At 41.1% G+C, this 142,769-nt stretch overlaps 10 protein-coding genes across 13 annotated transcripts; 4 read left to right on the top strand and 6 right to left on the bottom strand.

Moving 5' to 3' along the window:
- Positions 1-34,190: 34,190 nt before the first annotated feature.
- On the top strand, positions 34,191-35,824 carry nkx2.5 (NK2 homeobox 5). The gene is made up of 2 exons (XM_082545409.1): positions 34,191-34,635; positions 35,133-35,824. Exons 1-2 carry the CDS (start codon positions 34,287-34,289, stop codon positions 35,744-35,746), a joined length of 963 nt encoding a protein of 320 aa, XP_082401535.1. The 5' UTR covers positions 34,191-34,286; the 3' UTR covers positions 35,747-35,824.
- A 1,436-nt stretch (positions 35,825-37,260) lies between these two features.
- On the bottom strand, positions 37,261-41,257 carry bnip1a (BCL2 interacting protein 1a). Its single transcript, XM_082547574.1, has 6 exons — positions 41,145-41,257; positions 39,833-39,925; positions 39,643-39,734; positions 39,457-39,561; positions 38,886-39,004; positions 37,261-38,697 (listed from the first exon to the last, which is right to left on the bottom strand). Exons 1-6 carry the CDS (start codon positions 41,223-41,225, stop codon positions 38,501-38,503), a joined length of 687 nt encoding a protein of 228 aa, XP_082403700.1. The 5' UTR covers positions 41,226-41,257; the 3' UTR covers positions 37,261-38,500.
- A 264-nt stretch (positions 41,258-41,521) lies between these two features.
- Positions 41,522-43,430, bottom strand: atp6v0e1 (ATPase H+ transporting V0 subunit e1). Of its 2 annotated transcripts, none has more exons than XM_082558182.1 (4): positions 43,198-43,430; positions 42,646-42,693; positions 41,964-42,087; positions 41,522-41,869 (listed from the first exon to the last, which is right to left on the bottom strand). In XM_082558182.1, exons 1-3 carry the CDS (start codon positions 43,299-43,301, stop codon positions 41,994-41,996), a joined length of 246 nt encoding a protein of 81 aa, XP_082414308.1. In that variant the 5' UTR covers positions 43,302-43,430; the 3' UTR covers positions 41,522-41,869; positions 41,964-41,993. The 2 variants fall into 2 exon arrangements, with proteins under 2 accessions (XP_082414308.1, XP_082414307.1); XM_082558181.1 differs by having other exon boundaries at positions 41,522-41,872; positions 43,198-43,428.
- A 2,543-nt stretch (positions 43,431-45,973) lies between these two features.
- Positions 45,974-49,523, bottom strand: rpl26 (ribosomal protein L26). Its single transcript, XM_082558171.1, has 4 exons — positions 49,415-49,523; positions 48,576-48,747; positions 48,339-48,479; positions 45,974-46,139 (listed from the first exon to the last, which is right to left on the bottom strand). Exons 2-4 carry the CDS (start codon positions 48,741-48,743, stop codon positions 46,011-46,013), a joined length of 438 nt encoding a protein of 145 aa, XP_082414297.1. The 5' UTR covers positions 48,744-48,747; positions 49,415-49,523; the 3' UTR covers positions 45,974-46,010.
- Positions 49,524-49,647: 124 nt separating this feature from the next.
- Positions 49,648-91,831, top strand: ppp2r2ba (protein phosphatase 2, regulatory subunit B, beta a). 2 transcript variants are annotated; one of them, XM_082558160.1, is made up of 10 exons: positions 49,648-50,626; positions 79,298-79,395; positions 80,562-80,727; positions 82,606-82,718; positions 85,007-85,184; positions 85,492-85,656; positions 87,554-87,723; positions 88,318-88,409; positions 88,515-88,638; positions 90,918-91,831. In XM_082558160.1, the coding sequence occupies exons 1-10, from the start codon at positions 50,548-50,550 to the stop codon at positions 91,071-91,073; spliced, it is 1,341 nt and encodes a 446-aa protein (XP_082414286.1). In that variant the 5' UTR covers positions 49,648-50,547; the 3' UTR covers positions 91,074-91,831. The 2 variants fall into 2 exon arrangements, with proteins under 2 accessions (XP_082414286.1, XP_082414287.1); XM_082558161.1 differs by lacking the exon at positions 49,648-50,626 and adding an exon at positions 71,069-71,824.
- A 3,172-nt stretch (positions 91,832-95,003) lies between these two features.
- On the top strand, positions 95,004-96,795 carry gpr151 (G protein-coupled receptor 151; the record flags this gene model as incomplete). The annotated part of the gene is made up of 1 exon (XM_082509313.1): positions 95,004-96,795. The coding sequence occupies one exon, from the start codon at positions 95,004-95,006 to the stop codon at positions 96,327-96,329; it is 1,326 nt and encodes a 441-aa protein (XP_082365439.1). The 3' UTR covers positions 96,330-96,795.
- A 3,744-nt stretch (positions 96,796-100,539) lies between these two features.
- On the bottom strand, positions 100,540-117,697 carry adam19b (ADAM metallopeptidase domain 19b). Its single transcript, XM_082501875.1, has 23 exons — positions 117,430-117,697; positions 117,081-117,193; positions 115,505-115,575; positions 109,261-109,339; positions 108,994-109,070; positions 106,933-107,134; positions 106,788-106,853; positions 106,388-106,459; positions 106,125-106,291; positions 105,913-105,997; positions 105,652-105,791; positions 105,354-105,531; positions 105,177-105,266; positions 104,854-105,049; positions 103,715-103,823; positions 103,390-103,606; positions 103,080-103,157; positions 102,581-102,689; positions 102,347-102,476; positions 102,164-102,266; positions 101,735-102,061; positions 101,557-101,648; positions 100,540-101,456 (listed from the first exon to the last, which is right to left on the bottom strand). The coding sequence occupies exons 1-23, from the start codon at positions 117,563-117,565 to the stop codon at positions 101,450-101,452; spliced, it is 2,844 nt and encodes a 947-aa protein (XP_082358001.1). The 5' UTR covers positions 117,566-117,697; the 3' UTR covers positions 100,540-101,449.
- A 1,762-nt stretch (positions 117,698-119,459) lies between these two features.
- Positions 119,460-125,963, bottom strand: thg1l (tRNA-histidine guanylyltransferase 1-like). Its single transcript, XM_082501898.1, is given in 8 exon segments — positions 119,460-120,612; positions 122,555-122,662; positions 124,213-124,301; positions 124,385-124,554; positions 124,652-124,842; positions 124,845-124,914; positions 124,916-125,029; positions 125,855-125,963. Coding segments are annotated over 7 exon segments (894 nt in total). The 5' UTR covers positions 125,020-125,029; positions 125,855-125,963; the 3' UTR covers positions 119,460-120,450.
- lsm11 (LSM11, U7 small nuclear RNA associated) lies at positions 125,414-127,728 on the top strand. The gene is made up of 4 exons (XM_082501887.1): positions 125,414-126,136; positions 126,586-126,725; positions 126,800-126,883; positions 127,210-127,728. Exons 1-4 carry the CDS (start codon positions 125,683-125,685, stop codon positions 127,534-127,536), a joined length of 1,005 nt encoding a protein of 334 aa, XP_082358013.1. The 5' UTR covers positions 125,414-125,682; the 3' UTR covers positions 127,537-127,728.
- Positions 127,729-129,858: 2,130 nt separating this feature from the next.
- clint1a (clathrin interactor 1a) lies at positions 129,859-141,864 on the bottom strand. Of its 2 annotated transcripts, none has more exons than XM_082550240.1 (12): positions 141,654-141,864; positions 137,849-137,953; positions 137,035-137,131; positions 136,492-136,600; positions 135,965-136,129; positions 135,645-135,819; positions 135,247-135,463; positions 135,026-135,116; positions 134,402-134,461; positions 133,558-133,862; positions 132,363-132,573; positions 129,859-132,256 (listed from the first exon to the last, which is right to left on the bottom strand). In XM_082550240.1, exons 1-12 carry the CDS (start codon positions 141,692-141,694, stop codon positions 131,913-131,915), a joined length of 1,920 nt encoding a protein of 639 aa, XP_082406366.1. In that variant the 5' UTR covers positions 141,695-141,864; the 3' UTR covers positions 129,859-131,912. The 2 variants fall into 2 exon arrangements, with proteins under 2 accessions (XP_082406366.1, XP_082406365.1); XM_082550239.1 differs by having other exon boundaries at positions 133,558-133,865; positions 141,654-141,863.
- Positions 141,865-142,769: the final 905 nt, after the last annotated feature.

The following is a 142,769-nucleotide window of genomic DNA, read 5'->3' as shown; positions in this document are numbered from 1 at the left end:
AATCCCAGTTTGCAATTAATACAATACAAAATATTACACAGAGTGCACTATACTGGTCATAGGATGTTCAAGATGGGCTATACGCCTTCCAACAACTGCTCACACTGCACAGCAAATACACCGGACAATTACATCCACGCTCTTTGGTTCTGTCCACCAGTTCAGAAATTTTGGCGTGAGATATGTGAAGACTTATCAAAGTGTCTGAAATGTAACATTCCAGCCTCCCCTTTAGTGTGCTTGCTGGGCAACTTGGATGAGGTCACTGCAGAAATAAACACAGCCCACGTTGTTTTTACGGCCCTATGCATTGCCAAGAAAATGGTCCTCATTAACTGGAAAAATAAAAATAATCTTAATTCTAACCAATATAAAGACCATCTAATAGATCACATTAGTCTTGATACAACCTCTGCCATTTGATCAATCCCTTTGGGCCCCTTTGATCGGCTTCATCACCTAGTGGGGGTGGGGGGTCATGGTTTGATCCTGCCTTCGCTATTGTGGTTGATATGGGGGTAGGGACGGCCTTGGGGCATCTGGGGAGTCCCTAGGGACGTTTCCCTAGAGGGCCTAACCTGGCGGATGTGGCCATGACCTGGTTAGGAGCTCTGGGGGCTCTTAGATGGTGTTTTCCTTGTGGCTGCGTACAGCGGAGATGGGGGAGGGTCTGTGCTGGCGGACGTTGGTTACTGGCCTGGTAGCCTGGCTGCCCCTGGGAGGGTCCGGGACGGGTGTGGAGGCTAGGGGGTCTGGGGGTGCTCCGCCCACCGGTCTGGGGTGCTGGCCGGGCCTTGGGGCCTTGGGTCCTGGCTATTGTGTCGCCGGAGCAGTGGGCGGGTGGGTGCAGGGGGGCTCAGCCCCATGCAGTGCTGGGGACCTCTGGTGCATCGGCCCAACTAGGGGGCTCTCTAACTGGTGGGGAGGTTGTTATATCTTTGCAGGTGGTCTCCTCACTACAGGAGCTCACTCTGCAGGTGGGGGGAGAGATATAGGAGAGGTGGAGAATGAACTCAACCTGGGTGTCTATTGTCTTGTGTAGTTTGGGAGATGATTGGATGATGGGGTGGGTGCAGTTTTCTCTGTGGTGGAGTCGGGTGGGCTGCCCCGGACGCTGTGGGGCTGGGCGGTGCTGCTGCTGCGGGCCCCGGTCCGGATGGGCCTGGGCCCCCTTGCCCTGGTGGGTTCCAGAGTGTGGGGGTGCCTACTGGGGTCAGCGGGGGAGCTGGCCCCAGGGAGGGGCCGCTTGCCCCTCCCTTTCTTCCCTCCCCATTCTCAGCTGCCTCCCTATTCCCGCTCTACCACACCCACCCACACACGCAGGGCTTGGGGTGCAGGTATGTCACCAGGGTGCAGGGGAGGCACTCCCCCTCTGTCCCCTTCTGGCCGCCTGTGCCTCAATTTTATTCTGCAACCTAGACATCCACATTACTCACACTCTCACATAACACATACATATAGGGCCTTGGGGGTGGGCACGTTTTACAGCATCCAATCCAGAGGATGGTCGGTGTACTCCAACCCACCTCTGGCGCTGGTGCCCTACCCTCAATTTTAAATGCATTTAGACACTAAGGGTTTTTGGGAGGAGCCGTGCTGCTCTCTGAGAGGAAGCAGAAACCATGCTCTCCTGAGTTTTAAATGCACTTTAGAACAGCACACAGCAACACTACATATGAGCGGGCGTAGGGAGGTTTGAGGTCTTCACTCACCCCGGTTCTGTTAGCCGTCAGGGCTGGGGGGCTGGGAGGAGGTGCTGGGCGTCAGACTGGGGTCTGGGATGCGGGGCCTCCCTGCTACTGCAGATAAGGAAGTGGTCCACTTGCCTCCACCCCAGAGAGAAGGGTTACATCTCCTGGGTCTAGGTGCGGCTTGCCCCTCTGAGGGCGGGGGTACATGGACCTGGGATATAGAGTATGTTTGGGGAGTGTGACTGTCTGTGCAGTGTCTATTTGTGTCTGTCTACACGTTGGGTGAGTGCTGAGTATTTGGTTGTGCATATGGGGTGGGAATGCACGTTTGTGTCCGCGTGTGCCTGTTCGTCTGTGTCTATATGTCAGGTTGGGTCTTAGACTCAACCTCTCTGGGTACATCTCAGGCCCTCTAAAGTACGGAGGCCTATCTCCCCTCACCTCCCCTCAGGCCTCTGGCCTCTGGGTCTGAAGCTTGGTCCTATCTGGCACAGCTGGCTGCCGGCAGAGCCCGCGGGCACGCCACTGCAACCCCCTCTGGCCTCTGCTCCGTAGCTGCGGGGTGACCTCTCGTTTGGGGCTCTACTCAGCTCTTCCCAGGAGGGTGGCACGGTTCCCCCCCTTTGGTGGTCCTCCTCGGGTCCTTGTACTCTGGGGCCTCTGGATATCTGGGGCCTGGATCTCCTCCATACCTGCTTCATACCCTGGTGGACGGGGCTATGGCTCCCCACACTCCCTAGCAGATCGTTACATGGAGAAACCTTTGGAATACAAGCATGCTGATCCACACAGGTATGCACACAGGTGTACACACGGGTATTCACAGACGCGGACTACATCTTTCTTGGCTGCTGCCTCAAAGCACATTGTGCGCTGTCTATCTTGCGTGCTGCACAATATCGTTTATTATTTAGTATCTACTGTTATCTACTGCTAGCTAGTTTAATGTGATGGTGTTGTTTTTTTTATTATGTTGCTCTTTGTTGTTTGCTTTCTCTTCTGTTTTTTTTTTCTCCATACAGGTGATCCAGGTGTTTTGTTTGTTTGTTTGTTTGTTTGTTTGTTTTTCTTTCTTCCCCCCTTTCTCACCGTCTCTTCTCCCCTTTGGTTTTCTTTCTCTCCCTCTCTTTCTTTCATTCTTTCTCCCTGTCCTATCCCCCAGTCATGTCTGTCCCATTTGTAGCAACCGAAAATAAAATAAATTCATAATTATAATAAAGGTCAATCAAATGGACCAATATGGCAAGGCCATGATGATCCACTTGGTAAAATAAATCCGCTTGGCATCTTTCTTGGCCTTAAGACAACAATTCTGATGGTTAAAGATCCAAACGGGACACAAAACCCCCCCAAAAAAACCAACTTCCAAACCATTTTATAGAACCAATGCAGCTGTAATACAGAGTTTAGCACAGCAAATGGAGAATTCTGGTGCAATAAACAAAGCTTTTGCTGCTAACTTACTTACTGTGATTATATAGATTTTTATTAGTTTCAATACTTGTCAAAGTACTTAAATTAATTGTTATTTGTTTGGGTTGCTCACATTGTTTGGTTACTATCCAGAGAAGGACTAAGACAGTCATTCAAGCTGGGAATCTGACATTATCCCTGGCAGCTGGGATAATTTTGCTGTTTAGGGCTGTCACAATACCAGGTTTTTGCTGCACAATTGTCATAACCAAAAGAATGGTCTTTAATGATGTTATTGCGATATCTATAGAGAATTTGTGGTAAGTAAAGGTGTTATTAGTCAAATTTATTTTTATTAGAAAGTGAATTACAGATTAAAAAGGGGGGGGGGGGGGAGGAGGAGGAGGCAGTCTGTAACCATAGTTGTACAAGAGCTATAGAAAAGGTACAATTGCTATTAGGATGTTGTGTGTTTTGATAAGAAGAGATATGGCTATTATCAATTCTGGTATAGAGACACATCAAACATTCAAATTTGTCCACTATTATTGTGGTAAGGGGAACGTGAACCACATTACAAATGCAAAACATCGGGATTAATAGACACATGCATGTTAGAAAGAAGAAGGTTTCAAGGTCTGTCATGTCGGTGGGTGCAAGGTCTGAAATTATCTAGGAGTACACCAGTCACAGCATGTAATGTAGAAGGCCAGTGTATAAGCCAGTCAGAGAGCGCTTTAAAACAACTTTGCATTCAAGCATCAAGCAAGAGTACGAAAAACATTTCACCCACGTTGACTGAAACTGATCATCAACAATATAAAACAGGCAGTGTTTTAGAAAGACCAGATTCCTGACTGGCACTTATTTTCACCATCGTTGCATGCCTTCTCTCTCCCTTTCCTCCAGCATTCTTTTTCTTTAATCAGCTTCACCAGACGACTTGTCTAACATTACCTGTAGATAAGCAAGTTCACATGCATTTATGTCCATATTATGAGTGTGCACTTGCAATTTATGGCAATTGCAGTGATAGAGAAAGAGCCTGAAGTTTGTGGCTGAGAGAATATTGCCTTATTTTTTTATATAATGCAATATTTATTTGCTTTTAGAACAAAGGGAAACTGTCTTATACAGCCCACAACAAACATACAACTTATTGGGTTTCCTGAGAACATAACCCCAAACCCAAACCCTACAAGTCCCTTTCCTCCCCCTCCCCACCCCCGCCCTTCCTACCAACACATATCACCTTTGCAGTATAACCATAACATTCCAATGACACTACAGGTTAACATAATGAACAAGGAGAAATGTACAGTAGGTCAGTGATTTAAGACAAAAAGAGAATTACATGTATTAACTCCCTATTGCACATTCCTGAGTAACCTTTTGGTCTCTCTAATTCCCTTTAGCCAGTTTTGGACTGTTGAGGGGTTTGCATGATTAACCCTAGCTGAGGATAGTTCTAAGTACAAGATATCTAAGAAGGCATGTAACCAGTGTTTCACCGAGAGATCATGTGGTGGTACCCACCTCTGAACCACTCGCTTTTTGGCCGCAGTTATGCCTGCCAGCTTTCATTGTCATTGGAAGCCTAGAGTCATCAAGCAGAAGGTGTAGTAATGGGTCAACAGGAAGACTGATATTTCTCAGTGATGACAGTAACTTTATTACCTTGCCCCAGAATAAGAACATATCAGGACAGTCCCATAGAGAATGCATTAAGGTTCCAACAGTAGCAGTCGACCAGAATGTGCAGTAAGGGTGAGAGGTTATTTTCAACTGGAATCTCTTCTGAGGAGTTAAGTACGTTCGAGGACATATCTTATAATGGATAAATTGGTGGCCGGGATTCTTTGATGAACTGGTGACATTGGCCCAGATTGTGGTCCTGGCTATCTTCTCCTGTTGGTCAACCAGGTCTTTTTGCCATTCTTTAATAGAAAAATCTTGGGATTTTAACCGCTTTAATAGATTCACGTAGATAAATGAAACTATTCTCTTAGGTGAGTTTTGTACTAGCTCTACAACTGAGAGTTTTAAATTGTCTCCCCACTGAATATTATGCGATTTGAGGGCCGAGTGTAATCTAAAATAATGAAATAGCGACTGCTTTGGGACTCTATAACGAGTAACCAGCTCCTGGAAACTGAGCATGGAATTTGTACCATTTAAACCTTCTAACACCTGGATAGGGCTTTGAGCCCATGGGCCTTTAGCGAAGGTTTTGGACCCATTTACCAAGTGATAGTTTTGCCATAAAGGGGTGTGCTTGTGCCACTTTGTCACTCTACCTAAGAACTTTTCCGCAAGTCTTCAATAAATAAAGATTCTCATAATTTCAATAAATATGAAATTATGAGAATAATGTCTTATGTATAGATTGAGGGTGATCTGGGGACAGTCAGTCACTGTCAGGCCCCAGTTGCACAGAGCAGTCAGACCCTGACAACTCTGTGTCTCGAGAGAAAAATGTGTATTCTCAGACTTCTTGCTAGAGGTTTCTGAGAGTCACTGGGTAAAACTGCAAAGAGGTATATGGTGCTGCCCCCTTGCGATTTCTTTGGTCCCTAGCAAGTTGCCGGATTCCTTGCAAACACACAAGAGCTACTGGCCGAGCGGTGGTGAAACTATGAAAAGTGGAGCGCGAACCAGAAATAGACTACTCGCCTTCAAAGTAAAAGCTGTGCCTTTGAAATATGTTGAGAGCTGCGGTAAGGCGTGCCTTTTACTTTGAAGGCAAATGTTCTCCATTTTCTTTTTGTGACTCACTCTTTCAAGTTTCAACTACTACTCGATGAATAGTTGAGGAAGTTGGCATCTTCCCTGCAAAGTACCACTGGAATCTGTGATACCAAAGCAATCACAAGGAGGTTTTTGGTGCTGTGCCCTGTTTGCAACTGCCAGAAACCACTCACCAACCAGTTGGGAATTCCCCCGTTATTTCCTAGCAACCACAGGGGTTTCCAGGCGGCAGGCATCTGGTTGGAGGTGTTATGGCCCTGGCCATAATCTGTTTTGGTGGCTGTTTCTTTGTCTGTGTCTTTAAGTCTTTGCAGGTCCCTGAGTGGATGAGCTGACGGCTGCTGATTGGTCCCCTGGTCATGTGGTCTCATTCAAAATCCCTCACCAGCAGTTGTCCTGGGGCAGCCACTGACAGCAGCAGCAGACCTGACCCTGGCCTCCAAAACCTGTGACATTTGTGACTTTCTGAGTTCTGTATATAATGTGTACATTAGTTTTCATTGTAAATAGCACATTCTAAATAGCACTGGAACAGAAGGGGTGAGCTGCCTTATTGTTTTCCCTTGCACTGTTTTCTCCTGTTTATCTCAGTTAGGGAGTTAGGTGTAGCGCTTGTCTTTTGTTTGATTTTTGATTTCACATAGGGTTTTAGATAGCACCTCCTCCTGACTTAGCTTGTTTTGTTTGTTATTTTGGCCTTCGTTCACCCCGGAGCTTCATTTTGCAGTGTAGAAAAATAAACCACCGTTCACTAAGAAATTGGTTTTCCCTCTGTATGGTTTTGGGGACCAGGGTGGGGCAATCTTTTCAAACTTATGTTGCGTTCCTGTACCCCTAGACTGGGGCGTAACAGAGGCAAAGAAGGTGAGTAGGGCTCCAAAATGTTCTGCTGACCGTCACTTTTTTCTTTAGTTTATCCAGTGAAACTATTGCTTGACAGTGTTTTAATAAATGGCAGCAAACGGCTCTAGACCCTAGCATGGATTTTTGCAAATCCATTGCAGCTATAAGCCTCTTTAGCCTCCTAGTGGTTGATTACATAGTTATTTGTTTCAAAACAGCAAACTGATACACTTCGTGACATTAGCAGATCTAATTAGAGCTAAATAAAACAAGTGGTTTTAGTAGCAGGATATCTAATTAATAAACGTCAGCAAAGGACTGGGGTTAGTCTGATGTGCTGCAACTCTAATTTGCAGCTAACGAGACATAAAAAAAAATCTGCTGCTAACATCATAACACCAGATATTTCAGGGCACCTTCAGGGTCCATCCCTTGGCAGGTTTGAGTTGTTCTGCTGGCACTGACAAGGAAAACAGCATATTAGGTGGAATTGGTCACAATGTTTTGGCTCATCAGTGTCTCAAACAGTGAAAAGGCTTCTGTACTCAAGCTTGGGATAAACGTACACCATTCTGGAGTCCAAAACTATTTTTAAAAGCCTCAAGTGACAATGGTCAGTCAGAAAACCCGAGGTCATACTTAGGGATGGGTACTGGTATCCGGTGCCATGATGGCACCGGTTCTGACATAAACGGTAGTAACAAGACTGAAAAGCAGCGCACATTTCAGTGCTTTATTTCGGTGCTGTTTTTTCCTGAGCTGTGATACACTTTAGATTCTAGCCAATCATTTTACGTTTCCGAGAATAGTAGGCGAGTCCAGGTACGTACGTTCTTTTAGAGCAGAGCTACAGATTAAAAATGACCAAGGAGAAGCGGTCAAAAGTCTGGCTGTACTTCACAGCAAAATATGCAAACTCAGCAGCCTGCAACAAGTGCTTTAAGCTGATACTGTGATACTGTCAAAGGAGGTAACACCTCAAATCCGATGAAACACCTGGCGACGCATAGTGTTTTTTTTAAAAGCCGAGAAATGCGCTGTATTTGATAGCTTGCTGCGAGACCTCACACTGAGCACATCTACTTCGGGTGTGGTGCCTGTTATCGGACCCGGAGTTAGCAACATCCCCAAAAACACGAAGAGGAGAGTCCTGGCCCCTAGTGTAGCAGAAATGATGACTGATGATGATGGCAGCAGAAGCCGTTCTTCTCTGCGTGAGTAGCTTAATGTTGTTCGTGTGTAATTTACGTTGAGCAGGCTAACCACGTTATTACATTAATGCATGTAAGGTGAACTAGCAAACATCATCATAGCTACATGCGGCTTTCTTCTTGTTTGATGGCAGATACTCCCTTCACCCTGGCCAAAAAGGCTAAAATGACCAAAGAAAAAGTGGAAAACAGCTAAACATGAGAGGTTTTTTTCCGTTGTTTAAGCACTGCTTCCAGCCAAGAGTGATACCATAAATCCCCTATAGCTGCAGAAAAGGCTAACATTGTTATCTTTTTACAAAAAAACAGCTGAACATGAGAGGTTTTAGGACCAATTTTGTGTTCTCCATTCTTTAAGCACCGGTTTGAGCACCTTTTAAGCACCGGCACCGTTTCAAAAGTACCGGTTTGGCACCGGTACTATTGGATAAAACCTAAACGATACCCATCCCTAGTCATACTGAATAACCATGTCTACTGCCAGAACACTTTTGTTGGAATGACACAGACACTGTGCCACGTTTGCGCCTCTGCGCACACACATGTGAAGGTATGTGCATATTCACACACATTCCACCATGACAGTGAATTGATGCTTTAAAGATTCTCACACTGAGAGGGTGTTGTATGGCTGGTGGTGAAAATTATGCTACTCTTTGGCTTGTCACAAAACATTAGCTGGGAGACTGATGTTGATGTTTGAGTCGACTCCAGAACTGTCATTAGGCTAGTTTTATATGGTCCAGGCAGAAGTACCGGCAAGGGGTACTTTTGCTCGCTGACTTGCATGAATGAGCCAAAAAGCTGTCATTCTTCTGCTTTGATGAAACTCTAATAGATAAGGGGGGGGGGAACGAATACAGGTTAAGGATCAGAAAACGGAGCAGAAAACTAAATGGCACAAAAAGAAAAACAAAGTAAATGACATATTTCTGTAGCCATGAAAAATACAGAGGGAAAGAGAGAAAAAGATGCGTGAGCTGAGAAATTAGTGGAAGCATGAGGGATGAACTGAGGTAACGTCTAATGCCCTCCTGCTTATTGGCTTATGTAGATCAGAGTTCCCTCATTAAAATATCACCATGGGATGTACCGCGTGCACAGCTTAAAGGGAGCAAGACACTCTCTTTAAAGCTCCAAATTAGCTTAATAATGTGTGCGCAACCATGGAGGAGTGAGTGTTTTTGCAGCTGCAGGGAAACGTGTGTGAAAATCTGTACACAAGTGAGACAAGCTGAGAGAGGGTAGCTCCTGTTGTGACAGATAAGCTGCCACTGGCTATTCAGGGATTTGCCCACTGATATCAACTCTCATTATCAGACTCGCTGCTAATTACAGAGGGAGAAAAATACTGAAGGAATGTGGAATTTGGAAGGTGGGTGCAGCTGATATGCATACTTATGAAATTCATTTTTGAATATGTGTAACTTCTGTAATGAGTTTTAAGTTAGAACTTATGGCTGAAACAATATGAATAACAAATTAAGGATTCTAAAGATGCATGACAATTACTTTTCCATTTAGGTTTGGCTTTGATTTATGCTAGCATCAAAACAGGATCTGAGCCAAGATCTATTCAATACCAGCTTTTACACTATGTACCAAACTATCAAGTATGTGTTTGACCTGGCAGAGATGCGCACAAGGTGTTGGCCTTGACACAACATTAGACTCCAAGAGATAATTGTACTCTTTTAGAGAGCAATAAAGTCTAAATTACAAGGTTGGTTGTGGAGTAAGTTACAAGTTTGATGGCCATGACGCTGATGTTCATGTCTTGTGTAGTAGTTTTGTGTTTTGCATTTGATTTCAGTTTATTTTCCCTCCCTGTTTTGCTTTTCTTTCCCTCACTCTTTACTTTCACTGCTTGGTTAGCAAACCGCATGAGTGCATCACACATACACAGATAGCTCCTAGTTAGTGCTAATTATCAGACCAAAAGAGGCAACTACATTTAGCAAAACTGAAGGTCAGACATCTTGGATAGACTGTTAGTAAATACATTACAAATGTTCCAAACAAATGCCACAAATATGGCTGAGAGGGTAGAGTTCGGAAGCCTACCAGACAGTTCTTAGCAACTGCCCCCTTTTATGGCAATGACGTATGAAATGGCAAGGAAGCTTTGCTCCTTATAAGCAAAAACTTAAAAACAAAAACTTTCCAGTAAGTCAGAGACTTTTTGTTAAAGTGGTCTTGAGTAACAGTTCTCCAGCCTCTTTTGACAAACTTTCAAAAGTTTTTTTTTTTTTTGTACTCGTTTTCAATCAAGTTCTTGTACCTGACCATTTTTTAGAGGAATTTTTGTTTGTTTGTTTGTTTGTTTGTTTGTAAAGCCACTTGACACCAGTCAGTCAGTCATTCAAGCACTAAAAAAAGGCACCTAGCTCAAGTGATGATTCAGAGTTGCGTCCACATAATGGACAACAAAGACATGATACAGGACCTGAGAGATTCAACTGATCCGTCAGTTGATGCATTTACTGTAAACTGTTCAAGCCTCATCAGAAATGGTTTCAGTTGAAGGTTGGCTGTCAAGAAGCCATTAAGAGAATTAGGGACAAAAAATTCTGAGCTATGCCTAATAACACAAGAACTGCACTGATAATTAGTGGCAACATGTCTTCTGGAGTGATGAAATTTGACATTTTTAGTTCAAATCATCGTCAATATGTACTATAGGTGCAACAGCGAGTGTCTCCACCCATCTATAAAACACAGTAGATTCTCTGTAATGTTCGGAGCTGCATTTGAGCCAGTGGTATCAGGGATCTTGCCTAATTTGACTGAATTATGATCATCTTGACAGACAAGGAGCAAACGACAGCCATCATCCAAAGAAGAGCGCTGAATGTCCTTCAAAAAGCTGAGAATGAAGAAGTCCATACAAGGGCCAAGACATTTATCCTGCCTGTTTTTGTTTTGTTTTTTTTTGTTTTGTTTTTTTTCTTTGGAGTGAGCCTCAAGTGGTCATTTTATGAAGTGCAGTTTATGAAATTTCCCAGGTGTCTTTAAGTCGTCGCATAACTAGCCATTGTGGTGAATGTGAATACGCATATTTAACAAAACCGTCAACTATTTATTTAATGTACTGTTTTTATCTCTCACTAAAGCCATGTAGGTACGTCATTATTGTGTGTGTGCATGTGTCTGCGTGTTTTTGCTAGCCTGGATTTCAATGTGGTCACCACATCAGCCTGCAAATGATCCATAAACAACCTAAGTCAGACAGAAGCACAATTAAAACCTAATTTGGGTCTTAAACCATTGCACCTGTTTGTGACAGGCTCTCTGGTTATTGTGTGTATGTGTGGGTGAAGCTTTGCCTGCTGCCATCACTTGAGTTTTTCCTACATCTGGCCAAAGATAACATTGGCACAGCAACAAAATGGCCATAAATAGGGCAGGGCCATCCAACAGGAGAATGCCAAGCTGAAGCGGCAAAAATCAAGTCTACGCAGGAAAAGGTCACACCCTCACCTCTGCTGCACACTGCAAGCTGCCACAAAACAGTCTTCAATGACAGATTAGCATCTCACTTTAAAACCCATCAACACACCACTGCTTGCATAATGCATCTTAACTTCATGGTCATATTTTCCGATGTAAGCCTTCAAGGAAAATGTAAGCTTCTGTTTAAAGGTAGCTAAATGCATATCATGAAGAGCAGAGATCCATGTCCACAGACTTTGTCTCTCACTGAGCATTAATCAAACTCAAGCACTGAAATCCTTCCTGTAGGTTATAATGGAATTTGTACATGTCTGCTGGTCGGGCTGTAAATATTTAACTGTTTTGTGGGAAAAAACGGAGCACTGATAGATATTATTTGTCAAGTCCAGTTTTTCCACCATTAATCACAGGGATTGGAGTAATTGTGGAGGGTACAACATATGGAACATTCCACCGAGGGAGGAATGTTGGGGGGGTGGATAGATTCAGCATCTCCCCTGTGTTGGATGGAGCCTTCGAATTGTCCTCCATTAAGGCATGTACTCTGATGAGTGATTCAGTGTGTCTATATTCAGCAGGAACTCGAAACAGTGACATGAAAATGCAGTTGGCAGTGGCTTCACAAATCCCACATCAGGCCCTGGGAAACCATAATCACCACTTTCATTTTTCAGCCTTGTTTATTTCAGAGGCTGGGGTTACAATTAAGACCATTTGCCTTGCAATTACTGTGTTAAAAATAATAAAACAATTTCGGCCTACCTAAAATACCTGCATTTTGTGTAATGATTCAGGGCGTGCAAATTGAAATTGCAATGTTTGGACATTGTCGGAGAGCCTTGTGAAGTCGCCAGAGTGATAGAACTATGTTTATCTGGATGTTTGTCTGCTTTTGGATTGCTAGGACTTTGTCAGAATGCAGCCAAACCCTGGTCACAATTTTCTGCCTGACCTTTGCTGGATAATTTTAGGTGTGTGGATGTATAATGTCATGATTTACAGCGAGGATTAGTTTTTCAACAGCCACAGCGTAACTGAGGAACGTCTCCCGAAGGCCAGTAAGTAAATTCCGCTGTCAGTAACTCACCCCCGCCCACATGCTCCCCACCACACCACTTACCCTAATTTTCCCAATAAAGTCGCACAACTCAGCCAGCGTCTAGCCAGGGAAGTACACAGACGCTGTGGGGGACAGTGGATTGGTTCAAAACACGTCTCCAGCCTGCACACACCTTTCCATTGTACTGTCCTGATTCCTCATCCTGGCTTTGGTAATACCATCGTGTTAAACATTTAAAAACCCAGAGTTTCTTGCTAATTAAAGTTTATCACATGCTTGTGGCAGTCCTGTTCAGTACAAGATCACTGTGTGCAAATAAAAACAACTGTTGAGCTCACATCTGTTGAGACAATGTGAAGTCCTTTAAAAAGGTTTCTGATAATGAGGTCACTTCATAAGTAATTCCTTACTACATAAGTTTAAAAAAAAGAAGCTATTTTTACACGTTTTAAAAAAGCTTTTCTACTTTTGAATGAGAAGGCTTATTACAACTGTGGAAGACAAAAACAAAGTAAAAATTCTGAAATTAAAGTCAGAAATCTTTGATTTTAAAAAAAAGCCTGAATTCTGAAAAGTACAGCACAGCGTGAATGTGTCGGCCAGGGAACACTTGTGCACACTTGATGCGGTGTGACGTACAGTGGGCATATATACAACACATGGAGACCATTAGTGGCCACAAAAATGACGTAGTAGAGGCACCGTGCAGCGGTCTGCTCAACACAAATTCTGGGCCGTTTGCTCAACTAGCGGTGAACGCGGTGCATGCCACTTCCTGTGTGAAAGGGCCTTAATATAATCATCAGAGGCACAGAGCTCTGAAACCTTCTATTTGTGAGGGGCAGCCAATCAGAAGAAAGTTGACTTAAAGGGAGAGAAGCTTAAAAAACTCGATGAAGATAGTGTACACTGCTCAAAAAACAATTTAAAGAAACACTTTGGAAACACATCAGATCTTAATTTAATAGAAATCATGCTAGATCTCTATAATGAAATGAAAGGGGAACACATTGCTTAATGGAAATTGAACATTATCCACTTACAAATTATTGAAATCAAAGTGAAAAAAATGATGTAGCAGGCTAGTCCATTTTGATGAAATTTCACTGCAGCAATTCAAATTGGTCCTCAGCTGTTTTTATTGCCTACATGTCCTTGTATGCATGCCTGAAAATATCAGGGCATGCTTCTAATGAAATGAAGCGTGGTGTCCTTGAGGATCTCCTCCCAGATCTGGGTCAGGACATCACTGAGCTACGGAACAGTCTGAGCTAAAAACCCAACACCATCGGTGGACCAAAACATTGTGTCCCAGAGGTCTTCTATTGGATTTAGGGGGCCAGTCAGCCGTATCAATTCCTTCATCCTCCAGGAACTGTCAGATGCTCTCGCCAAACTGCCTGCAGAGTCTTACCACATGAGGCTGACCCAGGACCTACTGAATCAGTGTAAGGTCAGGCAATGGGTCCAAGAATTTCATTGCAGTGTCTAAGAGGTACTGGGATGAAATCGCAACAGCCCAGCATGTAAAGCTCTGTGTGTGCCTCCATGGATATGCCTCTTCAGATCATCACTGCCCCGCCACCTAACCTGTCATGCTGAACGATGTGTCTGCAGGTAACATTCACGGATTCTCCAGACCCTTTCACATCTGTCATATGTACAGATGTCAACCTGTTCTCACCTGTGAAAAGCACAGGTGGCCAGTTCACAGGGCCCACTAGAGGATGTTAAACTCTGTTTCTGACTGTTTGCTCCAAGATATTCACACCAGTGGCCTCCTGGAGGTCGTTTTGTAGCCCTGGTAGTGCTCATCCTGTCCCTCCTTGCACAAAGAAGCAGATACCTGTCTTTCTGCTGGGTTAAGGACCTTTTACAGCCTTGTCCAGCTCTCCTACAGTAACTGCCTGTCTCCTGGAATCTCCTTCATGCTCTTGAAACTGTGCTGGGAGACACAGCAAACTTTCTGTCAATGGCAGAAAATTGACGTGCCATCCTGGACTACCTGTGCAAGCTCTTTAGGGTCCAGGCATCACCTCATGCTACCAGTAGTGACAGTGACCCTAACCAAATGCAAAACTAGAGGAGGGAAAAATGTCAGAGGCCTCCACCTCCAACCCCTCAGCTACTTAACTGACCAGATCACTATCACAGAAGTTTAACTGACTTATGCTCTGACTAACAAGTTTTTCTATTTTTTTTTTTAGCAGTATACTGAGGCGCTGCAGCCTGGGTCTGTTTAAGATAAATAAAAGTTATCTTGAATATCAAATCATGCAAAGCTAAACCAGCAGGGTCCAAGAATAAAATGACAGAGATGCAAATTAGCATAACTCTCTCCTTTATGATTTTGTGATGAAAATGTTAGCAACATTTTTCTTATGTACACATCCAGCATGCGTCATCTGGAGTCATGTTTGTATCCACCCGAATCTAAGTCTAACATTCAGTCTCTGCCAACTTCTGACAAACAGTTCTCACTGTCATCATAACAGCGGTAAGATTGAGGCAAAGCAGTAACAATTTGGATCATAAAACCAAAATAATGCACTGAGGGACACAAAACAGCTCTGAATTACTGAGAACAGCTGAGTTGCAGAAGTTTTCTGTGCATTTGTCAGCACAAAAATCTGATTATGAATTATTAAAACTAACTGCAAAAATACCAACAAGTGGAGCTTTAAGGATGTGTTTTCCTGAAAATAAACATAAATAATCTATCCTAACAGATAAAAGCGTTAAGTTCTTAGGTATTGTTCCATTCTCAGAAACCCACACCTATGTTACACCTATGCTTCGCAGCTTTTTCCCCCTGTAGTCTTAAAGTTTATTTTACAATGTGTGCAGTGACATATCATATGAACTTTTCCCCACAAATCCCCTTCCTTGCAGCCCTCTGTTGTCTTTTAAAAGTTTAAATCCACCCACTCTTGTAAGCTTTGGAAGACGTTTAGCACTGATGAGCACCGTGATGTGTGTGCGAGGGCAGCACGGATACGGCTGTCCGTGTTTCATGTTTTTGATCCAGTTGTTGTGGAATCTTATTCAGACTGTGACACATGTGCTGTTAAGATGAGAAATAGAGAGCCCATAAAACTTGTGCGTCACATCCCACGCAATACATGCTGTATAGGCACGAGGTCTGGTTGTGCCGTGCAGGGGAGAGCTTGCAGTGCACGGAAAGCTCATGTCTCACAACAAGCTCTGTGCTGCAGGCCCCACAAACACTAATTAGACCTGATATACAGCCTGATGTGAGCTGATTGAAAGCAGGCTCATCTAACTCAGGACAGAGTCCTGCTGCACTGCTGTGGAATGCCGGAGGGTGTCATTTTGTTTCCAGGCACTAGTCTAAGGTCAGTTTCACAGTCTCGAGACAAATGTCTATGGTAGTGATTTAGAGAGGGTAAACTGATGCAGATCCTATGGACATTATGCATTCAAACTGATGTTGTAAAAAGGATGTGGCTGTTTGTGGGGCTGCACAGGCCTCAGCCAGCTGTCCATGTGGCGACAGCTTCAGCTTCACGCAGAAATGAGTGGCATGCACCAGGCAGCACAGGCCACGGCACTGTGCCAACCGTGCCAGGCACTCCCTCAAGACGTTTTCCAGTATGCGCCTTGTGTTGGAAGTGCTAGACTATAGTATCTGTATCTTTCTTTTCTATGTGACTTAGTCTTGCAGTTTTTGTCTAACTTGAATGAGAAATGCTTGGAGGAAAACGGTCCGATGCCTAATTTTTTTTTTCCAGGATTCTGTCTTCTCTATTCTCTCTGTCTCTCACAAAATGGATCACTTGGGAGGTAGAGAGATGGCAGGACAATTATCCAAAAAAGTTGTTTTCACTGGAACTGCAATCAAGCACCTGGAAAACCTAGCCATCTACAATCAAGCGCTTAGCCAAAGCTTTACTATTTCCTATTGAAGCCGTTTATAGATTCATTATTATAAAGCTGTTTATTTGATTAGTGTAGATTCCATCAGTGGCCTTATATGAGGTTGATGCATGGATCTGCATTTACAGTGGATATGCAGTGAGAATGCTCTCAATGACCTCCAGCAGTTTCACTTTAATTATATAAAGAGTAAAGAAAGAAAGTGCTGGGACATTTTTGGCAGCTCATGCCAACAGCATTTAGAAAAGGGCCACACTTGTGATTTTACAGCTGGTTTGCAATTGCAGAGTAATTAGAGATTAAGAAAACATGACTTATGTCAATGGAATAATGGCAAGCCATTGACAAAAGTGCCTTTAGCAGCCCAACAACTGGTGAAAGACCAATTGTTAGCCTTAACTGCATGCCAGCTTGAAAAAAAAACACCGCGGGTTCATTTTTCCAACATTAGTTCTTGTAATGAACCAACATTTTTTCTTGTGGACCTGCCATTTGTATCATGCTTAAACAAATTTTGTTCCAATAACTTTTTCAATCACCCAGAGGTGATTTGATTTTCCTTCAACTCACACATTATTAGTCAAAATATTACATTTCCATCTGCGAGGACTGCATGTACAATCACAGTGTCCAGTTGAGTTGGTGACTTGATTGATGGCGGCCTTGACTTAACAGTCCAGAGTTTTTGCTTTTTTTTTGGCCCTATTACATTCTAAACACAGGACTATTTAATCTGTGTGGCTATGAAAGTGGGGAATCTCAAACAGAAAGGTCTTCAAGCAATAGTGCACGTGCTTTCAAATGAGCAGTGATATTTTTTTTACCTGGCAGAGCATGCTTTCTTTTATTTTTTTAAGGGCTTTTAAGAACTTCCACCATTCTTTGACTGATGTTGTAGTCTTTGACATTGCATTTATCCCCTTTTTGTATAGCAACATGTAATATCACAGTGTGACAGTGGTTGTAACTTCCCTGTAGTAACACATACTTCTTCTGATGTGTCGTTTAACAGCAAATGTATTGCCATATCCCAGTAAGTATGAATTATCAGGTGTTATTTAGTTAAAAAGTAGTTGAATAAATCATAAATCATTAAGTCATTTTCATTATTTAACAAATTGTTATACTGACTAGCCCTCATTCTTGTTCATGTAGCATGTAGAAATAAGTTGGAACAAGCTAACTTAATTTAAAATATAGGGAAATTAATGTCCAGGCTCTTTTCAGAGATAACTGCATCTGCCAGCGAAAGTTTACCAAAAAGCACATTATCAAAATAAAAGTCAGACAGAAAGCAAATAACCACATGTTAAAAATTTTATCTATTCTTATATGGACTTGTATGGTCCACGCAGGGACTACTTGTCCAGTTTGTGAATTCTACTGACATATTCTAACAACTATAAGTACAAATTAGTAATATAGACATCTACACTGGCAAAAAGTCATTACAGTAACAGCCTAGCTCGTGTTAATTTAGCTAACTGTAGCATAATGCCTCTGACAAAACTAGCATTACTGAGGAAACTGATCCCACTGGGGATAGGTGGCTGATTGAAATCACATCTAGACTGATGATTTTGTAGCGTTTGAGCCAAAGCAAGTCAGGTTTGCTCATGTCCCTTATGTCTATTTGGAACTACGAAGAAGTCATTCATCAGTTTGTGCAGCTAGCTTTAAAGTATGAGCTCACTGAAAATGGCAAAACAAATGGAAATCTGCTGAGGAGATCCTGCCCTCAAATTTGGCAACTCCAGCTGTCCCAGTGTGTGGTGAGTTCACTAATCCACTTGTGCACCTTGAGATAGTGTCTCTCCTGCTTTGTACACTGTGCTCCCCAAGACTTTTGAAAATGTGGCTACACTGACATTTTCCTGATATTTGTTCTTAATATTCTTGAATTTGTTATGTTGTCTATAAAGGTGCACCAGTGCATTACTTTATTAATTGCAGAATTCGTTTTAAAATGAAATCTTACACTTTTCATACTGTGCATCCTCTGATTTGCGTGTTCAAATACAAACACAGTTGTGCACATACTGTATGTAACAACTTCTCAATCATAGTTTATCCCTTTCTGAATCGGTTATCTAAAGGCCCCCACTGTCTCAAATGTTTGCCTGTCCAGTCCTTTTGTCGCATCCCTGCACCACAATAAAATGATAAAGGGCAGAACTGTGCAAAAGCCTTGAGCCACCCCTCATCTCTTTATATTATGCTTCCAAGGAGTTTTACTGTCTTGTAGTTATTGGTGATCTGAGCAGTAGTTCTCCAGGCTTTCTGAAGCTCTTTCGAAGTTTTTCTTTGCACACCTGCTGCTTTTTCAGTCATTTTCAGTCTACTCCTTGTACCTGACTATTTTCAGACAAATGTTTTTTTGGTTTCTGTGCGTCTGTTAAACCACTTAACACTGACAAATAAATCACTCATGTACAAAAAAAAAATCCACTCAACTCAAGGTCATGTGTCAGGTCTTTGCTTGAATTTTTTCCTATTTCTTAAGGAAATGACATGATACTGTTCATGTGCCACTCAACTGGTGTTGTCTTTACACATTGCAGACAACTTAGCAAAGATCTAATTGTGTCTTTAAGTACTTTGAGTACTGTCTCCAAAACACACAATTTTGTTCCCATTTCTTTACCAGATAATGAAAAGATGACACAGTTTGACTGAGTATTTTTGCACCAATAAGTTGATTCCAGTGAGCTATTTGGAAACATGGCTGAGAATGGTATGCAGTCTGTCCTTGAAAATTTGAAGAAACTGGACAACTGAAGGACAAAAAAGAATTGGCAGGCTTAAAAACTATCTACAGCACATGAACAGTATCATGTCATTTCCTTAAGAAATAGGAAAAAATTCCAGCAAAGACCTGACACATGACCTGAGAGATGCATCTGGCCATTCAGCTGATCCATCTACTGTTCACTGAAGCCTAGTCAGAAATGGTCTCAGTAGAAGAGTGGCTTTCAAGAAGTTATTCTTAAGAAAGGGAAACAGTAAGAAAATGCTGATGTATGCCAAATTACACAAGAGCTGGACTGAAAATCACCGGCAACAGATCTGATGGAGTGATGAATCCAAATATGAAACTTTTAGCCCAACTCATCATCATCATAATCGTCACGTTCTGAGGAGGTCAGGAGAGAGGTACAACAAGAAGTATCTAAAACCATCTGTAAACATGATGGAGACTCTTTCCTGGTTTGGTGCTGCATTTTATCATGTGGTGATCTTGTCAGAATTGATGGAATTATGTATGCAGAAAAGTCCGATTTTGATCCATTGTGCAATACCATCTGGAAAGAATCGGATTAGCAATATTTTCATTTATTTTTCAGCATTACAATGATCCCAAACACATTTCAGCAAAAATTATACATGTATAGCGGAGCACTGTGTTCATCCAGCATCCAGAGCTTTGGAATATCTCTGGAGAACTATTCCTGAAATTTTCTTATAGAAATTACAAGAAAGCCTGTCTAAGAATACATATCACTCCATCTATTTCCCATCTTTTCTAGCAAAATTTCAAGAAATATGGGTGACACACTACTTTTGCACAGACTTGCACGGTACTATAACACAGGGAGGGCATCTTGGAGTGGTAGTTAGAATAACCTGACAGGTAATGTCCTGAGTTCAAATCTTTGGCCACCTGAGGCCTTTCTGTGTGGATGTGTACCCATGTTTAGGGTTCTTTCCAGGTACTCCAGTTTCTTCCCACAGACATGCATGTAAGGCTAAATTGGCTGGAGGTGTGAATGTTAGCCTTATGATAGATTGGCAACCTCTGCAGGGTGCACCCTGCCTTTTGCCATATGAGTGCTGAGATAGGCTCTACGATTATGAATTGAATGGGCAGAAGAAGATCAATGGATAGATAACTGACAATTAATACTGTATAATTGTTTAAATTTTAACTAACTGTGTGTTATCCATTTGTTTTGAGCCATTAACAGGCTGTGTTAAATCCACAGCTGAACTATGACCATAATGATGTAATAAAATCTGAATCTTCTGATTTTTTTCCTTGTTTAATATATAGATTTATTTTTGAAAATGATCTAGAAATAAGGATCGTGAGCTTTATTTAACCAAAGTAAATTTAAGGTTAGCGTGATTCTGTTTGCATTTGCTATGCTCCAGGTTTTATCTTGCTGCATTGTTAGCATTTAGGATAATCATTAAAAAAGGTCTTTTTTTCATGTATTTAGGCACAAAAATGATGTGTGTTCATGACTGTCTCACACATGGCTGACATGTTACTTTTTGACCTTTTATAAGAACATCCGTATTTCAATTGGTGTATTGGATTGTGTAATAATAGCCTAAATGACGATTTGAAATTATCTAATGATGTCAGGGCTCTGTGTGCAGGCGGATGGAGAGGAGGATCCAAATGCGAGACTCTGAGACTGAATTGAAACTGAGAACCTTAGCTTTATTGCTGGTGATAAACAAAAACATGAACTGAACAATGACACTGAGAACTGAACACACAGGCATAATTCTGAGGGTACGACGCGACACTGAGCACAGGAAAACACAGGGCTAATATACACAGGGTGGTAATCAGGGAATGGGCAATAGGAGGGAGACACAGCTGGGAGAAATTGGACTAACATAGACATAGACTTTCACAATAAAACAGGAAATAAGACACAAGGGCGCAGACTAAGAAACACAGACTTAACACGGGCAGAACTAAAAATAAACCAGAATAAGCTGGAACATAGAACATCATCATAATCATCATCATCATCACAAGCACTAAAAGAATAAGGAAACAATCAAACACACCAAAGTAACTTGAAATGCAGATTCAACATAAAACCCAACAAAGCACCAGAGAAACATAAAGAACAATCCATCATTCAAAAATAAACCAAAACATATCTCAAAATACTGGGTCAAACTGACCCAGAACCGTGACAAATGAACTTTTCTTTTCTCTAAGAATACAGGAAAAAACAAAAAGTGTATAAACGCAGCTGGGTATGACACAGTCCTACTTCATATATAGCACACACAGGCACCCATCATAATTGTCCCCGCCACAAATTATATTTTCATCTCATTATCCATGCACTTCAAAATTAAACTTCTTTCAAATACCAGACATTGTAGGGAATAACATAGCTATGAGCCAACGCAGAGACACAAGTCTGGTGTCTGAAAATGCTGACTCGGCCATACTTCACTATGCTGTGTTTGAAAAAGAGCAGGGTCTGTTACAGATGACAGAGGATAAATGCAGGAGAGATGCTTTATGGGGGATATGGTTTGTCCTGTGATTTAGCTACCAGTTGGAAGGTCTCACAGCGGCACTGATTCACTTATACAAGTCATGTCAGTAGCATCAGCTGAAGCCAACAGTAATGATGAGTACAACCCCTGCAGTACAACCACATGACAGTTGCTGCCTTACTAGCAGCCTCCTCAGACCTCATACTGTCTGCACAGAGATACACTTTACTATTGATGTTTTATGCTTTAATTATCAAGATTTGTGGGCAATGGACCCCTCGTGCTTAAATGGAAAGACACGGACGTGCTATAACTTTGAATCCAGGTTAATAAACTTGAAAGCCAAGGCCGTCGCGTCGCGTCGCTTTCCGTTCGTTTCTCCTTCTTTTTCATCTTGTCTATCTACTCATCTTCATCCATCGCTTTTCTGTCTCCCACTTTAAAGCCTCCTATACTCTCCTGTTGACAGCTTTGCTCGGCTGAAGAAAAAAAAGCAGTAGAATTACTGAGTAAAAGGGAAAAAGAGAGCAAATAACAGCTCTTAGAATGTTTGGATTGTGAAACCAGAACATTAGTACAAACCATAATGGCTGGCCCAAAGAGCCCGGTGCCTCTCCAGAACTTCACTCTCACAGGCAATGATGTAACGCCAGCCATTTCATATGAAGCATTCGCTTGTTGCACTCAAAGTCTATTTATACTTTCTCCGTCTACTCAAAATAAAGCAGCCTATGTTAGACTGATGCTCTTTAAATAGCCTGTTAGTTTAAGCTAAGGGAATTAGAATACAACTCCATGGTGGCGATCGCTCGCTATAATTATTATACTCTAACTTTAATTTGCTTAAAGCCTGAAAAGTAGAAAAAGATGTGAGCAATTCGTCATACAATGATGAAAAGAGGAACACTTTAATGCTTGTTTGCGATGGTGTCCTGCACTCAGATATCCACAAATGACTGAATTATTGGACATAAAACACAAGTGAGTCACTCAACTGGCAGGTACAACCTGTTCAGAATAGATACTTTTTACTACTACAAAGCAGTGTGTGTGAGTGCGTGTGTCTGTGTGTGTGTGGCACGTGTGTTTGTGGTGCCAACCAGGCCTCAGTGTATACTATGCAGCAGAATAAACAAGTCTGTCTGTGTTCACAGCCTGTAATTAAAGCCGTATAAAAGTGCACACGCATGCAGTAACACAGCACACGTCATGGCCCTGAGAGGCTCTGTTTCCCTCAGCCCTCAGCATGGGTTTGACAACAGCTGACCTAAACCACCTATGGCTAACGTCTCTGCAAAGACATATAGGAAAACTAGAAACATAACATGAGGAAAGCTGCGTAGGCCAGACGTGCAGCATACAGTAAAATGCTGTTTAACAACATACTTCCATTGCACACAGCAGCCCTGTGCAGCCTTGCTTCATCAAAACTGGGTTCTCAGTGCAGCACTCTGTATCAACCACTGCAGACAGCTTTGACTGTGTTGGCTTTTTTGAAGGGTAATCAGACCTCCCAGTGGTTTCACCACCACCTCGGCCATAAAAATAACCTAGACATGAGAAAAGACTGCATCGTGCTGAATCCTGCCAAAATTTGGCCTAAACGTAAGCATACCACAGGCCATAATCTGCCATGAGCTGAGCTAATAGACTGGAGCCCTAGCAGCTCAAACATGACAGTTGTGCAGATGTTAGTGGATTTAATTGCTGGGTCAGTTTATTAAGCCAGCGCTGGACTATTTCATGTGATAACACTGCTCAGCGAGATTGCTAGAAATCTAGATTGACTGTATACATTTTAACATTGGTATATGTCAAAGGGCTGCTGACATTTTAAAGCCATCTATGCACCTATGTTTGAGAATATGTGTGTTTCTGTGCCGTTTGCTCACGTGCACGTGAGCTCCAGAGACACTACATTAAGGTTTCTGACCAGATTTTGCCCCCTGGTGGTAAAATTTAGGCAGCACTGGTTTTGCCTCCCACCCATCTGAGTGAAAAGGACATTTGTGTACTGTGTATGAGTGATGAGTTTAAATGATTAAAGAAATGTAAGGCTCCAAAAGAAAACAATTGCAGGCGAGTAGCTTAGATGAAAAGTGATTGCCTTGCTGTTAACTCAATTGTGTTTATCTTTGTGTGTCCTTGTATTACTAATGTTGCGGGGATATAAACTTATTTCCACAACAGGGTCCTTACTCCTCTTACGGGGACAAAAAGCAATTCCCATTTGAGGTGGATAATTCTAATAAAAAAAAGACTAAATCTGAGGTCTGGATGAGGGTAAGCCAATATAATGTCATTTGATGACTTGTTTCCATACATATATGTGCATCAGTTACCAAACAGATCCCCATCATTGGTGCCAACGATGGACCATAAGTCCCACGCATTTCCCATGCTCACTCACACCAAGCAGAGAGTTCCACCTCACTCTCTCCTCTCTCTCTCTCATTTCACCCTGTATGTCCTCTTCTTTTCATTCACTCGCTTCCTTCATCACCGCTGCCATTATCATCCCACTTTGTTTTTAGCTGATTTTCAGCCTGACCTCATCTCTGGAGGAGGATAATTACTAAATGGGGACACTGTGTTTTAACAGTGATTTTTGAGGTCAGCAACTCGCTCACGTTTGCTAGCCTTTTTTGTTCCGGGCTGTCAGTAGGGAACTTGCCAATGTTCCCGTTCTCCCCAATAGTCTCTCTTTCTGACCCCCATGCATACATCGGTCCACACTGGGACTGGTTCAGGAATCAGGAGTAAACACTGTTATCTTTCACTGTTGCAGGACTTGGCAGGGCACTTTCTGTACACTGCGTCTTGGTACATTGTGTTCATGCAGTGTTAGATGTTAAAGAGTGGTGATTGCAGAGAATGTGGCATGGTTTTGCAGAATGCCAGCTTAATAAGTTCAGCCACGCCAAGAGCTATATTTGCATTCCAAACGCTCTGCTGCTCTACAATCCAAGGCACTGTACATTGTTTTCCCATGTCTGGAATATTAAAATGAAAAACTGCATATCGACTTCATAAACATCTGAGTTGCAACTCAGAGTCATTTGCAGCATGGGCGATTGCTAAGCGGGTTTTATCGGTGTGACCTGGATTGTCCTGAAGCAGGTGGCCAGTTATGCAAAGACTTAGGTACCCTGAGTGAGTAAAACGCTGGGCTAACAGAGCTGCGCTGGTATTCCACTCACCTTGAGCATGTAAAACACTATCCCTGTGGAAGCACGAGGCAGGCATGGGGGAAGGGGTCAAACTTTCTTCCCTGACTAGACATAGATCACATAACTGGGCCAGCATGGGTCTAAGTCGGCTTCAGCTATGGAGGTAAACCTCTTGATAAAGGAAAGGGGGGGGAAAGAAACTTGCCAATCAGTGTAAGTTCAGTGCTGCGTGTAAATCAAAACTAGAATGAAGACACTTCTGTGGCTGAAAGTCAAGCCTTATTACACAAATTCAGAACAACATGACAAGAGAGAGTGGACAAATCAATTTAGTGTCTGTTTAATGGACACATGCCTGAATTCGAACCCATCTATTTATTTCCCAGTAACAGTCATCACTGGCTCTACGTGTCAGTTTGAACGTGCAGCATTCAGGGAATGTAACTCCTGTCGTACGTGCCTCGAGGTTGCCACAGAAATTAAGCACATAGGTGTAAAGAAATGCCAGCCAGCCTCTCCATGGCTCCTTCAGTCCAGCTCCTGGCAGTGTGCTGGCAAGGTCCAGGCCCAGGAATGCTGTGCCCATCTGTCAACACAGAGCTGCCTTCCATGGCAGATGCCACAGAGAGGATTTTTGTAACCTGGCCCTGGGTGGATTTCATAACCTGGCCTGGCAGTAGCAGAGAGCCTTAGGGCTGCGAGAAGATTATATGTTAAGATAATATAGAGCTGCATGGATCCCTGTGTCTATGTGTGTGCATCCCAAGAAGGTTTTGCTCACCAGAGTGGTGAATAAGGGCATTCAAAAGCTTAAGTAGAATTCATTGGGCTTATAATGTGACAGATAACTTTTACCTGTGCTACATGCTCACCTCTGCTCATCTTTCTGTCCTGTACTCTCTTCCATCCCCTTCTCCTCCCCCTCTCATGTCTCTCCTAACCACTCCTCTGCTCTGAAATTTATAATGAATGGTGTTCTCTATGTGGGGCCTGAATATGTGTGGTGGACTCAAGGGATCACCACCTGAGTGATGAGTCTGTCTGCCCAAGTCTCTCTAGCTACCTCTCGCTCTCTCACTCTCTCTCTCTCTCTCTCTCTCGTTCACACACACACACACATGCTTGACCTGCTGGGAACACAGGGTCTTGCTGTATCAGGCCTGTGTGGCAGGGGCAATTAGAAAGGTCCAGACGGAGCACAAGCTCTCTTCTCATACTGTCCCCATTAAAGAGGGAGAGACAGGCAGTGAGGGAAGACAGGAGGAGGATACACAATAACAGTCTCTCTCTCCCACTTATAAACACACAGTGGCCGTACAGTAACCTTATACAGACATATGCTTACTAAGGTAGTAAGCATGGTGTCTCAGAAGCACCAACAGTACAGTACAGTATGTTATAGTAAGCACTGAAAAAAAGTGTTTTTTTTAGCCTGCTTAAAAGACGCCCTATTCATTGGGTCAAGCTATCACATGGGTTTCCCAGAAGTCCACTGTCAAATACTGAAAATAATAGGCCAGAGTTGGATGAATCAGTGTCCAGACCTGCCCGGCAGGATCTGTTTGCCAAGATAACAACACAATGATCGAACCCCTCAACGCTGCAGAACCTGCCACACAATTAGAGGTGATGAAAATTGATTCAGAGCAAGTGAATGACGTGTTTATGTGTTTTTCCACAGGAAGCAGTCATGAAGATGCCAATGACATGATAGCTTCTGGAGGAATATGTTACAGCTGACAGTATCGTGTGTGTGTGTTTATGTGCATATCAGGATCTGATGGGTGGCAGATCACTCATCCATGAAGAGAGATCGGCGCTCTTTGTCTCCACATGAATTTTCATGCATTTAGCCATGTGTGTAACTCAAGCTATACCAACAAGACTTTTTCTAATGTTGGTCATTTAGCCTATTAGCAATGCTCTTACCTCATTTCTTGGTGAACTCCAGTGGTGTGAAAAACAGACTACTCAACATGTGAACTTGGCTGGTAAACTCTGGGTAATTTAAGGACCATAAAGCAATGGCAGCTGATGCAGCACAAACGGGCTGGCAGTGAGAACCTACAAACCTCGGGGCACGTAGTCGGTCCCAGTTCACTTGAGGACCCATGAGCTGAGGATCAAGAAAACTAATATTTAAAGAAGGGAGAACGCAGAATTCATATATATTTATAAATAGGTAAACATTAGGGGAGTAATACAGCTCCTAATACATAATTTACGCAGAATTCAGATAAGACAAATACACTTTTATAAAGAACCCCATATTTTACACAGCACAGAGGGAGATTTTAAGGAACAGGGCTGTAGATGTTTATCTACCCTGCATTCAGAAATTTCCAACAATTTGGGTTTAAAAAAAAAAATCTGTCATTTAAATTTGACTGGAGTATAAGATAAAATATGTCATGGTGTTTATTTAGATAAACAATATGATGTTGATGTGTGACAGTTAGTAAGTACTATGTGATGCTGCCCCCCTGTGGCCAGTTTTCATGATAACAATAAATAAGTAATTCAAACTGATGAGGTCAGGGAATAGTGTTTATTTTATTTTATTTTATTTTATTTAAGACATTTTTACACAAGAAGTGCTTTACTATGAAATGTAAAATCTTGTGTTACTAAGAAATCTCTTTTTGGTTACAAAAAAGAAAACAGATTTATTTAGACTTTATTTAGTTTTTATAGCCTGCAACCACCTGTGTCACTGGGTCGCTGAACAGTCTCAACAGTTGGTGAAGGCAACATGTCAGGCAGCAGGACGGGAGGAAGGGTAAGGGAGAATCCAGAAGACAAAGCAATCACATGAACACCAGGAAAGGACTGCAAACCTGGTGGGTGGGTGCAAGCAAAATACACTAGCAAGAAAGAAAGAAAAAAAACTGTGATGGCAGGTAAACACAGTGCAGGAAATCACCCTTGGTCAGAATGGACATGAAATAAGACAAGTGAAAAAGAGAAACAAATAAACAAGCAAAAAAAACAAAAACCCAACAACCAAACAAGTGTGACAAGATAAGGCTTTTTATGACTCTGGAGGGAACTTGTGTAACAGATGTGTAATAAAATGTAAAAAAAAATATGAGGGATGTTAAAAAGGACTTGGTTGCAGAGATAAGTGCATAAGTTTAGGAGTGGCTCCTAAACTGTTCTACTGCTCATAAGTCTCCTAAATTTATGGAAGTGCAGTACTAAACTGCTGGATTACCCCCATTAAAATCACTGTAGCATGTACAATCTGTATATGTCAGCAAAGCACAATCTGCCCATTTAAAATCCATTCATCAGCTCATAAGCTACAACACAGTATCCCACTACTGACCTCAAACATCAGCTGTGAAGGGCCGTAGACAAAACTAAATTAGGCGCAGAGTTAGATCCATCCTCTTATGTCCCCTGGGGGCTCGAACATCACCTTGAACCCAGCAAAAGATTGTGTGAAGCCTTGCCAAGCTTATGAACATGACCTGGGGAGTGTGTATGAGGGATGGGGGAGGAGGGTGAGAGGATGGAGGGTAGATAAAGGGGATGCTGCTCTCTCCATCACAAAAAAAGATAAATGATCCACAGACAGATGGCACTCAACATCACTGCCATATTCAGATAGTTTCCAGTTACAACAACCTGAATCTGGATCAGCGGATGCTTATGGTTACACTTGTGTCGCTTGATGAATGAGACAGTGTTGACCCCTGAATGATCCCTGCAACAGCATGACTTCTATTGCTTTAATTCACTAATAAAAACCCACTTCATCACGACAGCAAGCACTTTTTTTGTTTCTTGTAGGAACCACATGGAAGTCTTAGAGCTTAAAATTAAGAGATAGATTTAGATTTGACTTATTGATCAGTAAACCACACCAGTATTAGCTACATAATAATCAGGTCCCCTTCTCTTACTTATGTTGTGAGAAACATCCAGGGTGCAGCGTGGATGGAGACACAGCATGAGAGTGCAGTTGCCAAGACCTGACCTTGAACTGGAAGCAAATTGGACTGTATAACCCATTATGGGTTATACATGGGGGGAAGAAGAAAGTACACAAGGAAACATAATATGTAATGAAGTCTTGAAAACAAGGATGGAAAAACAGGTGGTGATATGAATTTCAGCTGCATCTGACACTGTAGGTCTTCTGGGCCACACAAGAACTGTGATGTGTTATATTAAGACCGGGAGAAGAAAATACTTTAGGGCTCATCTGTAATTTGAATTTTAAGGAGATACATATTTTAAACACAGAAAAAACTGTGCACACAGTTCTGAAAATGGAAACTCATTTAACAACACTTTAACCCTAAGCACAATTCCACTGGTCTCACTCAAATAACATTGTGGAGGTTTTGCAAATCTCCAAACACAAACTGCATCATTTAGTACACTTTGTTCACCTAGAGACACAGGCATACAACACCCTGATTACCAATTAGTTTCACTCATGTTGCATCCGTTCATCTCAATTGGAAGAACCATTCAATTGTGTATGGATGTAAATATGTAGCATAGCCACATGAAGCTAAAACATAGATCAAATGATCACGTCAGTGTTTATTATGATACTCTATAAGACAGACATATAATTGCTGTGCATAGGCTGTTGTTTTGATGCAAGAAATTCGTTTTGAGAAGAGAGAGCACACCGTTGAGTGCTGTGTTTCATTTGTTAAGAGGTGTGTGGATTTTTGACAAACTCTTTAAGTATTTTCAGTCTGTGTTTGGAGTATTGAAAAACTGAGCCACAGTTTCTGGAGATGTGTTTAAATGTTTTTGGAAAAAACTGCAATTTGAAATCCAGTTGTAAGTTACAATGAATTACCTTAAAACGTGACATATAAGTTCAGGGTGGAGCAGCCTAAGTGGTCTCTGCATAAAAAGGTTACACTACAGTTATGCTGAACTAGGATACAGGATACAGAATTTCAATTTAACTACTACTCTTTCTGAGTCTTGGGACTTTGAAGATATTCAGTTAAACGTTTTTTAATGGTTCACAAATTTGAACTAACTGCTGTTCATGTGAAATTGATGGATTTTTGCTGAAAATATTCTCCTTTGGAGCAGTATAACATGCTGTTGTATGCTTAGATGGTTGGTTGGATTAGTTTGATTTTGACTTAGTGTATCACAGTAGGAGATATGTCTTGTTCCTATGGGACAAGTCACTCATTGTTTTCATTTCTGTAACAGTAGGAAAATGTAACTGTAATGAAAATGTTAATGTTAATCCATTAGTCACAGTACAGAAACGAGCACTGCGTATTATTCACAAGGCTGGTTATCTAGATCATACTCACAAATTCTTTCTTCAGGCAAAGTTACTTAAATTCCAGGATCTGGTTAATTACAATACATCCATAATTTTTTATAAAGCTTTTACTAAACTTTTACCGGCAAATTAACAAACTAGATTTGAAATTCGAGAAAAGGTTTATAATGTGAGAGGCTTTGGAGAATTCAAATTACCCAGAACTCGAACAACCCGTAAAGGCTTTTGTGTGTCTGTATGTGGTGTGAAAATCTGGAACAGTCTGAGTTTACAATTGAAACAATGCAAAAATATTCATAGATTTAAATTTCTCTACAAACAGTTGGTCTGGTCACAGTATACTCAATGATGGGTTTTAGTGTGCTCTGTAATGTCTGTTCTCTTACCATTGCTGGTATGGATTCCAAAAAAAAAAAAAGTGTGCGTATGTATGTACATATATGTACATGTGTGTGTAGATATATATGTATGTATATGTATGTGTGTTTGTTACTTGTAGTTATTACTGCCTGTTACCTGTGGTAATGCAATTTATAATTTATATATTCTGTATTCAGTTATGAAGGCTCTAATTGTTGTTTGCGAGCTGCCGTTTAGATGCTTGTATGTGCCCGGGGCTGTTGATGGGTCTGTATGCAATGATGGGCGTAGCTGCGGGAAGTTTGTTTTTTTTGTTGATGAGTGAGTATAGGGGTGGGATTTAATAAGTTTTCTTCGTCCCACTCCTTTTTCAGGCAATTTTTGTTTTTTGTTTCGTGCATTTTATGTTCAATATAGGTATTTGTTGTGCCTGAAAATGAACAAATAAATGAAATGAAATAAATGAAATGATTGGAAAATATAGCAAAAGACTATGACAAATTTACATTCCAAATTTTCTGAAGGAACTTTTTTGTAATTAAATAAATAATTCTCAAGCAGTGCTTCTTTTTCTTTTTTTTTCTTCATGTAAATTATTGTTTCACATTTAAATTTACATCAGATATCCCCTAATTAAATGGCAACTTTCAAAGAAGTTTAGAGCTGTTACAGAGTTCGGCATCATCCATTCCTTACCTCTGTATGAACTCGGGTGTGTTGCTGTTCTGACTGCCGGTATACTTTGGTAGAGCCTTCATGTTAAAGTCACCACACTAATTCACTTTTCTCTGCCTTTATTTCTAGCAAGTAAGACAAAAGTTTGAGTGTATCTAGTGTGTAAACTTGGGTGTGTTGCTATGTAAATGTTTCATACTCTACATGTATAATTAGGATGCATTTAAAAATAATAACATTAACATTTTGTATTTATTAATAAACATCATATAATCACATAAAGCTTGATAATAAACTACATAACATGGATTAAAAAAATTAAACTGATGCAGTGTCACAAACCTTTCCCTTGAAGAAAAAAGAAGGACTCATTTCTCCTAAAGAGTGTCTTCAAAGGTTTTCGGTAAGCAGGTTATCCCAAGCAGTTTGGAAAGCTTTGCCACAATTTCTCATTGTCTTCAGTCTCTTCACATAATCCCAGACTGACTATGATGTTGAGATCTGGCCTCTGCAGGGAGCGGACCAAATCTCCCACAGGCATTGTTCTCCTGTATGTTTGGGGCTGCTGTCTTCCAACAGACTTTGTGTGCCTGATCAGACTCTGACATAAACCTTTGCACAGTAATACAGTTTTCGTATTGTTTTGCTTTCTGTTTTTTAAATAAGTCTTTCAATAAGCACTATTCAGAACTGACCACATATTTGTGTTTTAGTGTATATATGCCATAATTGTTTATGTGCATGCTTACCTGCATATTTACATGTATTAACAGTAGTTTCTGTGGGTTTTTTGTTTTGGTTCCTTTTTTTATTTTTTACTTAACCACTGGAATAACAGACAAATTATAGAATATAATATAGCTGGTGTAATATATCATGTATAAAATGTAGATTATACTATTTCTTTGTTCTTCCCAACATTAATGGATAAAAGTATTTGGACTCACGAATTTCAATAAAATGTTGAATTTTATTTTATTTGAAGAATTCCTAGAAATGTCCTTTGTTTTCATCACTGACTGGTAAAGTTATTTACATTAGTACATTCAGCGTTCGCAAAATAAACCTGACTTTATATACATGCACGCACAGCTAAGGTCAGCTGAAGGACAATTTTTAATTGTATCGGTCTACTCTGTCCACCACTGCAATATTCTGACATTTGAAACAATAAAGTTAACGGGGAAAGTGTAATCTAATTGTTAACTATTATATAGCAAAACGCAAATAAGCAGCCAGTTAGAGGATTTAAATTATCCAAAAGCCTCGAGGCCAGAGAGCACCAGCCAACGGTCTAAGACCCCACAAAATCCTGCTATCTTTCTTTCTCTTTCTCTCTCATACACACACGCAGTGAGCCTCCCTCTAACACACAACCCTCAAAATACCCACACGTTCCTGCAGCGGAAGTTTTTAAGCAACCTTATCTGAAGCTTTATCTGAGCTGGAGATGTGCTGCAGAAAGACAGGTCAAAGGGGACCGCGGGGCTTCTGCAGGACGAAGCATTAGGGATATGAAACACATGCCAGACCTGTCATGTCCAATTTACAGTTGACAGAATAAGTTAGTATCCAGTAGGACTGGGAGTTTCACTTAATTCTGCATGCATGTTCATAATATGGCTCCTTTCTTTAAATCTCTTTTTGCAATTGATGCTATAAAAAATATGGAAACGTTCATTCTGACTGCGCATGGGCAGCCTAAATTAATCATGTCGAAAACGTTTCCATCACGTTCTGAGCCTCCCCGAAGCGCGTTTACTTTATTTAACCAATTATTACGACAAGAGCCGGGCCAGTGTTGACTCTCGCTGGGCCGGAGAAAGATTTTATGGCCATTCATCAGCTCGCGAGGCGCACAAATAGTCTTTAAAACTATAAACACAATCGCTGGATCGGAGACGGGGGGACCCATTTACCCCGTGGCTGCGCTAAACGCTTAAGATAAAACAAACGATAATACTGTCTGTCTCCTGTGACCGTCTCCACAGGCATTAATAGGAGGTTTAGTGCCAATGGTGCGAGGGGGAACCCATGTAGGTTACGCGTCATTACGCACAGCTGTCTCTATTTCACTGCTGACAGCTGAAGTCATATTGCCCAAATTATCATTGTTAAATTAAGAACTAAATGATTGTATGCTTAATTGATATCTCAGTGCGCCTGTATTTAACAGGACAGAGAAGATGCACAGAAAATGTAAACCCGGCTGAACGAATTGGGACTTTCTGACTGCCATAAGACAAAAGTGTCACACATGACACTTTTTTAGGATAACCCGGCCTGCAGCTTGGGTGGGAGCTTGTTGTCATCTGTTATCACGTCCCGATAAGACAGACAGCGTCTCCAAAAATCTCTTAGAGGCAGACAGCAGAGTGTGTCACTCCTGGTTTCAGGTTCCTTGTTCAGGGACCCAACCTGTTGTCTGCTTCCCTCCTTCTTGACGCTTGTCTGCTCCGTTTCCCCTCAGAAGAGCCACGGGCCGACACCCCAAGCACACACGCGCAGACGACCATCTAGGCGCATTAATGGATTTTGATTCCACCCAGAAAGTTAAACAATGCAAGTCAGTGGTCGCTAATGCAAGTTTTTGATGTGTATGTCAGATAAATTATTTATTTGGTACTTGAAGACCTGTATAAACATCCGGAGCTTGTATTGTGCGTAATGGACTACAGCAGTGCTAAACACTATCCGGCGAGATGGATACTTCATTTAGAAGCTTTATAAACCAGTGACATCCTCAATCAAAGCACAATAAGATGTGTTTCTCTCCAACAGGATGAAAGGATGTACTGATTTAGTGGAATATTTACAGCAATCCTATTTGCTCTGGGCAGAGTATAAAGGCTGGTTAAGCAGGCTACTTTGCTGCAAATTAAGAAATAGACCTATGACCAACATCAAGCCTAACATGCAACCTACCAAACATCACTTTACGTCAGTAAATGGGAGTACCAGAGCTCAAGGTCCCACTGGATCCCCCGTCCCTCCCTCATTCTCTGCGTCACTGAAAGGAGGGAGAGAGAGGGGCCAAGAAAAAAGTTTGGAGTCAGAGTTGACATTCAAAATGCACACTTCACTCAAGAACAGTCCGGTATACCAAACTTATACGTAAATCCAAGAAGGAAAGGTGGGTTTTTTTGTTTGGGGTTTTTTTTTTTTTTTTTTGGTGACTTCTTTTTGGCCTCCATGTGACAGATTAACAGATTATTTTTCTTTTTCTGGTTTTTGACAATGTTTCCCAGCCCTAGCACGTCCACTCCCTTCTCTGTTAAGGATATATTAAACTTGGAGCAGACTCATGACGTTCTGGCGTCTTCTTTGGACGATTGTTCTCGCATGGACTGCTGCACCGTGGCGACATCCTCCTCCTCCTCTTGTATGCTGGGCCGAATGAAGCAGGAGCCTCTCCGGGACATCTCGTCCACCGCCGCCTCGCTTCTTGTAGAGGACACACACGACTCCAGAGCCGGCAGAGGCAATGCACTTAACTTTGCTTCTACCTTTTATGGCAAATCCCTCATGGAGATGGAAATAGATAAGGGTGGAAAATCTGATGCGTTTGAGGGGAAAAGAAGAAAAGGTGAGCTAAAGAAAGAATTGTCTTTAGTTTGGAGGCCCATTAAACCTAGGCCTGGATACACATGTGCTTGATTTGAATAATGGCAGATTCTCTGAATGTTATCTGCACTAAAGCAATAAGTACCACAAGAAAGTATACAAGAAAAACGGGGGCTGCTGGACAAAGGCCCTAAAACGAAACCTTTGAAATTTAAACATAAATGAAAGTTGGTGAGCTTTAATACTGATTTGAAAATTAATTTGAAAAATGTAATAAAATCCAAACTATCATTGACGTCTTTGGTATGAAATGACAAATCATAGCGTTGTGCGTAAATCATATTAGGAATGATTGGTCGCACGGATGGCCGGGCAATCTGCCCGAACCTGTGCCAATTATTATGATCGTTATAACAGCGCAAAATAAAAAATATGAATATAAATTCTAAAATCGTGAAGAATTCTAATCTAATTCAGTTATTTCTCTGTGCTTTTTCTGTCTGTGTTTGTCTTAATCAGGCGAATTCAGTGTTCCGTCAGAGTCTGTGGAGGACATAAAGGCCGATGATCAGGACCGGCCCAAGCCTCGGAGGCGCAGGAAGCCCCGGGTCCTCTTCTCCCAGGCACAGGTGTACGAGCTGGAGCGCCGCTTCAAACAGCAGCGGTACCTTTCGGCCCCGGAGAGAGATCACCTCGCCGGTGTTCTCAAACTCACCCCGACGCAGGTGAAGATCTGGTTCCAGAACAGGAGGTACAAGTGCAAGCGGCAGAAGCAGGACCAGAGCCTGGAGATGGTGTCCCTGCCGCCGCCCAGGAGGGTGTCGGTGCCGGTGCTGGTGAGGGATGGGAAGCCCTGTCTCGCGAGTGACGCGACCAGCTACAATCCTTCCTACAGTATGGGTCACATTAACCATTTTAGTTATAACAACTACACAGCCTTCAGCAACTACACCGGCTCCAGCTGCAACACGAACTATGCATGCAATTACCCCGCAGCCGCAATGCAGGCTATGCAAGGTACCTCCAGCAACGGCAATTACATGAACTTTGGGGTAGGGGATTTCAGTAACGTCCAGAACACATACTCCTCCAGTAACGGGGTGTCTTCCTTACACGGCATTAGGACGTGGTAAACAAGAGAAGAAGAAGAAAAAAAGATGTTAATTTACCTTAATAGTATTTTATGACTGCATGCGTGTATACCAACGAATTAAAACATTGAGGAGTTTGTGTAATTTACTTATATTTGATGAATTATTTCTCGTAGTTTCCGTTTGAATTCAGCACCAGTTTTTCCTCTAAACGTGTTACATTTTAAGTTATTTTCAGCGCACATTTAATTTGAGCGAAAAACAACATAATAAATGCCATTTTTTAATTTTAAAAATTGCCAGATTTCACTTTCTATTTTTCCATATCTTCCTTAAGGTGGTTATTACATATTTCTTTTTACGAAAAGTATTTTCGGTGGAAAACAAAACAACTTACAACTTAATTATATGATATAATTGTATATGTATTCTATATTATTATTGTTACTACCATTATTATTATCATTAAAATTTTTAGCATACAACCACGTCCTCATCGTGTCTGTTTTGGCTCTGTTATCTAACTGTACATCACAAACCCCCCACAAGAATTCAACTAAATCATCCAATAAAAAAACGATAATTTTAACAGCACATATAATGCACACCTGTGGGTTATATACTGGTAAACATGCATAAAAATAAAATAAAAAATCTGACATCTATCAAACCACCCCATGGTTTGTTTCTGGTTAAACTGCTCAAGTACCTATTAGAAAGCTTCATTCAGTAGGCTTCAACAAGGTAAAAGGTTGTTAAATGTTTACACTTTTTTTACAACCTACTGTCAGCTGCATGTACTTTTTACACATGTTTATAAGGTTGCTTTGACTAGCCGTGACCTTGACCTTTTAAAATGTTTCAAACTGGGTTCCAATACGGAAAACCTGAAACGAATGATCAGTTTTTTATGTAGATAAATTTTATATGAATTATTTCTTCATCTTCTCTTTGTTCCTGAAAGTCAATAGTCTTATTCCCTGAACTTGGAAACATGATGGCAAATACAAGGTGTGACCAGATCAAATATATGTAACTTTTTATGGACAGTACACTGGATTACTGAAAATTACTGTAATATAACCTTTCGCTTTTTATTGTAACACAGCTGTTACTCTCCAACTGAACATACACCCAGTATCAAAATGATGTATTAAATACTAACAATACCAAAGCTCTATAAAGTCAAATTTACTAAATGAATGTGAAGTTGCAGAGGTCTCCCATTAGCCACCCGATCCCCGTGTTTACACCATCAGTGTGGTGTCGTGTACACTTCAGAGACCTCTGCCCACTTATCCAGATACAAACCCAAACACTCAATTGTCAGTATCTTGGTGCTAAATGCAAGAATGGCCCAATTTGCTTGACAGAGAGCCAAAGGCTTTGTCTAAGTGTGCGGCTATACGAACAGGCTGGAAATTGGCTCTGTCCAACTGCCGCCACTTTACACAAGTAAGAGATGCTTAGGCATCTCTCAGGTCTCTTCACACATACTCTATTGTCTGCTATCTTACTGTAAACAATACAGTGACAAATGCACATTTGAGACACACTAAAGAAGACGGGAGCCACTGTGTTTATTAATAATTAGCGATGACATTTACAAATAATAAAAATGAAACAGCAATGCCAGGCAATTGCCCAAAGGGTGGCAAGGTCATGTGGCTTCTCTGGCCACCCTCTCCTCTGTAGTGTTGAAAAGGGAACGTCAGATAACAGCGCCACACAAACCTAAAAATATCCCTCACCCTCCACTCACGCTGGAAAGGGAGAGGGAAACAGGTTGGAATAATCTGCTTTTCCGGGTCTTATCTGAAGAAAGGCAGGGCTGCATGCTGTCCTATCTCTGCCAGTGCGAACACTGCTGGTGCTTTTCGGAGCTTTTCTGCTCTGCTGCAGAGCCACACCGGCAGAGACGGAGCAGACTGCATCCAGTCTTACACTTAATAAAGGGTTTTTTTTTTTACTTTGATTTGCATGCCAAGTGAATAAACATAGGGACAGTTAGAAGTGTATATACAACCTACGAGTGCTGTTCAAGTAGGAAAACACAGTGAGGAGTGAGTGCAATTGAGCCTGAATCATAATAAAGTTAAAAAGTACTTAAATATTCTTTTCACATAAACAACATTAATTCATCATTACGGAGTACAGTAATGTAAGTTGCACAGTGCATTCCCACAAATAGCATTTACATATAAAGCTGGAACGTTATTAACAGTAATTGTGGGAAACTGGATCGTGGTAAATGGCTTGGTTTCCACTGGTGATGCAAAAACATGTACAGGCCTTGTTTTGATCCCAAATATATATGTCTGTAATATAATGTCATTACATAGCATTTTTTGCCTTGAATTAACAGTAATTAATAGCATTGCATGCTACTTTAATAGTTCAGTGATTGACTTGCCAATAAAAAAACTGTTGAAGCTAAAAATGACTTTTCTTTTTTCCAAATGAAACCATGATATTACTCATGCTGTACCATATTTCATGTTTCATAATAATCAGCAAACAAGTTTCCCCTCACACAAAGACACGTTTTACATCCTGAAGCCAAAATATTTTTTTCCTTTAGTCTGCCTCTGAGCTGCAGGCCTGTAGGTCGCTCTCCCTCTGTGTGGACAATATTTCACTCTCAGCAGCGTCTCAGTTCAGTCAAGTAAGCGGTTCGCATTCTGCCGTGCAGACGCCGTAATGCGTCTAGCATAGCACGCAGCATTCAGAGTTGTTTAAATCATTCCCACTGACTATGGAAAGTACCATTCATGCTCACGGGAGAACCCTTCTGGTCTACAGGAAGGGGAACAGTCTCTTCTTTAGGATGTAGAGCACTGTTGCGAGAAACAGAGCTAACGCCAGGAAGATGAGCAGCTTGTCGGTGAGCTCCCTCCGGTTGTACTTGGTGATGAGTTTTCTCCCAATCTGAATGGTCCCTGTCATTGTCTTAAACTCATCATTTGTCTCTTGGATCGTTCTGGAGGAGGTTGCTTTAAACAGAAAAGAAAAAAAATGTGGGGCTACACATTTGTCACTGATATAAATAGACATTATATTCCGAGCGTGTGCATTAACACAGTATAACCTGTTAAATTACTCTCAGTAAACAAGAATGCTTTAATGCCATTTAAAATTAAAAAAGTATATCAAAACAACAGGATACTGTTCATTCACCAACCTAGTGACGTTATGGTCTCCTCGCTCTGCTGAACTTGCTGGGCCATCATTCGGCTGATGCTCATAAGGTTTTCGGTGATGTCGCTGGTGGTCTGGGCCAGACCCTCTTTGGTCATCTTCCTGATTTAAAAAGAATGCATGCAAACAGAATGCATCACATAATAATAATAATAATAATAATAATAATAATAATAATAATATTTTTATCTCTTTATTTGAAAATAAAGAGATAAATAAATAAATAAAAGCGATACACAGCAATACAAGTTAAAAACACAATAACAAGTTAAAAACATAATAAAAGTTAAAAACAATAAAAATTTTTAAAACTAAATGGCATAGAATTAAGACATGTAGGATAGGGTGAACAAGTGGGTCTTCAACTTAGCTTTAAAAACCTCCACCGAGCATGCCTGCCTAATATCTTGAGGGAGATTGTGCCACAAAAATGGGGCACGTAAAGAAAAAGCACGCTCCCCGATAGTCTTTTTTCTTTGCATTTAAGCAAACGTTGCTTAAGTGCAAAGCTGAGATTTAGTGGTCTTTAAATATTAGGACAATCTTCAGCTCACCTCTGTCTCACAGAATCATCAGCTCCATTAAGAAGGGCCTGCTTTTCCATGTTGTCGATTGTAAGTTTGCTGGCCAGGTTGGCTTTCCTCCAGGTTGTCTGGTTACTGCAAAAAATACAAAAAAGAAAATGAATAAGCTTTTATTAAGTAGACTTTTAAAGTGTTAAAGTGGGCAAAATGCATTACCTGAGCATCTGTTTTCTGTGGCCTTCTACCTGAGTCATCAAGGCCTGCTTGTCTGACTCTTTGTCCTGCTCCATTGCCATCTGCTCAAAGTCCTAACATGGAAGCAAAACAACCACAAGGGCTTACAATTAAAAGAAAAAAAAGTTCAAGCAACCGATGTACAGCCTATTAATTGGGAAAAATCTCTCACCTGAATCCGTAGTCTTAAGCTGAGGAAGTTCTTTTTCACTTCTCCATTTAATTCTGTCAGCTTGCTTTGAGGGCCTGTGCACTCACTGATATCCTGGTAAAATGTTGAACCAAGGATAAAAGTCATGACATTTCATTGCTACACTGCTGTTACTGTTCACATGTTGAAACGACAGCTGTTCTGCATATTAACACTGCTTTCTCAAGCTGAACTGTGGAATTCGCACTGTTTTAGACCTCCTCCTCACCTTTTAACTATTTTCACTTTTTCCTGCAAAGCGGATTTTTTTAATGTATTTATTTATCGACACTTCCCCCCAAATTAACCAGCTTTCTAATATTTTTTGACAAGTTTTGCAAAATAGAGTTTAACTTACCCATTTATATTTAAATATGCTCTAAAATCATTTTAAAATATGAATAGTTTCTACCAAATATGGTCCTACACTGCCTTGTGCTTACTAGTGTCGCAAAAGTGAGGCACTTGATCCGGTACATGTTTGGAAAATAATGCTTGATTTTCCAGCGTGCCTTTTATTGAATTGCTTTCCTGTCCATTGACTACTTGAAAAAGATTAACGTAGGTAGATTTTTATTTAGGTCCATAAGTTACATTAATCCTTCGTTTAAATGAAAACATCTAAATACCTGCTGCCAGAAAGATTTTTTTTACACCGATAAACAGGTTGTAGTCAACAGGAATTAAAAACAGAGAATAAAGAAATAAGAAACATTGCAAATATTTCTTAGCCTCTTGGCCACATCTCTCCTACAAAAAGGAGCTGTTTAATCTCAATCTCAATTTTCTGAATCTAAATGGTTTTCTATTATTCATGATAGAAATATTTAACACACTAGAGCTTTAAGTTATTTTAAACAGTTTAAATACAGGTGATGTACCAAAAAGTGATCTCAGATGTGTTTTTATGGCAAGTATTCGTTTTGCTTATAATGTAAACGGGCTGCAGTCAACGGGATTTATGAAGGGGTTATATATAAAATAAAGAAGTGACCTGTTTTGGGAGGATCATCATTTGGTATATACCGGAAATCACTAGTTAGCGCAACACAACACCGGCTGGTTATCTACATTATTATTACAACATCTTGTTCATAAAATCTTGGCTGAAAATATTCTTTTTTTACAGCCTCTTTGTAACTTTGATAGAAAATGTTCCGGTGCAGGCTTTCGGAGACGGTCGCTACACCTCATAAAATCAGGCCAAGTTAATACAACTCCGCTATGTGACACGCTCAAAAAATAACGTGTCCCGTCGCAGCACTAAGCAGTCTTACCAAAGAAATATTCGCACCTGGATGAGAGCTTTAATTTCCAAGTCATATTTGAGTATTTCTTGTTCGCATATTCGGACGTGGACATCTGACGACGCCATGTTGCCAACGTAGCCGGCTGGAGCTACGGAAAGCAAAGAGGCCAATTTGAAGTCCGTACGTCAACGTCGCTTTTTGACGTGTTTTGTTACGCAAAAAACGTCAACGATAATGACTGCATGAAAAATGTTTTATGGGGTCATTTTTTTCAGATAAATTACAAAAAAACAACAGCATTTTCTATGCCCTATGAAAATATTTTAGTGACATAAATGTGTTTAATGTGTAAATGACTTTCAACATAATTATGTAGAAAGGAACACTTTTATATTTGAAAAAAATATATAATTACAAACAATTAAGGATGAATGATTTGTTTATTAATTTATTAATTATCTGATGAACCAGCTGACACAAACTTCACACATACACACACACACTCACACAACAACTGCTATCCATGCTAACAATATTGTTGAACACAATGTACATAATATATAAACAAAACTGCAACAAGGAAATGTTATTTTAATTTAGGTCACAGCACATCCACACAGATCTCACAGCCCTTTGGGAGTCATTATATACACAAGGCACTGGTGCCACTCAATAATCATACAGGGTTCAGAGTTTTAAGGCAATTGGGGACAACTGATCTCTGCAATGGCAAACATCCACTGGTGTGCAGCACTGCAAGGTCATCCTGCTGCTGAGAGAATAATAACACAACATTAGACGAGAGGCATCCAAGTATTAATATATTACATAAAAGTAGCATGTAGGTATAGTCTTAAGCTTACCTTAAGGGTTGGGAGCCCCAGAAAGGCAAATTAAGGCCAGTGATAGCGCAGGTACCAAATAACATCAGTGGACAGGCTAGGCCCAAACAGCGGGTTCAACTGGGCCAGAATGGCTATCAACCAGCTGGGTGAACAGAGAGGACACCATCAAGATCACAAACAAAACACTCACATCATATTCTCTAATAAAAATGTCATCTTGAATGAACACCACGGTTTGTCACAACACTGCAACCAGCTCCTGGGTTTATTATAACAGCATCAAGCTTGGGGGGCATTTGGGAGATTAACCTCACATGGCTGTAACACTACTGTGACTATACTGCCCCCTTTTGTCTGCCAGCATGCAACAAAACACCAGATGCATTCAAAACTGTGAATGTAAATAATTTATGACTTAAATAAGATACGCATAGTCTGCTTTATTTTCAAGCAACGTGCATCAATTAACTTGGAGCAACAGAAGTGGACCAATTTGTAATTATCCAAATGCATTAATCACCTATCAAGAAGATAGTTCTCTTATATTTAACTGACTGCTCACTTCAGCCATTTATATTATAGGCCTGATTCATTGCAGGCTTCCTCTATTGTTTTTAGATATATATAGTACCACTGTGTGTGTGTGCCTGTCTGTGGAAAAAAAAAAAAAAAAAAAGGAATCCGGATGGTGAATACTTACAAAAGGTAACAGCAGACTGCAGTTAGCACCAGCATCGTCACTATCACACTGTGGGGAAATAATATACATTTTAAATATATAAACAGCACATCTAATATTTAATGTCTGCGAGTTTTTGGATTTAAAACACATCCAGCCATTCATCCACATTCACGAGCTGGATCTCGTGATGCAACTGAAAATCAGACAAATAAAGGAAGTTGTACTGACTTTGGCATTTTTTTTTTCCAAAAATAGAATCCATTAATGGTCGTATTATGTACTGAAATACAAGAGCAGGATTCACTGCCAAGGGGTGTGAGGAACTTTAGCACGAAGCCAGAGTAAAATTAGCTTTAGTTAGCTAACTCTTAAGTTTTAGTAACTAGAGTAGCTAACAGGGTTTAAAGGTGATATGTAAGTGTAATAAACAGCTTTACAAAACGCCAACAGTAAATTTAGCTCACGCACACTTCACCTGTTTGTATAAAAACTAAGAAAATAATACAACGTTGACATAAAAACCTTCCGTAAACTCCTTATAGCCAGTCGGAGCTAAGCTAACCAACTTACCCTCTGTTTGGTCCTTTGGGGATAAACCAAGGCACAATTCCTCCAACAATACCCCAGAACACAGTCATCACGGAAATCGCGATCGCAAACGAAGTTATTGCCATTGTGAGTTTCGTCTAAAAACACAAGACTTCAGAGGTATAAACTTTCAACTAAATGTATGCTGCCCAGCCGACGACGACACGCAGAAGGCAACACGTATCACATGACTGTGAACCGGAGAAAGAGGAAGTGGAGGGACTGCACTGCAAATTTCAAAGTGCTTGTGTTGTGAAACGTTTTCATTAATTCTTAAATTAAATAAATGGCGAAAAGTATTTGCGGTTTAACCCAACTTTTATTTGTGAAGCGGACAAACTGGAAGACAAACTGTGCCATATTTATGTTTATTTCTACTACATTTCTCTCATTAACGTGAAAAATAGTATATGAATATTACACATTGTTATACAGGTGAAACTCGAAAAAAAATAGAATATCGTGCACAAGTTCATTTATTTCAGCAATTCTACTTAAAAGGTGAAACTAATATAGGTTCACCTTTTAGATATTTCAAGCCTTTATTTATTACAATTTTGTTGATCGTGGCTTACAGCTTATGAAAAACCTAAATTCAAAAGCTCAGAAAATTTGAATATTGCATGAAACCAATAAAATAAGGATTTTAAATAGAGAAATGTCAGACCTCTGAAAAGTATAATCATGCATATGTACTCAGTACTTGGTTTGGGCCCTTTTGCATGAATTACTGCATCAATGCAGCGTGGCATGGATGCTATCAGCTTAGGTGTTATGGAAGACTAGGATGCTTCAATAGCAGCCTTCAGCTGTTCTGCATTGTTCGGTCTCACGACTCTCATCTTTATCTTGGCAATGCCCCATAGAGAATCTATTGAACCAGGTTTTAGTACGTTTGTAGGTGTGGGCAGGTGCCAAGTCCTGCTGGAAAATGAAGCCAGCTTCAGCTTCAACAGCTGCCTTGACTCTGGACTTAATAAAGCACAGTGGACCAACACCTGCATGCCTCCCCAAATTAACACAGACTGTGGAAACTTAACACTGGACTTCAAGCATCCTGGATTGTGTGTCTCTCCATTCTCCCTCCAGACTCTGGGACCTTGGTTTCCAAATGAGATGCAAAATTTTCTCTCATTACAAAAGAGGACTTTGGACCACTGAGCAACAGACCAGTTCTTTTTTTCTTTAGCCAAGGTGAGACACTTCTGACATTATTGTTCAGGAGCGGCTTGACAAGAGGAATATGACATTTGAAGCCCAAATCCAGGATCCGTCTGTGTGTGGTGGCTCTTGATGCACCAACTCCAGCCTCAGTCCACTCCTTGTGAAGGTCCCCCACACTTTTGAATGACCTTTCCCTGACAATGCTCTCCAGGCTCTGGTCATCCCTGCTGCTTGTGCACCTTTTTCTTCCAAACCATTCCCTTCCACATAACTTTTTATTAATGTGCATTGATACAGAACTTTGGGAACATCCAACTTCTTTTGCACTTATCTTTTGAGGCTTTCCCTCCTTATGGAGGGTGTCAATTATGGTTTTCTGCGCAACTGTCAGATCAGCAGTCTTCCCCATAATTGTGATTCCTACTGAACCAGACTGTGAAACCATTTAAAGGCTCAAGAACTCTTTGGAGATGTTTTGGATTAATTAGCTAATCAGAGTGGGACACTTTGAGCCTACAACTGGACCTTTTCACAATATTCAAATTTTCTGAGCTTTTGAATTTGGGGTTTTCACAAGCTGTTAGCCACGATCAGCAAAATTTTAACAAATAAAGGCTTGAATTATCTCACTTTGCATGTAATGAGTTTTTATTATGTTTCACTTTTTCAGTAGAATTACTGAAATAAATGAACTTTTGCACGATATTCAAATTTTTTCAAGTTTCACCTGTATATCTTTTTTTCATTCAATAGGTAGCCTCTCCTCCTATGATGTTTTAGTTTCGCTAAATTTAATGTAAAATTTCTTGCAAAATCTATTTTTTTCTTCTTCCCTCTCAAACACTGTCAGAGATGGCAGCAGGGACCCAGAGGCATTCAGTGAGGAGCAAGAGGTCACTGAATTACCTGCTGTCCACCATGGACAGCCCATCACGGTCACCACAGTCCTCATTCATCAGCTCGTTTAAAACCAAAATGGTTTCCTACTGTTCTCTTCTTCTGTGACAGGTGAACACACCTGTCAGGATATAAGATTTCATTTTTATCCTTTATCCTGGTCCCTTAAAAGTAATTTCCTTTGGAGGATCCATAAAGTATATTAATCTGGATCTGTTAGAGCAAATGCTGGGTTTCCATATTTTTGCTTAAATGCTTTGAAATATTTTTTTGTTTCTTGCACAGTATTTTGGATTTTCACCTCATCATTTTATAGTGAAATCAATTAACATAGAAGCTGAGGTGGTGTGTAGTCAGTCACATGAATTTCCTTGCCTGTAACAAAACTACACTCATATTTGCAGTTAATTGTGCAATTAAAGAACATTTCTTTGTGTAGTTCACTTTTAACATTTTTAAACAATAAACCTATGCAATTTTGGCCACAGCTTGTTTTTAATTAAGCAGCAGCACTGGCCAATTCATTAAATTCCTTATAATACAGTGTGCTGTTTAGAGATTTGAACATGACTTTGAAGGCATACAGTATACCCAAGTGTTAATTTCCATAAAAAAGACAAGCATGTTTAAAATAAAACATTAAAAAACATTCCCGAGTTTAGGGCGTTACAACGAAAATATGACAGACAACATGAGGTCCATTTACAGAGTTTATTGATAGCAAAAGATCATTTTCACTCCTGCATCTTCTCAATGGTCTCCTCCTTGTATTTGCCCTTCTCCTTTCCATCAGCACGAGACTTGGCCTTGCGCTCCAGGATCTTCTTGCGGTCTTTGTCCAGCTTTAGCCTGGTGATGACCACCTGCAGACACAAAAACATCTTGGTAAACAAACATGTATTCTCTCATGGATACATCAGCAATATGTCTGAAATTACCTTCAAATCTCTTTAATAAAATTTAACAAAAAGACATTGCTTAATAATTGAAACATTTCCCACTGTTTTTGTAACCAAGGATTATTATTTTTACTCTACAAGGAAAATCTTGCTTTTCCAGTTTACGTTTAAAATTTTTTTAAAAAAAATAAAAAATTGAATCAAAAGGGACATGCTGAAATTCAAATATAATTCTTCTTAAATTACTAATGTTCCGCATCTAGGATGTCACATGCTCTCCCATTAGCTCTGTACTTGCTTCAGCTATCCACCAGTGTTTACAGATTTACAGAACTGACAGAAAGAGGTTCTGTGGTAGTTTAATGCATTACACTGCAATTTAAAACCGAACAGCATCAGCAAATTTAAAAAAAAAGAAAGAAAAAATCTATAATCCAGCTAAACCAGAGCAACTGCACTTCACAAAATGTTATTTGGTCACTTTGATTTTTCAATTTCAGTGCTCATAACACCAAGTGTCAGAGTATGATGAAACACTGTGTCAAATACCAAGTGACATTTCTCTCAAGTCTACCTGTAATCAGAGTTTAGGGTGTGCACCCGGGAGCAGGATTAAGACATAATTAGTTAGAAGCAAATCTTAGCCCAACAGGCAGCTTTACACACGTGTAATATAGAAACCTGAAGTCTGGCTTAGATATGGCATCTTCTTATATCTAGTAATCCTAGACTGTCCACAAAAGAAGTCCTTAGTGAGTTGCTGGTGCATAGTGAGATTTGGTGTCATTTGGGCTCGATGTAAAGTTTCCTTTTCTTTTTGAAAACACTGCAGCCTCACTGGAGACAAGTGGGAGTGAGTTGGTCCCTTGATAAATTAACTTCAGGAACATAGGGATTTCCCAATAGCACAGCGGGATACTACCGCAGCAGTTGAAAAATTCTCCATAATAAAAATGTTTACTTGTTTTGACTTCTTCTTTACCAGCACTAATGCAGTGATTGAGTCTTGAAAATGTATCAATTTAGCAGCAGACTACAGCGACTGGACAACACCCAGTATCCAGATTTAAATGGGTCTAAGGTGGCGTTGAAGTGCAATGAGCAGAATCAGATACATCAGAGTCACCCTTATTTGGTTTGTGCTTAACAAGTAAGGAATTTGACTCCACTTTACTTTGCTCTCTGCATACATGTGCAGAGAGTATGCCAACGACATCAACCATAACACCAGTTTACAATCTCCAGATCACAACACACACCGCCTTTGGCTACTACCGTCCCACACAACCACAACTAGTCAAGTAGTCTGTCCGACTGCAAGATGAGAGAGTCAAGCACCTGAATGCTATTGAAGTTTACAACTGTAGTGACTGGGGCCCACTCATGGAAGCAGATTTAGCAAACATCCCTCGGTTTGTTAATCCAGACATGAGGAAAATGCTGGAATCCCACGATCCTATGATTCTGGGTGTCAGAGCTCCACTGATGGCTTCCTTTACATTTTTTCTACTCATGCATGTGCTTAACTAAAGGTGAACACTCAAGTTCAATGAAGATATTCTGATCAGCTGTTCTGAAACCAAAATCTTTAGCAGTTCAAAGCAATCTGGTAAGCAGACAACAAAAAGTGAATGATATTTGTCAACTTTGAGTGAAGTAACTGTTATCAATGTGAAGTAGGTGGGACCCCTCACACTTTCAGACCAGTGACTGAAAAGACTACCACAGAATGAAGAATACGGCTAAAAGGCACAACACGACAATTGTTTTCAGTGTGGACACAGCTTAAGAGTTGCAGATCTTAGACTTAAACTCAAAGTTTATATATAAACTTTATTTGTTGAACATGCTTCTTGGAACAGGGCTCTGAGCCAGCTGTTAGGAAAAGAAACAAACATCAAGAGCTAAAATACCTCAACTTTCAAAATTACAATAGATAAAAAACACTAAGAACCCCAAAATACCCAAGAAATACTTATATAGCTACCCTCCACATTGAATTTGTGTTGATCAGCTTAAGAGCTTGTGACATGAAAAGCTCAAGACTACATCTTCCTGACACAAACAAACCAAACAGATATGAAGCCAGTAAGCACCATGTGTGACTATACCACGGAACAAGTCTACTCACACAAACTCAGTATCTATTCAATTACGTCTCACCTTGCTGGGGTGGATGCCGACATGGACTGTTGTTCCATTGGCCTTCTCTCTCTGCACACGCTCGATGTAGATGACATACTTTTTCCTGTAGACCTGGACTACTTTGCCAATCTGCTGGCCTTTGTAGTGTCCACGGACAACCTGTATGTAAATACACAAGGAGGTCAGACTAATCTGCCTAACATGTTGCACATCAGCTATAAAAAAAGAATCCCTCAGCAATACAAACCACATTACCTGGACTTCGTCATCTTTGCGGATGGGCATGGACCTCACGTTGTATTTCTGGCGGAGCTCCTTAGACAGGGGGGAAGACATGATCTTCCTCCTGATGTGTGAGGGGGCATTGAAGTGCCTCTTACGGTTCTTGCGACGGGAGGATGTTACAAAGGGATTGAGCTTCATGATGCTGTAAAGAAACAAGTAATGGCACATTGACAAACCCAGGCGATAAAGGCTGCACTTGCTTGCAAAACAGTCCACTCAAATTGTGGATCAGGATCGACAGTTTTAAGAAAATATAAGAATGTAGGGTTAAAGTACACACTACTATCTTCCGACACCACATAAAGCAACTGAGAACCCAAACCTAGAATGTCCACTATGTGTGTTATTTTGCTGTATTAGGTACCTGGCTAGGTTGTGCTACGTTTTAAAGGCGACTATTAAGCTAGCTCAAGTAGTTAGCATAAGATAGCCGTCAGACCGAAGCGGGATATTTCTGCAACATAAACTCGGTACAGTGGTTGAACAAACTACACACTTCCAAAACAATGTTTTTAAAAGCCCATTACAGTTACAGAATGTAAAATTGGTCAAATATTAAAGGCTAGCACCAGGAGTAGAGCTGGTTCACTATCGCTAACCGACATGCGGATACTGAAGGACCTAACAGGGAGACCAACTACTGACAGCGTTTATTTAGTAATCCATCGTCAACACGAAGCCAATATTCGCTGATTTTTAATTGTACTGAAGTATATGTGGGGTTTACACTTGTATACGGACACACAGTGGTATTAAAAGCAGGATGGATAACGATAACTTTGGCGAATTCATCTGCCGGGAATTCTTACCCTGCCTTTGCTCCTCTATGGCCGGCGGAAAAGAGACTCGCAAACTACTTCCGCTGGCATTAGTTCACACTCAAGTCTCGCGAGAAGTCAGTGTTTAAAATGATAACACAGATAAACGCAAGCGTAAACACAGAGGGGTCTGGCAAAGATGACACAATTTCGTCGTACTGAAACTTGTTTAAGTGCTGCGTGTGCTACGAGGAGTTAAATTCGACTAAAAGAAGGTGACCGTTAAGATTTTTATTCACCATAACAAATTTATTTTTTAAATAATGCCACGTAATAATTTTTAGTTGATAAAATTGCAGGGGCGTTTTTAGTAAACATGCACAACGATGTTTACTAGGTTTGTTTTTTGTGACGTTATAACTTGTGTTTTCTAGCTACATTAAATATTTCCACAAGATGGCGCTAAACTTAGTTAATCGGTAACCTGGTCTACAAACAAGTTTTGTCTATGATTCATCAAGTTCTGGGCTCTGTGCACCACACAACCCTCTTTTAGGCATCAGGGATAAGTGTGAGTAGCACTAATAGATCGGCAAAACACATGTTCTATCGGTAATACACACCCCAAAAAACATTCAGTGTAATTTCCAATCAAAGTATTTGCCCTTAGCTACATTTAATATAAAACAGACTACCAAATTTATAAGGCAAAACTTCCTGGCTCTCGCAGATGTAATTGCGCTTTTCCTGCTCTTTTTTTTATTTTATTTAAACCCAAATACACTGAGAAATAAACACGAGGAGGGTGTTCACACCAGCAGACCACACATACATTGACCTCCCATGATAAGAGGACAGAAGCGACCCCCTGTCCTGCTCAGACAAACTCGCCCACATACACGGAGAGACCTGCCGAAGCGGAGACGCGCTGACACCGTGCGCTATTCGCTCCCCGGGTGAAGCGCAGATCTACCGGAGCCTACTGCCTGCCTGCCTCCCTGCCTGCCTGTGAAAAAGTGATGCTGTCATAGCCCCCCTGCACCGCGGACAGAGCCTATTTCACTCCCCCCTCCTCCTCTCCGAACCTCCCCGGATCCTCTGTGGCTGGCTGTCGGCGGCAGCAGTGCGGATGTGGAGCCCGCAACGCAGCGCTCTACACCCGTTAGCAAGCACCGGAGAAGAAGATGAAATGTTTTTCCCGTTATCTCCCGTATCTCTTCCGCCCTCCGAGCACCATCCTGTCCTCCACTTGCCACACCGAAGGTAGGGTGGAACGCTTAACCGGGGGTGGCTTTCACGGGTCTGTGAGTCGCTTAGTTTGTGCCTTGTGACATCAATGTTTTTATGCTGCTGCACATATGATACACATGTGCAGAAGTTAGGCTGGCCACTTGAAGGGCTAAGGCTTAACCAGAAGTTAACCCAGACCAATGCAGATTTGACACTATGCATGAAGTTGAAGGAGCCCTTTCTCAATTTCTGATGCAAATTATAGAAAGTGTTCCAAGGCTCTGTGTGTGTGTGTGTGTGTGTGTGTGTGTGTGTGTGTGTGTGTGTGTGTGTGTGTGAGAGAGAGACTGTGTCTTGTAAACAGTATCACTCCATTCGCATTTTGCTCCCTTTAAAGGTGTCAACACACAGGCCTACAGGATGCCAAGAGAGAAAGTCAGTTTGTGGAGTTGCATGACAAGTACCCACATTGCTCCTTACTCATGGTTCTCTCATTCATTTCACCAGCTCACACTGCCTAGATCACTTAATTCAAGAGCATCTAGGCATCTCCAGATATCGCCCAAACCTCTCACATTCACCCATTCCAGTTATTCCTCTGGAGTCCCTGAAGTTAAAATGGTGAATTGACATGCCGTTAGACCGAGAAATGACTTCATAATCCTGTTGATTGTGCTGTCAGACACAGCCCAAGAGGGTCTGAGTGTTTGTATAACCAACCACTTACTAGGTCATAATGTGGAGACTGAGGCATTGCATTATTTAGCTTTGCATGGTTGCCCTCTTTCCTGTGTGCGCTCTGCCCTCAGCCTTCTGGTAGAAGGGAAGATAGTGTGATACACTGTACATCCCAGTATGTTGTGGGCATCAACAAGGTCTTTCACAGCATGTAGAGCTGACCTATATACTGTATATATTCACCAAAGAAGAAGAAGCACTTGAGGCTACCTACTCTTGCACTTTTTACATGTCTTCTCTATTTCATCACAGATCTTTCCCGGTTCTAAATTTCATTTTTCTCCCCCCCATCCTTCTGGCTAATTTAATCTTGATTAGCCATTAAAAGTATGAATATCAAACATTAATTACAGCACTTAAAGCGGCATCAGATGTGAAATTATGGCTAACAGTTTGCCTCATAGCCAGTGCCAGTTTATTTTGTTTTTTGTTAGCTCTGATTGTGCAGTGGAAGTAAATCTGAGTGCATTTTGAACATATACCTGTTTCAAAGTCATTTAGATCTCCATCACACAGCTTTTGAACATTTAATCAGCACAAAAGTGACACAACACATCAGATAAACATCAGTATCTGACGTCAATAAACTTCATCTTATTTATATCGGCCACACTAATGTTGAATCTGTATAAAATCCAAGGTCCAAGGTTTAAAGTGTGTTTATCTAATACTGGATGCAGGCTATTAATGAGATCAGGAGCAATGCATTGCACAAAATGTGAATCACAACAAAATAACTTACAAAAAAGGTTTTTAACAAATGAGTTTGGAAAACATTTCTTTTATACTCAGAGTGTACATATGTGGATTTTAATAAATTTGTTATATTTATCTTGTAAAATATAAATTGACCTGCTTGTCCTGTAGCCTAGTTTCTCACCATGATCACATGGCGTAAATATGATAGAAATGTTTATCATTACTGCATTCGATCGCAAATACAACCCAGTTTGAGCTCCCCGATGTTAAGAGGTGCGGCCAACATACAAAATGTTTTTCACTGCCTTCACTCCAAGCTTGTTTACTCACTTTCTGAGTCTCCATCCCTCCGCCTGACATGAGAGAGTGGTATAATAGAGGAAGTGATAGATCAAGAAGAAGAAGAAAAAAACCACGGCTGCCTTGTTCAGCCTCAGTAATATGATACACGATCCTGTGCTGCTCCCTGTGTGAAGAAATATGAAACAGTTGTATGGAGAAAGCAGGAGTAAGAGATGTTGAATCTCATGTGCTGGAGGCCAGCAGAGTGAGATGACACAGCAGATCACCTTAGAAATATGATGTGTTAAAAACAAAAGAAAGAAAAAGAGAGATAAATACCTCTGCACACTATGTGTTTGGGTGTGTTTTAAAAAGTAAGAGAAGGTAGATGTTTTTGTGCTAGAATCTATGCATGCGCTTGCGTTGCGTAAAAGCTTTTGCTCGCGTGTCCCGTTTTGACCTTGTTGGCATTTATTGCCCCTTATTCAGACATGCTGGTCTGAAGGAAGCTGGGTGGTGCATCACTGTAGTCCTCCTTCATGTCCGCTCCAGCTGAGCGGAGTTCACCGCAGGGAAGATGAGTGTGCAGTTACCATGTTAGTGGAAAATATATTATATAAGCACTGCACTGACCATGGTGTGTGTGTCGGTGTGTGTTCTCTTTGTTTATCTGGGCCATTGTAGAGAGCAATGTGCCAGCATCATTCGGATTCACCTGGGTCCAGTCTCTGAGGGATACACTGCAAGCTTTTGTCTGCCTCCCTGTATAAGTTTATAAGTTTGCATTGGTCTCTCTGTGGCTTTTATCTGTCTTTTTTTGTCCCCTGGTGTTCACTTTTCTCCTTTTTTCATGAGTCTGTCAGTAGGGGTGTGATGGATTAAGTCTTTAAGTTTTCTGAAGGGACTGCATATGTGTGTCTCTCTTTGCTGATACTTTGTGTTTGAGTCAGGAAAAAAAGAAAAAGTGCAACCCCCAACTGACATCTCACCACATCTCAAACTGCCATCAATCAGCAGAGCAAGTCCTGCATCAGCTTCCTCGTCTATTGGCTGTAGTGTCTAAGGGGAAACCTGTGGTACATTATTATGCTAGGGGGGAAAAAAGCTGAAAAGGGAAGTGATTTTTAATTAATTAATTAAACTTTTGAAGATTAGATCTGTGTCAAGTCTCTGTGATTATTAGGTATAGCTGACACGTGTCTCGTGCCACGCATGTGCATTTGTGTATTTTTGCTACATCGTGGTTTTTTTATTTGTAAGAGCTTTTCGTGGCATTGCCGGAGGGGAACTTCTGTCGACAGTCTGACAAAGCATGACACTGAGTTGGAGTTTTCTGTTTGAAGAACACAGCGTGTTTGTGTTTGAGGAACATCGCATATGCTTGTGTGTGTGTTCATTCCCTTATCTTACATCCTGCTCTGTTGTTGTTACCCTGGCAGACACCCAGTTCACGGCTCAAAACACACTTGTCGTAATCATCCTGCCCTTGCATGCCGTTGGGGACAAACACCCTACATACCAAACTCACATAATTCACACACTTACAAGTGTGACTGTTCTGCTTCAGCTTGTCAAAAAGGAGACAGCCCTTGAAGGGATAGGATACTCCTGCAGTTAATATCGCATGTCCATTAGCTCGCTTTTTAACTCGTTAATTAAATAGTATCCAAGCTGAGATAGGAAAGATCAAATGGGGTTATTTCCACATATTCTAGAAAGCTTATCTAAAACAGAGAAGACAACTAATAGGAGGTTTCAAAGACTGAACAGTACCCTAATGACAAGTAAAGTAAACTTGAAAAGGTTTTCTTCCCACCTGGATTGCTCCTCTGACGTCCCATGCTGTATCTCCCCTAGAGCAAGACACTTTTCTGGCTTGTTGCCTGCAGGTGCTCTCATGACATAGGCCTAGTGGTGTAAATGTAAAAAGAAGTGTGGCTGCATGCAAAGGATTAGAATGACAAAGTAGAAGATTTGTTTCGGTTTTAGCAAACGAATGACCAAAGCTGTAGTCATGCATCCATTCTTTTTTCCCAGCTGTGTAAAGATTAAAGTTGTACTAAATAAAAATGTATTTTAACATGGGGCCGAGCAACTCCAAGTAACTAAACAATTATGCGGATCCCTTTAGTGTCATTCAGTGCACTGTTTATGTTTTATGACCTGTATTGCTTTGGTTCACTGTCACTGTTCTTAACCAGTAGATGGACTGGCCCGTCCTAAATGGGAGATAAATTAGGTGGTTTGTCAAACGAGTGGCAGCCTAGGCCTAAGCTTAGAAATATGTATCTTAGTCTGGTTCTTGACAGCTCCTGCCCTTGCTCCACAGGCAGTTTACAGTAACATGAAAACAAAACTGTTCTGTTCTGTTTAGTGCCACTTTAGAGCTACAACCATCTCGGGTTGCTCTATATTGCAAGGTAAAGAATTTACAATAATTTGAGAGAAGACCTTAAGAGGAAAATTCCCTATAATCAGTCACCTCGGAATATTGGGGAACTTTAACAGGACGAGACCTCAAGCAGAACCTGGCTCAAAGAGGGGCAGCCATCTGCTGCAACCTGATGGATGTGAGAGGAAAGAGAGAGCAACAAAAGGAGAGCCTAGATAGACAATGGCGAGGAATATGAAGTATACAAGAATTATTTAAATACTGAATTAAATAAAGCGAGACAAGTTGGGTGCTTGTAACAGACGGAAATAAATGGCAGATAATACACTATCTGGAAAAAGCAGAGGATCTCAGGAGCCACTGACAACTGAAAGAAACATGACGTTCTCTTGCACAGTGAGACAAAAACACCATAACATATCAGTGTCCTCCTCACACAGGATTTTCCCGTAATCTCACTTTACAGCAAACACTTCCTGCTAAGTTTCCGCAGCAAATCTGCAGGAAAACAAGAAAAGAAGCGCACATTTACAGTATGAGTGAGACTCTGTGCCTCACAGGGGTTAGTGTATTATTACAGCAAACACAGTGACACAGGTCTCTTTGTCCTGTTTCTTTATCGCTGTTTCGTCATATGTGGAAGTAGAATAAACATTATGTTACATCCTTTGGCCTGCAACTTAACGGTGAGACGACCCCCCCCCCCCCTTTCATTTTTGTTAAACAGCATCGACTGTGCCCCGGTTGGGAGCCAGACAAAGGGGCTCCTTTGCAAGCTTGACTGCTGGGCTTGTGCTCCAGCTGACGGGCTGCAGCAGAGACACAACTACTATTGGGACTGAGGTATATATAGAACATCAGGATGGGCTTCCTCTGCCCTCTCTCCGCCCATCTGCCTCTGTGGTTTTATAAAAGAGATGTTGAATGAGGCAGGTTATTGTGAACATGCTCACAGTGGTGCAATAAAAATCAATTCATTAAACCCTTGGCATGACAGTGCTCCTGTATCTTGTATTATTATTAGGCCCTGGAAAAAAAAAGATAAGGCAGTCAGTGCAATATATAGTCTTGAGTGTGCTAAACAAGCTTATAGAGGAAGTATTCGTTTGATACTGTTGTGGTGTAATTAAAATAGTTTTGATACCTAGCTCTCGTCTTTAATTCCTATTTTGGTGATTTCCATTATGAAGCGCACACAATACGATTAAAATTAGACTTCCCGGAGTGGAAGGCATAACAAGTGTTCAGCATGCCAAGGTGACACACACAGACTTCTCTTGTTTGCGCTGCAGCCTTTTAAAGCTTTGTGAATTTAGACTGGAAGAATAGACTAGCTTGGATGAAACTTTAATGAGACTGTGCTGCGGCTGTGACAAGAATATACAGCCGATTAGAAGCACAAATGGTACAAGAGATGACAAAACAAAGCGACCACGCGTATTTGAAACAATGCAGCCCAAAATGGAAGAAATCAGGTTTTTCACTTTAAGCAGACGTACCGATTGTGTGGGTGTTGTTGTATTTATTGTGTAAGGGTTGAGGTACACACTGGCACTTGTAGTTCAGTGGGGTTTTTTGTACAGTTCAGATGTAGGGGTTGAGCTAATGTGGAAAAAAATAGAACTTTAGGAGTGCAACAGAAACATGTAGCACAAATGCAAACCAAACTACCGGCACTTTTAACAATGTCCAATTTTATTACAGTTAATAGTCTTAAAGTAGCTATAAATAATGTATCTGTATTAATGGATCATAACTGGATGCTTATCAGAGGGATTATAATAATAAAACCACAAAGAGCTATAAGGTTTATGGCTTCATAGCCTACAACATTATTTTTCGGTCCAGTCTCAGCAATGGATCCATATGAATAAATTCACATGTTACAGCAGCACAAGGCTCAATGAGAAAAAGTGAATTATTAGAAATATTAGATATTAGAAAAAAATGGAAAATAAATAAATAATGGTTTACAAAAATAGTTGCTATATACAGTAAATACAGTCACAGATATTTTTTTCATATGTATACTGAGTGCAGTGGGGATGATAACATATATATGTGTATACTGGGGCAGGTATCTATTTTTCTTGATACTGCATAGTTTGCAGCACTTAAAATACAAAGTTAAGGCTAGCTGGTGAGGCCAGAATAGTTAAGCTAGAGTTAATATTGATACCTGTTTATTCACATGTAGTTTCCGCTGCCCCCAAGTGGCTAAAAATCTTTTTATTTAGGTTTCGAAAATATACAGAAAATAATTTAAACTAACAATATAACTGCATGAAAATTGTAGTGTTACTGTACCATAGTTCTTTTTTGGGAATAGTGAAAATAAAATAGAATAATGCTGTTTTCACATGAATCCTACCAAAAAGCTGCAGGAAAACAGTGAAGGAGAGGTGACAATGTCATCTGCTGTGAGGATAGTAAGCATTCAGTTTAAGGAGCAGACATGACTTGGTATTCCTTTCAGCTGCCTGTAGAAACCCAAACCCAACCGCACCCATAGAAGCAATAGCTGTGATCCAATTAGATCTTGGTTTAGGTGCCCGTTTTATGGTTTCCCAGCATAGTTTTTCCTATATCCTTCTGAAAATAGCCATCCACCGTTGCAGAGTCATTGCACTTCTGATTGTACAAAACAACCTGAGCATTAGGGTCGATAAGAGGCAGGAATCAAAACCAAAACATTGTCTGGAGCAGAGACAGCTTTAGATAGCAGGATGTTTATGAGTCATCTGTTATGTTTTCTATCTGTCAGAACCACAGAGTATAGTGTTGCATGTGTGTGTGTGAGGGAGAAGGGAAGAGGGAGGAATGCTTCATCACTGCTCACGCCATACTGCAGTGAAAGCTTTTACTGTCCTATCTGAATGGTGTTATACACTGAAGACATGGCACTGGATAAATAATGTAACCAGATGTTACAGTATGAAGCAGCAGACAACAGCAGTACACGGAGTACCAGTCAACCTCTCCCTGCGGTCTCTTTTCACTCACTGTGCTACCCCACAACCCCCGAGTCCTGCACATGGAAGCGCACACAGAGTACAGAACATCCAGCTCTCCGACACGTGATGTCACATGAAAACCAGAACTCAGTCTTTTTATATTTTGTTCACCTATAAGTCACGTCTGATATTGACGACTTGTGATAAACAGCAGCTATCTGCCGCACACTTAAAGTGAGCAATTTAGTATTTATGATTGCTTATATGTTTCTTGGGTGTAATAAAAGATTTGAAGTTGAAGGTGTAGAGTGATGTCAACAATCCATTACACTTTGGCTTAAATCCACCAAGGTCTTCAGAGTCAAGCTAATGATTTATGCTATACAGGGCTATTAAAACTATGTTTCTTACTGCCATTGTTTGTACTGACAACATATAAGTATATGGTGGATGATATATGAGCAGAGATGGGCAGTAACGCGTTGTAATCTGATTACTTTTTTCAAGTAACGAGTAAAGTAAGGGATTACTATTGCAAAAACGGTAATTAGATTACCATTACTTTCACGTAGGAACGCTGCGTTACTGCGTTACTAAAACTGTGATTTTTTTGCGAGAATGTCTCATGACAGTGACGTAAGCAAGTGCAACATTCGTGAAAACAGCTGTGTGCAGATCAACAGTGGATAATATATCGAGTGCGGGAGCGAGTATGAGCTTGCAGCGTTTAAAGCGTGGAAGTACTGACCTTAGTTTAAGTTTGATTCCATAAAAAGTGACAAAAACATTAGCGTCCATCGTGCGTGGGAAGAAAACTTCTTTTTACAGCAAAAAACCCCCCTAAACTTCCGAGCAAGCACCGAGAGCGCTACGACGTAATGGGAAACTCACAGAGAAACTCGCGGATTCTTCCACTGACCGCTGCGGCACACCTGCACCAGGGTAAACCTCCGCCTACCCTGCTCCTGCTTTACAGGTGAAAATAGAGCAAAAGGGCCGCTGAGTCTTTGACTTTATTTATTTTCTGCTGTGTTTTACTTGCATCTATTTGAAAGAGTGAGTGTAAACACAAAAAAACCAATAATTTTATGTGCTGGAATGTGCAGAAAATAGGTTTAAATATTAAACAAATTTCTTCCAGTCAGAGAATGTTGCATATAATTAAATTTTTGCTTGATGCATAAAGTTAAAAGATTAAAACTAATAAAACAAGTTTTAAAAAAGGGACTTTTCCATTTGATTACATTTTGTATGATGGATTATGTAGAAAAGGTAGAATTGGGCTGAAAGATCTATCACTTTATCACCTCTTCAGGTTGTAAATCGTGTTTTTAAAAAGTAACTAAGTAACTAAGTAAGTAATTACTTTTGAAAATAAGTAATCAGTAAAGTAACAGGATTACTTTTTTGGGGAAGTAATCAGTAATTAGTTACTGATTACTTTTTTCAAGTAACTTGACCAACACTGTATAGGAGGACTCTAAATATCGCTTTTCTTTGTTGTGACTTTGTTATGTACATTACAGTACCAGGTAATAACAGCTTAAATTTTGAATACATTCTGAATATGCTTTGATTTGATTCTAGAAGAAAAATATCAAATCAAAAATATTTGTGCTAGATATTTATTACATAACATTTAAACTAATTTTACAAAAGAATGAAATGAATGCAACACATGTACTATATCCACATGCTTAAAAATAATTTAAAAAGTAAAGGATGTCAGGCATATTAAAACAGGTTTTAACTGGATGAATATTTTTCAGTAGTTCTGTTTTTTAAATAACTCTTAGCCAAGTGTTCTGTTGACCACCTTTGTCTCACTGCAACCAGATTTTAAATCCCACCATGACACCAGCACCATACTCTGGGATTATGCAGACGTGACTGGATGACAGTCTGTCAGTTCAGCACTTGTTATCTCATTTGCTTAGGCGCCATCTCTCGAGCCTGCTGAGGCTCAACAGAAACTGATTTGAGTCAGAAGGCAATGAGTCCAAAAAGGAGGAAAGAAAAAAGCTTAACTCAAATTAAATTAGACAATGCGATTTCCCAAATCACATTACTGATTAAATCTCAGTCTAATCAGCCCATATTATTAAACCCCAATTTACATAATTGCTTGTAAAGAAGAAATTTTCAAAAACATTTTAAAGCTCAAACATTGCATTTCTTACATATAAAATTGTGCAAGAGAATTAAAGACAAACAGGCAGTTATTAATCTTCCAGCACCTGTAGTCTGACTTTAACTCAGACTACAGTGGGTTTGTACCCACTCTGTTACGATGTTCGTTTCCTTCTTAACCGTGGCTTCCTGTGATTAGTTCACATTGTTCTGACCAAATGCCTCTGTGACCCACGTAGCACAAAAGGTGTTTGGCGGCCCGGCAGGTGACAAAGCACAATACTGAGGCTAAATTAAGTTTCCCTCCAGCAGCCAATTTTACGCTTGATAGTAAATATTTTTGAAGGCCAAGACCCAACATGCTCTGACTGATCTAACATGAGAGGTATTGCTTTTTTTCCCCTTAATGAGCCACACATTAATTCATACTGTTAGACCTGCTCACAGTGATCCAGTGCCAAGCTGGTTTTGCAGCAGTCACTTTAGCAAAACTGTACTTGGAAGTAAAACAGCTCAGGAGGCCGGTAGCATTACAGTGATGTCGATGGCAGCAGACAGTGGGGTGTACTGAGCCCATCTGGTCTGTTTGAAAGTGTGGCTGAGTAAAAGGAGAGGCGGTCGGGCTGTGGAATGGAGTGTGTGATGGATAGGGTGATGCATGCAGGAGGAGGGGTAGAAGATGAGAGTGCAGATTTTTTTTTTTTTTTTTTTGGTGGGGGGAAGGAGCTCTCTTCCGGCAGAGTTAAATCTCAGGCTTGGCTGCCGCACACTGCTCTGCCTGTTTTCATACCAAGCACTCGCCTCTGGCTCCAAACCAGCTTCAACCAACCATTGCCTCCAAACCCCACTACTCACCCGTTCCCCCTCTTTCTCTTTCCTTCTTTCAGGCAATTGGCTCACCCTTGATTTCACCCGTCTTCATTTTACTGAATCTCATTCACTAGCTTCCATCCTTTAGCACTCTCTGTTTTTGATTTTCCTTACCTTCGCTTTCATTTTATTTCCCCAGTTGGGCTTCTTTTTCTTGCAGCCTTCCGGTAGTACACAGGGGTGTGGGACAGACCCAGGGCCTCCAGGTTTCCATAGTGATACTTTGTGTCCTGATGTCATTAGTATTGACAGTGTGCCGCTAGACCAAGCTGTCCTGGCGCACAGGGCTGTTTACTGTTTACCTCAAACTTAAGCCATTAGCTGTGAGATTAGTACGTGTGCCCCGCAGATGTGTGTGACATATTTCAGTGTGTCTGATTGCTGCTATTTTACATTAACATAGCACTTGAGTGGAAAAGCAACAGTTTGAACATGTAACATGTGATTGTCTGAGCGTACTGGTTTTCACTGTAAGCAGCAGGGTCAGGTTCCAGGAGCTAGATTTGCCAGGAAGAACCTCCGCATGGAGGAAATGGCTGTTTCACAAAGAAACATCCTATCTGTCTGCCTCCTTGCTGTGTGATTACTGAAGCATGTCTGTAAGGCAAAACTCCCAGCCCGACTCCCCGCCTCGTTTCACATTCTCTCGGCGGTTTCACTCACTCGTCTGTCAGAGGAGATGGAGGTCCTCTTAGCGCCACTGCCCTTAAAAATCCGTATGAATGTGTTTATCTGCATACTTGTGCAGCCAAGTGTATGGCCTCTAACATCTGTGGTGAACACTCAGAAATCACAGATCACAGGGCCGCTTCCACACGTCGACCTCTCGCAGCTAGTTCAGCTCAAAGCTCTCCTCCAGGCCCTCAGCTGGCAGCTTGTGCCCTCTGTGTCACCAGAGTAATTAGCTATGCTTTGTTTCTGAGGCCAGGGGTGAGCAAATTATGGATTCCATATTGATGCTGTCACATCACATGCAGGGAGAGCAGTACACATGCATACATGCACGAACCTGGCATGACCATGAAAAATGTGTAATCTTATACTCACATGTACTTCTTTTAATTCTTTGTACATGATGATACAGTATATGATAACTGTTCCTACTGACATGTGACCCACATCTTATACACACACACACACACACACACACACACACACACACACGCACACACACACACACACACACACACACACACACACACACACACACACACACACACACACATTTAATTTATGTATAATTCATATCACATGGCAGTAGGGTGACCAGATCCCAACAAACTAAAACTAAATCTGAAGCAAAGAGTGTGTTTGTCTGAGACACTAAAGCTGAAAGTGAGTCCACATTGTGTATTCTCCATTTGTGAAATTGAAAAATAACACAGTCACCTTCCACCAGCTTCAAGTCCTAAGCAAATTCCCAGTGTTTGTTGTGGCTGGTCCATCAAATTGTGGCCAAATCAGTGTACCTGGTGACTTTTTGAGGGTGGCCTTGGAAGCAAGTAGACTTTAGAAAAGTTCCTGTCCCTAGGGTTGAGTCCATAAAAATTATGGGACATTTTCTCAATGTGGAACAAAGAATGAGAAGTTAAAATGCTGATACGCCTGATCAAAGTATATATATCTATATCTATAGATAGATAGATATGAGGGGTGCAACGATACACAAAATTCACGGTTCGGTTCGATACTTTGGTGTCACGGTTCGATATTTTTTCGATACAAAAAAAATGTTCATGCCTTTTTAATTTGTCATTTATTAAAATTATAAATATATATTTTAACTCAAAAGTACAGTTTTTAAATTTAATGTTGCTGAAAGAAAAAAGTAAGAAAAAAAATATATATATCTCAGGGCTCGCAAAATTTCAAAATCCCTGGTAGCCCTTCGGGCAGGGACTCTTCAGTTTTTGGTAGCCCAAAATAAATTTCAGTAGCCCGAATAAAAAAGAGAACAATTTTTTGATTGATGTTTTGTTTCCTGTTTTGTTTCCTTTACAATATTATACATTAAAGTATAATACTCACTTGCTCATCATATCTTGAGGCTTTATAACACAGCCTCACAAACCAAAGAGAGATTCATTAATGGCTACAGCCATCTTTTATATGCAATCTATATTTTATCAGAGAAAACTACTATTAACGTCTGCTGTCCTGGCAACAATTGCATCTCAAATCGTCATGAATCTATTAAAAAAAATCCACAAACTTTCTTGGGATTCAAGGATAAAATGATTAGATTTCAGTTTTAACCTCACAAAGCAAGTTCTTAGGAAATAACTCAAGAATCAGTGTGCTGGAAATAATAAACACATTTTTCAGAGAATTATGAATTGATGACAAGTTATATATTGAAAGAGTCAACGGTGAATTTCACTTTTATCTTAATTTGGCTTACTATATTTGACTGTTAATATATTTTATTTGTGTGTGTGTTTAATTAATTTGGTTCATTCACAGTAGAACAATAAAAAGGACACCTGTTTGTTTAATCATTTATAAATAACTGTTAATGCCCGCTTCAATGTCTGAACTGTGTTATGACCCATTATACTGGAACATTCACAAAAGTACTTGTTAAAATGACATCCATTACATTATATGTTTATGACATTTTTCTTTTTCGTGCTAATATTGGTATATTTCTCTGAATTCTAATATGGTTAAGGTCTGCTTTTTGTTATCTTTGACTAATTTATTCTACAAAATATATTCAAAACAAGGGATGCACTATAAAATTTAGTGTTTGAAAAAATGCATTTGCCTGCCAGCTGGTTACAAAATCAATAGCAAGATGGTTTTTTGTATTGTTTTGATTATTATTTATGCCTTTTTGCACCAGATAGACAAGTGTCAAATAAATAAAGTAATTACATCTTTGAATGTTGAACACAAATTCACCCCCCCCCCCCCCCCCCCTCCCACACACACACACATACAATCAATGTGCCACGACTTTCAACCAGTCAATAGGTCTCTTCCAGTGAATGACCTTCTCTAAGCTTAGCATCACATGGAGACACTTTAGTAAATGAATAGTGAATACAAAAGGGCGAATAAGATGGGTGCATCCCTGCTCAACAATGCACATGCACATCCTGCTTTTCTGGTCTTAACAAAGACAGGACCCAGCCTCATTTATCTTTAACAATGTAGGCACACTTATGTCCAAAAAAATCAATAAATATGTGAATGTAATAGTAAACAAACCCAAATTACACAGATGCATAACTGTGGTACTGTAAACTGTACAGGCTGACAAACAGCTTTTAGGGATCATGGCCGGAGTTAAAATAAGCTAAATCAATCTTAAATCGTTGCCTAGGTTCAAGCATGTAATATTAATTTTTTACCAGTTGGTGGTGCTATAAGATTATCTCCTTTAATACTGGAGCCTCGAGCACATGACATGCTGTCATTGTATGTTTAATCTTATTTTGTATACATTTGTGGATGCTGTGATGGGTGGATATAGTTTGTTGTTGTTTTTTATTAGATCTGTAATGCATATGAACGATTTAGAATGATTTTAATATTTTATTTTATTATCCAAGTCTCATTTCACATCAACAGAGAAAGTGTTTTTGACAGCCAGCCAGCACGATAAGCAGACAGATGGACGGACCACTTTTGCCAGAAAGTCTCCTCACATCATGCTACATCAAAAATGGCAAATCCCTGCAGCTACGTTGCAACATAGATCCCACTCATAACAAATCAATAAATTAAATAACAAAGCAAAGCCCTGTTTAAATGAGAAAAAGGCTGTTTGAGCTTATTGACACCTACCTATTAGAGTGGCAAATGGCAAGAATTTACCATCACAGTGGTAGGGCCTGATCCCATCTTAAGCTCATCTTTAGGTGTGCGTGTCGGTTTCGGGGGTGGGTGGGTGGTTGGCGACTCTACTTGATAGAAAAGTGTGGATGGACAGCTTGCTACCCTGTGGGCACCACAACTACAGTCTATCTGTGATCCACGCTGGCAGCTGCTCTGCCAAATGGGATTTTCCTGGAGATTACAGCCTCTAAGTGTGACATGCTTGCATGTGTTTGTCTTTGTTGTTGACGGAGTGCGTGTGTGTGGACTATTGTAATAAAGCAATGTGCATTTGCGTGTGAGAGCTTGAGTCTGTGTGTGTGTGGGTGGGGGAGTCTTGAACCGAGGTGCACAGAGAACATGTTCTGTTGTCACATGGGGCTGGTTGAAACATGACTGAATGGCTGCAGGGAACCCTCTCTGGCAAGCTGTAGCAAAAAAAAAAAGAAGAAAAGAATGTTCAGATGTGGGGTCAGGCTATTTCCACACTGCTGCTTTTCTTGTTAGTAACAGGAGTTCTTCTTGAATAGACACTCCCTGTCCAACAAGCGTGATTACCTACATGCTGGCACATAACAGTGCTTCAGCATGGTACTACAGCACACACAGTAGGCATGTACATTACAACAGCGTATAATTGTGTGAAAGCTGGAAAAGAATTCCATTTACAGAAAAGAGTTTCTTTGTTTTGTTATTCTTAGTTTTTGATTGTTAGTTTGATACAGAGAAAATATTTGAAGACACAAAAGGCTGTGAAAACTCGTGATAGTCATTTTTTATTATACTGACTAGTTAATTCATATTAGAAGCAGCTCCTGAACTAACTCCACTAGCTTTTCTCTCTGATTTGTTCAAATGAAAGCCGAGCTATACGACATCTGAGAAACATTTTATAGAAATTGTATTTCCCCTTTAGGCCTTTTTCACTTTCTGCTAGCTTCAGCACAGTGCAGAGCTGTCCACGGTTCTGAACACAAGCTGCGCATTGATCCCTACTTGTGTATGGGTAGGTGGCTTTGTAGGCACTCACTAACCTGCTTAACCTACTTTCTACCAGTCGGTCTTTCATGCGTCCACACATAGAGGAAAGTCCTGTAGGTTAAATATAGCATACTTGACAACACACTGTGTTTGTCCAGTCTTTCAGGGCCGCACAGACAGACTTTGTTTTTGCTGTTTTCTCCCAATAAAGCGCTGATCATTTTCACTAATGAAAGCCAGCTTTCCTCCGAACATGAGCCCTCTGTGTTCTTCCCATTAACCCAACTAGTACAAAATGTGTTGGGACGTGCTTGAGCCTTTATAGAGATGAATATAACCAAAATAATGACATTTTAAGATCTTAATTGTCCAATTATGTGGACAGCTGTTGTGTTGCATTGCAATGCCAGTTCAATTGCAGTTACCTAGCAACCGTAGCAGCGCAATGCAATGATTTTCTGTTAAGTGGCACCATTTCCTCTCAGCAAGACTAGACTGTGTAGTCAGAAAACAAATCAAAATGTGTAGCAGCGTTGTAGGATTCTTCACCTGTCGGCCAATTTGTATGTTGCTTTATTGCTCGTAACATTTTAACACAACAAAGGCTATTATAAGTGTGTATATGTGTGTGTTTTGTGATTAGGGTACCTGCTTTATATAGATGCCAATGTGGGTCATGCATCCATGCCTCTGTTCTTGAGGTGTGTACATGCAAACACAATCATTTCGCTTGATTAATGTTCAACCAAAATGCTACGTCCTGCGCTAATCATTGTACATGCATTCTTTTCAATTAATTTATTATCAAGGGAGGCAGAGAGAGAGCGAAGGAGGGAGAGATAGAGAGCTAAAGGGGGGGGAGGTTGGGGGAGGGGACTAGAGAGTCAGGGGGAAACAGAAAATCCAGTCCTGCTGGTCTGAAGTCTCGGAGCAATGGAGCATTAGTCTCATCCTGATGTAATTGGAATGACACCAAGAGTAAAGCCTACTGATTTAGGGACAGCCTCTAGGCTTGATTTAATGCCCTCAACCAAAACTATACATCCATCTTTTTATCTTTCTCCCCTTCCTTCTTCCAGGCCCTGAGTTCTCCTCTGTTATCCCTCCCCCACCCTGACTCAATTCATTTGCCGACTACATGTATCTCCATCTGTAGTCTATTAACAGAAGAGTAGCAGCATTTTATATTACTTAAAGCCAGGAGGTTATAAACTCCCACTAGAGACTGTATTTTCCAGCTTTTTACCTTTTCTTTCTGGCATTTATGTGCTTGAATGGCAGTGTTTTAGTTTCACAGAGGTTACATTTAAAAACCGTATAAATATTTCCGTAGTAGACCGCAAAGAAAGGGCAGAATGAGAGAGCGTATCCAGGCCAGGTACTCGTTCCTTGGGGTTTGCTGCTACTCAGTCCCCTGACAGATGGACTGCCAGGCCAATCCTATTACCCCCGTGTGTTTAGCTGCTCTTAATGCCAGGGTGGGTTGCATGGCTAATGGCAGGCAATGAATGTTTGGAGAGGGAATTTAATGCCATTGAATGATTATCATCCTGATTTGTTGGGTAACACAGAAAAAATCTAAAACCGGTGAACAGACATTAAAAATTATGACCATAACAACTGTGTAGCTCAGCATGTTGTGCTCTGATACAGCTTGTCCCACTGAGGCATGTCATACGAAATCAGCTCAACTACTAAATAGGCTTTACTGTATATGTTTTGAATTACAGCTTTACCTTTCTACCTTAAAGAGGAAGAAAATGGCCTTTTTTAGTGTTTTTAATGTATTTTGTTTTATTTTGCATTTTGTGCTTTCAAACCTCTGGACTATTATAATATAATAATACAGTCCTTTCTTATGTTCAGTTAAAGCATCCTGGTCAAATGATGGCAGTTTTTAGGAACAGCTGTTTTGTGAGAATACCTGCTTCATAATTCTACAATAAATCTTGAAACAAAGTAGGTCAAACATTGCCTAGGGTTAAATCTTAATTCTGTAACCACAGCTTTCCTGAGTAAAATAATCCATAGTTTTCAATTTGCATGATTGTATGACTTCAGGCAGTTTAGATTTGCTTTCCATCACAGATTTTGTTGTGCTGTTCAAGGGACGGCAGCTATTCATTTAAAATATCTGAATGTATTAAAGCATTGTGGGTAGTGCTGTAAATCAATTAGCAATTATGGCAATATTGGATTTGAAGCTGCAGCAGCGAGCAGTTTTAGGCAGCCTCAGTCGGTCAGTCCACCACTTGTTCCAAGTGTCAAATAAATTGTCAAGAAATTTTGAACATGTCATGCTGTGAAATCTTTTATAGATATTATTATTGCTCAGCAGCTCAATCTTAATGCTCCGTTCATCATTAATCAAATGTCACGTGAACATGTTTCTTCATATTTGAATGAGTGCCCTGGTCATGTTGCATCCAGTTAAATGAACAGGTAAGACTATAACATTTGTGTTCTGCCTTCTGACATGGGCATGTTTCAGTCAAGCTGTGATGAACATGAACATAAAATGAATGATAGAAATTACTTGTGTGGAAAAAAAGCTGACTTTTAGTCTTACTCTGCCAGCACATCAGAGTTTTGACATCTGATGAAATATATGATAAACCAGCTCGATGGCCCGGGGCACAGTTTTTTGCGTCTTCATTTATGTTTCCAAATGGCGTGTCCCTATGACTGATCATCTCTTGACATTTCCCTCTGTGAAACCACGAGGTTCTCTGTTGAAACGCCTCCAACAGCTACTCAATGATATTCCATGAAATGTGGCACAGATGTTGTTTTTCCCCTCTGGAATAATTGTAATAACTTTAGTTACCTCTTCCTTTTGCACCATCAATTGAAAATGTCATGTTTATAGGAAATTTGATTTATGAATCACAAACCCTGCAAAACATTCCAGTCTCGTGTATACTGGTAGTTGAAGAACGATAGCATGTCAGTACATTGAAATAAATAGTGAACATGCTAAAAAGCATCACTAGATTACTTCACTTCCAGCCACACTGGACCAACAGGTCAACAGCGGTTCTTATAAACGCCGTCTCCATGCTGCACTGACTCACCTTCAACACCTGGGGACATATGCAGGATTGTTGTTTGTAGACCTCAGCTCTGCGTTTGATATAATCATGACCAAACTGCTAAATCTAGCTATCGGTGATGACACATGCAGGTGGATCAAGGACTTAACAAATCTCTCAGAGAGATGATCGAGATTTTGTTATATAGCCGTACAATAACAAATAAAGGTATTCTAGTAGCATTGTGTCTAAGATTTGACATGACCAATTTACAATCAAGATAACTGGTGTAAAATAAATTATTGCATTTTCAGCCCAAACTATGGTTACCTTGCGTATATGCTTTGGGATTTATTTACCACAACCTCCTATTTATTGGATTAACTGATGACAATAGTCAATATCTTCGCCTATTTAAACCTGACATTATCCACCGATCAATACACTATTGACTGAAGTTCTGAGATATGAGGTAATTGCAATGAAGGTGTAGAAGTATAGGGAACTGTGCCGAACAGCTGCGGTGTTCTCAAGTATCTATATGTAAAAGCGTATGCATGCGTTTTTTTGGTATGCAGACAGCGTCTTTGCCTCCTGTAGCCCTTCACCGGAATCCCCGGGTCAAGCAATTACAACACATCAAGGAAAGCAATTGGCCATGACTAAAATATCATTGCCACGTGATTGTGTCCCTATGTTTGGTGCTGCTGGAGTCTAATTTAACCCACTTTGTCCACACGATCGAGGAGAATTGAGGACACGCTCTCCAATTCTGGCCGCCCCCCAGAGCATTTCCTACAAGTCTGACACGCAGCAGCTGGGCTGTAGACGCTCAGTCACTAGTGTCTTACCCAGTGGAGTGGGAGATGGGGTGTAATGAGCGAGAGAGCTGAGGTAGCGGAGGAGAACAAGTAGCTTGGTGTTCTGAGGAGGAGGACAGCATCAATTGAGCCGCGGGGTGAAGAAACTTGGGGCCTTTTGAGTGAAGGCTTTGAGAATATGAGTGTATCAACCTATAATTACTTTCTTAGTCACATTATGAAGTGCTGGAGGGGAATGGAATGCAGGTAAGGACTTGTATGCACAGCGAATGGGACCAAGGCAGGAAGAGAGGATATTGTATGGATGTTGTAGCATTGATCCCAGGCTCTGGCTCCAAGCAGCAGTCTCCACTTATTCCTTCATTATACAGTCAAATATCTGTGCTTTAACCATGTTTCTGCCTCATAATTTTCCCCCCTCAACTCCCAACAAAATCTGACAAAACTGAACCGCTCATCCATGTGGCTTCATTCTATAAAACCCTTTTGTCTCGCCGATTCCATTTCAGTTTATTCGGCCTGCTCAGCTGTGACTTAGCCAAAGTCTTTGTTGAAGAGGAGGGCTTTGTGTTTCTTTTGTCCCCGTATATCCTGTTTAAATATTGATAGAGGTGGGAAATGCTATTGACCACTCAGTTAAATCTAAGAGGGTCAAGGATGGCAGCATTTCTCTGCTGATTTCATTAAAGGTGTGGAGGACTGTAAATATGGAAACGTGAACCACGAGTCCTCACGGATGCTCCAGCAGCCTTCATTATCCCCCTGCATGGATAATGCCCCGTAATGTATTCTGATGGAGATGGAGTTTGGAGGTTGATGGGGTGTAAAACAGCATGTGTAGGAGGCCCCTGTCTTTTTTGCTATGTGCAGCATGCCTCCCTCACAGCCAGATCCCCATTATTAGAGGAGAAGAGGATTGGATGTGCAAATGGTCCTGTGGATTAGAGAGCTAATGCATTTAGTAGAGGGGGCTCCACAATCTCTGCTGATGCTATGTGCGCTGAGGCTTGTGCAGGGGAGATACCCAGTCCCTTTGTGGTACCAAAGAGATTTAGCGTAAAGTGAGTAGATAGAGCTGAGATGCATTGCACTCTGATGCTGCACACACACACACTCATTAAAGATTATGATTTGACCAGAAGAAGCTTCGTTTTGTGCGTCGTCATTAAACTCAGCAGTGAAATCAGATCTTTCCCGAAAGAGCCGCAGATGGTGACCTTACTAATCTAATTAATCAGCCTCTGGTTATTTTTTCTTATTCTTTCTAGTCACCTCTGTTCTCTAGTTTAAGTTCACCTTTCCTTCTCTCTGTCTCGGTCTTTCTGCTTTGTGACCCCTCTCTGCCTTTAATTTCTGAATCCTCTGTCATGTGTTCGGACAGAAATGTGACATGTCATGCACCTCATAACACATCCATCCAAACCTCAGTGTTGTGGCTTGAATAGCTGTTTTTAGGGTCTTAATTAGAAGAAAAGTAACACAAGCCACTGCAGTGCATAGATGCCTCTGAAGCAGAATGGAGGAATGGTAGTTTAAGAGCAACCTGCTACTAGTGACTTTACACCCACACACACACAAACCTCGGTGGTTCAAAAATCTGTGAACAGATTTTGAAGTCTTTACTAGTCCTGGTGGTTCAACTGAGCGTCACGTTTGCTGCTTGTAGGTTTTTAAAGAGCCAGCCGTCAAGCAGCAGGGAGGGGCCCCTGCTGAAGCGCAGCAGCAGAGTGGGCAGCTACAGTGAAGCTCTGCGCTATCCGGCACAGTGAGTCAGCTGAGCTGCAGGGATCGCAGGCGCCGGGCCATTTCGATCAATGAATGAATGAGAAAGAGCGAGGAGACCATGCAGAATCTGGATCCAGAAAAAGTGGAGATGCATCGCTGTAGGCTATGACATGGAAATGCGGAGGTGATCGGAGCAAGCTTGTTGACGCATAATCCCGCCCGCCCCGCTGGCACTGGGAGGGGAAAATCTCGCCTGCCTAAACTCCAGTCCTCCAGAACAGATTTACGGAGTGCGCCCATGCTGCTGCTGCTACTTCAGGTTCAACCTTCAAGAACACGTTTATTGAAATCATCATCAGCTCTAAGCTGCAGGTTTTCCGTGCTGACATTTTTGGGAGATACGCGTTTGAAGAGTTCCCTGAGGCAGACGCACCTATGACGCGCTGCAATAATTAGGCTATTAAATCCACTGTTGGAGTCGACACTGTCACTGCGTTGCGGACGGTCGGTCTGTTGGATGCCACCCGAGGTGTGGACAGGACCTGCCCCGTGCACCGTCGTCATCACAGGTATTTGATCGCGATTGTGTTGATTACACCGGAGATCTGGAGCCATGACAGGCCCCCCGCTGGTCCCACAGCCCGCCTGCTGACGGTACCGGGCAGGATGGGAGCAGGTCTGCCGCTTTCAGGATTTCGAATCAGCCGATTTTTCAATGGAGGAGGAGAGTGACACCCGGAAAATCAACAACAGCTTCCTTCGCGACCACAACTATGCAACCGAAGGTATTTTGATGTTGAAAAGAAACACAGTTTAAAGGTGTTTGACAGTAAATAACCTGCGGCTGTAGCTAAAGGGATGCTAATATCACAGCAAGAAATTGGTCAATCTAATTATTAAGTAGCCCATAAATGACAGCAGGTTACACATAAGATGGCATAAATAGATGATAAAAATAAATATCCTCATGTTAGGCTATATAATGATGCTGTGCGGGGACTATTAAATGCATAAAGGTGGGATCACTTAAAGCTCGTTTAATCACCTTAGTCACAGAATAAGCTGGGGTTATTACGGGAACATTCTGGTCATTTGTGGTGAAGATCCAGTGAGAATGTAATAACTGGGCAGGATGGGGTGGTTTCCCATCACCGGTTAGCGCTATAATAAGCATCTTGATCAGAGTAATCAGGGTTTTTTAATCTGTTTGGATTGTTCCTTGTAGAGGCACCAGTACAGAATGTTTTATTCCCTAGTTTCTGAGTTTAAAGAGAATGTGTGAAGTAGTGGGAAAAAATGTATTTTTTTTCCTTCTGTGTGCACTTGTTGAAAAAAAAAAAGGAGCAGGCAAGGTGCCCTAATTCAAGGAGACAACACAATGAAATATGGATCCATCTCTCTCTCTCTCTAGCACACATGCATCCACAGACACACGTTTTCACTGTATGCAATGCACATAACCTTTTTTTCCCACCCTGCAGCTACAAATGTTGCTCTGTTCCATGCATGTGTTTCTCCTCATTGACCACAGACATCAGCCTTTTGAGTTCCAACCTGTTAAAAGTGATGTTTAATACTTCCCTTATGTTCTGCCAATTAGCTCCAGCTTTTCTCTATGAGCTCCTTGGATCGCTAATGAACATAAAACACTGATTTATAGGTGAAAATGGTGGTTGATCTCATTATGCAATTATGCAGATTGCTCATAGACATTATCTGCTGCACTGATAGCATTGAGATTACAAAAACATTGAGGTCTGATGGCTTTTTGTTTTAAAATTATTGCAGTACAATCAAACTTCATAGAGGCTAAATGCCCTTCTGTACTGTATTTGTTGTAAATGCCAAGGGCCACATATGAATAACTTTATATTTTTAACCACAGATTAAGCTCAATTTTCAATTCCTTAATAAGTGGACATCTCCCATCTTCAGCTTAATTGTCCTATTCTGTTGAGTGGTTTTTATTGTTCAGTTTGATGCAGTGTTTCAGTGGAAGGCTTGCCAATTGTATAAATAGTTACTGCAGAACTGGGAAATCCTTTAGTTTTTTTCACACCAGACACATTTTGCCACCCACTTACCATAAGATTGGGTGAGGAACAAAATCAGTGAAAAGAGGAATGTAATTTCAAATATTATGGAGCTCCACATGGGATAAGATATTTATGGACACACTCTACACAATTGAACAGGATGGATGTTGTTGGAGGTTATGAGTGGCTGCAGGGTGGGTCAGAGCCACCACAGAGCTTCTGTGGGGCTCAGGTTACAGATGCCATTGCAGGCTGGAGGAGAAACAAAGTCAGGGCTCAAAAGACATACGTATGTTCTCATTCTTGCACGCTTTTGTGCCATTTCCCCTCGTCCCTTTTCCTTCCTTTTCTTCATTCAAATGGAGAGCACCATTATTTGCCTAGGGCTTAGATGATTCTCTTTCACAACTAAACTCACTGCCACCGGTTCGCAGCGAGTGCGCGAGAGGGTGCGATGAATATCTTTGTTTGATGTGTGCGCTGAGATTTAAAAACGGCAGGGAATCTTCATCTCCCTGTCGCTCCTTCTCTGTCTCTCCCACTCTTCCATCTACCATCTCATTCATTCAGCACGAGGACTGTCAAATATGTCCTCCCAAAGCAAAGGACCATCCAGTCTGAAGCCCATCTGTGCTTTTCAGATGTCTGCTTTTGTTATGTTTTATTGCTGTAATTTATGACTGATCATCACACTTCATATATCATGAATTACTGTGTGTGTGTGTGTGTGTGTGTGTGTGTGTGTGTGTGTGTGTCTCCTTTCAACCTCTAAATCCTTGTCACCCTTAAGTGCTATAAAGTCAGTCTTCTGCCCATCTCTATGAATTCCCCAAACTGCACATTTTTTATCAGACCCAGTATGTGCAGACCACACACACGCACACACACACTTTCTCTTTCTCTCTCTCACTCTCACACACACGTTATCTCTCTCTCACACACACACACTCACACACACACTTTCTCTCTCTCACACACACACACACACACACACACAATGGTTCTGATGAGCAGCAGTGAGTTGGTTGGGTTTCCCCTCAGGCAATCCTTGTCCACAAAAGCAGGATACTCTAATGATGTCACTCAAGCTGACCTTTGTCTTGCACCAATCCCACCCCTCAGTGCTTGGTGGGTCTGTGGGTGGTTACACTGACTCTGTTGAACACGCTGTAGTCATTCGTAGTCAGGCATGAAATTTCAAAGTCTCCTCAATTTTAAAGTGAAGTTTCCAGAGTCATCATTATTATCTAGAGGGGAGAAAATTGTATTACACTCTGATTTGCATTCGGCAACCGCCTGCAGATGACACGTTGCTAATGGTGACAGAATGGATGATTTCTCACCGTGGCTGTGTATACGCGTGTTGAGTCAGTGGACTGTGGTGCTCCTACAACAGTTCATTTTCAGCCACCTCCTCCTTGGATGTTGTGATAATGGATGAAATAGCACCACATTGGGTTTAAAAATGCAAATAGCTTTCTGGCTGTGAGGCAGGACCTAACATAACGCCTGCTTTAGTATTGATTTCTGGTCCTTTACAATTTTGTTAGTGGAACAATGACTTAAAGAACAACTGGTCGGATATGTAATCCCTTCCTCTTTCTCTCCCCTGCCCCCCCTCTTCTTCACATTCTACCTCTTGCTCTTTGCTTTGCTGTTATACATCTGTCTGATACAAGCTTGTGTGTGATGTGACCTCTCTAGCCCCACTGAATACTGATGCAGTCCCACTACAGAGGGCTCACAGCCTTTATTGCTGTCGCCGCTGCTGCTGAGAACAGAGCCAGAGCTCTGTCGGCTGTGCCAAGGCAAACGGCCTGGGGCCACACTTTAGGACCCCGGCATAAAAAGACTTAGCCCACCATACCCTCAGGTCCCATCCATTATTTACTATGAAGCACTCAAAACGCCTCGCCCCGCCTCACCACATAGTGCAAGAAAGACTGTGCATCTACATGTATGGAGATGGTGCGGGGGGTAGCGGAGGCTTAATGGCAAGCTGTGAAGTTGGGGCGAGTCGCACTCCTTATTCAGCAGCTGCTTTCATCCCCTGATTAGCTTCTTATTAAGTCTGAAGCACCATGAAAGTTTAATGAGAATTTATTAAAGAATACCCGTGGTGTTGCTACTGTAGGACGATGACAAAAATGTCCTATTTTTCTACTGTGATATGGCTTCCTGGTCAGTAGATGAGTTAGCACTGGGATAGACGTACTGTGTGTGAGTCATTCGGGGTGCAGCTAGCCTCAAGGCTAAGCAGTTCTTGACCTTTCTGGGATTTTATAATGGGATATATTTGTAAGTTTTGATAGCTAATTCCCGTGTCCTGTCGAGGAAGCAGCGCCACTCAGAATGCTACATGTGCTGGTGATAAGGTCACTAATAAATGTAAGGTTTTAGTCTGTACAGCAGCCATCTAATCTTTGATGGAAACAGGAAGATGAAAGGGATTTCACCAAAGCATCGCAGGCAGACAGATCGAGCGTGAGTGTCAGCTTTTGTTTTTGGTGGGGGATTATAATACTGCGCATCCTCGCTTTCCTACCATCCCCCCTGCTCTCTATTTTCAATTTCTAAAAGAATACCAAATAACAAGAATTTGAAATCACTCTTCTTGGTATTCAGCTTAGGGCCTGCAGGGGATGAATGCTGGTTCCTCTATCCCCTCTTCCTCTGCTCCATTTTTGCCTCGTGTTGTGTCTATAGTCAGATGTGTACCACGGCGATGTGTTAATGAAGTGTGAGAAGAGAAGCAGTATCACGTCTTGCCCATTTCACCCTCAACTCCCTGGAGTGTGGGGATACAAAAAAAAATCACACATGCACACACACAAAGATACATGCACAAAAGAATCCACACACACACATGCAAGAAAAAGGAACACAAAATACACACACCCTGTCTCAGTCTCATGGGGCTGATCCTGGAGAAACCAGGTTAATTAGCTTGTTCACTCCAGATCTTACAAAGAGTCATTCTCTTCTGATGAGGAGACCTGCATTGTGCTCTGTTGCTTTATGTGAAGGTAATCGAGTTGAATAAACCCTTAATCATCTGACGGGGTACCGGACCAGTAGGTAGTGGGGTTTATTCAAAAATGTGATTGATCTCTATTGTTGGTGGTGTGAATTGAAGTTATTATCAGCTGCTTGTTCAGCACATGAATGGTCTCCATTTCCAGAGCATGTAATACTAGCGTGTGTTTATTCATTCCCTAGGAAGAATGGCACTAAAGACACATTTGTTAATTGTCATTGAGGGAACAAGACTGGCAGGTGAAAGGGAGTGTGAGAACAGACTTGAATTATCCTCCGGCTTGATCCTTTGACGCAGGCAGCTCAGCACAAGTGCTGTAATCCTTTCCCCTCTACCTCTAACAAAGCTTTTGCACAGCACCAGGTTGCTCACGTCCCTCCTTCTACCTGGAAATACTGCACACCCCTTATGCAACTTGCTTTCTATTCAGGCACACCTTTTTCAAGTCTTTGTGTCTTACACAACTCCGCAGTGCCACGAGATCAACGTCAATTTGCTTTCTTGTTGCCTTAGCTCCTGACAGGATTATGCGTTGTCTAGAGGTTAGGCAGGGCACTCTTATTTTTGGTCTCTGCCGGTGTCTGTGCCAGTGAATCTTGCTGTACAAGCTTTTATTGAGCTATTTTGAGAAACCGACTTCTCTCCCCAGACCTTTCCTTTCTCTGTGATTGCATTTAGTGGCACCTCTCTCTTTTGGGTGGTGTGCTGTGCACAGGCCTCTATAAATAAACTCAATATTCTCCCTCCCTTCCTGGTTTTCCTGTGTCTCTGGCTCTTCGTACGGGGTTTTCATTCCAGAATCGATGCATATCTATGTTTCCATCCAGCTGGTCTGATTGCCAATTCTATATTGCACAGTGAAGGGGTTATTGGGGGTCAGATTGTTGGATAGAAGCAGATAAGAACTGTGCCATGCCTGTTTTAATTCAGTCTTCCATGTAGACATCTGAGCAGCAGGCCAGCAGGCTCGTCTGAGTTATTACTGGTGATGGATGTGTGTTATCTCAAGCATCCCTCTGATGCATCAGGAAGCGCTGACCTGTCTTTGTCAGACCTGGCTGGCCACAGGATTTATAGGCTTCATCTGGTTGTGTGTGTGTGTGTGTGTGTGTGTGTGTGTGTGTGTGTGTGTGAGAGAGAGAGAAAGTGTGTGTGTGTGTGTGTGTGTGTCCATCCAAGTAAGCATTTGATCAGTCCAGTGTCTGGCTTCCCTCTAATTCAAGTCATCTTGGTCATGTAACAACTGACAACAGCAGAAATCATTTGAGACACCCTGCCCACCTGTGACAGTGCTGCGAATTTATTTTTCTATTGTCATAAAGTTTCATTTGAAGAAGATGTTTGCCATTCACAAACGCAATTACAAGTCATGTCTGGTCTGAAATCATTTGCATGAAAGAAAAAAAAACTCATTTAAGGGAGCATTCCATCACGTTAGCGTGTGTTTCAGCTCCACTGGCTCTGCCTGGTTGATCATTCAAAGAGATGATTGAAGGATGTATTCGTGTGTAAACTTGTTAAATAGCATCCATCAATTACTGTTTCCCCTCAGTGACTTAATGTGTGGATGATGATGATGAGGGAAGGGAAAAGAAGAGAGGCAGTGGGGGGGGGATGGGGAGGGGGCAGAAACAGAGAGGAGAAGGGCAAAAAAGGGCGAAACCAGCTTTGATTAAAGAATGCTGAATGCTAAGCCGATTCCATTCGATTCACATGAGTGACTTTGGCCTGGTGGTACTGGAAGACATTACTGTGTGTGTGTGTGTGTGTGTGTGTGTGTGTGTGCGTGTGTGTGTGAGAGAGAGAGAGACCTCATACATGCACTACATGTATGAGGTGTACAAATGCATTTACAGAGCGCCTTTAGCATGTGTTGCTACAGTACATGCAACACCAGCATGGTGCATTGAAGGGTTCTCCCAGGCTGCAATTAGGTCAGACTTTGTCTTCTCTGTGAAAGGTCATTATTTCTTCATTCAAATATAATTAGTTTTGCCCTCCCTCTGGCCTCATCTGTGACTTTCTCTAACATTTAAATTAAAACTGGAGGAGGACAGAGCCAGATTCACAGTATACACACAGACAGGATGCATGGTCATTTCCACCATGCACGACAGGTTTTTGTGAAGCGATGAGTCCGTCTATGGGGACTCTATTGTCTGAACTTGTGTGCTGCATTGAACTGAACTCGTTCCCCCAGATGCAGTAGCAGGTTTTTCACTCTATTGCAGCACTCTCTCTCTCTCTCTCGCTCTCTCGCTCTCTCTCTCTCTCACTGTCTGCTGAATTACAGCTAGCATCAGCAACTAAGTCAGAGAGCTATTGACACACACATACACTCTCTCTCTCGCTCTCTCTGACTGCCGCTAGAGATGGAAACGGTCTCCATAGCAACATTCCCCTCTCCTGTTCAGAGCTCCACCAGCAGCAGGTCCACAGAGGGCGTGGGGGGTACAAAACAACAAGCGCTCTCTCTCTTTCTCTCTGTCTAATATTATTGTCACTGTTTAAAACCGGGCTAGCCTCTGCTGTGGTTTGCGTGTGTGTGTGTGTGTGTGTGTGTGTGTGTGTGTGTGTGTGTGTGTGTGTGTGTGTGTGTGTGTGTGTGAGAGACAGACTTTATGATATGACAATTTATCCCTGGGCTGTATAATACGTAATTACAGTCACCATTAGCCTTTCCTAAATTCAGGCAGTTGTATGTCTTTGAGGAGAGGAAAACCTACCTTAAGGGTAGGTGTCCGATATTTACTTTCTGGTGAACCTGTAGCTATGCAGAGATGCTTCAAAATGTAAAATACAGGCGACTGATAACTGATGTTGCTAAAACACATTAAAGCTTTTTGAATGTGTTTTGTGATGAGCAAGAGTGCGGCGGCAGAGTCCTCTAATAAGCAGAAGTGCAATTAAATAACACAGATTGGCTCACTTCAATCAGACAAGAGTCTCAATTATCATGCAGTGACTCATCCAGTGGTTTCTCCTAACCTATATTTCCTCCAAACTGGGCTGTCTGCACCGAGGAGTCCTCTGTGGGACTGTCATGAGATTCCCCTCCCTTTTCTCCTGAAGTGTTTTCTAGAAGATCCCATTGAAAAAGTGTTTCCTTTTTTCTGTCAGATACTTGACAGGTTTGTTCACACTGACATTTTCTCCCCCTGTCTGCTCTGCTTCCTGTGTTGCAGCTGACATTATCTCAACGGTGGAGTTTAACTCATCGGGGGAGCTGTTGGCCACTGGGGATAAAGGAGGTAGAGTGGTTGTCTTCCAAAGGGAGCAGGAGGTAGGAAATGCCAACAATGCAGTGATAATTATGCTGTCCTTCAGCTGAAAAGGATTTGACAGCCTTAAAGCATTAACATTGGATTGTTTGTTTTTTTGATAACTAGCAAGCAAGAGGATGTATTTCAAAAGGACAGCTGTAAATATGCTAAAAAACAAAAAGCTTTTGTTGGACCAACATTATGAAGACATGTAACAATGTGGCACAAAAGTACTGTTGAAAGCCCCAATTCGAAAATCTAGTCTGTTCTGTTACTCAACATATAATATTCCAGAATCTATGTAAATATATCATAGACTGTATAAAAAAATGGATGTGGCCACCATGAAATCGCTCATTAATTTTTCCTGTGGTATTAACATTTTAATATTACTAAAAAAAAAGTATAGCTTCCAGGTCGGGAAATGAAGTCTTCGCGGAAGTTCCTTAAACCTATCCTGCATACTGTCTGAGGGCCACCAAATGCCAATGGCTGTGGTTGCATAAAAGACTTCTGATCCTATATTTTCCCATTTTCCTACATATGGGAAATGCTAAACACTTACCTGCTGCGTTTATGGTTCATATTATGGGTCATACGGCATAAAAATTAAGTCTTTTTTTTGTAAATTATTTTATCTACCCGTTAGCTCATTGGCTAACAACTGTTGTTGTTTCAGTCACAAGTTGTTAGCCAGTGAATGACCTGCCCCTCCTGGTCATATCTCATTTTTCCAAACAAGATGGTGACCCCCCCAAAACCCTTATCTCGCAGCCTCAGAACGAGATATCATTTCCATGTAACTTTTACTTTTCATCCGTGGAGGTAGGGGCTTGATGTAATTTTGTCAAACCAGAATTAGGAGAGGAGATCCCCAAATGCAAAGCTTGACTAAAGTGTTTTATTACGTTTTGTCATTGTTCTACTATGTGTTTTATTCTATTGTCAAGTGTCCTTGGGTGTCTTGAAAGGTGCTTTTAAATAAAATGCATTATTATTATTGGTAGTAAACTTCCTAAGGGGGAATTTAAGATAAATTAAAGATAAATTACATCTTTTCCAAAATGCTAGATCTAATATTGAATCATTTACACCTGTCTTATAATCACGGGAATCTAATGAAACTTTCACCAAAAAAAACAAAGTCTACCTGTGCTTCACTTTCTTTTTTTTTCTTCCTCTGCAGAGTAAGAGTCAGCCCCAGCGTCGTGGGGAGTACAATGTTTACAGCACATTCCAGAGCCATGAGCCAGAGTTTGACTACCTGAAGAGTTTGGAGATTGAGGAGAAGATCAACAAGATCAAATGGCTTCCTCAGCAGAATGCAGCATATTTCCTGCTTTCCACCAACGGTCAGTACACCTAAGGTGCTGTAAGAGCAGCACAACTATCAGAATGGTCAAAAGAACCAATAATCTATCATTGGAGTAGGGGTGGGCGATAGAAACGATATACGATAGAAACGATATAAATTTGGCCAACGATAAAGATTTTGACTACACCGCTCTATCGTGATAGCGCATGTTGATGACGTCATCAAGCAGCGCCTGTTTTGGTCGAAAGCATCGCAGCTATTGCATTTGTCCCTAACCACCAGAATCCCTCACGTTAACTTTTATCGAATGGAAAAAAGTTGGCGTTCATTCCCCAGCTTCACTGCGCTAATGTTATGCTAACATAGCTGTGTCGCTAGCAATCACGTAGCACAACATTATATACCAGGTAGTCCTACTTCAGTAACCTTGCAAACACCAATGCTGTTTAGTTTTCTGTCTTCATTTATGTTGGAAGTGGTAGCAGAGCTGTACGTTTGAATTAGTTTCAAAAATCTCTCAGTCAGAACATGGTATATCATGTTTAGGTGGAAACTAGCGAGCTAACTTCCTGTTAACTTCTAACTCCGTTAAATTTAATAAATTCTGTTTTCATGGATGCCTGGATGTTAAACTTAATTGTTACACCTGGTAAAGCAGCATCGCTGATGATTTTATTAAAGATGAAAGAATTTAGACCGTTTTTAACTCTGTGTTCGTTTGACTTTGGGACCTGAAGCGGACGGAGTTTTGGACCCAGATTACTCCGCGAAGCTCCTCACTACGGCAGCCGTAATGCTCTGACAATTCATCAAGCAGTGTGGCTTACCAAAGTTGTACTAAAACATTTTTTAACAGATTTCTGCACGCCAAAATCGGTTCGAGGTCAGTAAGCACAACCAGAATTCATACATAAAGCACACTCTCGATTTTTGAGAAAATTAAAGGATTTTAAGTGTGCCTTATAGTGTGGAAAATACCTTATACAGAAGAAAATAATATATCGCGATATATATCGTTACCGCACGTGTTTCAAATTATACCGCGATAGGGATTTTAGGCCATATCGCCCAGCCCTACACTGGAGTATGTTTACATGTGAGCTAGTGTTATTAGTCAGGTACTGTGCAAAATGATTCATTCGTCACTTTGCAGAATGCTCAGATTTGCAGTTGATGTAAAAGGAGGTGTGATGAATATCACTTGACAGTGTCTTTTTGACTTTTTGGGAGAACACAGTGTTGCTTGTTTTGCTTGGGTGAGCAAGTGTCACCTGCAGAAGAGTTTCAGATTAAGGGCTTCATGCATGGCTGTCACAGCAGGGCCACATATTAAGGCATGTGCCACCACACACGCCGTACATGTACGAGAGCCACAGCAGACAAGTACACACATCAGCTGAGAGACGTCTTGCAGATTGTGGGCTTCACGCATGGCTGCTACAGACGTGCTTGCGGTGGCTGGAGCAGATGGTGGAGAGTCCTGTGGCGATGGCCTCGCTGCTCTGACACCGGCATCGCAGCGGAAATTAAGAGGGGAGAGGAAAAAAAAAAAAAGCAGACAACCTGACTGCGGCTGCCATCCACTTCAGTAGACCGAGAAGATGAGATGTAACCGATGTTTATATGATGCAAAAATTGAAAAGCAACCCAGATGGCTTTTCCAGGGTGTGGGAGGGGAGGGGCGAGGGTATAAACAGCAGCAGGGAAATTAAGTCAACTTGTAGATTGATATCGGTGACATCAGAATCTACGCAGGAGTCGCCATTCATCATCCTTGCTGGCTTCTGCCCAGCTACTTGCCAGATTGTATCCCCAGCCCCCCGCATCCATCTTGTATCTGAGATTCACTCTGCTGAGCCGTGATCTAACTGTATTTTGTGTATGTCTGTGCGCCTGTGTGACGTGTCCACCTCAGACAAGACAGTGAAGCTGTGGAAGATCAGTGAGAGGGATAAGCGCCCTGAAGGCTACAACCTGAAGGATGAGGACGGACGGATCCGAGACCCATCCACCATCACCACTCTACGGGTATGTGAAACTGTTGAATGTCACAACACCCATGATGTCACATACACTGCGGTGAAAATAGGCTGCGACTAGATTACACTCACTTTATTAGACAGTGCACAACATTTGAGTGGAATGAAAACATTGCATCGATGGCACTACTTTGAATTAGTCCACAATGAAATGGACTGCAATTTATGGACGTGAAAATTAGAGTCAGTGATGGCAGAGTTTTTATTCTCTGTCACTAAAAACCACAGATTTTCTATTTGAGGGGAGGCTGGATGACCCAACGAGACTGCGATAAATCTGACAAAAATGAAATATTTGAAGCCATGCATCAGTGGTCCGGGTGGCTTAAGACTGAAAAAACTACTATAGAAAAAAGTAAAACATGACAACTTACTGCCACTATATCCATAAATAACAAAAATGAAGAATATTTGTGCTCTGTGGAGGCTGAGATAGGCTCCAGCGCCCCCCATGACCCAGATAACAGATAGAGGGTAGATGGATGGAGAACTATTTATTTATGCATGGATATCAGAAATATTTAAGAATATTTGTGGTGCTCAGTTTAAAAACGAAATTAAAAGCATCACCTAGCAGTAGCATCTTTCATTTAACCTTTTGGTAGATTCCTGTTTTACAGATCCCACAACTGCTGCTTGTAACCCAGGCTCACGTATTTTGAATGAACCAGCGTTTCTGGAAAGACCTGCACATGGAATCCAAGCAAGCAGAGTTCAGATAAGCTGATTAAGTCAAAATTTAGCATTCAGCCTTTTATGCTATGATAGCCTTTAATCCAGCATAAACTTCTTAGTGACATATGCTGCACGCCTGTGTGTGTCACAGTTGTTTTTTCATTTGTGATCAGTTTCAGTCCCGATAAATGAGAGTCTGACACCAACAAAGCAACCTGCTATCTTTGGACTCTTTTGAACTTCTGGCAGAAGAAATTGAGAATGAGCGATCAATATGTGCGCTGAGATGAACACCGTGAAGGGATCATCCTCTCTCTCTCTCTCGTTTTTATCACTCCGCTACCTATTTAATTTTCACACAAAAGAGGGCACACACAGACACACAGGACTGTGTCTGTGTGTGTCTGCCATTGCAGATTAGTGCTGTGTTCAGCGTGTCTGTCCCTCTTTGTCTGGCTGGCCAGGGGATCATAGCAACCTGGAGGACAGGCCGGGACTGTGGCAATCCTGTTTAGAGGCTGTGAAATCTCAGCAGGGGGAGAAAGCAGAGGAGGAGAGGGAGGAATTCACTAATATTCATCCTAGAATTCATACAATGATTTAAAGTTTATCATTCAGTATCTCATAAAGACATATATAAAACATTATAACCTACTGATTTACTTTGAAGTATTATTTTTAAGGCAGAAATGTATAAATATATTATGTTACAAAGACAATCAGATCACAGCGAATCTGCAAGGGGCAAGCTGAACGGCACAACTGTCAGTGTTCGGGGGTTATGGGTTAATATGTTCTGTGTCTCTCTGGACAGCCAGTGAAAGACATGGAAATAAAGTGACATCCACGGAGATACAGCAGCCTGCTGGGCTGCCATGTCTCTGTCAGTGCCAGCAACGGACGAGAGAAAAAGGGAAGAAGCAGCCGATTTGTTCTCCTCGCTCCCTCCCCTCTCTTCTCTTTGTCTGGGTTTTATCTGGCCAACGGGGGGCTGCATGCAGACTGGTACTGGGCTTCTTTGAAGCCCGAGCAGCAATGTGCAGCTCTGGGTTCTTGTGTGTCTGCGTGTGTGTGTGTGTGTCTGTGCAAGCTTGTCTTAATTCTGCAGAGTTCAGTTATCATTCCTCAGCAGAGCCTGCCGATGCCCTCGGGCCATGTCTTTTTTTCCACCTCCTTCGATTTCTCTCCATTTTCTCTTTCTCCATGACACACACACACAAACAAGAAAGCAGGAGTGACTTGGAGAAAGAGAAGGAGGCGTGATTACTGGGTAGCTGTGTAGCAGAGAGATATTTGCGGTCTGATTGAACCAACTCATCAAGCAGCCCTTGAGCTTCTGTGTCATTAAGATTTGCGGAGTAAATGTCAAATAAATCCCCGGAGTCATCCGATTGTGCCTCACACACAGACACACACAAAACTGCCCAAATGGTCCTCACTAAAATATCTGGACAATCACACACACCGACACAAGTATAGACACAGATACACTCACAGAAGGCCAGCCTAGTAATTACTACCCTCAAAAACCTCAAGCTGATTTTTCTATTCTTGCATATTTGTCTGCATTACTTTACATTTTCCCTTAAATGTTCACTCCAGGTGCCGGTGCTTCAGCCTATGGATTTGATGGTCGAGGCTACAGCCAGACGGGTGTTCAGCAACGCCCATACCTACCACATCAACTCCATCTCTGTCAACTCCGACCTTCAGACCTTCATCTCCACCGATGACCTTCGGATAAACCTGTGGAACCTGGAGATCACCGACCGCAGCTTCAGTATCCTCTTGTTCTGTTTTTTTTTTTTTTTTTCCTATGATTATCATTGTTTTCATTTTTAAAAAAGACAAAAAAGAGAAGAAAAAAACACTCAAAATCACACTTAATTCTTTTTAATTAATAATGATAATAATGATAGGGTGATAAATAGATTTGAGGTTCTAAAAAAATCATTGTTAGTAACAGTTTGTACATAAAATATGTATTTTTTTCCAGGGCTGCATTTCAGTAGTGGCACGATTTTTCATTTTACTCTGTGGGTTACATGTCCACTGTAGTCTTCTGTTCCTTAGCGGTTCTCTCTCAGACATTGTGGACATCAAACCAGCCAACATGGAGGAGCTGACGGAAGTAATCACCTCTGCAGAGTTCCACCCGCAGGAGTGTAACACCTTTGCCTACAGTAGCAGCAAAGGTTCAATACGCCTCTGTGACATGAGACAAGCCGCACTCTGCGACAAGCACTGCAAATGTGAGTACCAGAGCATCATGGGAGCAGATTTAATAAGTGTCTTAGTGTTCAGGTAGACCTACCAGAAACGTGGCTGTTTTTATCTAGCCACAATTCTTTAAAGGTTCACTGAAATACTGAACACCTTTGTTCTATTGTATTAATTTATTCCTTTAAGGCAGACAAAATTTAGATACTGGAGAACTGCAAAATTCACGGGACGCAAAACCGCAAAAATCAACAATTTCCATCGATGCCTTTATTGCCATTGAGGTGATGGTAGTCAACAAGGGAAATATAGCCCGATTCCAATATTCCACACCTTGGCTGTAAATTCACACTCAGCTCCACCTTTTTTTTTCAGCTGTGACATGTGGGCTTCCCCTGCTCAATATGCCACGATTGATAACACACGAATAAATCTTGTAGCGCGTCTCAAACAATGAATGGCCTTCTCCGAAGCTTGACATCACATGGATACACTTTAGCTGAATGAATAATGAATACATTGACATTTTTGCTGGGAAATCAATGGCTTAAGAGCAATCGCATTAGTCCCTCATGGACACACCCTGTTGTTCAATAATGTCACTCATTTCCTCAGACGTATTGATGGATCCACTGGACCCAGCACCAACACGGCCTGTTGAATTTCACATGAGCATCACATGAGAGCTGGAAAAAAAATGTTTACATTTGGAGACATTGGGCAGTTGAAGTTGTTGGCTTCATACTCTGATTGTTTGGCATGTGTGTGCCATTCCTAGACAGGTGCTTGTAGCAAACACACACAGGCAAAGCAGGCAGGTGCTCTTGTTAGCCTCAGGAGAGGTCTGTTAATACCAACCTACTGTCTCACTGCATTAACGTTTACGGCTCAGAGCGATGTAAAGCCTTCTCTCCTGCACTCACACACCACTCCTCCTTTTTGTGACACACACACAACACAAAGTCACAATCATAGTGTATCTCCTTCTATATAGAAGGATATATATATATATATATATATATATATATATAAAAATAAATTCTGGAGCACGCTGCTATCAGTCAGTTTTACAGGAAGGATGAATGGCCGCCGAGGATTGCCAGTGAGCTGAGCCCCAGGACAAATAGAGAGAGGGACCAAACAGCCCCCCTGCTGACTCCCCGGGGACCCTATTATCCACCCGTGGATCTGGATGGGAGGGAGGGCAGGGGCACACATAACACATGCATATATACATGCACACATTACACTTGCTCTTATTCGCACGCATTCGCTGGCGCGCGCACATACAAATCCAGCAGGGCTCATATGGACCCAGCACTTTGACATTGATTTGTTTTTCTTATCCCTTCCTCATCCCCCCATTTTTTTTTCATCTCTCACACTGCATCCCTAGTTAGACTCCCCACTGACACATCACAGAGCTATTCTCCAGGCCTCAGCTGAGGAGTGGGATTGAGTGGAAGTGGGGGGAGAATGGTGGGGGAATTTTTTTTTTTTGGTTTTTTTTTTTTAAAGAGAGAGAGAGAGAGGGTAGGAAGGGTGGGAGGAAAAGAGGAGGAGGAGGAGGAGGAACAATAACTTGACAGCTAACGATGGAATGCCTGTCTGTTATCCCCAGCGTGCTGGCCTACACACGGAACAGCAGCTGCCAAAATCAATATGAATCATAACCAATATTTACCCACCATGCTGACCCACAACTATCTCCCTAAACACACATGTAATTCTGTGAGGAGATGCAGCTGCTGCAGAAAACTCAGCATCCAGGCATTGTCGTGGCTGTCATTGTTTTCTAATAGCAGCCTCCACTGCCCAAACCGAATCTTCCTCCTTGAAGCGATTTAAAGTCTTTAAAGCAGCGAGCACCAACAGTGTAAAATCTTCTGTTGAAAGATAACTGCTTTATACATTTTCTTTTACATGTAGACTTTGAGGAGCCAGAGGATCCATCCACTCGCTCCTTCTTCTCTGAAATCATCTCATCCATCTCTGACGTGAAGTTCAGCCACAGCGGACGCTACCTGATGACAAGAGACTACCTCACTGTAAAGGTGTGGGACCTTCAAATGGAGAACAAGCCGCTCGAGACGTACCAGGTACGCTTTTCATTGTTCTCTCGTGTGCTTTTTGGATAGCTTGAGGGCTCCAAAGAAAATGTTCCGCTGCTGAAGTTAGTAAATAACCGCTGTGCCCAGATCAAATCAAAACTTATTGATTTCAGGCTTATCACTCAATATAATCCTGTTTCACTGTCACCCTGCCAATCTGTAACCGTGTCATGTGTAGCAATTACCCCAGGAGGGCTTATTGAGCTGAATGTCCGTAAGAAGACGGATAGTATAGGCGCTGATGGAACCCGGAGGGCAGAACCTCCCACTGTGTGGTCACGGCAGTCACGTCCACGCTGTCTGATCAGGGGAAGCCATCTTAGGGCAGATCATGATTGATAAGGCCATCAACCGGGCTCAAGGGATTCTCTGTCCAGTTCCACCTCAGCCTCCACCTGCTACCTAGCATCTTAGCACAGGTCACCAGGTCTTGAGGGATTACTGAAAGCAGAGCATATGGTGGTGCAGCTTATGGTTTCGGTGTGTTTGCCCACTAAAAGGCAATGCGAAGAACTCCAAAGGCCTATAAAGACTGATCCAAAAAGTACTGCAGATTGTCATGTTTTTGGTTTTGTTCTTCAGGTTCACGACTATTTACGGGGTAAGCTGTGTTCTCTGTACGAAAACGACTGCATCTTTGACAAGTTTGAGTGCGTCTGGAATGGATCAGACAGGTGAGACTTCTTTTCAGCGCCGCCATCGACCAGATCTACCAACCGCTCGGTCCATCCAGCCACCCCTCTCGATAACACCCCCTCTCTTCTTTTTTCCCTCCTCAGCGTCATAATGACCGGCTCTTACAACAATTTTTTCCGAATGTTCGACCGAAATACCAAACGCGATGTCACACTGGAAGCATCCAGAGAGAACAGCAAACCCAGAGCTATTCTGAAGCCTCGCAAGGTACCATCACCAACACAAGTTATCCTTTTTAAATTCAAAGACATCTGGTTTTAGTCTTATAATGCCTCACCGCAAGTGAGTTTCTAATGGAGAAATGCTAATTATTCACTGGTTCTCCAAAATTGTGATTCTTGCTGGATTGTGTGGATCTGTGACAGTTAATATCTTTTGATTTGTCAAGCAAAAGTATTCAATTTGTTAATTTGGGAACCTGTGATTGACATTATTTTCACTATTTTCTGACATGTTTTCACCAAAGTATCAGAGGCAATCATTGACAGACTCATTGATAATGTAATTAGTTCAGGGTTTAAGCAATGATTGTCATAATCGATTAATTTGTCAATTATTTCCTAAGCCAAATGATTTATTGAATATCTATAAAAAGCTGGTCAATAGTGAAATTTCCTGCTGTAATTTTCACTGATTGAAAGTGGCACCTCCAGATGTCTTTGAGTTCATCTATGATATTCATTTATGACAAAAAAAAAAAAGGATTAAGTAAATACCAGCAGTTTTTGTGACCAGTCGGTTTTGAGATTTTAAAGTAATGGTGTCACTAAAAACAATTCACTTCCCCTCCTTATATTCTGTAACTTTGATAAAAATGTCCTCACTAGAAATCTGCTGTACAAGTCCAGAAATTCAATATCAAAACAGACCTGACTTAACAGTGACAATCATGACTGAATACAACACACAAATGAACAAAAGAAATGTGTTTAGTATATGTACACTGTGCAGTCTTATGTTTCAAACTGCAGTAATCCGGTCTTTAAGTGATGACGTGATGAATACTGCTTCCGGGCCCAAAGTAGTCTGCATTTAATAAGGCTGTCATGTGTTTTAACATGTTTTAATGCTTTGTATCTTGTTCTATTTAATCTCAACAAGCCCCTAAAAACAGTCAGTGATCACTGTCAGCTTCTCTCGGTTTTTATTACTGCTAATCACTTTAAAGCTCAGTTTTTAAACCCTTACGATGTAACTACAGCCCAGCCCGTGCAGCAGTATATTAATGACTAACCTTGTATTGTGAATGGATTATCTAGGTGGTTCTCCTGACTGACGTTTGGTCAGTTTACAGTAATGTCTTCTGCCATGCAATTGCATTTGCCCCTAACCATTGGGAACCCTTATGTTAACTTTTATCGTGTGGAAAAAAGTCCTCCGTTTGTTAGCGTTTGCCCTCCAGCTTTACTGTTTATGTTATGTTAACATAGCTTTGTCATGCTAGCGATCACGTAGCACATCATTATATACCAGCTAGCCCAACTTCAGTAACAAATGTCGTTGCTGTTTAGTTTTCTGTCTTCATTTATGTTGGAAGTGATAGCAGAGCTGTACGTTTGAATTTGTTTCATAAATCGCTCAGTCAGAACATGGTATATTATATTTAGATGGAAGCTAGCAAGCTAACGCCCTGCTAACTTCTAACTCTGTTAAATATCATAAATTCTGTTTTCATGGATGCCTGGACGTTAAACTTAATTGTTACACCTGGTAGAGCAGCCACATTGATCATTTTATTACAGATGAGAGAATTTAGACAGTTTTCAACTCTCAGTAATGCTGCAGTGATCATTTGACTTAGGGACTTGCAGCGGAGTTTGGGCCCAGACATGGCTAATGACGTCAGACTTAAAGACCGGATACATGTTTTCAGTGGAGAGAAGAATCTTTTGTATACACAAAGCTGTAAAGAACAGCTTTAGGTTTAGGTTTTGAAGCACTTTAGGTTTTGCTTGCTCTCATCAAAGTTCTGTTTTCTGCTCATGAAAGATAACTTTAGATTTATGTTCTTTCATGTGTAAATATGGGGCTAGCTAATTTGCTAACTCAATCTTATATCAACTTTGTAAAGTGACCAAACCTGAAACAAATGTTGGTAATAGCCCTTTTTAAGTCCTATTTTTAGCATTTTGGCTATCACCATTAGAGGTTTTTGAACCAAACTGACCATATCTGGAAGGGTGCAAAGCTATCAGCTAACACTAGCTTGGCTCGTTATCAAGATGCATCCATTTATATCTCGCAGACACAGATACCTAATAAATACAGCCAGACTTTTAACTCACCAAAACTGGAGCATGGGCCTCTTAACGCTTAGCACCAACACGGTTTAGAGGTCCAGCTCAGTGACGCCATTGACGCCAGCTACAAGCCTAGTCAGCACCCCACCCACCCCGTCATCTTTCAAATGACTGACATCAGTGAAACGTGCGAGCTGCCACACTCCCACTTCTTAATGCCTCTTCATTTTTGTTGTTGTCCTCCAGGTGTGTGTAGGTGGGAAGCGGCGTAAGGATGAGATCAGCGTCGACAGCCTTGACTTCAGCAAGAAGATCCTTCACACGACGTGGCACCCACATGAAAACATCATTGCTGTAGCAGCCACCAACAACCTATACATCTTTCAGGACAAGGTCAACTAAAGGGCAGCCTGCCCCCTGCTGACCCCTGACCCTGCACCTGTAAGGGGCTGCTGTCTTGAATTCCCCGACTCTGCTGATGACGACCAGGGTAAAAGTATCCAGTGACTAAAGTGGGGGAAGTGGACAGCACATGTTTTAGGAAGCAACAACTTGATTCCTTGAAATCAAGAATGAACTTCTTCAATTTGACTTATAATTTAATTTATTTAGCCATGCGGACACCCGAAGAATTGTTTCCCATGCGTTTATGCAACAAGAGGATTGCTACCATCACATTATGACGTAGCAGCACTCTGGACCCTAAGGACAGAGGCAGATGTGGGCACAATGAACAGAAAATAGAGCACACTGACAGAAACCAGGCCTACGTGATGGTGGCTCACTGTCATGTAGCAACAGTGCCCCCTGTCTTTCGGTCTTCTCATGCTGCAATGCATGTGATCAACCCTGCAGCCTCTACGTGAGGCAAAATTCCTGAACAGCGCAATGTGCTGCAGAAGAGGAAAAGACTGTTAATCTCTGACCCGCAGAAACTGAGTTCTCGCTGCCTGTGACACAACACAGACAGTCTTTCTAGTACCAATCTCGTGTCTCCTTGTGAGACTGCTGTAGTCTGTAATGTGAATGAAGCCCTTCCAGGCTGTGTCATTGGGTTTTATTTAACGCTTTTGTTTTTGTTGAGTCCTTCTCTCGGTCAATGAGTCTGTTTAGAAGCTGTGGTGCCTTCTTTTGGTATGTGGGGGTTCGATGTAGTGGAAGGGAGGGGAGGGTCGGGTGGGGAGGAGGGGTAATGGCTACAAGGAGGGAGTGTGTGAATGTTTCAAATGAAATGTTAACTTAGGATTTTTTTTTGTTCTTTTTCTTTCTTTCTTTCTCTCTAAATAAACAAACACACACAAAAAAAGCTCCACACAGGTCCCAAGTAGAAAAAGTGCTTGAATCAATGTAGTCACAATTCTACATTAGAGCACTGGTTTCATGCTTGTGAGCTCAGGGGAGAATGCTGTGATATGTACAAAGTAATTGTTGCTCTCACCTTGCAAGTCAGTCTGATGTTGTCAGTTTGCAAGAGACACAAACAAAGTCACATTCATTTCTAAATTTCTTGCCACATTTTCTCTTTATTTGGATAGTACTAAAAATGATCTGTAGACTGTAGATTGGTCGACTCATCGTGTTGACATATTGAATTTAAAACTTGAGATTTTCTTGGCCTAACAATGCTAGCATAGCTTTTTTTTTTCTTTGCATGCGTTGGATCTGATTCTGATGAAGCTGACAGCCTGCGTATAGCTATATTTGTACATCTGCAGATCATCTGGGGCACTATTCAGTTTTTTTTATATAAATATTAGATTGCTGCAATGCCTTTCCATGTTTCTCATCAAGCTGAAAATGGGTAACATGGAACAGTAGCAGATTGTCTTTCAGCACTCGGCTCTTACCGGCCAACTCCCGTAAAGCAAAGCAGTCAAAGGTCTAAGTGAACTCTGTGAAATCAGGGAATAATTAAGTGTGATTCCTTTAAACAGTAATGTCTTCTAAACAACCTCCTTTGTGACACTCTAATTGAAAAAAAAAAGACTTTTATAGCTCAGAATGTATTGAAATGCAATGAAATACCATGCAGTCTTTATGCTTACTGGACTTTCTTTTGAATAAAAAAAAGAATAAAGATGTGCAAGTTCAAATCATGCACTGGTGGACTTTCTCTGTTAACACCTGCTGAATCAATTATCAAACTTTATGTAAGATGTTTTATGGGCTAAGACCGTTTCTGCTTGTGGTGTTAGGGCGCCCTCGTGTGGGCAAAAATTAAGACAAATAAAGGCAGTCCAGCTGATGAAATGGGATTTTCCTCAACCTCCTAAGACCCGAACTCTTCCACAGCATGCATTTTTAATTTCTCTTTGATATTTGGGCTGATTGGGGCCTGATGAATGTAAAAACAAAGAATTAACAGATTTTTTTTTTTTTACCTTATTTTTGTTTTTAAGAAAAATAAGAGCCACATATAAGGATATTTGTTTACAATTTTGATAGAACAGTAGCAGTATAATGTCCTCGTAAGTGGATATCAGGCCTTAGGAGAGCAAAATTTTGGTCTTTGGTATTTTGGTCTAAATAACCCAAAATGTGATGTCCATATATGTGGATGCCAGGTCCTAGGAGGTTAAGCAAAGTTACAGCTAGGTCCATAAGTACTTGTAATATTGTGCCTGTATATCACTATGTTGGATTTTAAATCAATCAAGATGCAATTTTCAGCTTTAATTCACTACACATGAATTTCTGGACCACACCTCATACTACATATTCCTACATTTTAGGCTGTTTGTTGTCATTTCATCAGTATTTGCTATGACCATCTTTATTTTTCACCACAGTCTGAACATCCTGAGGCAAGCTTTCTGTAATTTCTTTGAGTAGTATAGACATTCAAAGCTCTTCTTTGGATGTTGGCTACCTTTTGTCCTCAACTTGCCTATGAAGTTTTCCAGCTAATAGATCTTGTTGTTGCAAAACTATAATTTTATGCCTCTCAAACTTATCTTTGGTATGATTGTATGTCAAACTCTAACAAATTATGTGTTTTTGTGACAGGCTGATAGTAAGAAAATGCAACTAGAGCAACTAAAGGTGGCTGCAATGAAAGGTCTGGTAGGGAAACACAACATTTGGTGATAGACTTCAGGCACTCGTTGATTTAAAGGAATTTCACCCAAGTATTAAAACGTGTTAAAATTAAAATGATGTTAGTCTGTGAAGTTACATTTGAGTCGCTGAAAATGAGGGGCTGTATTTCTTAAACAATTAATGCCATGAGTGTTTAACTTCAAATTCACTGTGGTGGTTTACAAAGACAAAATTATAAAAACTGTTCATCTGAGCACATTTACAGGAGACTTCTTCTGATTGGTTCTGGTTGGTTTATTCATATTAATATCCATCCATCCATCTTCTTCCGCTTTATCCGGGGCCGGGTCACGGGTCAGCAGCCTAAGCAGAGAAGCCCAGACCTCCCTCTCCCTAGCCACCTCCTCCAGCTTATCCGGGGGAACACCAAGGCATTCCCAGGCCAGCCGAGAGATATAATCTCTCCAGCGTGTCCTGGGTCTGCCCCGGGGCCTCCTCCCGGTGGGACATGCCCAGAACACCTCACCCAGGAGGCATCCTTGTCAGATGCCCGAACCACCTCAGCTGGCTCCTTTCGATGTGGAAGAGCAGCGGCTCTACTCTGAGTCCCTCCCAGATGGCTGAACTTCTCACCCTATCTCTAAGGGAGAGGCCAGCCACCCGTTGGAGGAAGCTCAATATTAATATCTATTGTTGTTTATATATGATGAAATTTTGAAAAAAAAACAAAACAAAAGAAACATTTTAAATGAAGCTTGTGATTATGTCCCAACCACCTCATTGATAAATCACATACTCTGTCAGGATGTCTAGTGAATGCAGGTCACAGTTTATGGTAGTGCCTTGGGTAGGCACTGTTACCTTTAACTCTTATTTAAGGAATCTGATTACTGTTAAGACCATAACTTTAATGAATCATTTGCACCAATCCAGTATATTCATCTGTGCTGAGATTTTCCTAATTGGCCCCATGTGGGTGTAGTCTACACACATTTTGCCAGCTGGGGACAGCAGCTGTCAATCAAACAGCATCTTTATAACTTGCTCGAGATGCTGCATCATCGCATCTCGGGATAAACCAGAGGACTGTCAGGTGCTCTGTACACTGCGAAGTCATTGCTTCTCTGGTGCTTAAATTTGAACAGGTGTAAACTCCAAGATATATTGTCACATTGTTTTTGGACATTTTTTCCGCCCAGGGCATTTTTCCCCTACATTTCCTGCCTGCCTTCAATTATTTTTTAAAATTCATTTATTATCTTCTTGTGACCAGATCAGCATCTTCTGGAAACAATGGATAAGCTTAGTGGGACCAATAGCACTGTGGTGAACAGCTCTGTAGACATGTGGTCATTTAGTGAACACGATTCCTTCCAGCACCTGGACACGACTGAGCTCAGGGTCCTGGTGCCAGCTATTCTGGGAGTCATTTGTATCCTGGGCGCGGCTTGCAATCTCACTGCGATGGTCATCCTGTTCTCTAATGCGCACAAAGGCAAACTGTCTCTCATCAACTCCCTCATTTTCAACCTGATGTTTGCAGATGGGCTGGTGCTGATGTTTACAGTGCCTTTCAGGGCTGCCTCATACTCCAAGACGAGCTGGAATCTAGGCTGGGTGGTGTGCAAGACAGCCGACTGGTTTCTCCAATCCTGCATGGTTGTGAAGAGCTTCACCGTGGCCATCATGGCCAAAGCCTGCTACCGCTACGTGTCAAATCCAAACAAGCAGGTGAGCATACACCTGGGCTCCATCCTGGTGGTGCTCTTCTTCATATGGCTGTCTGGCTGCACTGTCACCATCCCACACTGGCTGTTTGCTCGGCTGCAGAGAGAGATCCGTGGGCTGGTGTGCGTAATGACGGTTCCTCCTGAAGCCCAGGATTTCATGTCTGTGTATGTGAAAGCGTATCCTCTGGGGGTCTACTGTGCACCTCTGAGCATTGCCCTTATGTATTTCTGGAAGGCTTATGGCCAGTGCCAGCGCCGTTCCAGTAAGAGTCAGAATCTCCGTACACAGATCAGATCCAGGAAGCTCACTTTAATGCTTTTCAGCCTCACTGTGGCCATGGCTGTCCTCTGGATTCCTCACTGGGTTGTGTGGCTTTGGGAGCGCCAGATTGCAGAAAAGGAAACTGAAGGAGCTCAGCCCCTTATTTCCTCTCCTCCCCTTCTCCTTATCCTTTCTGCTCAGCTGCTCACCTTCTCTCTGTCTTTGGTAAACCCTCTCATTGTCCTTTCTCTCTCCGAGGAGTTCAGAGAGGGTTACAGGGGGCTTTGGAGACGCCTCACCCTGCGCAAGCAACTGCCACCTAAGCCTGGACCCCACAACCCCACCACTCTCCAGTCCCCTTGTCCTAGACCAGAGACCTCAGGTCAGCTGCGGGGGGAGAGAAGCCTTCAATCAGGCTGCAGCAAGGAAGCCACCAGGGAGGCTCAGCCTCAGCCGGAGCAAGTCGGAGCAGAAGGAGGAGGGAGGGAAGCGGACACCGTGAGTCTTAAAGATGGGAGCGTCTTGCCTGATGTGGAGCAGTTCTGGCACGAGAGGGAAGGTGGATCACTCACACAGGAAAACGACCCTGTGCCGTGGGAGAACCAAAGCATAGAGGAAAAAAAATAGCTACCACCTTTTCAGCCGATCATCACCCGACCGAAGCTGAGAGGACTGCAGAGTGCTGAACTGTAAATAACTGTAATTCTGTCAGGTGTGTTTATAGTATTATTCAAAGGTAAGAAGTGCAATCGGTGTGAATGTGGACTACATCTATATCTGTGTAAATGACCGAATTCACAACAATGTGTTAGCATTACTATATTTAGAGTAAGGTGATTTTTGGTGGCTGTACATAGAAACTTCTGGCAATAATGATTATGTAAATTACACAGTAGAACAGATCTGTATATCCTGTATGTCCTGGTGTTTCTGTGGAATATTTGCCAGCTTATATTATTTGGACTTCATGCTGCTCTTTGAACATATAAAAAATAATTTTTGCAGCTGTGCAATAACTGCATGTAAATACTCTCTGAATGTTATAAAGTAATGCTAAAGTAGACCAGCTTTTTTGCACAAAAATGAAAAGATCTGTGGGGATTGTTTTGTGATCTAATAAAGAGTATTAAAATTTAACTCAAGTGTGGTTGTTTTTGTGGTGTCAAAAATATTCTTGTTATTGGTTTAATCAGTGGCACTCACGCACATACAGTAGCATCCTAAAGGGATGCATCAAACATGTCTCAAGCTGATCGGGTCATTGAATGTATTTTCATAAGGGTATTCATTAGATTTGCTGAAGTTTTATAATTAGAGAGAAAGAGCTGTCGCCTGAACTCACATGCAGTTTTACTGGAATCTCACAAGGAATTCTCTCTTCACTGATTTAAACACACATAACAGGTATCACAGTAAAAGGGATAAACATCACGAGTGGAAACTCTGCTGATCTGTAATCAATTTGTCTGTCTGCTGCTGTGATTAACACTCAAGCCCATTCTGAATAATCTTCCTCCTCCTCCCTAATGAAAGACCTACATTCTTATTTTTTTTACGTGTAGTTAAATCTCAGGGTTTTACATCCTAAAATGAGGGTAAAAGGTTAAAAAAAAGAGAGAGCAGAGGAAAGTTTAGGTTCTAATCACCCTGTTTTCTCTTTCCCCTCCCTCATGACATTTTCCTCTCATTAATCATTTATATTGACCTTTTATTGCCAGAGGCAAAATACATCAATCAGAGCAACACTTAACTATACAACCCACCATCAGTCCCTGGGGTAGTGACCTGACCATAAACACTGAAGGCAACAAAAAGCTAGACCCTCATTAGTGGACTGAAGTTTTCACCTCTGCTGTTTCAGCGGTGAAATAATGCAATGTTATTGCAAAACAAAAACAAACAGTAACTGAACATTAATCGTGGCTGTTGTACTATCTTTAACAAAAGTACACGGATGTTATTTACAGCCATGGTTGTTGGCACCTCTGGCTGAAGCATTTAGTCTGGTAAATGAGCCAGTAAATCTGCAGTTGTGGGATTTTATCCAATTTCAACAGAAACCCCAGGAGCTGCTAATATCTGGCAGGCATCTCGCTTGCTCATTTGGCACAGTTACTGGCAGGTGAAGTGATTTCCAAAAAGCATGTGCACAACAATCAAACTCCAGGCTTGAACCCAAACCTTCAATTAAACTTCATAAGATTTTTTTGTATTGTTCCAAGATTTGCATGCTACCATTAAATCATTTTATTTTCAGCCAAGAGGAGCCTGTGCACTTCCTCTACATGCTATAATGTAGACCGAATATGCAAAATATAGTATAGCTGTATATTTAATGGTGTCATGCACACGTTTTTTTAGTGCGTGCATTAGAGTTTGTTTTACTTATTGTGCCTGATCAGACTGCACCTGCCCCAAGTAACAACTCCCTCACACTTCTGTGTGATTGCTCAAGACCACAGAGCTTACATACATCACTTGTCATATTGGAAATCATGCCCCCAGTCGGGTGTTTACTTCATAATAATAAAATAATCAATAAAAAAATCTATGGAACAGATTAACTGATCTGTTTTTCTTCCATGAGAGAATGGAGACACTTACTGCATGCAATGAAGAGACTGGCTGTAAACGCGTGCTGATGTGAAGTGACTGCCATTGTCATAGCACAAATTAGCCTCTCGGCGATAATAACCCACATTTCTGTTACACAATGGATAACCACAAAGAAACGGTTTGCGTTCACTCTGATATCAGTGTGCTGATCTACGGTCTTACACCGCATAAACCAAGAGGCAGCTCAACATTATGCTGCAGTGGGGGAAACTGCGATTGCCTCCCAGTGTCTGCTCCTTTATTTCACAAACTGTAATATTTGATAAACTCAGGTGTTACTAATGACATTAATAAAGATTCTCATCTAGGTATAGAGTCTTCATTAATTTGATTAGTAGTACCTGTGTTTGCCTGTTAGTGTATGCCATTTTTGGCATTAAATAGTTCATCCTGAATTCAGCCTATTTACTTTTGAAAGAAAGTAAGCAATAAAAAAGCATCGGTGTGTCAGTGTTGAATAATAAATGTGAAATAGCTTGATAACAGAGTCAGGACAAAGAGGAATTTTCAGGCCGACTGGCGAAAAGTGAATTTTTGTGTGTGTTAAATGATCAACATGACAAGTGGCAAAACAACTTGGGTTTAATGAGGTCATTATACAAGGCAGGGGAGCATCCAGCAGGAGAGATCCTCTCTTTACTGGCCTCCTGGCTGTGTCCCTCTCCCACTGTGAGGGGAGGCGGGGGTGTCACCCCCGCGTTTCATCCCACAGCCAATCATCATCTCTAATAAATGAACCTCCACAGGAAGTGACATGGTAGCGAACACTAATTACGCTCAGCAGGGGAGGCTGGCTGCAATTAAGCCACATGCTAAAACCTTTGCCTACCAATGCCTGTGGAAGATCACCTGGCTCTTCAGTCCACAGAGAGTCAACTACTGTGTATGTGTCTATATGTGTGTGCATGCGATAGGCTGTCTTTGTGTTGGAGATAGATTGGTTTGGGGGGTCTGGCCCTGGTATTTAATGGTCTTTTAATTAGAATAAATCAAAGCGCTTTCATCTCAGTGAATGATGCAGAGATCTAAAGGGCAGGTAGACACCTTTCAGCATTTCTAGCCCTACTAAGAGGGGATGCCATTTACACTTATACAAACACTGGTGACAGGTGAGTGACAGGAAAGCAGAGGGAAATGTACAAAAAACAGTTCAACTCCAATTTAGCACAGTGGATTGTCTCAGCACAGAACTGGTAAGGGAGACGGGGGTAAAAAGAGCCTTTTTCTTTTTTAACTCGTGATATCCAAGATACGGGAAAATGAGTAAGTTGTACAATGAAAATGTGCTGCTGTACAATGTAAACTGGACTGTTGACTCAATTTGCCCCACAGCATTTGCCTCAAATGATCTCTAAATAACAAACATAAAAATATTTGAGACCTGGATACAGTTGCTTTGATGGAGCTGCCAAAAACAGTTAAAAAAATAAGTTCATTATATTTCATGGCTGTCAGTGCACAGAACATGGATAAACATAGCCACTGGCTCATCTTATTCCACTCTGCTCCTACTACCAAGTTGTTTTCAGGAAGAACAGGATGTGAAAAATCAAATATGGACGACTATTTTTAGTGTAATATGTTCAAAAAACATCCTTCTATGAGGAGAACACGCGACGACAGCATTGAGATTAGACTAAATGAGTTAACTGGTAGTCGGGTGGTCATCAGTTCCCCAAAGAAATACTAATGATGATCCCTTCACTGTAAGACTATAAGCCTTGGCTGTGAAGTTTCTATTTTGGTCATGTGATAATGTGTCAGTGTTGATTCCAGCATGTTGTGCTGCCACCTGGTGGCCAAAGTATGAATGTAAACGCTAAAATTAAGAGTTTATTTTTCTTCTGCAAATGCAGTCTGAACCACTTTAAGAGAATTGTGAACAGGGTGAATAAAGGTGTTTCCAGTTTACTGTAAGAATGCACAGGAAAATAATTTACAATCCCTCAGAGTTGCTATTTATTGAAGTTTTCTATGATGCAGTCATGTTCAAATCTATGGTTTAAAAGTACCTCTAGAGCTGTTTTTGTACATAGCACTTACAATGAAGGGGAAAAGTCAGATTATATGTTCATTACTGACACTTTTCACACACTTTTTGGTTTTATAAAAAAAAGCCATTTTTTTTAATCTAACATAGCAAGTATCTGAACTCAAGAACTGCTGCTGGCAGCTGTATTGGCGAAAGCTAGGAAGAAAAAGCTGAAAAAACAACAACCTGTTAAAATGTTCAATATCTTTTTATTTACCCATGTGTTCATTTGAATTTCAGTTTCAGACACAGTGTTACACAAGCCCTGTGTTTGCATAGGTCTGATAATGAGGTAAAACATGGGAGTTGGCATTCTGCATTTCCCTTTTACAGATTACAATTCCCCAAGCAGTCACAATATGACACAATATTTAGAAGCACCTAACAGTAATGCCAAATTATTACTGCTCCAAAGCCTGCGGTTACACGACCACCTTTTAAACCCTTCAGGGCATGAGAACTCAAAAAGATAATTAAAAAAAATTAAATTAAAGAAATTAAAAACTAAAGAAATGGAAAAAAGTCCCTCACAGCTACTGCTACATATCAGACATGCACTTTTCACCATAAGAATAAACTTACAGGCATGCAGGTCTTTCTCTGGTTACTATCAGTCCAGTTAAAACCCATTATTATTCACAGATAAGAACTTCATTACTGGCATCTTTTCTTAATATAAGACATCCCTTTATGGCTAATTCGCTTTGAGAGGCATCACGTTTGGTACAATGGTTTCTCTGTAAACATTCATTTCTCATTGATTTTGTGAATAAATACTTCTTCATTTATAATTCTACCAACATAAGTAAAAGAAACTAAACGCGGTTCAATTCAGAGCTCTAGCTTCAAAGTTGATAAAGCAGACACATGTAATACACAAAGCACTCATTGTTAAGCCTAAATCTTAGGCTTAAAACATCTCTACTTTATAACTTGCTGTAATTATATAATTTTCCACATATTGCACACCAGTGTACAGCGTCAAGTATTCCTCGCTTATCACCTTTTTTACGACCTGGCACCGCACTGAAAATATATTGTGAGGCAGTCTGTCACTGGATGTAAGCAGTGGTCCCCAATGCCTCCCTGAGCTTGTAGATTAGGCTCTAGAGAGAAGAAGTGCAAGAAAATTTTAATAAAATATAGGACGGTATTAAGATCTGTTTATTCCTACAGAGAGACATTTGAGAACACAAGACCACTTACCTGTTTGGCATTTTCTGTCCAGCAGATGGAGCCAAACCAGGTTTTCCTCGTTGCAAGGCATTGGTGGTAACCTGTGGGCCTTTCACAGGGTCCTGCAAGACAAACGAGACGTTCAGCATTTATTTCACTGTTGCAAAAGTACACACTTTACTTATTAATGCAGAAGAGAAGGATTTACCCCTGATTGTTTTTTGATAGGGCAAGGCGGTGGAGGTCTGTTTGGGGGGTTTGGTCTATTTTTGGGTACTGCTGAAAGCTGTGACGAGTTTTTGGCATCCAGGGAGCGTAAAGGTGGAGGTCTTGTAGGCAGTGCAGAAGCCTGGTTGGGTTTCTGTCCTGGAGGGACAGGGGGAGTGCGGCCCTGAGGAGAGATCACTCTCTGGGGCTGTGGTGTCTGCTTTCGCTGCTCTCCTGCACACATTGGTACAGGGGGAGGCTTCCCTGCAGGATATACAATACCATTCCTGGGTAGAGGTGGGGCAGACGGGCTCGGATGCGGAGAAGGCTTCCCATGTGGAAAAGCACAAAGATGACAAGTATTTTCAACATTTTTTATGGTATTACATGACAGACATTACTTAGGTGGTCAAAGAGTGGGCTTATTTACCGAATTCTTTAGCAAGAATGTTGGGTTGGCATGACCGTTGGCACGACTTTCCGGATTAAGAGGCTTGACGTCAGGTGGCTCGGAAGTGTGGATTTCATTCATTCTGGATGTTCGCACAACACAAAGGAAAAACGTTATCTGCAAAGTACGTTTTTAGTGTTTAGCAACTTCAGAACTACATACTTTGGCACTGGTGGTGGAGCAGAAGGCTTCAGCGAGGGGAGCTTATGTCTGCCGAAGCGCCAAAAAGCAAAAACAGCCAAACCCACCAAGAGAAGCAGAAAGGAAGTAAGGAGGGCTGTACCAACGCTTCCTGTTGGAATATAAAATAGACAAGAGTCAGAAAATAAACAAACACCAAAAAAATTGTTTTAACTTTAATTAACTGCACATAAATGATTGGTGCATGGGTCTCACTGCGGTTGATGACAGGCCCGCTGTCCACACTGCCCCCTGATCCTTTCTGGTCGCAGAGAGGAGGAGCCCAGCCTGGATCACAGTGGCAGTTACGGTTGTTGTTGCACAGCTGGTAAGAGAATAAGTCACATTTTTTATGACTGAAGGAGAATCAGGGACAGGAAGTCAATGTTTTGTAACAAAATGTAGTAAAAAGGCTCTGCCGAAAAAAATTGTATAGTTTATGGAACATTTTACAGAGGTGACCATATTGCTGCATAATACAGCCGTGGTTTCCCATAAGTAAGATGCCTGAATGCCAAACCCTTACTTGTTTATGATATGTTTTTTTTATATTGTTGTGTTGCTACTTTTAATTAAGCAAAGGATCTGGACCGTTCCTGCAGCGCTGCTTAGGGCTGCCAGCTTTCAGTAATTGTAGGCTAGCTGCCAAATCTTTCTCAGAAGTCCAGAGAAATCCATCAAACCAGCATCTCTTCTGCGACACACTGAAACTTACTCCGTGTCCGTGGCACTTGGCGTTGCATTCCCCCGCTCTGAGAAAAGATGCATTGCGGCATAATCCGTTAAAGCAAATCTGTTCAAACAAAAGAAGCGTGAGGAGGAACATTAGAGAAGCGCTTCGAGACAGGTTGCTTATCCCCTTTCAGGTGAAAACTGAAATCACAGATGATCCATTTTCTCTGTCTGATCGAAACAGTTTTGTCTGCTTTGTTTGTGACTTAAGATCGGGTGAAAAAAAAGTAGTACTGGTACATGCTCTTTACTACTACTGCAAACTCTGTTTAGTACATTTTCATAACTCTCACCAAGTCTTCGCCGCACTTGGTGCCCGTCATGACCAGACCTGGATCCAAAGTGTCACCCTGTGCCTCCTTTTCCTCCTTGTCAAGCTTGTACACATGTGTCCCCTTGCACATGATTCTTTTGTAGCCCTCAGTAACCGTGGTTTCTATGACAACCGCATTTTGCTCAATAGGCTTGGAGGCTGAAGCCAAACACTGGATTTTCCCACATTTAGCATTCCTGTCATGTAAACAGAACCCCCCACCCAAAACAACAAAGTTAGACTTCAGTTGAGGGAGAAGTAAATGAAAGTGTGATTAGTTTGTTGCTGAACGTTTTGGTTTTCACCTGTCACTACAGCTCCTGTAATTCCCAGACTCATCTTTGCCACAATTCCCATACATATTGCCAGCTTCATTTACCCTCTTAAAGCACAGGTCAGGGGCCGGACGACCATCTGTGGTTTAACAAAAAACAACAACAAAAAAATGCACAGAAACATATTTAAAAGTGTGAGCTCACGCAAACACAATAACACACATGCAGGCATACAGTCAGGTTGTGTTATTTGACCGTCTGATGAAGACCAGATGGCATCCCTTACTGTTCAATGTGGCTCCTGTGGTACTACAAAGGCTCTGTCACCACATGAACATGGACACTGTCCAATAACAATCCCTAGTCCTGTGACCCATCAAGGACTCATCTTTAAATACACTGAGCCTGACTGGATATTTATCTCTTTAACATTCATTTCTTTAATTAAAAAAAGTCCAGAAACTTGGTATGACTCAAACCCCTCAAAGCCCTACGGATGAAAAGAAAAGAGATATTATTTGTGCAGTCACTTCCTTAAAAAGTAGTGAGCTATTGTTCCTGTGGTTTTGGTATTTAAAATAATACCAAGACCATTTTAAAGTTCAAAGCATGAGTGCATGCACCTTCAAACCATGTACAGTTTGTAAAATTTGACTGTTTCAGTTTTATTTTTGTTAAGTTATTGTTCACTAAAAATACTGATTTAAAGTTAGTCTATAAGATATATGTATATAAACTTTAATAATCCTTTAATAATAAAGACCATTTTTAGAAGCAAAACCACCTTTAGCAGAAATAAGTTGAAGTAGTTATTTTCAGTATGAGTTCATCAGTTTCAACATTTTGTGGAGGAGTTTTGGACGACTCTTTGTTACAATGTCGCTTCCGTTCACTGAGGTTTGTTTGAATTTGTTTATGCAAAATTCTCTTAAGTTCCCACCACATTTCATTCGGACTGAGTTCTGGACTTTGCCTGGACTATTCCAACACCTTGATTACTTTCTTGATTGTAGGATTATGTTAAAACACACCTGCATGTTCCAGACCAGCAAACTGCCAAAACCTCTGCTTTTATGAGGTGCTGAGACTTGTTGATGATCAATTAACCAAGTGCGTTTAAGTGAGGATAAACAGCAGTTAGCTATAGATGGAGAGTCCGCTTTACCCACCTTTTCCCCAAAGTGAGCGACACTGTTGCTCAAGGGTCAGACACATGCCGGTGTAACAATAGGCCTTCCCGCCTGCACATGATGTGCCATCTACTAAATAAAAATCTGCAGGACAAGACTCTGTTTTGCCATCACAGAACTCAGGAAGATCACATGACCCCGAGAGAGCACGGCACAGCACACCCGGGCTCTTCAGCTTCACAGTGAAAGACAAAAGAGTAATGACATAAATAAAGTTAGAAGAGTAGAACATTTATTCTGTACTAGTGAGAATAAGGGTTGGTGATTTCCCATTTAAATAGTATGTACACTAATAAATGTACCTTGCAGTTCTGACAGCAGACTCCGTGGGCACACTCAGCTCCAGCTTTCAGGGTACAGTTGTTGGCATTACAGCATGGACTTGTGCACTCCTGGGCAAAACGTGTTGTAGAGTTATGAAGCCTGGCAAAACCATCAAAAGAAAAACCCGCAGTGCATACACAGAAACACCCACTGACCTCTTCTTCTCCACAGTCGCATTCTTCTCCGTCTTCCAGGTAACCGTTACCACAGCGATGCCCTCCATACATTGTCCTGGTGTTGGGCAGGTTAAAGAGACACTTTCCTCCTCCAGAGCTCAGGTAGCTCTTCAGCTCCTTTATGTTGCAATCATTAAACACTCGAGGAAAAGGATCCCTGAGCACGAGGTAAGGAAGAAATCAGGTTCAATTTTTTCTTTCATATTCTATCATTTATCCCCTTTCTCCTGGTTTAATGAATGCAATTTTTTGTATTGTGGCAAGCTGAATTTCATACCCAGTAGCAGCAGCCATGATACAGCCTCCGTCTTCTGCTTTCGCCTGGCAACAACCTGGAATGTCGTGGCTCATACCAAAGTTGTGTCCCATCTCGTGCGCCATCGTGGCAGCAACGCCGACTGATAAATCTGAGTGGTCCTGTTCGACACAGCACGAGAATTTTAAGATCAGCAGAAATCAACGTGTGATTCTTTGACTTGATGCATGCTGATGTAGCGTAGCATCATCAAATTTAAATCTAAACACACTCGTCCCTCACCATGTTTACTCCGCCGGACTGGTATTCGGAGCACATGGCTTTGAGAGGTGCCAGCCCGATGGTCGTGCCCCGGAATGACTTCCCCCTGGAGACAAAAGAGAGCACTTGAAATTAGTTCCAAGTCAAGAGCATCCCGCTGGACTGCAACCGGTGTTTATTACTGTCTTGCGCAATGATTATGAAATGTACTAGAGTGAATGAGAAACACTGACGTGACCAACTGAGCATTGTCGTTGGGGAGACTGCGTAGCTGTTTCTGTCTCCAAGACAGGAACGCTGCCAGGGTGCTGTGCGGGTTATCGGAGACGCTGATCATGTCCTGGCTGGTCCACACCTCCAGACCAATTAGTGCCACACGGATATTTAAAGCTTTGTAGTACTATCGGTGTCGGCATAAGGAATAAAAATAGGCATGTTAAACTCCAGTATCTGGGGTTTTTTTCTTTTTTTTTTCTGGTTTCAAATCAGATGTTACCTTGTCAACTAGGTTGGCTGCTTCCACTAATTTCTGTTTCGTCTTGTCAAGATCAGAGTTGTGCTTCTCAAACTGCAACGACCATAAACCACAATGAACACACAGAAATAGAAACTCAACGTCTACACATCTGTTAAAATATCTTTCCCATAAAGGGTACATCTCACACTTGAAATAAAACAGGAAGTGAACCTTTTTTTTTTTTTGCAAGCGTTCTCCACAATTGGGTTTACCTGCAACTGCATGAAGTGGGAAGCTATACATAATGCAAACTTTACAGGTCATAAATAATAATGATGGCACACACCTAATCCCACATACGAAAAGCCACACTCCCCGCTACCACATCTTAATGGTTCACTGCAAACCCCCACCCAATCTGAGTACACTGTTTTCTCACCTCAGTCTTGTCTGCAACTATGAGCAGCTCTACGTACTTCATATTCTGACTCACTTCCCTTTTTTCCTGACGAGAAAGACAACATAATCATGTTTTAATAAATCTCAAAGAATGTCATCGATGAGGTTACTGCTACTGAGCTCACCCTCAAACCCTGTGGTGACATCATTCCCTTGATAAAGTCATTAAGCCCCTCCTCATGCTCCACTTTGCCATGGTGATGCTGGCAGTGACCCCCGGGGAGACGAACACTCTCGGCTCGGAACACAGCGTGCCGATCAGCATCCGTAGAAACGGGAAGAGGCTCTATCAGGTAGCTGATGCTCGTGTTCAGGGAAATTAGTCCCCTAGGAGGGAAAAACAGTCATATTCAGAAAATCAGCGATGTCTTAATATTTGTGCGACAGAAGGTCACGCTTCTCTCTTTCTCCGTTGTTGTGTAAATAAAGATCAGCTGACATAAACAATCCTCTTCAAAAAGCCACTGATCATAACAGACACCTATACTCAAACACACACGAGTGCATGCAGAGCAGCGGGCCGTGCAGCTGCAGAAAACATCTGGAGAAGTCAGACGCCCACACGTCAACATCCCTTTATGCTGTATTTGCATTCCCTTGCAGAATCTACATTAGCAGGAAGATGTTATTCGCTCATCCTCCAGATGCAGAACATTAACCCAGAAAGAAATCACACACGCACGACTAAGATGTTTGTCAGCCCTCACTAGTTCCCCCTCTGCTGCCTGCCTCTCCTCTCTCTCTCTCTCTGAGTGTCTCCAGCAGGAAGCAGCAGCTGCTCTGGAGGTGCATCAGGAGAACACACAAGATCTCCAGTACCGAGCTGTACTCAATGAACCAGCACTGAAGCCAGTGACCTAATAAACTTGGAGACTACATCGGACAGTACACAGGGCTGTTTCCTGTAACATTATTTATTGAGGCACAGCTTGATCACAAGCTGAAGAAAGTCAAATTCATACATCTTTTACTCCCACTGCCCAGCTGTCGAATTCTCAGCACGTCTCTCAGCACGTATATAAAACAGAAATACGTACATGTTTTAGACAGGAAGTTTGAGAAACTTGTTTCTAGCAGGGGTTTTTTAAAAGCAAGCAACTTATTGCTACTATAGATAAGCAAATGAATGAGCTGAGCAACCAGCTGATCAATATAATCTCTGCACAATCTAGTCGGTATCAAACAATTTCCTGTTTGTATAAGCACAGCTCTTTCCCCTGCCATCACGTCTTTTAGCTCTTACCTCTGCTTTTTCAGAAAATGTTGACTTTACAGAAACATCCTCTTTTTTGTCCTTTCAGCTCTTTTCCTTGCTGGATAAATTTAAAGATTTTATCTATGGATGGAACATGTAGCTTTAAATGGTGTTTTTTCAAACAAACTTGAGAAACTTTTCTCTTACTCTGAGCCATCTACATCCATCCATACTTGAGTTGGACTTAAATATATGTTACTGTAAAGTTTTATTACTTTTTATATTCTAAATCTGTTCGGATGCATGGTTTCCCCTGTCTTAAATCAACTTAATTTGACTTATATGGCGCCAAATCAGAACAATAAACACCTCAAAAATGCTGCCTTAATACAGAGCAAATTCCAACAATCAGATGACACTGTACGAGCAAGCACTTGGTGACAGTGGGAAGGAAAAACTCCCTTTTAACAGGAAGAAACCTCTGCTCCAACCAGAATCAGAGAGGGGAAAACAGAGATTAATTATAAATAATGATACCTAATGATTAAATGCACACGGAGTAAAAAGAGGTGACTGAAGAAGAAACAGTGCATCATGGGAAGCCGAACAGCGCAGGCCTGTTGGAGCATAACTAAGCAAGGGTTTAAAGTCACATGTTCCAGCCCTAACTATATGCTTTGTAAAAATGAAAATGAAACTTTTAAGCCTAATCTTAAATATAGAGAGACTGTCTGTCTCCTGAATCCAAACTGGGAGCCAGTTCCACAGACAAGGGGCCTAAAAGCTGAAGGCTCTGGATCCCATTCTACTTTTTTTACCCTAAGAACCTCAAGTAAGCCTGCAGTCTGAGAGCAAAGTGCTCTAATTGGGTGATACGATACTATGAGTTCCTAAAGATAGGATGGGACTGATAATTCAAGACCAATGTAATTTAATGAAAGGCTTGCTCATTGGAGGGATTTAATGAATAATAAGAAATATTTTTTATTACCTGAGCCCTGAACAAGTGCTGACAGCAACGCTGGAGCCTTCCATGCCCTGAACCTCGCCATGGTAGAAACAGTGTCCCTGAAAAACAACATTTTCATTCATCACACACTGACCTTTTAATGTAAACAGAAGTAGTAGTATTTATGCCAAAACCTGTCACTAACTGTTTATTACCCTCCTCCCACTTGACTTGATCAACTACACTGATGTTTATCAGCTAAGACTCCCCTCCGCAGCCTAAGAGCATGAAACTATCTCGCAGACTCACAGTGCTGGGTCGAGAAGAGGACTTGCGCGCTCCATTGGGTGTGTACCATATTTCCTGATATCCAGGGGCCAACAGCTGCCTGGGTAAAAAAAAACAAATTCAGGGACAACAAAATATTCTGTATTTTGTGACAGTAATACAGTCTATGGAAACAACAATATTGTGAAAAGACGGTGAAATACAAAACTGCAGGAAGCTGAGAGGTTAGCAGAGGACAGACTCTCTGCAACAGCCCACAGCTCGTAAAACATTCACTCTAACACAGGCGCTCCCCAAAAAACAAAGTGCTTTAAAGATTTAAACAAAGAGCCTATTGGTGACAAGAGAGCGCACAGGAGAATGTGGGAAACTGTAATCAAAGCCATATGTACCGTCCCCCAGTGATCCTTTTTACTTCTTGGCGAGTACTAGTCTATTGCTGAAGCAAGAGATGATAACTTCCCTATGCTGACAGCTTCAGTTGTTGGCATGTCCTGACTGCATTTGTTTGACAGATGGATTATTTACAAGTGCTCTTGAGCTTCTTTGCTATTTTTCAGGCTGTGAAGCAGAAACATGCATATGCATGACACCGAAAGCTTTCTTTGGATAAAGTATCATAATCCTCTTATTTTCTATTTATCTGTATCAGCACAATTAAGTCCAATGTTTATTGCAAACCATTCTTCCTGTTTTCAGTCAACTTTAAACTTTAAGTCATCTTCATCTTCTCCTCAGGCCAACTCAGCAACTGGCTGTAACTGCAGAGAAACTCAAGCACATCTACTGATGTTGTTTCCTGAAGCATTAAACTGCAGGAGTTTGACTCAAACAGACCAAAGATCTTAAAGATTTCCTTATTATCATTGCTTCTTCATTTATTTTTTAATCTGGTGGCTTTTAAGGGAAATAGAAAAATAAAAATGTAATCTTCTTGTAAATATGCCTCAGCCAAATTTGATTTCTTAAGTTAAATGAGAAGATCCTTATCACTGCCATATATTTCAATGAGGAACAAATGATTAAACTGCTGGAAATTATGTTCTGCCCAAAGGCAGGAAAAGACCATCTACCTCCCAGTCCAAAACCTTGGATCGGTATTGTACCTAAGGGATGTTTCTGAGTCACTTGATTTAGCCCTACCTATACCTATAAGCTTTATCGAGGATAAGAATGGCTTCTAATCTGACTATCTGACCAGGAAGGCAAATTAGCACAGATCCACCAGTGTTAAACTCATTGAAAGGATGATGCAAATTTTCTTTTTCATCCCTGTTCGATGCCAAGAAGGAAACAAGCCTCTTAAGACAATGACAGCCTGCTGATGAGAATTTGAAATAAAACAAGCAAAGACACAAAATGACTACTTTTAACAGATTAGGACTCACAGGAAGAAGGGGCTGGCTAACCACCTAGACCAATAGGAACTCTAAAGGGGGACCTCAAAACGATCGGTGGGACGTATGATGTCAGCATGAACAGGGTCATGTTGTGATTTGAGCTAAATGTCATTTATATCTGTAATTCCACAAGTTTTCCAGCTTCCCTAACTTCCTGAAGACATTTCCCATCATCCTCTGTGTCAACTGTAGGCCAATTTTGTGGCAATTAATGACATTAGATGACTGAACTTTAGCCTGCTGCTGTTCCACAGTCATTTCTTCCATAATGGAACCACACAAGTACTCCACTTCTGTTCTCCCTTATCCTTAACTTGACAGTCAGCTGCAGTTTCTGAGCTGAATCTTGCTATTCCTTGGGGACTCATTTTAATGAAAGTTTTAATGAAAAGTCTAATCCCAGCAATGTATTTGTAAGTTACTTTGGTATCGTTGATGGTAGTCTATGCTTAAGAAATAGAAAAGACTTAAAACATGGCAAAATAACAACTAAAAATCTCACAATATGCTGCACGGTAGACAGATTTAGGACCCAATATTCGTGATGTTACATCTGATGTTGAAGCCCCGAGGCCTGTGTCGAGCAAAGGGGGCGTGTCCAAATGAAGCCTGTGTCGAGGCCCGTATCGTTCTGCAGCACGTGACCATTATGGGTCCACAAATTTGGGGGCATTTTACATAATATCTCCCAATAACAACATACATCTTCTCAAATCGATCTCAGAGCAGACGGTACAGAGGCTTCTGTGATATTACCTCTGCCTTGTGGTGAAGCAATTGGAAAGATTCAACACATTCATGGTGATTTATCACACCATGACTAACTACTGTGCAGGACTCCAGAGACAGTGGCTGAACTCAAAATAAGGAAATTCATCACTGGAATGCGCAAAAAAATTTCAAAACAAAGCTGGGCTCCAGCCAAAAGGAAGTGAAATACACATGAGGTAATTAGGGAACCATTATACAGCTGAGGAAAATGAAACACGGGTGAACAGAATCTAAGTAACAAGACAAGGGGACCCAAAACTGAACACAATACACACAAGACTGGGACTGGCAAAATAAGACAGGAAGTAACAAAACATGAATACGCCTACACTGACGGAAACTTAGCTGGACACATGAGCACAGGGGAGGCTGATAAAAATAACAGGTGACAAAACCAAAATGCCCAAAATACTAATCGATAATACACTAGACTAGAACTTAATCATAACCACAAACATAGAACTCCAGAAATCTATAATTACAAGAACACTGAAAAACTCTTAACTGGGGACAAAAAACAATGAACTCAAAAGACAGAGTCAATGACTGAGCAATCGTGACATAAAAGTTGACTCTACAGCACTTCTAACTGTAAGATCTAAGGTGTGCATTAATGATGAGCGAGTTACAACCACAGAAACCAGAGAATAACAACCTGCGGGTGTGTCTGAGTTTCATTTCTAATCACCAACGTCTCCAGAAGTTGGAGCTCAGTGAGAGAAAGAAATGAAAATACTATACAGGGTTCAAGTAAATGGACAACCTGCAGGGTGGTGAAACATATTAGAATAACTGAAATAGAAAGATAAATATCACTTAGTTAGTCATTTGAAATTGAAATTAAATGAAATACTGCAGATAATTAAAAACTTTTACACCCTTTATTAAATCAGTAATAATTTGGCCAGATATGCAATTTAATGGCACCACAAAGCCCTGAGTCAACTGCCGTGAAACTCTCCAGCAACACTTTTGGAATACCCCAAAGCTTTATGTATTCTGCTGAATACTGTGACAGCTTTCAAGTAGAGACTGGAATAAAAAAAAAAAAGCTTTGTCCAATGGCGGTCAGCAGCAGCGACTGGATGTCATCCAGCGCTTGGACAGATGCTGTGATTGAGGAGCCTGGTGATGCCTGAATCACGGCGGTCTGGCAGTGAAGCTGAGACAAAGGCCTGGTTCAGCCTCAAGAGGAGAAAGAAGGGATGGGGGAAGAGTAATGCTAATGTACTTGAGAGATAAAGAAGGGGGGAGCGAGAGGGAATTTGGGGTAATGCTTTAAGGGTCAGTGGGTCACATTCTCTCATAGTATCAGATGACATCACCACATAGAGCTGGAAGACGGGGAGGAGGGGGAAGGCTGATGCAAAGTCAAATTACCTCTCAGCAACAGATGATGAAGAGGCTTTTATTGCAGATGGAGGCTAACGTTCTGTGTGTGCGGAGCCTTGGTTGAACACACACACACAGGCTAACACAGAGGCCTAGATTAATGCATCTAAGCAAACAGGACGGCTGTGAAACTAAACATAGGCACAAGGGAAACAAGGACAAGCAAATCCATGAACCCACTCTCTGTTCAACAGACCTGCAATCCATCAGATCTGCGCTTTCAAGTCATGTTTGTGTTCTTTTTGGGGGTGCACAAATGTGTCTGCGAGTGTCGTCTGTCTGCGTGTGGCCGCAGACGCCCAAGCCTGACCGCAGGGAACATGTGGGAATGTATATTTGGATTAAAGCCCTGGGGGGATATCAGACGAGGTGAGAGAAGGGGGGAGAGAAGGAGAAAGAACGGGGTGCACATTTTTTAAGTTGGCCAGTGGAAAGACATATAAGGTGTGGGCATGATGGCAAGGGACAAGAGGGGAAAGGAAGGAGAGGAGAAACAGTATAGTGTGATCTTCCCATGAGAGTGCTTAATTCAGATTAATGCACTTAAGGGTGTGCAGGAAGGACATTAAAGAGGAGAACAGAGAAAGTCAGGCGGAGGAGGAAGCAAGAGTGTCGGCACATTCTGAACCAGAACTGACCAGAGAATCTGCTTTCCTCTTCTCATGACTTTCAACACCTCAAGCTCATCGTTCAGTTTCTTACTGTTTCCTGCCTCGCTCACTCTGTTTTTACATCCTTTTCCTGCTACCTGAGTCAGCACTCACTATGGCCCCTGCCTTGCTCTTAACTGAATTAACCCTCTGCTGGTGCACTACAGTCTTTCATTAAGATAAAAGCTCAGGCAGCCGCTTATACACAACCACACCAGTGAAGTATAAATGCTAAAGAGCCACACAGATACACACACATTCAAAAACATGACCAGGGAGGACAGAAATGGATTGAGTGTTGACTCGAGCCATGGGGAGGGGGCTGATGCCCACATAAACTCACAGTTATGCTTTCCCCTAAGATTTGAAGTGATTTAAGGAGGACAGCTGGAGCTCTCACATCGTTTTTTTTTTTTTTTTTTAAATTGAATTGAATTCTTGTCCGGTTTTAGGTGCAATGAGGACATAAGGGAGTAACCAGGACACAGGGTGGACACTGGTAGCATTTTCTCTGGCTTGTCTCCAAAATCAGACATTAATCTCCCTTGGCATAAACTGCTTTCTGCCTTAGCCCTGACTCAAGTCTCACATTAGACCAGCAAAGGATAAACAGAAACAGGGTAGGCTAATCCAGAATAGCATTCTCTGTGGGGCAACAGAGTTGGTGGGCAACACTGCTGAGCCTCAGCTAAACAATGAATCTACAAAAGAAGCTGCAAGCTTTCTTTGAACCTGCAGCACCGCTCATGCAGCGCACTGTACAGGAAATATGAGCTGAGGTGAATTGAAGCCTCGTTTTTTGTTTGTTGTTTTAACGAATGTTAAACTGTCTTCTGACTTCAATACCTACATCCACATAAGCAAAAACAGCAGACAATGGTTGCCTGGATGCATGGATGGAATATTTGCATCATTTGTTCAGCTCAATATAGCTCTCAGACACAGTACATTAAAGAATCAAAACATTCGGTTTTATACTAAAGTGTGTGCATCACAGGATACACTGCTTCAGTAACTAAATCCAGCTTTTCAGAAAAAAGTAAATATCTTTACAGAAATCTCCGTAACTCTGACTGCGGCAGAAAAAAACTGTTATGAGTTAATCCATTCTCACAGCTTCTCTGTTGCACAAAAAATGAGAAGTTTCACAAAAGAACACAAGTTTCACAATATTTTTTCCTGTCCTGAGTACCGAGCGGGGATTGTAGTTCCTCTTTCTTAGGAAAAAATTGTAACATATTTTATTTGCACCATTCAACACCTTGTTGAAGGGTTTTGTGGCGTATCTTCTTCAGTTACTCTCTTATCACACATGCGCAGGCGAAATACCTCACTCAGGAGGAAATGTAAGTGAGTGACCACCTGCTGGGTTTGGAGAACAGGGGGCAAGATCCCCTCAGGGGGCAGTCAGTCAGACACGGTGGAGTCGGGGCTTGTTAGTATTTGTGTGCCTACGAGTCAATGAATGACAGAGACGGTATGCAATCGAGGGTAAAAACGGACTTCATTCCTAATATTCCTAAAAGCTTCCCGGTCCACTTGTGCGCTGGCTCGAATCCAAAAGTGATAAACCGCAGCTCCGTTGTTACCACTGATATCTCAATGTTGCAACCCCCCCCCCCAAACTAGTACACAGTCTATTAAACAGATGAGACACCAAGCTCCCTTCCTATCACCAATCCATTGTTATTGGACAGGAACCGCTCCATCAGATTAGAGGGCGTTAGATGCAGAGGCACAGTCCTCACTTCCTGATTGCCTCATCATGCCCTGGTTGAACGGATCGGGTGTCATCCCTCCAGTGTCCAAAAACCATCAGCCTGCTTTCCTCTGCTCATCCCCCTTCTCAGCACCCCCTCAAGGGGCGCTGACCTTATAAATGCGTCTATGTGACAGTTAACATCTGGCCAAATAAACAGAGGTATGGAAAGGGCATGTTGTGGAAGTCAAAGGAACAATGTCGATGAGTGATTTCATCGGCTCCTCTAAACTACTGCTTTACTGATTTTGCATGGAAAGATAAGGCTGGTGTTGAAAACTCAAGTTACTCACTCATTTTTCTCTAATAGTAGTCTGAGCTCCTGGCCCTCAGTTGTGATGAGAACCTGTGCCTCTGCTGGATGCTGGAAGCAAAACATTAAATGCATACTAATCAGTGAGAAGAAGTGACAGTGCCAAGGAAGTATTTCCCCTTTTCCTGATTTCTTAGTTGTTGGATTTTTGGTTTTGTTTTTTGCATATTTGTCACACTTGTATGTTTCAAATCATGAATTAATTGTGATTCAACACATGTTCTGGAAAGCTGAGTTCAATTTTATTAGCCACACTCTATAAGCCCCAATTACTGCTAGTACCTGTCTGAAAGAATGAAGTAGGCTAAAAGATCTCAAAAAGCAACAAACTGTAATCTAAAGAAACAGAGTCACTGACAGTCTGGAAAGGGTTGCAAAGCCATTTCTAAGGCTTTAGGACTCCAGTGAATCATGGTGAGAGACATTGTATGGGTGAAATGGAGAAAACTTTGAAGTGGTGAACTTTCCCAGGAGTGACCAGCCTCCCGAATTTACCCCAAAAGCGCATACTTGACTCATCCAGGAGATCACAAAAGACCCCACAACAACATCTAAAGAACTGCAAGCCTCATTTTCCACAGTTAAGGTCAGCGATTATGATTTAACAATAAGAACTGGGTAAAACGGCACAATGGGGGAGTTCCAAACTGAAAACCACTGCCGACCACAAAGAACACAAAGGCTCGTCTCACTTTTGCCAAAGAATATTATAATGATCACCAAGACTTGTGGGAAAACATTCTGTGGACTGATGAGACAAAAGCAGAACTTTTTGGGAGGTTTGAGTCCAGTTACATCTGGTATGAAACTAACGCAGTAATTCATATTTCATAAAAAGAACATCACAGCAACCAGTCAAGCGTGGTGGTGGTAGTAGTGTGATGGTCTGGGGCTGCTTTGCTGCTTCGGGACGACTGCCCTCATTGATGGAACCATGAATTCTTTTCGCTACCAGAAAATCCTGAAGGAGGACGATCAGCCATCAGTTCGTGCCTTGAAGCTCAAACACACTCGAGTTATGCAGAAGGACACTCTACAAAACACTAGCAAGTCCACCTCTGAATGCCTAAAACAACTAAATGGTGGTTTTGGCGTGGGCTAGTTAAAGTCTGGACTTAAATTAGATGGATATGCTTCGACATGACCCTCCAATCTGGCTGAAATAAAACAATTCTGCAAAGTTGAGTGGGCAAAATTCCTCCACAGTGATGTTATTGCAAACGCTTGATTGCAGTTCTTGCAATCTGATGGTGCCACAACTAGTTATTAGTTTTAGGACCAGGTGGGCTTTGACAGCTTTATCTCTCAATAAGCGATCGTTTAAAATCATTTAAAACCTGCTTTTTTATTTACTCTGGTTATCTTTGCCTGATCCCTTTGTTGGATCTGAAACATTTAAGAGTGAGAAATATGCAAAAAATATAAGAACTCAAGAAGGGGGCAAGCACTTTTTCACAGCAGTGGTTTACACAAAGGTTTTATATGAAAGCTGGATGTGTGTCAGTGCGTCTAAAGCATTTTGTTAGTCAGAAGGACAAAGAGCGAGACAAATTCACCTCTTTGTTGTCAGACCTCTTGTGTCTGAGAGGATGCAGCCATATGGGATAAGTAATCTCATAACTCTCCACGTTCTCAAGGATGCTTTCCAGCGAAGCCTGTTTGGTGTCTCCTGATTAGAAACACATGGAACGGAGGGAAAGGTTGAAAATACCACAGAATAAGAGTTAGCGTCTTTTCTTTGCTGCTAGTTAAGAAACAACACTGGAGATCCACGTTGTCGTCTACATAACCGACACACACCTGATGCAACCATTTAAACAGGAATGCATCCCTGCGCAAAACAACAGTCGTCTATTCAAAGCAGGCATCCAGATTCTAGTCGTGCCGGGGAACACTTGGACTCACCATTGTAAACAGCGGCTTCAGACACAGCAGCAGTGACGGTACAGTAGAGGACAACTATGAGGCACACACACACACAGCACCGCGCGGCATAGGGAGGTGGTGATGGTGGTGGTGGAGGACGCGCTCCTGGACGCATTCTAAAAACAAACGGCTCCGGGTGAAGTCGCTCAGCAGAGGCATAAATGTGCGGTGATCCGGCCCGGTTGCTTCACATCACAGAGGCAAACCGTGAGATGCTGGCACACCATTTTGCCTAACCACTCCCCTTCGACAGACAGAGAGGAAGATGAGCCGAGACGAGGCAGACTAGCAGCCAGGAACAAACGAGCGAGAAGGAAATCACGATCACAGCGCTTTTTTAAGTGAAAATCTATAAACGGGATTATTTAAAAAATATATCAATTTAGCGCATTTAATTTATTCTAGAAGTCTTGAAATGGTTATTTTAGCACTATTTGCACCACTTCAAAGGATATCCTACTGTACTTCCACAAATTTGAAAGACAAAGCCGTGGCAAAACTGACAGAAATACCAGATCATGTTTAATTCAACTCTGTTTGATTTATATAGCCCCAAATCACAATAACACTTATATTGTAAGGTTACCCTAAAATAGTACAGAAAAGACCCCGACAATCAGACGACCCCTACGAGTAAGCACTTGGCGACGGTGGGAAGGAAAAACTTCATTTTAACACGAAGAAACCTTTACGAATTTGCGTGTCATCCTTGCGCAGGGGCCATGCTAATCTTCTCTGTATCGTATCCAATTTAGCGTACGCGCTTGCCGAAGAAACCTTTACCAGAACCACGCCAGCCATCTGCGCCACCAGTTAAAGGTAAAAGGAGGAAGACAGGACAAAAGACATTAATAAGAATGTACTTCCCATTATTTGACTACTATTTTCATTTCTCACTTTCTTTTCCACCAAAACAATTTTTAATGGAGGCTTTCTGTTGTTCTCTTTTTATAACATGCTTATCCATTGCAGTGTCTCTCAGAACAAGTTATGGACCTTTAATGCCACCATAGGCTAGACAATGGACTGTTGCATTCATGTTATACATTGAAAATATATAAATGAAAAGATAAGTGTACATTAGCTGTGCTATATATGTTTTTCATAATTATTTAGAATAATTATGAACAATTATTATGAAATAATTAAAATTGGTAATGTACTTAGACTCCAATTTAAGACATTCCTGATGACATCACTAGGACATCTGCAGAGTCATGTTAGTTTCAAATGTAAAGCTTTTTGACAGCTGCTAAAGATTAAAAGCTACTGTCTACAACAGGGCTGTCAAATGTAAGGCCCGGGGACCAGAATCTCTGGACTGCTTTGGAAAATGTAAAGGAGGGTATAAAATTTGAACTTTTAACTGTATTTTCATAAGTTTTACAGCTTTTCCTACTAATGAAGACCTCTCTGATTACCATTCATACTACACCAAAATAATTAGGTAATAAATAAACCATTAAATGACAAAAGTTAGATTTTTTTCACTATGCAATACAGAAATTTCTTTTGTTTTTCAGTTAATTAAAAAAAAAGCTTTCAGTGTTATAAGTAAAGGATAGTCTGGACAATGAGCTACTAGACCTTTTGAAAAATGCCATAAAATACCCACATGGGTCCAGTGGCTGTGTGTTTTCCTTTTTAAATGACCTAATGACTGTGTTTTAAATTTAGTTGGCGTTATCACACACCATCTGGCCATTTTACCAGTAGCTTAGTAACCTTATCAGAACTGAAGGACTAACCAAAAAAAAACCCAAATAAACACAAGCTTACAATTTAGGTCACTCCTGAATTTATTGTCTAACTTAGTAGACCTGCGAGTAAATGTTTGGCATTGCATATGCTGTCTTTAAATAACTGCACCACTTGTTCTAACATGTTCTGCTATCTGAACTTTTTAGGCCACACGCTGAACCACTGGGCGGACTGTTTGCCAATGACTCAGGCAGGCAGATTATATATGTTATTAAAGTAACATACAGTATAATATAGTATATGCTGATATTTTAATTACTATATAACTGTATCTGTATATAATTGTTCATGAAGTCATTCTAGATAATGACCGCTGTATATTTGAAACAAAAAGGCCTCCGTATTAGAATTTGCTCCACATCTGTGCTTAGAAAGTTAAATTCTAATTACATAAAATACAGTACAGCTAAATGCTTTTAACAAGGTCACAGAACCAAAAATATCAACTGCAACCGAGTCCACCTAAAGTAACAACATACAGTAGGCTCCTACTAGTTTAGGCTTCCAGCAGCCATTCATACTGAGCCGGTCATTTATAAGTGTGATGATAACTACCCCACAGCGCACATGTCAAGGATAAAGTGTATGCAGGGTGTGTGAGGTATTCTTAGCTCCGATGACAGTGCAGCCCATTCACGTCTCTAAATGGTAAGCTGGCTTCAAGACAAGGCCGTGAGTTCCTGTCAAGGTATTGATTTCTGCTTTACTCTGCTTATTTCTTTTCTTACTGGACACTGCAAGGGAATGCTTTGCAGAAGTAGTATTAAAACTCAAGGATTAGAATTTTAAGGTAAAATAGATTTGACACATGCTGAATACCCCTGAGTAATAAGAGCAGGAGGCCAAGAGAAAATATGTCAAACGTACTGAAAGATCAAGTGTTGGTAGTATTCTAAATGTCATTCATGGTATCAGATGAGGGCATATTTTAGGAAAGGCAACCTTAGGAGAGCCACATGCAGGAGTAAATAGATATCACACTATTAAAACACTCACATCTGCTTTTCTTTAAACATGACAGACATCATTATGCAGTCAAAGAAGGGAAGTTCCAACATATTAGGAATATTTTTATATATGAAAGTAAGAATACATTGGATCTTCATGGGTAACATGTCATTTGACACAAAGTCAATATAAAGCTGTAGCTCTGGAGTGGCTGCTTAAAAGGGTCCGCTTCCGACCACCTCCGAGGTCAGATGCGTTCAGAGTTGTTCTCCTTCAACAGGAAAGGTTCGGTTAGCAGTTGTCATCCTCCAGGATGTCTGGGTGCTCCTCCCAGAACTGCTCTCCTATAAGGTCACAATGGTAGGCCTCTACCCTCCTCCTGCTACGTGTGACGGGCATGTCCTTTTCCTCCCCATTTGGCAGCTTTGTGCGTTTAATGACAGTCTCATCTCGCTAGATAAGACAAATGAGAAAATTGATTAATATAAGTAGTTCAACATTTGGAGAATAGATAAGCAGTACATAATCAATCAGTCCGGTACCTAAACCCTGTAAAATTATTTTGTGGGATTTGGTTTTGAGTGCATTTAAAAAAAAAAACCCTCAGAGGAGCTGGTGCAGTGTGATGCAACCTAACTTAAATTTCTATGAAACCAACGTTTCCTGCAGTTAGTGTCAGGTCTACATCCAGTGCCACAGCAAGTTGCAGCCTGACACACTACACATTACAGTGATTTATACTTTGTTATTTATTTATACATTTGATCCTATGAAAATCTCTTCTTTCCTTTTCTTTGTTTTTGTGTGAGTTTAAATTTCCCTTTCACAACCAAGGAGCATCTAACTGCATAAATAAATGTCCTATTAAAGGAATTGCTACTATTACATGAAAAGGAAATTTCTAAAAATGGCTTCTTGCTATGTTAGTGGCAGAACTCTTTTCTCTTACACTCCATCCACAATGTGAGGTCATGTGCAATAAAAAAAGTGTATGCAGCTGCTGACATTTCTCTTTCATGTACAACAACAGAAATACCAATAAAGGGGAAAAAAGGCAGTGTGGTGATTTTAATGTTTCAATCTCAGACTTCACTGCTTCTAACAAGAAGAAAAACAGACACCATTTGAAAAAGCGAGCCGTTAGTGTGCTTAAACATGCAAAAACAACCACAGACTATATAAATATGGTCACACCCATGGCCCACTGGTTTGTGGACTACTGTTTTGAGTTTGAGAGAGAGGCATTTTGACTGGTGTTATAAATCCTGATCTAACTAGCGAGGGGTGGATGTGACGGAGAAGAAAACTGATGTTGCACCATACAATAGCAATCTATCAACCATAAGGCAGCCATTCTAAAATGCATACCCTGCTTTAACATCTATTTCACAGGAAATTTGGGAATAACTTAAAAAAATAAATAAAACAATGTGTTATGTTAAGGTAGGACTTTCAAAGTTTCAAAAGGTGCGACTTTTACTTTGAAGGCTAATCTTCCCCCTATCCAATTTGCGTCACACTTTCTCAAGTTATTACTGTTACGCTAGTAGTTAGCAAAAGCTTGTGGACAAACAGGAAGAACCGCAGGCAACCTTGGAAACCTGCTAGCAACCAAAGCAATCACTATGAGCTTTTGGGTGCAGCATCTTCTTTGCAAATATTTCACCAAGGAAGATCCAGCAACCTCCAGGTACTCCACTGCCAACCAGTAGAAGAATACACATGTTTCCCTACTGGTCCAATATGGCAGACAAATCTTAAGCAATGTCTACGTGATGTGAATGAGAAACCTCATAACAAGGGAATTGATTTATGCAAGCACAAGAGTTGATCCTGCTGGCTATTTAAAAGAATTCAGGTTTTTAGGCATTTTTTTAAACCTTGGATTCAATTTCTGGACAACAACAAACTTCTATGTACAGGTTCTGACGTCACCTCAAACTGTTAAAAGGTTTTGCCCTAACTTTTTGACACAGAATTTGGTGCATTGCCGCAGGTGGAGCAATTCGTCTGGTTAATTCCAACAAAAAACTCTGACATATTAACTAGGTACTGAACCCCCATGCAGACTGAGTCCAATTTCTTACAGGGACAAGTGGCGTTCATGCACATTAGATTAAGCAATAATAGATTTCGTGCCATGGATGTCCAGGGCTGCACATGTACCGCACTGATTGGATCAGCGTGTCCCTGCACTTCACTGAGAGGCATACCTAACCTGATGAATGGAGGTGGGTGGACTGATCAAAATATCAATAGTATTGACACAAATGCCTGTATCGGTATCGGACTGATAATTGCGTGATAGGATCTATACTTTGTTTCTATCCTTTGAGTTTAGTAGATAGCCCACGGAATAGGGGAATAGATTTAAAACCCTTCTTGAGCACCTCACCTTTTCCCAGATGAGGGTGGTACCTTTCTTGTGGACGGCAGATTCATTGTTGTAGTTGATACCAAATTCTGTGAAGAGGATCTCATTTTTATCTCCAGCCAATGTTCCCTGAAAAAGGCAGAAATACTGTGAGACATCCAAACTTAGGTGTGTAGCTACACAATCCCTCACATGGTCTTTAGATAGTACAGTTTTATAAACAGCTACAACAAAAGCATGACAGGAACACCACCGCCCACCAAACCGCTGGTTATATATAGTGGCTGTTTCTTTTACTTTGGAATTAAAACTAGAAGAAAATCAACAAGAAATAAATAGTAAACCGCTCTGTCATTTTTTTGTTATTATTTGTTGTTGTTATTATTACGTAGGAATTATGAACCATGAATGTTGGATAAGGTATAAATAAATAACTCATGCTGCCTAAACATCCACCCAAAACCCATCAGCTGGTTCCAGACAGCCCCCACAAGAATGAGGTGATTTCCAGAGGACAGCTGCGTCAGTCTGTAGCAGCTGTCATAGCTAGTGACAGACCTGTTCCTGTACACACTATTTTAATGCACAGTAATAAATTGTTCACAATGACGTAGCTGAAAGCTTACATCTTTTAAATAACCTCTTTGTTTACTCGGATGAAATATCAGAAATAGTACCTTGAAACTTATCAGCCCCTAAAGCCAAGTGTTGTGTAAGTATATAAGTGATATTATTAAATGGAGAAGATGTTTGTTTTGTTTTTAAACTGAAATTATACTGATAGATGAATTTTTACAATTAAGACATTCTTAGCTAACGAATCAACCAATTTATTCATTTTCACAGTCCGGGTAGGTAAACTTATATATTTGGGTTTATTACTTTTTGCCAGGTCATGTAAGTTTGTGTTGATGGATAGCTCTACTTGTTTGTTATTGTGGTCTTGGCTCACTCATTTTATACTCTGATTTTTGGGAAATCTGTTGTTCAATAAATATAACACTAATACATAACTAAGAAGTTGTTCTTATGGCTACTTGGGACTCAGGGGAAGGGGATGCCTTTTTCATATTGTGCCAACTGGGGGCTCATCGCCTGTTTCCTCGCTTTTTGGTGGTCTGGTGAGTTATTTGTTTCTAATTCACAATATTCAATACCCTAAATTAACCTTTTAATTTACAAGTAATAGATAATACATAACTATATCAGCACCAGCCATCACTGCCACTAGCTTGTTCCTGATGCTGTTTAGGAGACCAGATACTCGTAGTTGAAAAGCTTTATACCTACCATAACGTATCTGTAGCCAGAAAGAAAAAAATCACCAAGTATGGCAATCAATTATCCTTTATATGGCACATTTTGAGAGATGTGAGCATTCACTGTTGTTTTTTTCTGACACATGATCAGCTGATATGGATCTACAAAACATGCTGCTGGAATCTATTGGTAGGTAGAAGCCAGTGTGTCATTTGGGACATGGTACACTTTGAATACTGTGTGGATGACCTTGACTATAAGCGACAGTCTTTAACATATCGATGCTTACAACCTTAAATATGTGGGCATTACCTTAATATGATTTTTTGATGATACCTTTTTCAAATACTTATATCTGTTAATAAGCACTTGCAGCTGCCAATTTACACTCAAAAATACATTAATCAATTGTGTTTCACCTTTAAGCGATCCTCTGCCTGTGTTGTGCTGAGTCCTTTTCTTTGCACTAACATCCAAAACACTGTGTTGTACAAATTATTTATGTGACCTTAAAGAAACAGAGACACAATGTGACATATTTCCACCACGCCAAATGTGTGATTTACCATTCAGAGCATCATTTGCACTTACAGTCTGCCTGCCTCCAGCTAAGGTAGTCTCTAAGGTTACGATTGCTAGGATATAGGACCACCCGTCCGTCAAATCCCGGAGGGTACAGGAGGGGCTGATTCTCAAAAAACTCCTTCCAGTAAAACACGTACGAGGAGGAGAACTGGGAGGCCACGTGGGTCATGAGCTTACTGTAAGGAAAAGAGGGGACAAAATGAAGTCAGATAAAATGCTAGAAGATGTCTGTGTGAAAATTATGTTATTCAACATTATGTAAAACATCAGCACCTGGCTCTTCTTTTGAACCAGGTAGAAGACCGGTTGAAAACAAAGCTGAACTCATCACTTTGGCCATAGGCAACAACAATATCCTCCAGTTCTTCCATGACAGAGCGTGCACTCCTTGTCATCAGCCCCAAGGCCCTGTCGTCATTGGGCTTTGCAAACTTGTGCTGCTCTGCAAACCTGAAACACATAATGCATTAAGACGCCAAAACAACAATTTGGATTCAAATAGCTCCTGGTGTTTTAGCGCAAATGAAGAATACTCACTTGTGAAAATTGCGACCATCCAGTCTCACGACAATGTAGCAGTTCCGCAGACAGGTGTCATCTGTTTCGAAGTTGCGCACATACTCAAACTTACTTTTGGCCATGTTACTGGATCTGGAGAAAAGACGGACCGAAGGTGTAAGAGAACAGCACGAAACACCAAATCTGCTCGCTGTACTAATTAGCATTGGGATGATCCTGAAGAGAAAGCACAAGGAGCGAAAATTATATGTCAACAGTGGGAAAATATTCAGTCAAAACGGACAACTACTATGATATAAAAAACTAAATTCAATAACTTCAAATGATGGAAAGTGTTATTATTAAAATGATCTGTGTTATACGTATGTCAGTTCTCTATTTAGAGAATATATAAACTAAATATATCTAAATAATAAGAATAATTCTCTTCCGCACATTCAAACACGTTGGTTTGTATACGGTCCGCCCAGAAATTGTGTCGTAGAGGAACTACAATCACCCGGAACACAAATTTTCGGAGCTACGGTAGACTTAAAATAAAACGCAAATAATTTCCCGTTTCTTCAGCCACCTTAAAAATAATGCTTCAATTTTCAATTTTTTTGGATGCTTTGCGGAATTTTTTTTTTAAGTTTTAAAGATTTTACGAAAGTAATTTGCTTTCTAGCGCCATCTTGTGCCTAAATAGAAACTAAACTAGATACTGTACATCTAGGAGGCTATGGGACTTGTAGTCCAGTTGATAAACACGACAAAATACCCAGAATTCCTCGGTTGTTTTGAACATGGAGGAGAGGGAAAAAAGAAGTGTAAATTCAGACAGTAAGGAGACGTTGTCAGCACCCTGCTCCAGCCCGGCCTCGGCGCCGGAGGCTGGCAGTAAAGCCGAGGACGATGGCGCAGATAAACTGGACGTCTGCTCGGATAAATTTGATCCACTCTTGGCCTTGTACTCACCGACAGTGCAGCTTCCCATCCCAAACATCAAGTGCTTCAACAACGTGGCCGAGTACGAGAGCTTTCTGAAGGGCGGCCGCGGGAGAGCTAAACCGGAGAACGTGGAGAAAAGGCAGCGTAAGGCGATGAAAGGCGTGGTTGACCTGGAGCGCATCGAGAGGCTGAAGAAACTCATGGTGAACAACCCGGTATCTGAGTCAGAGGAGGGAGAAAGCAGCAGCGGCACGACGCGGAGGAAGAGGAGGCAGAAACCTGTGAAAAATGTCCTGACGAGAATGCCCCGTAGGTTCAACACTCATCATGTAATGTGTTGGAGACCTAGTCCCGCCTGGGCAGTTTCACTGAGCCGCTTTAAACTTTAGGAGGGACTAGAATACGATATTTGTATTTATTAGAATACACTAAGAACTGACAGACTACCCCAAATAAACCGACAAATAAAATAAAATGTCCCAGTAAAATAGGACTACTGGAGTAATAAAAGACGCAGAATGGCTTGGTTGGCAGGTTCCTAGTTGTGGTTTACGTATAACCCCTTTGCCCCCAATAAAATGAAAACCACATTACAACATTACACACACACATATATATATTTCATTTTTAAAATATTTTATTCATAATTTTAGCATTACTTGTTACTTTAAAGAAGCATCAGTTTTAGCTGAATTCCCTGTATCATTTATCATAATAGGCAGAAGCAGCTGTGCGACCTGCTTGTCTTGTGTTTTCAGTGTGTAAAGGCAGTCCTCTGGGGGAGCTGTACCGCTGCGTGGAGGAGAGGATAAGAGTCAAAGTTCACGTCAGGACTTTCAAAGGTCTGAGGGGAGTGTGCTCTGGCTTTGTCGTGGCCTTCGACAAGTTCTGGAACATGGTCAGTGATCTCATGTGGCATTCTTGAACTACGCAAATTTCGTATCTTAATCGTTGGTTATCTCTCGCTGTCAGGCGATGGTGGATGTGGATGAAACGTACAGAGAGCCTCTGTTTGGAGAGGCTTTCTATCATGAGAAAGCCCTCACCACTACACGGGTAATGGATGAGTTTTCATTCTATATATATATATATATATATATATATATATATATATATATATATATATACACACACACACACACGAGTAAAATTTTGTCCTTCGATTTTCTAAGGAAAGCTAGAAACATTTAGTTTCTAATGACTACTTCATAATAACAGCTATCTGTGCTTTGCTGATTAAATGCTTGCAAGCAAGCTGACAGTAGTATTGCTGGCTTAAATTGTAAAGGTCTTTTTACATATACATATAGAGCACACGGAGCGCTTTTATGTGGTTCAGTTGGATGAAAATCTTAAGAATGATCAAATCTTTGTATCTGCAGCTTTTTGAGAAGCTAAGTCTCCAGGAAACCTCTGAATGTGCTGAGTCGGTGAAGAAGCAGCCTGCAGATTCTCCCAAAGAGACTCCAGAAAGTCGTTCTTCTTCTCCTGCCGTTGGTGTGAGAGGAGACAGCAGGACAGCAGACTCAGATCTGTCAGGAGCTGCTGAAACCGAAAAGGATGCAAACAAAACACTGCTCGTGGTCCAAAGTCCACAGGCTCGCCAGAAGAAAGAAACCAAGACGTACGGCAAGGTCCATACGCGCCACATCAACCAGCTGTTCATCCGTGGCGAGAATGTCATCCTGGTTAACCCCCAGCCGCTCTGATTTTCACTCTTACATTGATCCCGGGCAACAATGCAGGGTTTTTTGGAGCATTCTGCGCTAACTAGTACTGACAAATTCTAGAGATTCAGATGGATCACAGACTGATGATTTATATCATATTGATATGGAGGTTTGTCTTTGCCCACCAGAGAAATGATTTTGCTTTTGATAAATAAAAGCTTTCCAGTTGTAATTACAGAAAAGTGTGTTTGTGTGTGTTTTGTTTTTGCCTGTTTAGTTTATTTGACACCCTGTAAAGGAAACCCAGTGAAATGGCTGTCTCCCAGCAGGTGGCACCATAAACACACCAGAGCCATCGAACAGGCCATTGTCATCTCAAAGAGCTTGTCCCTTTATGTTGCATTTCCCCGCTAGTTTGAATGGGAATGACAGCGCAGTCTCAGCGGACTTCATAAATGCATTATGAATAATTGAGTTTGTGAAGCTCGAGATTGCAGATGGCACTCAAAAGCTGTCATTTGTCTTGACGTCTTAGATTGCTTTTACTCTTTAATGGGCACATTACCCATAAAAGCACGATTTACTGCATCTCTTAGAAGTTGTAAAGATGTTGCATTTTTTTTTTCCTTTTTAAATGACAGAGGTTAGTTTTGGATGATGAGTGGCACAGAACGACCGTCGCTGCAATGTTTCTGGGTCTGCGTCAGATTTCTTTCTGCATTTCAGCGTCTCTTAATTTGTTTAGAGACTGACCCTCTTTCCATATATTTTATGTCATAAGTGGGGCATGTTCTATGAGTAAGGTGAGCTTTTATTCATTTACTGTATATAACGTTACTTTTCATATAATGTATCAGAATATTATTAGTGTAGCCCATTTAAAAGGCCTCTCCAGAGAGGGAAAAAATGGGGTCAATTGTTTAATGCAAGCTGTGTTTGTCACAAAAGTGTGTTCCAACAATCCCTGATGCAGTGTGAGCAGAGCACAGTACTGATTGTGTGGTCTAATTGTGGCAACAACTGCAACATCTGTCTCTTGTGTGTGTTATACCAGAGTAATGAGGCCATCACTTGCACTGGGAGAGACTATAAATTTGACAAATAAAAGAATCCAGCGCTTCCTTAACTGTAACACCAAAAGGATTTTGTTGCATTCCTTAAGTCCCGATAGTCTGAAAGTGCAAAAGGTTCAAAGCATGTGTTGAGCTCAGGAGCTGCAGCTGGCTCGTTGCTTTCTTGATTTATTCTCTTGTGTTCTATAATCAGTGTTTTTTCAGCCTGGGCTACCTTTGCAGGACCCGGCGGGTAAATTGGAATTAGCTCAACTTATCAGAAAACAGAAGTACAGTTAATTAAAGACCTACGTGGACCACAACTGGTTTCACAAGAAAAGTTACTTAATCAGCAATAATGGACAAGCTGAATGATCAAAAAGTGATAAACTCACTGGCTAAAATTAGAGCTAGAGTTATAACTGTTAAGTTTGGATTAACAATTGAAATACAGTCCTGTGCAAAAGTCTTGAGTCACCTCATTTCTTTATATATTGCTAAGAAACCTGGAAACAGGTTTATTCAAACGTGCAAACATACAGGGTTACAATATGCAAGGCAAATCAGAGTTTGCACAATTATAACAAGCGTTAAGGTAAATATTTGGTATGACCACTTCTACGCTTCAGAGGACTGCTTGCATAAGAGTTCAGACTTCTTTAGTTTTTAAGGACATGACTTTCAGATACTGTTAATCTATAGTTTAGTTCCACTCCTTTTGTCCTCCACTTGAGCAGTTTTCTCATTTTAAAATTTTTAAGGACACACTATGCTGCGATATGTCAGGTTTTCACCTATAGATCTGTGAAAATAACCTTGTTGGTGCAAAAAATAAATTCTCAAACTGTGTTTAAAAATTTAATTTTATACTGATTATTTGTGAAGTTGCTTGTTGACCACAAGAGGCAAAAATAACATTCCTCTGAAAATGGTCAGGTACTGGACTGAAAAGGAGTTGAAAAGCAGAAAAGCGTCCAGAGAAAAACTTTGAAAGACCTTTTTAAACATTATATCAGTGTTATAAGAGATCCATAATAAAGATTTGAAGTGGTACAGGAGTCCTTGTGACTGGCCGGCAAAAAGATAAAATGCTGGGGGATCTACCTGAGCTATAATGCATCTGGCAGCGCGTAACTTTTCTCTTTGATTTACAGACGGCCTTTTGAACACCGTCTCGTTACTGGCACAAATTAAACTCCCATCAAGTAAATGTAATTTCCAAGCCAAGTGCAGATGCTTCACTTTTGCTGCTTGAAGCAGTTTTGAATGAGGCTAATGACACAACACACCAAATAACACACACCATTAGCAAATTTCAATCAACTGTTTAATGTTGTAGATAAAGAATCTTGATGTGTAAATCAAATCAAAATGGGAATAATGCAAAATTTCATTTTCTAGAAGGATTTCCATGATCTTACATTTGCATATACTAGTGTTTCAACAATCCCATTTTTGAGAGGACCAAGAGGATTTAAAGTAGAAAAGAAAATGCGTAAAACAAACCTCTACGGATATATATATGTATATAATAGAAAAAAAAAAAAAAAAACTAAAAACAGCAAACAGATTTTGGTCATTTTAATGCTTCAGACACCGATGCAAGGCTACTATGTGTTAGTGTGCTCAGCCTTATGAGCCCTTGAGAGGAGGGTTGAGAGTAGAAAAACACAACTTAAATCCTCCTGAGGCTGCAGAATCCACCGCCTTCTCCTGTGGTCAGTGAATTATTTATCTCAGCGTCGACACACCAAAAATGTCAGGCAGTCAAGATTCAATTTTGATTATCTATCACTCATCACAAGGATCAGGAGGCAACCACCGGCAGGCACTTGAACCACTGAAGTGCAATGTTGTGTACATCTATAGCATAACGAAACTGGCATACAGCTGGATGGGACTGTTCATGATGTGCTACCCGATGACACAAATGCAATCCAACCAACATGCTGATCTGAAACACGGCAGGTTAGTGCTTCCTCTCACACAATCGTCTGTACCTGATAAGTCACTAAACACACAGACTCGGACTGATGGTGGCTATGACAGAAAATCTTTTCAGGACTCCTGCTCCTGCTTTAATGTGCAACATTAATCAACATGGAAGGTGTCGTGTACCAAAATGCACTGATGAACATCTAACAGACAGCTGCATTTTACAATCTTAACAGTCTGAATCAACACTTGAGGTTTGAATGAATTTATCTTGGTGTCTTGTAGCTCTGAAGTTCTCACTGGCCTTAATAGATTGAAAACAAAAACAAACAAACAAGAAAAAAAAAGTTGAATCAGATGAACAAACAGAACTAGTGAAACAACTGCATCCGCCATCTGTACAGACAGTACACTTGGCTTGAGGCACAGGCATATTTGTACCAAGCACAAAAACTCCATCCTCGCAGCTATTTTCAACACTGCAGTCACATTGTCGCCTTCAAAGAGGTTGACTGAAGAGAAAAGGCAAAGGTCTTTCAGGCACTCTACTCCTGTATAAGGCTTTTCTACCTACTGATTATCTCATTTGGATGCTAACTGATTATAATTATCAGAAGAAAAATATAGCTATATACCAATAAGAAAGGCAAATTCATGGTCTTGCAGGTGCAACTCCTCAAATTCAATTGATAGCGTTCACTGCAAATAATTAATTACTCCAGCTGCAGGCACATTTGAAGTCTGGATACTTATGTACAAAGAGAAGGTGTCAATGTGCTTTGTTATAGTTCTTAATTCATATCAGATTTGGTCTACATGATACAATTCTTCACATTGTCACTGCCTCTCATATATGAGCTTCATAACTTATTGTTAGGGCTTCAGATTTCTATTTACACGTTGAAGGAAGAACGATGACATTAAAGAAAGAGGTAACCTGACATCCTTCAATGTTTGTTAGGAAGTTAAAATGGCAGATCAAGCTATCGAAATTCATGATTCATCAAGTTATCGACATTATATAGCAAAAGGAAAAAAGGAAAACAAACGCAGCTAGTTGTGTTTTTTTGCAATTCTGGTGATTTCATTTGATTGAGGTTATAAAGCAAATCCCCCTGACATTATCTCAGTGGCACTTTCTTCTTTCTGCTCACTGATATACAACTAACCTACAAGGCACACCATCATCAGAGTGCCTGACCATGAACCCAGACCTGACAGATCATTCGTTCAAACGCACGCACACACTCATTCACTTAGATCCAAATCATATTACTATAAAAAAGAGATTGCAGGGTGTTGGTATTATGATAGTTGACATTATTGACATTCAAGTACTCTTTGTTTGCAGCTCTTAACAATCCTTCACCAGTGGACGGAGAGGGAGACTGCCACTGCTCCTCTTATAATCTTTGCTCTCCAGTTCCATCACTTTCCAAAATTTCCAAAGTCAGCAAAAGCATCTTGTTTGGGCTGCTGGGCCATCGCAGGGTTCATCCCCATCCCCATCCCACCAGGCATCCCCATGGTCATACCTCCCTGTGGCATCCCCATGTTCATCCCACCTTGATGCATCCCCATGTTCATCCCACCTTGATGCATCCCCATGTTCATCCCCATTCCCATCATGCCCTGATTGGGGGCCATGCCCATTCCCATCCCCATGCCAGCACCAGGGTGCATCATGGGATTAACAGGAGGTCGGGCAGCTGTAGGTCCCAGACTCATATTGGAAAATCCCTGGGAGAGCATGTTGCCGGGTGCCTGGTTGCCTGGAAATAACAAAAGAGAAATTCAAATTTTAAAAAGACTTAAGCCAGAACCTGGACTGTGAGGTTGTTGCCATTCATGTCAGATCTGAAGTACTAATCCTCTCACCTTGTTGGAGAGTGTTGAGACTGGGCTGGGCCTGTTTGGGGGGCTGCATTCCAGGGCCTAGGAAGTCCAGGCTGATGTTAACAGAGTGATCTGACCAGGTGGATGGAAGGGATGCTTTGGCTCCTGCACCTTGAGATGACACTCCCTGCTGAACAGGCTGGAGAGACTGCATGGGCTGTGGTTGAAGAGGACCCCCCATTGTCTGGAGGGGCTGGCACAGATAAACAAGCAGGCAAAATGTTAGAAAAAGAGCTCATTTGTGCCAAATTCATAAAAAAATTGAGATGCAGTTTTTACTTCATTATTCAAGCCTCTAAACCTTTAGCATGACCCACTTAACCTCGACAGAGGGAAATCTACCCGAGTCTCTTTCTTAACTCAATAAAAACATATCATTTAAAATAAATAGACGAAATGGAAGAGGTGAATGTCTTCCCCCCTTTAAAGTAGGTCAACACCCTTTTTACATGAAGATACAGTCAACATATGTGAACTTTCCTTGGACTTTTAATGTTTTTGTGACTCAAATCTCATTTTTCTCATTCGGTGTCAGTAAAATGAGGAGTGGGTGGTTATGGAAAGGTCTCAGGGGAAGATGAGCATCTGGAGTGGCTGCACATTAACTCTCCACCATCCCGCTTGTCCTTTGTCTTTCAATCACATGAAGTATGTCTCCATCACACAAGGAGGTCAAGGTGCAATGTTAAAAAGTGGGAGTAAGAGGATAAATGGAAGTATTTGACCCTTAGTGATAATAGTTATCTAGCTTGTCACATCTGGAATTAATCTATTATAAACAGCATGTGAAAGAAATTTTGCACAGCATTTGAATTTGTAGGCCAAGAGCAAACAAGCATGTGGTACGATAAAAGGTACACATTTTGAATTCACAAAAACATGCTTAATTCAGATTCGGCATTGACAAGATCTAAAAATATTGCTGAGGAAAATCCAGATCTAATCACTCGAACTTACTATTGGAGCTAGCAATGTCTCATATCTCATGCTATGCTTTATATACCACACACTAATCCATATCTCTAGCTCTGTATCCATGAAGCCTAAGAGTCTGTGACCCAAGAGATTTTGATTCCACCTGTATTCTATTTACACCCGATAGGACTCTTGTAATGATGTGTAGAACAATCAATAATTTAACAAGGATGTGTGTATGAATGAGTGCAATCATGCATACCTGTGACTTAGACTGGGGTAGGACCGTGGTGCTCACACTCTGTGTGTTGCTCATGCTAAAGCTGAGGCTCTGAGAGGAGGTGAGAGACTGTGTTGGCCCCATCAAGTCAAACAGGTTTGCTGAGGCAAGACCAGAGCCTGAAGCTGGGGCCGGGGCAGCAGTTGGGGTGGCAACAGAAGGACCTGCATTCATGGGTGCAAAAAGGTCATTTCCACTCATGTTGCCAGTCTGAGCAGATGCTGGCATCTGACCTCCAGGAAAAGCATTCCATTCTCCAAAGTCTCCATTGGGGTTAGAGGGTTGTGCTGCTGCAACAAGAAAGGCAGAAAAACAACAAAAACAAAAAACAGACAGCTGCATGAGTGTCTTTATTTGCCATCGAAACAGTGATATTTGTACTGTGAGCCGTGCAAATATATGATTCAGCAAAATCACAAATCTGAGCCTGACAGTAAACAATAGAAAGCTAAAGAGGTTATGTTTTTGAGGACATTCTCAGTGACCACTGATGGCTCTTTTTAAATTTTTATTGAACTGGCCTGGCCTAATGTCTCTCTCCCTCTCTCAGTCTCTCTCATCTTTCTCCACCCCCACCAACTTCTTCCTCTGTCCCCATCTCCTTGTCATCCATAACAGGAGTTGATGTGTGTCTGTTCTTATTATGCAGAGCAGGTAGCAGGCTCCATATGGCCAGGGCTCCCTCCCAGAATCCCTCTGAATATTCTAGTGGTATGGTTGCAACAGGACAGCATAGACATGCACACACACACACCAACAACACACACACACCAACAACACACACACACACACACACACACACACTCCAAAAACTTTTAAAACCAACCCGAGGACAGTCCAGCAGAGGCAGCAGGTGAGGAGAAGTCGGCAAATCCACCGATCAGGCCTGCATTGAGAAACAGAAATAAATTTAAAACAAGTGAGCTCCAGGTGTCATTCCACCATAGTTAGCATTCCCTTAGTGTCAGAAGTGTAGGAGGGAGGGGAGGGGGAAGCAGTGAATAGGTGGAGGGGACCAAACATCTGTTCAGTGCTTCTGCCCTCTCCATTCCCTAGGGACTCCTCCAAAAACATCTGGTGCACTTAGTTCCTATACATCAACTCCCTCCTCCTGCTGTCCCCAAAAAATGGGAAGCTGCTATCAGCAGCTGGGCACCACACTTTCAGTAGAGTCTAGTGTGTTCGTGCAGCTACTCTGGAGTTTTTTTCTTTGTGGTACTGTAACGCTGAACTAAAACGGTTAGTCCTGGATTTACTGGTATGTCACAATTGCAGTGACTGGAAGGTATTTTTCATTTTGGGCAGAGACCATCAGTTTCTTTAAGGATCCTGTCCAATTTGTCTACTGGAAATTTTTTTTTTTTTACTGATAATAGTCTCATCAATCTTCTCATAAGACAGGTTATAAGTGTGCTTCACAAAAGGTTTCTCAAACTTAGTGACATTATACCTGTGGCAGCAGGCTGACTAGGTGTTGTGTCCACCATCAGTAGATCAGCAAGGGCAGCATTGGTTGGCTGAGGGGCTGCGGCTGGCTGCATCTGGAATTAAAACAAACAACCAAAAAAATAAAATAAGAAAGCTAAAAACTCAAGATTCAGAGTAAACATAACCAGCCTCATATCAATAAAATCTTCTCTCATTTCATTTGTTGAAGAGCGCTATTGCTACCTGTTTGGCGGTGGTATCTGGGCTCTTGTCTCCTGTGTAATGGGCTGCGGCCCCAAGGTCTACTTTCTTGGATGGCCCTCCTCTCTTCCGTGTTGCTGTCGTCTCTGTTGCTTGGACAATCTGTAGACTTTTTGTGGTAACAGTCTCCTCTTCATCTTTGAACTCTTTTCTTTGCTGGCCATTGTGAGATGATCGACCCCTGTCCTCCTCGTTGTCACTAGGGACAAAAACAACATGAGAGGTAAGGTGACCAGACACAATCATTGTACACATTCTACCCATCAAGAAACACACAAAGCTCTGTGATCACATCTTCAAATGTCTTTGTCCTAAATAGCAACAAGAAACTTTCCTTTTGTGTTTAGTTTCCTTGCATCAGATCGGAGGCTGTATCCTACCTGAATCGATCTGGTGAGTCGTCTCTGTCCTTCTTTCTAAACTTGTTTATGGTGTCATCAATGGTGGTGCCAATTTTGTCACTGATTTCCCCCAGCTTATCACTGAAGGGGAATGGCCCTTTTTTCTCCCAGTCATCATCCCACTTTCTATCACCAGAGTCATACCTGTCCCCCGCTATTAGTGGAAAAAGAGAAGCAAACATGAGTTGGACATCATAGGATATCAGGTTATACTTCCGCACCAAAAAGTAATCACATCAGTTCCAGCTGCTCTTTTCCCAACACCTCTATTTACAAAATGTGCACATCTGTGGACTTACAGTAGCCTCTGTGTCCCATGCTGTCAGAGGATACACCAATGTATTTGTCTTTATTCTTCTTTGCCTTTTTCCGTTCTTCCCTAAGCCTGTCATCATCCTGAACAAACTCCACCATCTCCTTCACCTTCTGACGTACATTCACACCTTGGTCCTTCCCATTCTCATCTAAGGGTAGCAATTTAAGGAGAAAGAATAACAAAACTGATTAAATTACAACAGTAATACACAAAATCCAGACACAGACAAAGAATAATAATTATTGTGTCCTTCCTTCTAAACAAAGTCTAAAATACACACATGGTTTGGGCCACTGAAAGCAGCTTTACAGTAGTATGCTAAGAGTTTCTGGACTAAGCACTGCTTAGGGCCTCCTTCCTCCTTCCATTCATTGCAGCCCACATTAAAGCTGTTGTTGATACAGAACTTTTCACCTCATTACAACAACATTCAGCAAACAAAATGTCTAGCCATCTAAGATCTAAATTAAAAAAAAAAGAAAAAAAAAGAAGACCAGAATGATACCTTACCTACAAAATGGTAGCTTTCTAGTGATCTCAAGTCATACAGATGTTCTCTGGCACTAGTCACAACCCTTTCAGACCCGTTCCTGATGAGATGGGCTAGCAGTAATAGAGACTGAAGGGAAGGGGGGAAGAAAAAAACAAAATGGGAAATTAAAAAAAAGATTTAAGATTTTATTTTTAACTTCAAGTTTGGAGTTAACCCAGTTTGTTCAAGTTGTGATTCTTGTGTCAGACTTTCGTTTACTCTCAATCACAGTGTTTCAAACAATGTGGTTTGTCTTCACATCTCTTGCTGAGTGAAATCCATCAGTAGGTTATTTGTAAAAAAGCTTAACCCAATCTTAAAGTTCTTGCTGATACCCGATTATTGCTAAAAGTAAGGAGAAAGGCCTTTAAAGTTAAATCAAATCTATTAATTTTAGTTTAGCAAGTCCAAAGTGTTCCACAGAATGAAAAATGTTCTCAGCACTTAGGTCTTCAAGCCTTGTTTCACAATTAATGCAAGAACATGCGTTTGTGTCATTTTACAACAGCACTGAGGCAGACCTTGTAGACTCTCCTCCAGTTCTTTTTGTTGTCCCGCAGCATGCGGGCCCACAGCATGTTCATCACCTCTGGGAACTGTTCATACATGAAGGTGGCTCTGTTTATAAAAAAAAACGGAGGGGTGGGGGGGGAATTAGACTTTTTACTTTCATGTTAAAAAAAAAAAAAAAAAAAAAAAAAAAAAGCATATCTGCAATTAAGCATATCTGTGTATGCATAGTTGCATAAGAAGAAAGCATGAACAGTAAAAGCCAGATGAACTCAAACACTGATGTCCACTTTGAATATGATAAATAATCAACAATGAACACTTGGGGGTTTAATATTCTCATTGTCTGCAGTTCTGTGCAGGAAAAGACTTGAGGTCAAACGGGACGCTTGAACATCAAAAACCATTTTTTGTAAAAACAGCTTCTAAATGAGTCATTAGAAACTTCTGTGTCACTCATAACTTCGGGGCTCATACGTTTTTGACAAAGCTTTCTGCACTTAAAGAAAGTCACGTAAGACACATCAGAGGTAGTTCACGGGAGTTCTTAGACATTCAGATGCAGGTAATTTACAGCTTAACTTTTAAACTATAATTGTTTATGGTTGTTTATTCAGAAACGTTCTGCTGACTTTCAAAGAAGCCCTGTTTCCTGTTTTGATGAGCGAGGAGGCTTAAAATCCAGTAAGAGCTGGATTTGTCATAGAAGCCTGATCTTTAAAAATAATGTTCATGGAAATGCAGATAAAGGGATGTAAGGTTTTCTTTTTATTTACAGTGGGTGCTTTTCAGTAAAACATAAATGAAATAAACAACAAACCTTACCTAGAAATTTCACTCATCAGCTGTCCTGATGGTCCCCAGGGGTCATCATTGGTGGCTTCTCTCACCTTAGACTCCACCTCAGAGTAGTTCATCACCACATTGGTTCTATAATAACAAACAAAAACAAACTTCAATTATAATACATTTTATTTGTCATTTCTGCTCAAAGTATGCACCTGCACCTCAGCCCAGCAAGACCAACATGAATGACAGTACAAAAATCATATAAAATCAGAGACTTAAAGATGCTTAAGCCAACCACAAGTGCCCTTTTAAAGGCTAAAAGAACAAAAGGATCACGTGTTTTCTATAACTCCTTGTCAAAACCTAAAACAGCTTACCACACAGGCAAATGCACAATGCGTTCAGTGTAAACACATACATGCAGGCTAAAATGGCGATGAATAAAACAAGAGTTGCTGACTGATTTTGAGCTCTAGTTAGAAACTAGTACAACAGGAATCAGAGACTCAAATGGGAAGAAATCAAAACAATGAATCTCTCTAAGCATTTCAGGCTAAAATCTGTGTTCCAAATATATAGGACTTCGTATATTATAAAAGACTAAAGAAGTAAAAAACGCAATCACAATCAGTACAGAACTAACAAAGGCTAATCAAACTCTGCCTTATATTTATCCAGGATTAGAGTCTACAAATCTTGTTTCTACTTAAAAATATAGCCAGCATTCTGTAAGGGAAAGAAAAAAATATCACGTCTTAGCTTCAGTGTGTATAAGGGTTCCACCAAGATCTTGAAAAAAGCAAAGGACTTTATAAAGTTTTTCTTTACCTTTTTTTATAAAGTTCATTTCTGCTTCTGTAATTTCTATTTACATCACCTGCTGTGCATTATTTGACAATGGTGTCCTTGTGTTTTTTAATTGAGATTTTGCATCTTTATTTGACTAATCGCCGTTTGTGTAAGGGGATTTAATTTAACATGTCATTTGGCATCTATTCAGTCATAACTGGATAAACTGGTTATCCCTTAATGCAGTGTTTGCATTAAGGGAAGCAGTATAGCCACTATCCCAAATTGTATATGCAACGTAAAACTGAGCCACAACCTGAGACCTTATTCAGATTTAGAGTATTAACTTGTTTGTTACAGAACCGCAGAACTATGATCAATAATCATACAGGCATCATCTTTAAAATAAGTAAGCAGGCCCTGCTGCAACTTTAGCAATAAAATGTGGCAAGGCAAATAAGCAATTTGAAATTTCTACAACCTCCTCCTTCACTACTGCCACATCAGCAATAAACAGCACAGCGCCTGACAGAGCAACACTGATTTGATGCCATATTGTTAACAAGGATACACCCTCTCTGTGGTTTTCAGGCAGACTGCATTGCTAAAAGTTGCAGGGTATGGTTACAACTCTGACAACATACTCTCTTTTGTAAAATGTGGCTTAAGCCATGAAAAGTATTTGAAAATTACCACGCCAGAGTCCTTTCACAGCTAATTAAAATAAGCCTCTGGGCCCAACCATGGATCACAGTCAACATTTGCTGAAAAGTCCCAGACAGACATTCAAACATTCTATATCCAAGAGTTTTCAAAGGATTCTGGTTACTCCATGTGTAGTTATAACTTTATATATCCAGAATTTCTCTAGCTAGTTAGGGAAAATGCTAACCTGCCATGCATGAATGACAGACAAAAAATAAAAGGCACTGATGCAACTGCTTATCTTCACACAGAGGTTGCTGCTGTTCTAGATATCAGCTAGATAAAACGGAAGCTGTGATACTCTCAGTGACACACAATCACACATATTTCCGCTGCTATACTGCTGAAGCATTTCCCTTGCTCTTCATTGCAACTGCACTTTAGTTCTTATATTAATGTTAACTTTACTCATTACAAAAGTTAAAAAAATAAGAAAAACAAATCAGCATTTTACTCATTATATTTAACAAAAAAAAAATGCACATAAAACCCTCTGATTAATCAGAGGAAGAATGCAACAATCAGTCTTAATGACTCAGCATTTATTGACACTTTATGAAAACAAGTCAACAAGTTCCCAATTTCAAAGGTCTCAAATAAAGCCAGATTAGAATGAAGGCGCACTCATTCAGGCATAAAAATAATCTCTCTTTTAGTCTGTCAATTCAAATTGCTTTATATTATAAGTTAAAATAAAAATGGTGCAGATGCATCAGAAAATAAATATATGCAACAATATACAGTATTTATACAATACTGCAGGATAGTGTGATCTATATAACATTAAGTTTAGTAAATAATTTACATGCTTCTGGGTGTGTGTGTGTGTAGATGAATGAATGTCTGGCACGTCATGACCATTGTTTTTACAAGTTGCGGCATCTTTATACATCTATGCCTCGTCTCCTTTATCTCAACTGAAATTTAAGTTCTTTCAAATGTGGAATTACTGAGTTAAATTTTGTAAAGTAAATATTTCCTTCTTTGTCTGACTCGCTCCAACAAAAGCAAAACATGCTGCAGAAGGTCACACACAGAGGGGAGTCAAGTGCATCCACAGGATTGCATTCTTGGATAGACTTAACACACTATTGTCTGACTGTGCACAATAAGCCACTAAGCTCTTGAAAGAACAAAAAATAAAAATACATTTTTAAGAAAATTGTGCAATAGCCTACAAAAGCTTCAGAGTACAGTCATCAGCTGAAAATAAACCAGCAGCCAAAGGAGAACAAATGTGCTGAACAAAGGTGTTGGCTTGCTCTTTGATAAAGCTAGGTAATAAATTACTGCCATGGAAGCTTTGACCAACACTCCCATCAAACTATGCAAAAATGCACCGGAAGCAAACAAAAGAGAGAGAGGGAGAAAGCTTGACATCCACCAACAAGTTACAAAACCCAGCAGATGACTGATCACTCATTAATAAATACTCTGTAGTGGCTCTTTTAAGTAGAAAAATAAATAAAAACATAAAGCACCCTCAATAACAGTAAAGCCAACTCAAATAACAACTGTCGTAAGTTGTGGTCAAACTTCTTAACACACACTTACGTTTACTGGGAACTAGTTGCCACCAACATGATTGTAAGCCAAAAGTGTAAAGGTAGTTGTTTTTTAAGGGTGTGTTTTTATTTTAAAACTAACACGATGTGTTAATTTATGTATTTATGTGTATGCTAGCGTGACGCTGGTGGAAAATCTACAACAATCTAGACAATTGTTGTATTGTAACTTAACGACGAACAATTTAACTTACAACTCAAGGGCTCTCGTGCAACTACCACAACGTCGTGTGTAACTTAGCTACAAGTGTCAAGACGATCGTAAAGCACTTCTACCTTAAATTAATTAATTAAAAATGTATTTCCAGGCAGTAGCAGCTAAACAGGGGTTGGACGACAAGTCTGTTTCACATAACTCCAAAAACACCCATTGTTTAATTATTCAGCCTGGGAGCTGTCAAACTAGCTTAGCTGGCTAGCCTGGTCAGCTAGCTACCCACCCAGTCAACAGGCTACATAATTAGCTTGTTAGCCAAGCAGGTTAGCATGCGCTTTCGGAGAAAACGAACAAATGTCAAGCGCAGTCACACCATATCCTTTTAGTTACAGTTTAGCTGAACGACAAGGCAAGAAGAACTGTAAGAAAAACAAGACACCCACACTTAAAACAAGAAGTATGGTGTTTGTAAAAGTCAGTTAACTAATTCGCTAGTAGCATACAGGCTAGCTAACTTGTAAAGAATGACGTGACGTCAAAGTTTTGGGTACGTGTCTCTTTCAAACAGGTAAACTACAAGCACAAATAACTCGTTACAGCCGTACTGTGATAAGAAGATACTCACGCTTTGTCAACCAACTCCCTAACTTTCCACATGTTCAGCATGTTGGCTCTGAGAAAGGGGGCTTAACGCCTCGGCAAAAGCCTTTACTCCAAACGAACACCGACACCAAACCTTGAACTCTGGAAAGTAAACTATTCTTCACCTCGCTTTCAAGACAGGAGGCGCAAACGCACCAGCAAGCAGACAGGAAAGGTTACTATGGGAAATGCCCGTGCAACGTCATCAAAACTGCGTAAAGCAGGATTGGAGTTGTAGTTTATAGCATGTATTCGGACACCACCTTGATACATGATTACATTAACCTTTATATAAAGTTAGAGAAAGAGCTTTCGCAAATTATTCACATCTATTAATGACTATGGGGATATTTAAATAATGGAAAAAACGTTCTAGGACGTAGACATATTTTTAGAATAAGGACCTCTCACTGAATTTGAGAAATTGTTAAATTAAACAGTAAAGTTAAAAAACAAAACATAACAAGTAAAACATACTAAGACCCTATATAAAGTACTTATAGTAATTCTGATTTACGCAATAGATTAGTGATGTCAAACATAAGGTCCAGGGGCCAGAATTGGGCCAACAAATCAGCCAGAATTCTGCTGATATTCTCTTTGAAAAAAGAGAATATATATAGATATACATTTTAGACTTTTAACTGTATTTTCACAACTTTTACAGCTTTTTCTACTAATAAAGACCTACCCCATAATCACCATTCATACTACACCAAAGTAATTAAGTAACAGAAAAACAATTAAATAACAATTCTTACCCATCAGCTGTAACAAGCCTGACAGGGTATTGTTGTCAGCCAGGTGGGTGGAGTGGACGCCAAAATTTGTGAATGCGATAACTTGAGAACAAGGTGATGTAGAAATTCGTACCATAGGCGCATCTAATAAAGCTTGCGGACAAGTTTGACTCCCAGTGAAGGTCAGAGATCAGGTTTTCTGAAAAATTTCTGAATGCCATAACTCAAGAAGGAAGTCACCTAGGATTTTCACATTCATACCATAGGTGCATCTACTAAAAGTCTTCGGCAAATTTGAATCCTGGTGATCTTGAGCTCAAGGTCAAGGCCACTGGTAAAGTTTTCTGAAAATCTTGTGA

This window comes from Aulonocara stuartgranti (assembly GCF_965226115.1).
Source record: "Aulonocara stuartgranti genome assembly, chromosome: 2".
NCBI classification, from domain to species: domain Eukaryota; kingdom Metazoa; phylum Chordata; class Actinopteri; order Cichliformes; family Cichlidae; genus Aulonocara; species Aulonocara stuartgranti.
This window is presented reverse-complemented; position numbering and strand designations above follow the sequence as displayed.

Bases quoted from the DNA above. Each gene is read 5' to 3' on its own strand.
- nkx2.5 (XM_082545409.1), top strand. From the start codon at position 34,287: ATGTTTCCCAGCCCTAGCACGTCCACTCCCTTCTCTGTTAAGGATATA. The intron at 34,636-35,132 runs GTGAGCTAAAGA...TGTCTTAATCAG, and splicing joins TGAGGGGAAAAGAAGAAAAG to GCGAATTCAGTGTTCCGTCA.
- bnip1a (XM_082547574.1), bottom strand. From the start codon at position 41,225: ATGGCGTCGTCAGATGTCCACGTCCGAATATGCGAACAAGAAATACTC. The intron at 39,562-39,642 runs GTAATGCATTTT...TATTTTTTGCAG, and splicing joins CACAGAAAACAGATGCTCAG to TAACCAGACAACCTGGAGGA. The intron at 38,698-38,885 runs GTTGGTGAATGA...TTCTGTTTAAAG, and splicing joins GGAGACCATAACGTCACTAG to CAACCTCCTCCAGAACGATC.
- atp6v0e1 (XM_082558182.1), bottom strand. From the start codon at position 43,301: ATGGCAATAACTTCGTTTGCGATCGCGATTTCCGTGATGACTGTGTTC. The intron at 42,694-43,197 runs GTAAGTTGGTTA...ATTTCCCCACAG, and splicing joins CCCAAAGGACCAAACAGAGG to TGTGATAGTGACGATGCTGG. The intron at 42,088-42,645 runs GTAAGTATTCAC...CTGTTCACCCAG, and splicing joins GCAGTCTGCTGTTACCTTTT to CTGGTTGATAGCCATTCTGG.
- rpl26 (XM_082558171.1), bottom strand. From the start codon at position 48,743: ATGAAGCTCAATCCCTTTGTAACATCCTCCCGTCGCAAGAACCGTAAG. The intron at 48,480-48,575 runs GTAATGTGGTTT...ATTTACATACAG, and splicing joins GCAAAGATGACGAAGTCCAG to GTTGTCCGTGGACACTACAA. The intron at 46,140-48,338 runs GTGAGACGTAAT...TTGTGTCTGCAG, and splicing joins TCGGCATCCACCCCAGCAAG to GTGGTCATCACCAGGCTAAA.
- ppp2r2ba (XM_082558160.1), top strand. From the start codon at position 50,548: ATGAAATGTTTTTCCCGTTATCTCCCGTATCTCTTCCGCCCTCCGAGC. The intron at 88,410-88,514 runs GTGAGACTTCTT...TTCCCTCCTCAG, and splicing joins GTCTGGAATGGATCAGACAG to CGTCATAATGACCGGCTCTT. The intron at 88,639-90,917 runs GTACCATCACCA...GTTGTCCTCCAG, and splicing joins CTATTCTGAAGCCTCGCAAG to GTGTGTGTAGGTGGGAAGCG.
- adam19b (XM_082501875.1), bottom strand. From the start codon at position 117,565: ATGCGTCCAGGAGCGCGTCCTCCACCACCACCATCACCACCTCCCTAT. The intron at 109,071-109,260 runs GTGAGTCTGCGA...GTTGTTTTTCAG, and splicing joins CCTCTTCTCGACCCAGCACT to GGACACTGTTTCTACCATGG. The intron at 103,824-104,853 runs GTGGGTAAAGCG...GTTAAACCACAG, and splicing joins TCGCTCACTTTGGGGAAAAG to ATGGTCGTCCGGCCCCTGAC.
- lsm11 (XM_082501887.1), top strand. From the start codon at position 125,683: ATGGAGGAGAGGGAAAAAAGAAGTGTAAATTCAGACAGTAAGGAGACG. The intron at 126,137-126,585 runs GTAGGTTCAACA...TTGTGTTTTCAG, and splicing joins TGTCCTGACGAGAATGCCCC to TGTGTAAAGGCAGTCCTCTG. The intron at 126,726-126,799 runs GTCAGTGATCTC...TCTCGCTGTCAG, and splicing joins TCGACAAGTTCTGGAACATG to GCGATGGTGGATGTGGATGA.
- clint1a (XM_082550239.1), bottom strand. From the start codon at position 141,694: ATGCTGAACATGTGGAAAGTTAGGGAGTTGGTTGACAAAGC. The intron at 135,464-135,644 runs GTAGGATACAGC...TTTTGTCCCTAG, and splicing joins GACTCACCAGATCGATTCAG to TGACAACGAGGAGGACAGGG. The intron at 132,574-133,557 runs GTATGCATGATT...TATCTGTGCCAG, and splicing joins TACCCCAGTCTAAGTCACAG to CCCCTCCAGACAATGGGGGG.